This window comes from Ceratotherium simum, chromosome 24, assembly GCF_057802395.1.
Source record: "Ceratotherium simum simum isolate JZ-2026a chromosome 24, ASM5780239v1, whole genome shotgun sequence".
NCBI classification, from domain to species: domain Eukaryota; kingdom Metazoa; phylum Chordata; class Mammalia; order Perissodactyla; family Rhinocerotidae; genus Ceratotherium; species Ceratotherium simum.
Genome location: NC_141923.1, coordinates 29902084 through 30003402, shown reverse-complemented (window position 1 = coordinate 30003402; position 101319 = coordinate 29902084). Strand labels below are relative to the sequence as shown.

The 101319-nt window shown below is 41.3% G+C and overlaps 3 protein-coding genes and 1 pseudogene across 8 annotated transcripts; 3 read left to right on the top strand and 1 right to left on the bottom strand.

Moving 5' to 3' along the window:
- Positions 1-10056: 10056 nt before the first annotated feature.
- HEATR4 (HEAT repeat containing 4) lies at positions 10057-64308 on the bottom strand. The gene is made up of 17 exons (XM_014784388.2): positions 63726-64308; positions 51617-52567; positions 50238-50428; positions 49060-49200; positions 45905-46108; positions 44804-44947; positions 41021-41203; positions 39981-40141; positions 39228-39332; positions 36771-36889; positions 35592-35772; positions 34995-35064; positions 33611-33800; positions 32643-32721; positions 31714-31873; positions 30234-30292; positions 10057-11240 (listed from the first exon to the last, which is right to left on the bottom strand). Exons 1-17 carry the CDS (start codon positions 63794-63796, stop codon positions 11082-11084), a joined length of 3168 nt encoding a protein of 1055 aa, XP_014639874.2. The 5' UTR covers positions 63797-64308; the 3' UTR covers positions 10057-11081.
- Positions 28164-62670, top strand: RIOX1 (ribosomal oxygenase 1). 5 transcript variants are annotated; one of them, XM_087448258.1, is made up of 6 exons: positions 28164-30411; positions 30977-31151; positions 48742-48822; positions 51715-52279; positions 56143-56187; positions 61900-62670. In XM_087448258.1, the coding sequence occupies exon 1, from the start codon at positions 28196-28198 to the stop codon at positions 30110-30112; it is 1917 nt and encodes a 638-aa protein (XP_087304384.1). In that variant the 5' UTR covers positions 28164-28195; the 3' UTR covers positions 30113-30411; positions 30977-31151; positions 48742-48822; positions 51715-52279; positions 56143-56187; positions 61900-62670. The 5 variants fall into 5 exon arrangements, with proteins under 5 accessions (XP_087304384.1, XP_087304381.1, XP_087304382.1 ...); XM_087448255.1 differs by having other exon boundaries at positions 28164-30516; XM_087448256.1 differs by having other exon boundaries at positions 28164-30516; positions 56143-56278.
- Positions 64309-64437: 129 nt separating the features above from the next.
- LOC101400162 (acyl-coenzyme A thioesterase 1) lies at positions 64438-71629 on the top strand. 2 transcript variants are annotated; one of them, XM_087448260.1, is made up of 4 exons: positions 64438-65077; positions 66909-67111; positions 69260-69448; positions 69567-71629. In XM_087448260.1, the coding sequence occupies exons 1-4, from the start codon at positions 64438-64440 to the stop codon at positions 69843-69845; spliced, it is 1311 nt and encodes a 436-aa protein (XP_087304386.1). In that variant the 3' UTR covers positions 69846-71629. The 2 variants fall into 2 exon arrangements, with proteins under 2 accessions (XP_087304386.1, XP_014639875.2); XM_014784389.2 differs by having other exon boundaries at positions 69260-71627.
- Positions 71630-80961: 9332 nt separating this feature from the next.
- LOC106801184 (PCNA-interacting partner-like) lies at positions 80962-89291 on the top strand (annotated as a pseudogene).
- Positions 89292-101319: the final 12028 nt, after the last annotated feature.

Below are 101319 nucleotides of genomic sequence, written 5' to 3'. Positions count from 1 at the left end.
GCAGCTGTGATTTCAGCTGGCCCACTGACTTTTGAGATGCACCAGCCCTGGCCCCCTCTCCTCTTGACAAGTTCCCACACGTTACCAGATTTGTGCATAGAAGGGCTCAAAGCAGAAGTTGCCGGGAAAGTTCTTTGAGGTTAGAGGAGAGGTGTGTAGCAACACCAAGTTCCTCTTCATGTGACTCTTGTCTTCTCTCCTTCTAACTCTGTGTTTCCTCTGTGTTTGAGAAAGAGGAGACTTGTAAGTCTCAATGCCTCTCAGTAGCCAGAGAAGACCTCTGTCTGCTCCTCTGCAGGATGGCTGGTTTTAGAAGGGAAAGAAGGGGTGAGGAGAAGAGGACCTGCCCCCAGGAAGTCTGCCTACACAATAGGGATGGTGTATTTATTTATTCAGCCCTTTCCTGCAGGCAGCCAGAGCAGCAGTCATTTCATTTTGCCCTCAGGAAGTGTATTTAGTGGGAGGCTTTCTTTCTTTTCCTGTTAGTTTCCTGCAAAAGGACATTAGTGTCTTCTCAGTGCAGCAGCTGATAAGAAAGATGTTGTTGCTCAAGTGGAGAGAGACAAACATATTTCTCATTACAGATCCACACCATCCCAAGGGCACTGAGAATTGGGCCTGGGAGTGGAAATAGAAGAACCTGATTTTCGCGCCTATTTCCCTGGTGCTATCTTCCTCCCTGAAATACTCTCTCTAGTGGGATACAATTCTTACATCTTCCACTTGTGTAGAATTTCACACTTTTCCAAGGTAGCAGCACACTGTACAGAAGCAGAGTTGGAGGCACTGTATTTGGCACAGCCTGGGAGTTACTCTTGGGGGTTAACATGAGGAGACAGCTTTGGGTGTAACATTATGTTCTGGGGAAATTATACAAATAGTATAGGTTTATCCTAAGTAGGATTCCATTTACTAGCTCCTACTCATCCTACAGATTGCACTTTCAAAGTTACTACTATGGGGGACCTCCTGATATCCCCTTTCCCAGCCACCTTTAGGTTGGGTGCCCCTCTTTTACACACTGCACTTCCACATTGGATATACACATCCTGTGTGTAACCTTGCTTAGTGCCTATCCCTCCTGCAGTGTGTCAGCATTGTGATACCAAGAACCACATCCGTCCTGCTCACAGTTGCCTAGCACAGAGTCTGGCCCACAGCAGTTCACTAAATATTTAATGAATGAATGAGTGAGTCAGGTGTTGTCTCTAAGAGCAGCCTTGCCACCCTACACCATCATTTATTTTGGGGTGGTACTCTGGGAGTTATAAAAAAGGCATGTGCTAATTATCACATAATGATCACTAGTGGTTATAGTAATTAGTAGGTAAAAGCACGGTGGTGGAGTATGACTAAATAAAGCCCTCCACTAGGGTGCTTGGGACCATGCCTGCACTCTGAATTTGGAATCCCACTGCCTGTTCTCTTTTGGACTCCTGTAGACAGGATCATTCCTTTGGGGAAATTCTGTTCAGAGTTGCCAGTACTGGGGAGAACTCAATTTCCTCTGCCTCAGTAAAACCATTCTGATCTTAAAATTAAATTAAAATACTGGGTCAATTGTGGCCCTCTGCTACTTCACCCTCAGGCTCTGAGATGGATTTCCCCATCAAGGGTCTGCGATGAGTCATCCTTCCTCCAGATTAAAAAAAAAAAAACAAAGTCAACTCCCTCAGGCTGATGATGCAAAGACTCATCCTGCTAATCTCCTCCTCTTCCCATTGCGGCAAAAGTTCATGGCCTTGGCATGACAGGAGAATAAGAGGGCAATCTGAGAGAAAAGACTTTTCTTTCCCATTCCTTCCTACTTCACAAGCTCTTGGTCTGTGGTTTCCTCTTTCCTCTGCTGAGGGGAGGTGAGGGTGGAGATAGAAAAGGAAGAAGAATAAGCCAAAGGACACAGTACTTTGATGGCCATAAGATTGTTGTGGGGAGATGTCAATTGGGATGAAGGAAAACAAGACATGAAGAATCCCTGGAGATTCTTCAACAGTTCTCACATCCCAGACAACCAAGGCATGGCCCAGTTGCCAGGACACCAGGGAACCAGAAATGCAGTCAGTGGGAGGTGATGACAGCAAAGAAGCAGGCAGATCTGATACACAGGCCCCTACAAAGAACTACGCCCTGTGGGAGCACCACAAACTGCTTAAGTCTGGGTATCGAAGAGAAGGAGTGGGCGTTGAGTGTGAGATCTTGAATCAGGAGGCCCACACTCTATTTCCAGCTCCGTCATCAATTTATGGGAGGACAACAAGCAAAAGACGAATGTCAGAGATGTAGCTTAATCAGCTACCTATGAGACGTAGCTTAATCAGGCAGATGTTTGCGAGATGCTTTGAAATCTCTAGATTAAAAGAAAAGCCCAGAAAAGCTATTATTATGTTGAGTGTTGATCACATAGGAGCCAAGCATCTTTGAGCTCCTGTATTAGAATCAGAGGCCATTTTCATCTTGGGTGGACCAGTCCCTGGAGATATGTTTTCTAATAACCTCGGTTGAGAACAGGGTCATTGTTGAGGTTTGTAAGGAATATAACCAGAAATATCATCACTGGAGTATTAGAAATTTCTGACCAAGTTCCAGTAAGTTTTCTGTGTGGACAGATCCTGGCCGGGCCTGATTTGCCTAGACGGATGTACAGGCTATGACCTGATAACACTTCTCCCTCTCGGTCTCTTTCCAGAGCCCTCTTTCCCCTCTCTTTCTCTCTTTTACATGTGCATAAGGCTACTTAGAAACTTTGACTCATCAAGGGACACTTGGAGGTTCCAAAATAATCACCCCAATTATGGCTTTTCATCTCCAACCACTTAGCCTTTTTCTTTTTTTTAAAAAAGGAAGTGGTTAAACCAGACCCTTTAGCTTTCTATTTGGCAGGTGTGTGACCCTGGTATTCTTCTCTTTTCACCCCCTTCTATACTTTACTATAAATACTCCTGCCCCCCTCTCTCCTCTCGTGTATGTTCCACGAATCAACCAGATCATCATTCCAAAGAGTTATGTTAGTCATTGAGCTCCTAAGTGAAAGTATATTCCCCTTCCTGGTCTCTCCAAAGCTAACAGACTGACTAGACTCATAGCAGGACTTTAACCCAAGTCTGCAGCAAATGCTTACCTGTCTTGAATGACCTAAGCAGCAGCCATCCCGGGTCACAGTCATCACAGGAACAGACATTATTTTTCTGCTATTGCACAAAGTAGGCAAAGTTTGTCTAGCTGATGCAGAATGGATCACTTGATAAAGCCAGAGCTGCTTATAAACCCAGAAAAATCTCAAGAATGGGTATGTGACTGCTAGGCATGCTTTAGGGGAAGATCTGAGCTAGATCTATAGTATCACAAATAGCATGGATAAGATCAACATGGACTCATCTCTCAAATCTAAGGATTTCAATGTCATTTACAAACTTCCAGTAGAGATAAGATTAGAACTGATAAAAAGGAATATTACTTCAAACATTTGGTAATAAACGCATGGAACTCATTATCCAGGGAGGGAATATAATCAGAATACAGAAAAGATCAGACAAATTTACGAGTTGCAGAGCTATACATGAGTGAACTAGTCATTTCTCAACCGTGCTTCTACATCAGAATCCCAGCCCCCGCTCCTAGTTCCGGGGATTCCACTCCACTAGGTTGGAGTAGGGCCCGGGGATCTGTATTTTATTTTTTGCAAAGCTCCCTCAAGTGATGCTGATTCATAATCAGGTTTAAGGACCACTACTTGAATGACCTTTCCTCCAAAGTAAGAGACTATTGAATGGACTATAGGTCTGACCTAGCCTGGTAACCCCTGTGGTCCTAATTGTCAAACTGCGTGGTTAGTGAATGACAACTCAGAGACAGACTCAGCTGGTATCCTTGTGACATGGAACAAACTCCAGAGCAGCCATTAGACTCTGGCTCCACTGATCAAATCTGGTAGTATAATAATTCTCTGGTCCCTGGCTCATTTAGAACCTTCTCTAAGATCTGTGAGACTTTCCCACCTCAGGAATGAATCAGTTGGGGATTTTTAGAACAATGTTCTACCTTTGGAAGGAAATATTCAGATTTGCGTACCAAAAGAAGGTGCAGACTTCTTTAAACATTTCCTTTGTGGCTCTTTTTGCACAGTATTAAACAGAGGACTAACATTTATTCATTCACTCAGTAAATATTCATTGACTGAAAATTAGATACATACTTAATGCTAATAGTTTGTTGCTGAGGATAAAAATAAGTAAATAAGACTGTGGTAAAACAGACCAGATGTGGTCCCTAGCCTCTTAGGTACTTAATAGGCTCTCAAAATTTTTTTATTTTGTTATAGTGGCTGGGTACAGTGAAACAGCCATCCCAGGAAACTCCACCTAAGGATCATTCTACCCTCTTAGGAACACAGCATTTGAGTTCTTCAGAAGATAGAGCTAACCTGAAGCCAAGAATAACTGTAAAAGGAGATGCCCATCTCTTCTTCTTAAATGTACCTACAAGTGAAGGATAAAAATGAACTTCCAGGGCCCGGCCTGGTGGCCTAGTGGTTAAGTTCGTGTGCTCTGCTTTGGCAGCCTGAGCTTCACAGTTTCAGATCCTGGGTGCGGACCTACATACCGCTCATCAAGCCATGCTGTGGTGGCGTCGCATACACAAAATAGAGGAGGATGGGCACAGATGTTAGCTCAGGACCAATCTTCCTTAGCAAAAAGAGGAAGATTGGCAATGGATGTTAGCTCATGGCCAATCTCCCTCACCAAAATAAAAAAAAAAAGAACTTCCAGAGGATGAGAACTATACCTTATTCACCTTTGGATCCCCAATACCAGATATAGTTCTTTGTGCATAGTAAGTATTCAACGTGTTTGAATGAATGAACGAAGCTTGAATCTCAGTTCTGCCACTCATTGTATCCTGTACAAGAGACAGAATCTTTCTGACCTTCTCCTTCCTCATGATTGGAACATTTTGTTATACCTTGTCTACTTGTTACACAATTAGAAATCATGGGGGCTGGCCCGGAGGCATGGCAGTTAAGTTCATGCATTTTGCTTCGGCGGCCTGGGATTTGCCGGTTCAGATCCTGGGTGCAGACCTACTCACTGCTCATCAAGCCATGTTGAGGCGGCGTCCCACATAGAAGAGCTATAACTCTACAACTATGATACACAACTATGTACTGGGGCTTTGGGGAGAAAAAAGAAAAAAGAGGAAGATTGGCAACAGATGTTAGCGCAGGGCCAATCGTCCTCAAAAAAAAAAAAAAGAAAGATATCATGTTTTAAGAGTCATTAGCACTGTAGCTGTCATAAGGCAGGTACTCAACAAATGGTTGTGGTGATGGTACATGGTTGTTACTCTGACAATGGGTAACCAGAAGCTTCCAGAACTAAAGTTGTATGGTCAAACTGACACCTAGTGGTGCAATCTTAGAACACACACCAAAAGTATAGTCAATTGCTGGCTTGAAACTTATATTGGGGCATAACTAGGAACTAATAAGAGTACCTGCTTTACACAAGTAACATGATTTAATCCTTGCTAGTGACTTTCAATCCTGACTGCATGTTAGAACGACCTGTGAAGCTTTTAAAATCGACTGATGTCTGGATCTCACCCTCAGAGATTCTGATTTAATTTGCATGAGGTGTGGCACAGGCTGCAACATTTTAAAAAAGTGATTTTGGGACTGGCCCTGTGGTATACCGGTTAAGTTCAGTGTGCTCCTCTTCAGCAGCCTGGGTTCATGGGTTTGGATCCCCCGTGCAGACCTACACAACTCATCAGCCATGCTGTGGTGGCGACCCACATACAAAATAGAGGAAGATTGGCACAGATGTTAGCTCAGGGCTAATCTCCCTCAAGCAAAAAAAGAGGAAGATTGGCAACAGATGTTAGCTCAAGGTGAATCTTCCTCAGCAAAAAAAAAAAAAAAAGTGATTTTAATATGCAACCAGGTTGAGAACCACTGCAACAGACCCATGAGATACTTACTATTCTTCTCATTTTACAAATGGTGAAAGTGAAACTCAAAATGATAAAGTAATTTGCACAGTCACATAGTTAATAGTAGCAGAAGGAAATTTGAATTTGAGTCTACCATTTTTCCACTACATCGTGTTACTTTTGCAGAAACTTTTGGAAGTCTGACATGCTCCACTTAGCTTCTGTCTGTGAGAGTCTCAAATTCAGAGGCATTAGGAAATTCCATAACTCTATGGAGTGAAGCACTCCAAACAACAGTTTCGTGTTGATGGGGTAGTATGGCCCAATGAAGGCGCTGACTTCCTGTATCCTCTCTCTAGATTCCCTCTTCCCAGAGCTTTAAACTCTACTGCTCTGCTGATGGATAAATGAGCAATGTGAAGTTGTCTGACTCTGAATTGGATAGCTACAAGATAAATTTAAAACTTTTTTCTTTTCTGAGATCACAGATATATTAGAGAATTAAAATTGATTAATCATCCATAATTGAGTGCCAGGAAAGAGCTGCCTATACTGCTATTGCTCTTACATGTTTGGCCAAAAACAGGTGAGGTAAAAGGTATCAGCAAGTAAAGGAAAATGAAAGGGTCTAAATCCTAACATCTGAGACTGCGTCCTAAATTGGCCTCCCGTAGAGGTCCTCAGAGGACAGATGGTCTTGAAAGGCATGAGAAGCACAAGTCTCTTTAAACCCATCTTGTAGAAAGTGCCACCACAGCCCAGGCATGGAAAATGAATGGGGCCTCATTGGGTCAGTGAGGAAGGCTATAGCATCTTACAAAGATGGATGAGATCCAGGCCACTGCCTAGCTCGATTACTTGTAGGATGATTTTCCTGAATTTTATGAAGACTGTTTGGTTGGTTGGTGCTGGACAGCATATGGGAGCAGGCTGAGGGTGCCAAAGTTCAACCAAGTGGACAATATTCTAGAAACTCACCTTCTGAAAAGCCTACATCAAGGGTCATAAACTGGAAGCCCAAGGGCAGAATTTGGCTCACAGATGTGTTTGGCACAGTGTTAGCTTACAGTGTTTTTTTTTTAATTTTTAATTTATTTCTTTTGTTTCCCCCAAAGCCCCAGTAGATAGTTCTATGTCATAGCTGCACATCCTTCTAGTTGCTGTATGTGGGACGCGGCCTCAGCATGGCCGGAGAAGCGGTGCGTCGGTGCACACCCGGGATCCGAACCCGGGCCGCCAGCAGCGGAGCGCGTGCACTCAACCGCTAAGCCACAGGGCCGGCCCTAGCTTACAGTGTTTTTAATATTGTTATCTTAATTGTTAATATTTAACATTGGAGAAATTTCATGTAAAAATCTTGATTTTTTTGCATGAGATATAATATAGAGAACCTTGACTGTACTGGTCATTGCTGTATCCCCAGAGCCTAGAACAATGCGTGGAACATAATAACTGTCAAATAAGTATTTTTTGAATTAGTGTTTTTCGAAAAACAGTCCTATGAAGTAGGAATTATTGTCATCATTTTACAGTGAATAAAAGAAATCTCAGAGAATTTAAGTAATTCACTTAAGGTCACATCTTGTGACAATCGATAACTAGCAGAATATTTGGACTCAGGTGTGTTTGACTTCAACACTGGTGTTCTGTCCACTATGCACACTGCCCAGCATCCTACACTGGTGGACCTTTCGTAGTCATGAAAGGCTTTCAATTTAGACTTTTTAAAAAAGCTTTATTGAGCTATAATGAACATACCATACAATTCACCCATTTAAAGTGTATGATAGAATTTTTTAATATATTCACGGGGTTGTGCAAGCATCACCACAGTCTAATTTTAGAACATATTCGTCCCCTCAAAAGAAACCCCATTAGTAGTCAGTTCCTATTCCCCTCTCCCACCCCCTCCCCCGTTCCCATCTCTCCCAGCCCTAAGCAACCACTAATCTACTTTCTGTCTGTATAAATTTGTCTATTCTGGAAATTTCATATAAATGAAATCATACAATATGTGGTCTTTTGTAACTGGCTTCTTTCACTTAGCCATAATGTTTTCAAGGTTCAGTCATGTTCTAGCATGTATCAGTACTTCATTTCTTTTTATTGACAAATAATATTTCAATGTATAGATACACCAAATTTTATTTATCCACCATCACTTGATGGACATTTGGGTTGTTTCCACTTCTTGGCTATTACAAATAATGCTGCTATGAACACTCATGTCAGTTCAGATTTTTGACATTATTTCGAAAGTAAGTCATTTTAATTTTTGTGTTATTTTTTGTTTTTGTTTTTTTGTGAGGAAGAGTAGCCCTGAGCTAACATCTGTTGCCAATCCTACTCTTTTTGCTGAGGAAGACTGGCCTTGGGCTAACATCCATGCCCTTCTTCCTCTACTTTCCATGGGACGCCGCCACAGCATGGCTTGACAAGGTGTGTCGGTGCATGCCCCAGATCCAAACCTGCGAACCCCTGGCCACCACAGCAGAGCATGCACACTTAACCACTACGCCATCGGGCCAGCCCTGTAATTTTTGTGTTAAAAGCACTAATTTAACTGTATACATTAAAAATCTACCATCTTTTTTAAAAATTCAGTTTTGATAACTTCATTTAAAAAAATATAGCTATAGTCTCAAAAAAGTCATAGTATCCAGCTCATTCTTACCTTCTGAGAGGCTCTGATGCTGCCTCTAACAAATGAGACCATCTTATCCAACTAGGCAACAAATTCCTCAAAGTTAGAAAAACTGTTATACTTCCTGATATATCCATGATGACTAAATAATACATGTATTTGGTAAATATTCGCTGACAATATAGATCATCAAGAAATGATGGGGTAGGGCGGGAGGATCAAGTGATAACCAATAGGAGGTTGTGGGAGGAGAGAGAGTAAATTCTAACACAGATGCATTCCTTCTGACCCAAAACCCCCACATTGCTGTTGGTCTGGCCAAGGAGATTTCTGTTGATGTAGTTCACTAATGGATGCTAACTTAGATGGAATGTGTCCACTAATAAAGACATGAATCTTAGTTGAAGAATGGAAATTTTCCCTAGATCTTGACCAAGAGAAGGTCAGCACGATGTTTCTCCCACATGTTGGGCCAAACAGAAACTTCCTTTTCTGGCAGGATAGGGAGCAACCACTCATCTAACAAAGCAGTGGAATTAATGAATGTCTGTGGCAGAAGAAAAGGAGAGGAAAGATGAAAAGAGGAGCGATGGAAAGGAAACAGCTGAGACATTCTTTATGAGAAGAGAATCTCCTACAAATGCCTCAATCAGGAAGGACAGGTAAGGCCCTTTATAAAGGATGTGGGGAACTCTTGGAGTATTTTGTCATTGTAACATTTTGTTAATATGAATAGATAAGCAAAAGCATGAGGGTAAGGAGAATGGACGGCCAGCAAGTTAACCAATTAGGAAAGAAGAGAGGAAAAAGGAGCTGTCATAGACCCCTGCCAAGCCCATTCCTTCCTCCAGTCTTTTCTCCTGTCCTTCCCTTCACCTGGAAGGTCCTCCCTCCTCTCCTCTGCCTAAGTCTCCTGCAGTCTCAGATCCAAGCAAGTTTGGTGTCTCCATGACTACTCTGGTGCCCCCCTCTGCTGGACGCCTACAGCACATTTTCTTTATGCCACACAATTCCTACTAGATTACGCATATTGTCTTTGAAAGGTTCTTATATATGTGTCTTATAAAGACCCTTGTAAACTCCTCGAGGACAAGGGCTATTTCTTCTGCTGCTGTATCTCCCACAGTGCCGACGGCCTAATAGACCCTCTGTTTGGCCTCACTGACTGACTGACTGACTGAAGAGTTCAGTTCGGCTTCCTTTTCTTGCCAGCAATGCCGAGTACACAATACAGTCCTTTCACTATGAAATGACAAAGTCAAAGATAGAGGGGCCGAGAAAGTACTTGTACAGAACTATTTATTGTCTCAAATGCCTCATGGCAGCCAGATTCCAGAATTCTCAGGTTTGATAGATGTGGATATAACTTTGATATATGTAGTGGTGCTTTTCGAATTAGTATTTTACTTGGATTGAATGTGTAAATTAATAAATAAAAACATGGGTTACACGAGTCAAGAAAAGAGATTTTCTGTTATGCAGTTAACTGATATCCTCCAACGTTCTTTTTTCCCCCATGTTCCACAGCTGCTAGGCATTCATAGTGGAAATTATTGCCTTTTCTATTTCTGATGATAACAATGCCATCAGAAGAGAGGATGTGATTAATGGAAGAAAAAGGGAGAGAGAGATTCACATTGCCTTTATTTTCATCACCGAATGTCCCAAAGCTTTTTAGGGTGTAAAGAGCAATCAATATTTAGGAAAGAAAGCTGGATTCACACTACTTGGAATTCTGGGTCTCTCCTCTTCTATGGCAATTTTTTGAGTATCATGTGCTTTTACAGAATCCCATCTTATGATACGGATACAGTTTGCAACTCTTCCCCGATGCCTAAATCTTCTCAGCATTAAGTATATGGAGGCTCATGAGAATTGCTAATCGGCCTTGTGACACTGCAGAGATGCTTCCCAGGGATCTAAAAGGGTTCACACCCACCCACGAAGTATGAGGGGGGAAATGATTGTGCTGGTTTGGTTTTCTTGTAACAGCCTAGTGACATGGCTTCCTCATTGCCCCGTGGGCTGCAGTTAAAGAAGCTGCTCTAGAACAAGACTAGACTTGTGGGCAAAAAAAATCACCTAAACTGTTCCTTTCCTAGACCAATGGGATTCCAGTTTGGATTTCAGAGGGCTTTTTGTATAGCTTGCAAAAGATTCTGGGTCTTTCAAAATTTATAATCTAGTAAAATTTGGAGTTCTGAGCTATATTTAGTATATGACCTTTCCAGGGTATGGAAAAATATGCTCTATCATCTAATGTGATGTCAGCTTTCTTTAACCCTTTGTGTAAATGGTGCACGTTAAAAAACTAGGTCTACTGTTAAATAATTTTTTTTTTTATAATGAGAAAGAGATTACACAACATCAATTAAAGAGACAGAATGTGACTGGGTCCACTGCTGGCTGTGTCTTGGAGCGGAGAAGGGTTCATCCTAGAAATGATCACTTTTCCTTCCAGGTGAAGAGGACGTGACCCTGGAAAAAATTTCTGTGAGTATTTACCCAGCTAGAGATCTGGGTTGTCAGATCCAAATGGTCCCATTGCAATCCCTTTTTCCCAGGTGGTGCGTAGATCTCTGACAAGTGATGAGTGACCTCTGCTTCTTGTGTTTAGGCCCAGGACTGGACTCTGTGACCAGGGATTTGGTGTGGGGGGCCTCAGAGGCTGCAAAGAAATATAAATACATGAATGCATATGCCAAACATGTGGGCTCATGGGAAAGGTAGATCCAAAAAGAAAACCTCTTCAGCCATGGTTTATCAGAATAGCTCTATGAACTACCATACTAAATTAGAAAATAGAATCTATGAGTTCAAGACCTGCCTCCCTTGACCCCAGTCAGAAGCCTAATGTGGAGAATATGCCTAAATTGTCCATCCAAGAAGACTTGAGCATCTGCATGGTGATCTTTGGGGTTAGCCTCTGTTTTGTGTCTTTATTGTTACGCAGAAGTAGCAGCAACCATGGGACACTCTTGCAGCTATGACTAAAGAGTCTTATTCCTGGGATGTGCTGAGGAGGTGGATTCACACAGAGTGAACAGCCCCCAGGGATACAGCATTGCTCTATTTCAACCCTGTAAACCAATGTAGTGATGACCAGGGTTGAGCTTCTACCTAGGCTAAAGCACCCCCAGGAGTCTAAGTAGTTCTCATATCAATCAAGTTTCTGTATGACTTCAGGGAATACTAAGAGGGATATCCTCATTCCCAAGTGAATTCTTAGCTTAGGATAAAAGTACAAATGGAAGCCCATTTACCATATGTCTAAATATTTAAATGTTTTAAATCAAGCTAACAAACAGTTAAGTAAAATACATTCTATCACCTACCTTGACAACGAGACCAGGCTTGAATTTGGAATTTTTAGATTCTTTGGAGTTCTTTACCAGAACACGGTAGCGCAGGAAAGCTGACCTGCAGTCCACCTGTCTCTTTCTCTTCCCAGCTCCATGCCACACTGTGAGGACCTCACACATACACACGTGGAAACTTCAGACTGCATATCCAAGCTCTATTCACACACCCCTGCACACAACCACCTGTTGGCCACTCCTTGAATCTGAGGGTACACACACTTGCAATGCTGGCCATTCTTGGGAAGACAGATCAGTCCACTCAAGCCCTAAAAATGAGCAGGAAATTCCAGCGTCCTGGGTACCCAGTGTGTGTGATCTATAAGGCTGGGTGTGGGCTCTAGCAGGGCATGCCCATTTGGCTGCATGGACTCCTTGTCATACGGGGAAGCATGTGGCCAGAGGTCAGAGCTGAGCCCTCCAAGGCTGAGGTCCCAGAGCAGGGGCCCCGCCTGCTCCAGTGTGTCACTGGTTAGGTTATTTCTAGCCATCCTGACATAAAATTACCTCGCAGAAAATCTCCTACCCCTCACAGTGCCCACCAAACTGGTCATGTGACATGAGTATGCAGGGCCATAGGTTGATAAGAATATGTCCTATGGTGCCCAACATTGAAGTGTGTTGGTAATAGAGGAAAAACAAGGTTTGAAATGTACAGGGCCAGGGCCAGCCCCGTGGCTTAGCGGTTGGGTGTGCGCACTCCGCTGCTGGCAGCCCGGGTTCGGATCCCGGGCGCGCACCGACGCGCCGCTTCTCCGGCCATGCTGAGGCCGCGTCCCACATGCAGCAACTAGAAGGATGTGCAGCTGTGACATAAAACTATCTACTGGGGCTTTGGGGTAAAAAGATAAATAAATAAATAAAAATTAAAAAAAAAAAAAAAAGAAATGTACAGGGCCAGAAGCTAGTTTATGGGAAAGTAAATTCTTCTAATCGTCACGTATATACAATTATAAAAGAAGGATTTAGTTCTTACTAATGCTTAGTCAAAAAAGTTCTCTCCTGATAATGCAGTACTATAAATGCACCATAGATTTTTCTTTTTTGATAGGAATCAAGCAAAATAGAATATATCAGAATTGTATATTTGTAGACGACAAACCTGTAGTGGTACTACAAACAGTGAGTTTGTAGTATATATATCTTCCTCTTTTGTTAAATAAACAGGAAAATTTTTATTATGCTGTCTAATGAATTTAATGGGATTATTTCTGATTTTTATACTTAATTATTCTTTAATTAATCTCAAAAGCCTAATATAATATAAGAGGCTTGATATATAAGAGTTTGATATATGCCTTCTCATATATTTGTAGAAAGAATACCATGCCTCCTATGGTATTTCTTATTTCACAAATAACTTTTAATTTCAGCTACAATTATATTGCATTATTGCTAGTTAAGTAATAAGAAGCAACATATTATTTATTATCTTGTTTTTCATTACTTTAAAAAATATATAAATCAATTATAGTGGACCATATCATTTTAATTTTGACTTTCAAGATGTATTCTTCTATTTATCAATTATTTTTATTATATTCTTTGAATTTTATACTTGAAATGAAAAACTAAGTCATGATAAAAAGTAAGTCTGACCTGCACACAAATGTTTGTAGCAGCTTTACTCATAATCACCAAGAACTAGAAGCAACCAAGATGTGCTTCAGTAGGTGAATGGAAAACCAAACTGTAGTACATCCATCCAGTGGACTATTATTCAGAGACAAAAAGAAATGAGCTATCAAGCCACAAAAAGACATGGGTGAGCCTCTTAAATGCATATCGCTAAGTGAAAGAAACCAGCCTGAATAGGCTACATAATGTATGGTTTCAATTATATGACAGTCTTGAAATGGCAAAACCATAGAGATAATAAAAAGATCAGTGATTGTCAGATGTTTGAGAGGAAAAAGGGAGGATGTAACAGGTGAAGCACAGGAGATTTTTAGGGTGGTTAAAAAATGATACAGAAATGGTAGATACATGGCATTATGCATTTGTCAAAACCCATAGAACTATACAGCACAGAGAGCGAATCTTAATGTATGCAAATTAAAAAAAATCATTTCAGAGGTCAGGGGATCCCAAGAAGGAATGCAGACAAAAGAATATAACTGTAACCTCAATGTAAATACATATTTTTGTCACAGATAATGTGATGATGATGAAAAATATTTTCAGGGGCCAGCCCCGTGGCTTAGTGGTTAAGTGCGCACGCTCCGCTGCTAGCGGCCTGGGTTCAGATCCCGGGCGCGCACCGACGCACCGCTTCTCCAGCCATGCTGAGGCCGTGTCCCACGTACAGCAACTAGAAGGATGTGAAACTATGATGTACAACTATCTACTGGGGCTTTGGGGGAAAATAAATAAATAAATAAAAATTATAAAAAAAAATATTTTCAAGTGTAAACATATAGTATATTAGAATAAAATTCTGGGTGGAAGTTATTTCAAAATGGAAATATGTTTAAAAAAGATATTAAATTTTCAACTTTAAAGAAGAGCTTGCTTATTTTATTATTTTTTTTAATGGATAATGGTAGGTATCAAGCTGTTATGGTATTTAGATTCAATTGGGTGCATTTAAAAGAGCGACGTAACAGTTTAAATTTAAAATATCAGTATGTAAATGCCAGAATGTGTAGACGTTAGACATTAGACCCTTTGCATCTATATAAACTTAAAATGAAAACATTTTATATGTCAATTTAAAAAGATGAAAAGGTGACATAGCTTTTCAAAGATGAAGAGGTGACAAAATGAAGAGGTGACATAGCTTTTTTAGAGGGTACAGAAGCAAAACAGTTGGAAGGTCAACGTCCTAGACAGCATCTTTCATGAAGTATAGGAGAACTTGGCTGACTTTTTCTGTAAAGGGCCAGATAGTAAATATTTTAGGCTTTGAGGGCCAGAGAGTCTGTTTCAAAACTAATCAACTCTGCTGTTGTAGCATGAAAGTAGCCACAGACACTTTGTAATGAACGAGTGTGGGTGTGTTCCAATAAAATTTTATTTGTGGGCACTGACATTTGAGTTTTGTGTAAATTTTATGTCACAAAATATTATTCTTCTTTTGACCTTTTCTCAGCCATTTAAAAAGATAAAAATCATTCTTAGTCCACAGGGGTATAAAAACAGGAGGCAGGCTGGATTTGGCCTGAGGGCTGTAATTTGTTAACCCCTGATTTGTAGTAATTTGGTAAAATAGTCTTACAAATTGGTAGGAGTCAGTATTGTGAAAGTTAGACTGTAATCTGTCTCACATTTGCCAAAGCAAAGGCCTATATCCTTGAGGCCTTAAGCAAAATAATTCAGAGATGTATAAGGTAAAACATGAAAATTCTTCTATTGCCAATAATTCCATTCCCCAGAGGCAACCTCTATCTTCAGTTTGGTATATATCTTTCCAGATATTCAACTGTGCAGACACATACACACAAACAACATATATGGTTTTAAAGAAATCATATATAAACATATATGGGGTGTGTTTTTTTTAACAAAAAATGGGACAACATATATATTGTTCTGCAATTTGATTTTTCAATTTATGATACCTTTTAAACATCTTTCCTTGTCATTATTTTTAATAATTGCCTATTAATAAGCATTTGAGTCATTTCCAATTTTGAAATTGTAAGCAATGAGCATCTGTGTATATACATATCTTTGTAACATGGGTGAATATTTTTACAGGTTAGATTTCTAGAAGTAGAATTACTGGGTCAAAGATATTCAAATTTTTATATTGATGAAGTCATCCAAAAGCTTAATACTAGGGTTTCTCAATCTTGATACTATTGACATTTGAGGTTGGACAATTCTTTGTTGTGGGGCTGTACTGTACATTATAAAATGTTTAGCAGCATCTCTGGCCTCTACCTATTAGATGCCAATAGCATCTTTCCTATTGTGACAACCAAAAAGGTCTCTAGACATTGCCAAACGTCCCCTGGGGGCAAAATCACTTTAGATTGAGAACCACTGTCCTGGACAATTTCTTTTCCTTTTATTTCTCTTTCTCCCACTTCTTTCAACAACTTCTTAGGTTATCCTTCCTTCACAAAGGAAAGGTACTTAAAGGAACTTGTGATTTAGTATATATCACCTGTGAGATAATAGAAAATATATATATTAGTCTCTGCTCCCTGTTCCTGGCACAGAGCTCCTGAAACTCTTAATTTCCCAAGTGATAAGAGCACTAGGAGCATCTCTTGTCCTAATATTTGTCTTTGGGTCCATCCCTGACACAGGGCTCCTAAAGCCTTTGTAAATTCATAAGTGGTAAGAGCACTAGGAGTATCTTTTGTTCTAATGAGGCGGCTCTAGGTGGGTTCCTGGATGGGGGCTGGTCACCAGAAAGATCAAACCATGATTAGAAACTTGGAATTTTCAGCCCTACCCCTCATTCTCCAGAGAGGGAAGAGGGGCTGGAAATGGAGTTAATAATTGATCACGCTCATGTGAGGAAGCCTCCATAAAATCCCAATAGTACGGGGTTCAGAGAGCTTCCAGGTTGGTGGACACGTCCAACTCCACTAGGACAGAAGCTCCTGCACTCAGGAGTGCAGGATACATCCTATGTATCTCTTCATCTAGCTGTTCATCTGCCTCCTTTAAGATGTCCTTCAATAAGCCGGTAAATGTGTTTTCTTGAGTTCTGTGGGCTACCCTAGCAAATTAATCAAACCTGAAGAAAGGGTCATGGGACTCTCTGATTTGTAGGCAAATTGGACAGAAGTTGTAGGTAACTTGGAGACCTACTACTTGTGATGGGCATGAAGGAGAATGGGAGCAGTCTTGTGGGACTGAACCCATAACCTGTGGGATCTGATGCTCTCTCCAGGTAGATAGTGTCAGAATTGAGTTACATTGTAGGACACCCAGCTGGTGTCGTGGAGAATTGCTTGTTGTGGGGAAAAACTTCCACACATTTAGTGACTGGAAGTGTCAGAAATGAAGCATTGTAAGTGTTCTGTATGTGAAAAGTAAAGGAGACACAGAAGAAAGACAGACATAGGAGGAGAAAGGAACTGGGTTTTTCCCTATAGAGGAGAGAAAAACTGAGGTTTTTCTAATACATCACTTCTCTGTTATGGGCTGAATTGTGTTCCCTCAAAATTCATATGTTGAAGTCCTAACCCCTAGTACTTCAGAATGTGAGCCTATTTGGAGATATGGTCTTTAAAAAGGTAATTAAGGTAAAATGAGGTCATTAGGGTGGACCCTAATCCAATCTGACTGATGTCCTTATAAGAAGAGGAAATTTGTTTTTTTGTGTGTGTGTGAGAAAGATCAGCCCCTGAGCTAACATCCGAAGCCAATCATCCTCTTTTTTGCTGAGGAAGATTGGTCCTGGGCTAACATCCGTGCCTATTTTCCTCCACTTTATATGGGATACCGCCACAGCATGGCTCAACAAGTGGTGCATCTGTGTGCACCCGGGATCCAAACCTGAGAACCGTGGGCCGCCAAAGCAGAGTGTGCACACTTAACTGCTGCACCACCAGGCCAGCCCAGAAGAGGAAACTTGGACACCCACTTGTACAGAGGAAAGATCACGAGAAACAGGGACAAAATGGCCATCCACAAGCCAAGGAGCGAGGCCTCAGAAACCAGCCCCGCCAACTCCTTGATCTCAGGCTTCCAGTTTCCAGAACTGTGAGAAAATAAATTTATTTTGTTTAAGCCACCTAGTCTGTGGTACTTTGTTCTGATAGCCTTAGCAAACTAATATACCCTCCTAGTGTTTTGAATTTTAAATAAAGAATGAGTGGAAAAGGCAATGGCTAGCCAAAGGAATAAGTATCTAACAGTGGGTTTTTGGTGGGGGAAATAATTTAGGGCACTTTCCTGAGAGGCTTCAAATCATTGTATGTAGACTTAAACATGGAGTTGGCTCTATTCAACCTCTTTTATATAGCTGCTTCTCTGATGAACAATTATTAACTTCTATAATCTTTTTTTAAAAATTTTTTGTTTATTGCAGTAACATTGGTTTATAACATTGTATAATTTCAGGTGTACATCATTATACTTCTATTTCTGCATGGATTACATCATGTTCACCACCCAAATACTAATTACAACCCATCACCACACACGTGCCAAATTATCCCTTTCACCCTCCTCCCTCCCCCCTTACCCTCTGGTAACCACCAATCCAATCTCTGTCTCTATGTGTTTGTTTATTGTTGTTATTACCTACTACTTAATGAAGGAAATCATACAGTGTTTGACCTTCTCCCTCTGACTTATTTCACTTTGCATAATACCCTCAAAGTCCATCCATGTTGTCACAAATGGCTGGATTTCATCTTTTCTTATGGCTGAGTAGTATTCCATTGTGTATATATACCACATCTTCTTTATCCATTCGTCCCTTGATGGGCACTTAGGTTGCTTCCAGGTCTTGGCTATTGTGAATAACGCTGCAATGAACACAGGGGTGCATGTATCTTTATGCATTGGAGTTTTCAAGTTCTTTGCATAAATACCCAGCAGTGGAATAGCTGGATCACATGGTAGTTCTATCCTTAATTTTTTGAGGAATCTCCATACTGTTTTCCATAGTGGCTGCACTAGTTTGCACTCCCACCAGCAGTGTATGAGAGTTCCCTTCTCTCCACATCCTCTCCAACACATGTTGTTTCCTGTCTTGTTAATTACAGCCATTCTGACAGGCGTGAAGTGATATCTCATTGTATTTTTGATTTGCATTTCCCTGATAGTTAATGATTTTGAACATCTTTTCATGTGTCTGTTGGCTATCTGTATATCTTCTTTGGAGAAATGTCTGTTCAGGTCTTTTGCCCATTTTTTAATTGGGTTGTTAGTTTTTTTGTTGTTGAGATGCATGAGTTCTTTATATACTTTGAAGATTAACCCCTTATCAGATGTATGGTTTGCAAATATCTTCTCCCAATTGTTAGGTTGTCTTTTCATTTTGTTGATGGTTTCCTTTGCTGTGCAGAAGCTTTTTAGTTTGATGTAGTCCCATTTGTTTATTTTTTCTATTGTTTCTCTTGCCTGGTGCTTTAAAATATGTTGCTAAGACCGATGTTGAAGAGTGTACTGCCTATGTTTTCCTCTAGAAGTTTCATAGTTTCAGGTCTTACATTCAAGTCTTTAATCCATTGGGAGTTAATTTTTGTGTATGGTGTAAGGTAAGGGTCTACTTTCATTTTTTTGCATGTGGCTACCCAGTTTTCCCAACACCATTTGTTGAAGAGACTTTCTTTTCTCCATTGTATGTTCTTGTTTCCTTTGTCAAATATTAGCTGTCCATAGATGTGTGGGTTTATTTCTGGGCTTTCGATTCTATTCCATTGATCTGTGTGTCTGTTTTTGTGCCAGTACGATGCTGTTTTGGTTACTATAGCTTTGTAGTATATTTTGAAATCAGGGAGTGTGATACCTCCAGCTTTGTTCTTTTTTCTCAGGATTCCTTTACCTATTCGGGGTCTTTTGTTGTTCCACATAAATTTTAGGATTCTTTGGTCTATTTCTGTGAAAAATGTTGTTGGAACTTTGATAGGGATTGCATTGAATCTATAGATGGCTTTAGGAAGTATGGACATCTTAACTATGTTAATTCTTCCAATCCAAGAGCACGGAATATCTTTCCATTTCTTTGTGTCGTCTTCAATTTCTTTCAGCAATGTTTTATAGTTTTCCGTGTACAGCTCTTTCACCTCTTTGGTTAAGTTTATTCCTAGGTATTTTATTCTTTTTGTTGCAATTGTAAATGGGATTGTATTCTTAATTTCTCTTTCTGCTACTTCGTTCTTAGTGTATAGAAATGCAACTGATTTTTGTATGTTGATTTTGTATCCTGCAACTTTACCATATTTGTTTATTGCTTCTAAAAGTTTTCTGGTGGATTCTTTAGGGTTTTCTATATATAAAATCATGTTATCTGCAAATAGTGACAGTTTCACTTCTTCCTTTCCAATTTGGATCCCTTTTATTTCTTTCTCTTGCCTGATTGCTCTCGCTAGGACTTCCAGTACTATGTTAAATAGGAGTGGTAACAGTGGGCATGCTTGTCTGGTTCCTGTTCTTAGAGGGATAGCTTTCAGTTTATCACCATTGAGGATGATATTAGCTGTGGGTTTCTCATATATGGTCTTTATTATGTTGAGGTACTTTCCTTCTATACCCATTTTATTAAGAGTTTTTATCATAAATGGATGCTGTATCTTGTCAAATGCTTTCTCTGCATCTATTGAGATGATCATGTGATTTTTATTCTTTATTTTATTAATGTGGTGTATCACGTTGATTGATTTGCAAATGTTAAACCATCCCTGCATACCTGGAATAAATCCCACTTGATCATGGTGTATAATCTTTTTAATGTATTGTTCTATGCGATTTGCTACTATTTTGTTGAGGATTTTCGCATCGATGTTCATCAGTGATATTGGCCTGTAATTTTCTTTTTTCATGTTGTCCTTGTCTGGTTTTGGTATCAGGGTAATGTCAGCTTCGTAGAATGAGTTAGGGAGCTTCCCCCCCTCCTCAATTTTTCAGAAGAGTTTGAGAAGGATAGGTATTAAGTTTTCTTTGAATGTTTGGTAGAATTCACCAGGGAAGCCATCTGGTCCTGGACTTTTATTTTTTGGGAGGTTTTTGATTACTGTTTCGATCTCCTTACTGGTGACTGGTCTATTCAAATTCTCTACTTCTTCTTGATCCAGTTTTGGAAGGTTGTATGATTCTAAGAATTTATCCATTTCTTCCAGATTGTCGAATTGGTTGGCATGTAGCTTTTCATAGTATTCTCTTATAATCTTTTGTATTTCTGAGGTGTCTGTTGTAATTTCTCCTCTTTCATTTCTGATTTTACTTATTTGTGCCTTCTCTCGTTTTTCCTTGGTGAGTCTAGCTAAAGGTTTCTCAGTTTTGTTTATCTTTTCAAAGAACCAGATCTTGGTTTTATTAATTTTTTCCATTGTTTTTTTGGTCTCTATTTCATTTATTTCTGCTCTGATTTTTCTTATTTCCCTTCTTCTACTGATTTTGGGCTTTGTTTATTCTTCTTTTTCCAGTTCCTTTAGGTGCATTGTTAGATTGTTTATTTGAGATTTTTCTTGTTTGTTGAGATAGGCCTGTATTGCTATAAACTTCCCTCTTAGAACTGCTTTTGCTGTATCCCATAAATTCTGGCATGTCGTATTGTCATTTTCATTTATCTCCAGGTATTTTTTGATTTCTCCTTTGATTTCTTCGTTGACCCAGTCGTTGTTCAGTAGCATTTTGTTTAATCTGCACGTATTTGTGGCTTTTCTGATTTTCTTCCTATAGTTGATTTCTAGTTTCATACCATTGTGGTCAGAAAAGATGCTTGGTATTATTTCAATCTTCTTACATTTATGGAGACTCCTTTTGTGGCCTAATATGTGATCAATCCTGGAGAATGTTCCACATGCGTTTGAAAATAACGTGTATTCTTCGGTTTTTGGATGGAATGCTCTGTATACATCTACTAGGTCCATCTGTTCTAGTGTATCATTTAAGGCCAATGTTTCCTTATTGATCTTCTGTTTGGATGATCTATCCGTTGGTGTAAGTGGAGTGTTAAAGTCCCCTACTATTATTGTGTTACTGTCTATTTCTGTTTTTATGTCTGTTAATAATTGCTTTATATATTTAGGTGCACCTACATTGGGTGCGTAGATATTTACAAGTGTTATATCCTCTTGTTGGATTGTTCCCTTGATCATTATGTAATGCCCTTCTTTGTCTCTTTTTACAGTTTTTGTTTTGAAGTCTATTTTGTCTGATGTGAGTACTGCTACCCCAGCTTGCTTTTCATTGCCATTTGCGTGGAGTATCTTTTTCCATCCCTTCACTTTCAGTTTGTGAGTGTCTTTAGGTCTGAAGTGTCTCTCTTGTATGCAGCATATATACGGGTCTTGTTTTTTTATCCAATCAGCCACCCTATGCCTTTTAATTGGAGCATTTAGTCCATTGACTTTTAAAGTAGCTATTGATAAGTATGTACTTACTGCCATTTTTTAACTTTTTTTTCCTCAGCGTTTTAGTAGTCCTTCTCTGTTCCTTTCTTATTCTATACAGAATTGATGGTCACTTTAGTTTGACCTCTGTCTGAAAGATGTACTGTTTAACTCCCCTCCTCCCTCCTTTTATGTTTTTGATATCATATCTAACCTCTTTTTTGTGCATTTGTATCCATTACCCTCTTAGCATGGAAATAGATAATTTTTCCTATTTGTGGTCTTCTCTTTTCCCCTTAAATCAAGTCCCTTTAACATTTCTTGTAGCACTGGTTTCTTGGTGACAAAATCCTTTAATTTTTGCTTGTCTGGGAAAATTTTGATCTCTCCTTCCATTTTGAATGATAACCTTGCTGGGTAGAGTATTCTTGGCTGTAAGTTTTTTCCTTTTAGCACTTTAAATATATCATGCCATTCTCTTCTAGCCTGTAAGGTTTCTGCTGAGAAGTCAGCTGATAGCCTTATGGGGTTTCCTTTGTATGTAACTTGACATTCTCTTGCGGCTTTTAGGATTCTCTCTTTATCTTTAATTCTGGACATTTTGATTATGATGTGTCTTGGTGTGGGTCTCTTTGGGTTTATCTTGTTTGGGGCTCTCTGTGCCTCCTGTACCTGAATGTCTGTTTCCTTCCTTAGGTTAGGGAAGTTTTCATCTATTATTTCTTGAAATAGATTCTCTGCCCCTTTGTCTCGCTCTTCTCCTTCCGGGACACCTATAACACGGATGTTAGTGTGTTTGATGTTGTCCCAGCGGTCCCTTAGACTGTCCTCACTCTTTTTAATTCTTTTCTCTTTTACCTGTTCAGCTTGGGTAATTTCTTCTAGTCTTTCGTCCAGCTCACAGATCCGTTCTTCTGTATCCTCTACTCTGCTTTTGTGTCCCTCTAGTGAATTTTTCATTTCCAGTATTGTATTCTTCATTTCTGATTGGTTCTTTTCTTTGTTGACATTCTCACTGAGTTCATCTATTCTTCTCCCCAGATCAGTAAGCATCCTTAACACTCTTTGTTTGAACTCTCTGTCAGGTAGGTTGCTCATTTCTGTTTCACTTAGTTCCTTTTCTGGGGTTTTGTCCTGTTCCCTTACTTGGAATGTATTCCTTTGCCTCCTCATTTTGCCCCTTTCCCTGTGCTTGTGTCTACATATTAGGTAGGTCAGCTACGTCTCCTGCTCTTGGATAGGTGACCTTATGTAAGTGATGGCTTAGGAGGCCTGCAGTGTGCTTCTCTCAGTTCTCAATGTTCCAGGGGTGACCCCTATGTGGGCTACGTGTTTCTCTCTGTTGTGGCCTGTTTGCTCTCCCTGTAGGCCCAGGGAGGCCGAGTTATTCTCCTCGCCAGCTGTTGTAATGGTCAGCTGCTTGTAGTTGTTGTGGGCCCTTCAGTCTCTTTATCAGGTGTGAGGAGCCCCAGCACAGTTGGCTGCAAGTTCTAATACCACATTTGTCTTCCAGTATTTCTTTTAAGTGAGTAGGCCCCCAGTGTGGCAGGTTGTTAGGCTCAGGGGCTTACAATTGCTATAAGCCTCCAGGCTTTAAGTCTCTCGTCAGCTCTCTGAGGATTGCAGCTGGGTGGGGCTGGCTTCAGGCACGGGAGCACCCAATTGTTTCAGGCTTCGGAAGGTGGGGCCAACCCCCTATGTGGGTCTTTGAGAAGCACAAGTCTTCTGCAGCTGACAAGCCCTGCCGCCCACAGGTCCACACACACAGTCAACACAGTCCTGCCCCGTGTGCGCGCCCCGAGCTCCCAAGCAGACCCAGTCTCTCCATGGTGGGAGCCCCACACATTCCACCACTGCCTCACACTCTCCACCCACTCCTTGTGCAAGCCCTGCCCCACTGAAGTGGGCTCAGTTGCCAGGCTGCAGAGAATCCTGTCACCAATCTATGCAGGCCCACAAGTTGCCTGAGGGGTTGTTGTTGGGTGGGGTCAGTCTCTAAGGTGGGCTGCCTGCCCTGGCTGAGCTGGATTAATTCGGTGCTCTAGCGGTGGGGCAGACCCTGGGCTAGCAGGCCCCAGGGAGAACTCCAATGGCGTCTGTGTCAGCACTCCCACATAGCCGCGGCCAATGTCCCAGTCCCTGGAGAGGTCTCACCTCTCACCGAGATGCACTCAGGGCCTATTAGGTGAGTCTCTTTTCACCAAAGCACTGTGCACCTTTCTTTCTGGTGATTTTAGGTTGCTTTCTGAAATGGGTGAGTTTGCGCCTGGGCCCTTTAAGAGCCGGTTTTAATTTCTTTGTGAACCAGCTTTTCTGGGGGTACTCCCCAACGTTTTAGTAGCATGCAAAGTCAGATATTCTGCCACTCGTCTCGATTGTGCTGGGTCCACAAAATGCCCACAGCGAGGGCGCTCCCCGTCTCAGGGCTCCGCTCCTCCAGGGAGGCTGTGTACCTTTGGGCTGCTCCCGGCGGCCGTGAGGCGCTGTGGCTTGTGAAGGCGGCGTTTTTCCTCTCCAGAAGGGAGTTTCTGCCTCTTCCATCTCAATTAGGACTGTCCTTTGTTGCAGGAGTTCCTCTTATCCAGTTTTCAGTTCTTTCTCAGGGGTAATTTTTCCACGAGTAGTTGTAAAATGGCTGTGTCTGCGGGAGGAGTTGAGTTCAGAGTCTGCCTACGCCATCATCTTGACTTCCTCTCTAACTTCTATAATCTTAATGTCAAATTCTTTTGTTTTTTTTTTAAAGGGAATTATATTGATTCAAAAAAACAGAAGAGCAAGGCAAGCAATGATTAGAGATCAGGAAACATGAGATAAGTTAGGGAAAGTAAAGTTTGTTGTCTAAAAAAACACTTTTTTTTTTGCGTGAGGAAGATTAGCCCTGAGCTAACATCCTTTGCCAATCCTCCTCTTTTTGCTGAGGAAGATTGGCCCTGGGCTAACATCCATGCCCATCTTCCTCTACTTTATATGGAAAGCAGCCACAGCATGGCTTGACAAGCGGTGCGTTGGTCTGCACCCGGGATCCGAACCTTCAAACCCTGGGCTGCCGAAGCGGAGCACGTGAACTTAACGGCTACGCCACAGGGCCAGCCCCCAAAAAACACTATATTTTTAATTGCATAAGTGATATATGTTCACTGTAGTAAACCCAGGACATACAAATAAGCAAAGAAAATAAAAATCACCTGGAATCCCACCATCCAAAGATAATCAGTGTTAAATATTGTGGCATAAAGACTCCCAAACTTTTTTTAGCAGTTTTTACGAATGTGCGTATGGATAGATATACACATACACCTCAGCACACACACGTATCCCCCTAAAGGGATTCTACTCTAATACTTATTTAGTTCACTTTTTTCCCCACTCAGTGGTATATTAAGAACATTATTCAATGTGATTAAATTATATTTCTGAAGATGGTTATTAATATCTGCCTTTGTAGTGAGAACTATGTAGAGTCACAGGAAAAGAGATGCAATTAAAGATAAGTCAGGCTCCAAAAGGAGCCTCCCAGTCTCAAGGGAAACTAGAAAACAGATAGCAACAATATTGTTTATTTAAGGAAATCACAAAATGTTGAAAAAAAAAAAGGATGTGGTCACAGGAAAGACTGGGAGGAGGGGATATTTGTATAGGATGTGGAAAAGACAAATTTATAGCCCTCTAGCTGAACACAGTGTCCCCCAGCTTTGCGAGCAGGGAAGTACAGTTCATCCCCCCACTTCACTGTTGGATGTGTCTATTGAAAACCACCATCTTTGAAAAGGCAAAAAGCTCCCAGTGACAAAATTGACCTGCCCTCTTCAATATTTCTCCAGGCGACCTGATATCAGGGCCTTGCCAGCACACATAGCCTATGCGTCAATCAGGAAGAGGGTTCCCCTTCCTATCCCCTTCTTCCAGACACTGCAGCCTAGACTAGGGCACAGGACTTGGGAGGAGAATATCGGTTAGTTTCAGCCCCTGCTCTGGCCCTTGGACAGGTAATTTTGTGCAGAGCAGTACCTCACACAATGGCTTTGTCTGATCTGGTCCCCGCTGATTTACTTAAACTTCCATAGGGCATACGCAAAAATAATCTTACTCTCCCATCCCAGACTGTCACCCTGCCCAGTTCAAGAAATTCTCTGCCTCACCCTGCTCCTAGTTCCTCTGAACTAGGCCAGTCGCACACAAACCATCACATAGGGCTTTGCTCCATAATAATAAATTTTTATTATAGCTACAATTTTTAAGTGTTTAGCTCTGTACCAGACTCTGTGCTAAGCACCTTACAGGCATTATTTTATTCTCACAACAACCCTATGAAGAAGTAGGTTCAATTATTATTCCCATTTTACAGATGAGATTACTGAGAACTGAGAGAGTAATTTGACTAAGCTAATGCCATAGTGATTGGGAGGGACTCAATTCTGACTGATCTGCTTTCCACAAATATTTCCTGTGCACTTTCTGTGAAAAGCAATGTGCTAAAAGCAAGAGAAAAAGGCATAAGGAAGTCCTTTCTTTGAAGAAGCTTACAATTTAGGAAGTTTAGAAAAGAATATGACAAGTACATAATACACCAATACAAGACACAAAGTGATAAATTCAAGTGAAAGGATCAAATTTCTCTCATGGTTACAGAGATGGGAGAGCCTTTGGGAGGAGACAGACTGTGAAATGGGCTTTAATAAGAGTTTTGTCAAAAGAGGATTGTTAAAAATTGGCACAGGGAGACATTCAAGTTAAAGAGACTAGCTGGAAGGCTACTTGTAATAGACCAGGATTTCTTAGCCTTAGGACTATTGACATTTTGGGTTGGATAATTATTTGTTGTGGGGGTTTGTCTTTTGCACTGTGAATGTTAAGCAGCATCTCTGGCCTCTACCCAGTATATATTATAACATCTCTTCTACCCCAGGTCCCCAGCCAAAGTGTTCCTTGGGGAGGCAAAATCGCTCCCAATTTAGGACCACTGTAATAGACCATGCAAGAAATAAAAAAGGGTGGATGTGATATATGGGTAGGGGTAAAATTTTAAAGTTTTGGCAAGTGTTTGGATAGGAGTGTGACTAGGAAGAGGATTGAAAGATCAGACAGAACCACAGAAAAGGCCCTAGAGTCCAGGCCCTCTGATATGCTTATAATTGCTTGCAACATTGTAAACCCTTTTGGAGGGAGTTTGGAAAAACCTATTAATAATCACAAAAATTATCTTGCCCTTTGACCCAGCAATTCCATTCCTGAGAATTTATCTTAAATGATTCTAGTGAAGACAAGTAATCTTCAAGTACAAAACAACATAATATTACATGGCGACAGCGACCATATTCTCAACAGTTGCACCCTGATGCCTACCACAGTGCCTGTTAAATGAGAGGCCCAGATTTAAGAAGTCGACTTAAGATTCAGAGGTGAGATGGAAGATTCTGGAGAGAGAAGCTGTAGGTAATAAAACAAAATCCCAGAGGGGATAGCAAGGGCAGATACCAAGAATGCAAGTAGAAAAGCTCATAATATCTTTCTAAGAAACAGGACAAGGACTGAGAATTTGTAACAGGGAAAAAGGACAGAAGGAGGTTAGGCAGAGGAATTTAGATATGGCGTCAATCAATGACGTCACAGGCAGAGTAAAGAGTACCCGGTGGATCCAAGGTTTGAACGAACTTTGCCAGAGAGCATTCCTTGATAACAAGAATTGTGCACTTTCCCGAGCAAAGCTGCTGGGGAGCATGTTATTTAGAAATAAGAAACGAGGGCTGGCCTGGTGGCTTAGTGGTTAAGTGCGCGCGCTCCGCTGCTGGCGGCCGGGGTTCGGATCCCGGGTGCGCACTGACGCACCGCTTCTCTGGCCATGCTGAGGCCGAGTCCCACATACTGCAACTAGAAGGATGTGCAGCTGTGACCTACAACTATCTGCTGGGGCTTTGGGGGAAAAAATAAATAAATAAAATTATAAAAAAAAAATTAAAATAAAGAAATAAAAAATGAGATTAGATTAGAAAGAAAGAAGAATAAAGTAGCCAACTTTATTCCTCCTGGAGTCCCTAGCAACTTTATTTTTAAACTGCCCTCTAAATATGGAATCCTTGTTAATTTGGCAGGGCCTCCGCCGCTCTGGTGTGGAGCCTGCACTTAAACTAACACAACATTTGTTAATCCAGTGAGCCGAAGGCGCTCTAGGGAAGAATGGTGGGCGTGGCCAACCCCGAGGCGGCGGGAGGCCGCGCCCCCTTCCCAGAGTACAGCGCGGCTGCTGCCAGCGCGATTCCCTTTCTCGCCAGCTCGGGCCAGGCTCGGGAGAGGGCTGGATCATGGACGGGCTCCGGGCTAGCGCGGGGCTGTTGAGGCGCGGGCGGTTAAGGCGCCGGCGCCAGCCACAGCCACACAGCGGGTCGGTCCTGGCCCTGCCCTTGAGGCCCAGGAAGATCCGAAGGCAGCTGAGGAGAAGTGTTGCGTCCCGCATGGCCGCGCTGAGGGCCCAGACGCTGCCGAGCGAGGACTCGGAGGACTCCAGGGTGGAGTCGACGGTGGACGATCCCGGGGACCCGCTGCCTGGTGGGGCGGCGGCCCTCTCAGATGCGGCCCGGCGAGAGCCGTACGGCCCCCTCGGGCCTGCAGAGCTGCTGGAGGCTTCGCCCGCGGCCCGCTCGCTGCAGACCCAGCCGGCGCGCCTGGTGCCGGCGTCCGCGCCGCCCGCGCGCCTGGTGGAGGTGCCCGCCGCGCCGGCCCGCGTGGTGGAGACGTCGGCCCTGCTGTGCTCTGCTCCACACTTGGCGGCCGCCCCACCGTCCGTGGTCCCTGCGACGCTCTCGGGGCCGCAGGTGGATAGCACGGGCGGGGAGCTATCCTGGGACTCCCCGCTGCAGCGCGTCTTGGCCGAGCTGAACCGCATCCCAAGCAGCCGGCGACGGGCGGCGCGCCTCTTTGAGTGGCTCATCGCGCCCATGCCGCCGGATCATTTCTACCGGCGCCTGTGGGAGCGGGAGGCGGTGCTGGTGCGGCGGCAGGACCACACCTACTACCAGGGTCTTTTCTCTACCGCCGACCTGGACTCCATGCTGCGCGACGAGGAGGTGCAGTTCGGGCAGCACCTGGACGCGGCGCGCTACATCAACGGGCGGCGAGAGACTCTGAACCCGCCCGGCCGCGCCCTGCCCGCCGCCGCGTGGTCCCTGTACCAGGCCGGCTGCTCCCTGCGCCTCCTCTGTCCGCAGGCTTTCTCGACCACCGTGTGGCAGTTTTTGGCTGTGCTCCAGGAGCAGTTTGGAAGCATGGCAGGCTCCAACATTTACCTCACGCCCCCCAACTCGCAAGGCTTTGCCCCCCACTACGACGACATCGAGGCTTTTGTGCTGCAGCTGGAAGGAAGGAAACTCTGGCGTGTCTACCGACCCCGGATCCCCACTGAGGAACTCGCCCTGACATCCAGCCCCAACTTCACCCAGGATGACCTCGGTGAGCCAGTGCTGCAGACTGTGCTGGAACCTGGAGATTTGCTCTATTTTCCCCGGGGCTTCATTCACCAAGCCGAATGCCAGGATGGAGTGCACTCTCTGCACCTCACCTTGTCCACGTACCAGCGCAATACGTGGGGCGACTTCCTGGAGGCCGTACTGCCTCTGGCAGTGCAGGCTGCCATGGAAGAAAACGTGGAGTTTCGTAGGGGTCTGCCCCGAGACTTCATGGATTACATGGGGGCCCAGCATTCGGATTCTAAGGATCCGCGAAGAACCGCTTTCATGGAGAAGGTGCGGGTCTTGGTTGCCCGCTTGGGACACTTTGCCCCTGTCGATGCTGTGGCTGACCAGCGAGCCAAAGACTTCATCCACGATTCTCTGCCTCCTGTGTTGACTGATAGGGAAAGGGCACTAAGTGTTTATGGGCTCCCAATTCGCTGGGAGGCTGGAGAACCTGTAAACGTGGGCGCCCAGTTGACAACAGAAACAGAAGTGCACATGCTTCAGGATGGGATAGCTCGGCTGGTGGGGGAGGGAGGCCATTTGTTTCTCTATTATACAGTGGAAAACTCCCGTGTTTATCATCTGGAAGAACCCAAGTGTTTGGAGATATACCCCCAGCAAGCTGATGCCATGGAACTCTTGCTCCGCTCCTACCCAGAGTTTGTGAGAGTAGGGGACCTGCCCTGTGACAGTGTGGAAGACCAGCTTTCCTTGGCAACCATGTTATATGATAAGGGGCTGCTGCTCACCAAGATGCCTCTAACCTGAACTAATTTCTTGTTGATTGCTGGAAACAACACAGTAGTGATTCTCTCCTACCACCACCACCTTTTTTGGGGAAAAACTCATGTTCTTACCTTTATAACCATCAGTGTGTTCTCACATTTACCTTTATGACTTCTTCAGTGTCACAAATCTCAGATGGTCTTCTAGGAACCACCACCTCATCTAGGCACAAAATAAAAGCAGAAGTTGGAGGTGGAAAAAAAGGAGCTATTTCTGCAGAAGTAACCTCGATCCCTGATCATTTCAGAGCACCAACTTCATCATCACCCTCAGGCTTCAGTGTACTGTGTAGTACTTGCTGGGTCACTCTGCTTGAGACAAGTTTTTTTTTGGAATTTGCATTCTTCATTTGAGTTCTGTTTCATCAGTTTGGGGGGAGGGTTGGGGTCAGTATTCTGTTTGTTATTGTGAGTTTGTATGAATGTTAGAAAAGTTATTAAAATGCCAAAGAATGTTTTCCTTTTCTAAGGCTAGATTATTATGTGGCAAGATTTGAAAGAATGTGGGAGAGGGGAGGAAGATAGGGAAAATCTATAATGGCTGAGGTGAAAGGTTACTTGGGGTGATACTTGTAGGATTGGGGACCAATTCTGTAACTTTGGGGGTAATTTATTCATTTTAATCATGCTACTTGAACCCCAAACAGCACAATCCTATTAGAAAAGTTATGAGTATATTATGTTTTTGCCCAGTGCTTGCTTTCATCAGTGGCTGGCACTGCTCCCAAAGGGGTAGTATGTCACCTAGTTGTGCTATCATAGGCCTCAGTCAACCAACTTCTAGCAAGCTGGCCATGAGGGAAGGCTGGTGTTCAAGTTACTTTCCACTTTCATTTTTTTCTGGCAGTTGGAAGAAACTTCCCCAAATCTGGCAAGTGAATATTCTCATGGTTGGTGGAAAAGAGCCTGGTGTACCAGAGAGCACTGGACTTGGAACCAGAAGACCTAGGTTTGGGGTGGTGGCTGGTAGGCAGCTGGCTGAATGACCTGAGGCTGCTGCTACACCTGGGCACACAGATTTTGTAAGTATATTTTGGTACAGCTTGATGTCTGCACCTCATCATTTAGGTTGTATCTGGAACTTTTAAGATCCTATCATCGTAACTGATAGGTTCAGTTATATAAGGTTGAGAACTTTATAAAGTCTTTTTTTTTCTAAGTTGCAAAAGCATAGATGTACATAAAGTAAAAATGGAAGCTCTCCCCCCAACCCCACTTTCCAGAGCTTAACATTAAAAGTTAAGCTTACAAGGCTTTTTGGGGGTGCTTGATGAAACATACAGTAGTTTTTTGGTTTTTTTATACTCATGTTTTCCTAATATGGTCTTTTTTGACCTAACTTTCAAATCAGTCCAAATAGAGCTACCTCATTCATTATTTTAAGGGACAAAATAGCAAATAAATAAAAGCCTGAGGGGCAGGAAAAAAATAACAGGACTGAGAGGATGGTGGCCAAGAAGGAAAGGAAGTAGCCTTTCTTGACTCACATCCTACGGGGCTTGCAACTAAGTCCCAAAACATCCACATCATGGAAGAGGCTTGTTAAAGGAGTCAAGACATAGGACTTACTCCTAGGAAACATACCCTGAAAAATTTCTTGGAGAAAAGTATGGAGTTTGAGTGGTTTTTGCCCCTCTTTGGGTTGCAAGTAAACACGTTTTGCTTCCTCCTTCACTTTTCCTATGGCCATCTCAATCTTGAATATTTTCTGCATCAGCAAGTCCTTTTGGCTTAGTATTTGAATCTAGATCAGAACAAATGATGTTGAAAAAAACTACTAGGCTGCAAGTCATCAAAAAGCATTAAAGTAACTTATTGCATCATGCTTATTGGTGTTAGGTGGTACATAAATTCCTGACAGCATTGTTCTGTTGTGATCTTGGTTGGACATTTTTTACACCTGTTAATGAAAAATTTACTTTAGCTTTTTGGGCATGATGAAAGGAACCTGTTAAGAAATGTTTGCTTGGTGTGAAGCTGGTTTTGTGAATTTTATGAAGAAAGAATCTTTTACCTTTTTAAATTCCTTTTCCCTCTATTCCTTCATTTCATCTAACAGCTTTGAAAAATTGGAACCACCTGTTCAGCTAGAGCATTCCTTTGGTGAAAGAGCCTTAATTAGGAATTAAGGAAAGTTAGGAAGGAAAATGAAAATCTAGGGGCCAGCTCTGGTGCCCCATTCCTTCTCTGTGCCTACCTGCAAAAAAGAAGGAATAATCTGGGTTTAGGGGACGGTGGGGAGAAAATGGAAAGGGAAGGAAACAGAATTTCAGAAACAAGGACAACAACAAACCCTGATTTTGAGGGCCACTTGATAGGGCTAATAGGATTTTTGTTTTGTCTTTTTACTAATAGGATTTCATAATCTTATTTTGCACAGATGTTTTATATCTTCAAATGATAAGATGTGTCTGAGTTTGTACACAGTATTTCTGTGATAAGGAAAAGAAAGGTCTGAGGAACTCTTGAGAGCCCTGAATTTTCTCTTGAAAACACAGCTTATACTTATCTACCCTGTTCTTGATCTCCTGAAGCATTTCTTGGTTTCCTTCATTTTCTAAGTTGAGTATCTTCATTGCCTGGTAAATTTCCCTGAAAGATAAGAAGGACTTCTTGGGTGGTTTTTCCTATCCTTAAAAAAGGCATGGGGGTGGAAAATACAGGACTTGGAATCAGACAAGAATCCTAAATTTTCAATCCTAACTGTGCGGTTTTGCTGAGCCTTAGCTGCAAAACTGATGTGATGCTTAGCTTATAGGAATGTGTAGTTTCCCACCCCCCCCCCCCAAAGCCCCAGTAGATAGTTGTACATCATAGTTGCACGTTCTTCTAGTTGTTGTATGTGGGACGCGGCCTCAGCATAGCCGGAGAAGCGGTGCGTCGGTGCACGCCCGGGATCCGAACCCAGGCCGCCAGTAGCGGAGCGCATGCACTTAACCGCTAAGCCACGGGGCCGGCCCAGGAATGTGTAGTTTTTGAGGTGATATATTTGAAGATACTAGTAGGTACCATTTATTGAACACCTTTATGACAGTTACTAAACATGTCATCTCATTAATCATCACCACAAACCCATAAGGTAGACTAGCATCTGCATTTTTGATACACGAAAAAATGGGCTCAGAGAGTTTAACTTACCCAGGCTTACATAGTTAGTGCATGCCTGAGCTGAGATTCAAACCTTGGTCTTTGACTCTAAAGTCTGTCCTCAGAGTAGGCACCTGTAAATGTTAGTTGAATAAATGAATTACTTAAAACCACCTCAGATGGAGAACAGGTGCGTGAACTACATGAACTTGACTTTGAATCTAATTTTGGCCAGTTTTTCTGTTACCCACTTGGGTAAGTAGGTGAATGGCACAAGTGAGCCTGTGCTTTTACAGCTGTTAAGCAGCCTGAAAAGGCAGGGATATATTCTAACAGGGATGGGAGAGTTGGCAGTACAAGAGGTTGTGGCAAGAACCAGAGGTTTAGTGCTTACTTTAGAATAGCATCATGGTTCTCTAGGAGCAGCACGTCTAGGAAGGTGTCCCTGACCTGGTCCCCTTGAAGTTTGAGGGCTAGGATGCTACGGCAAGCTTCTAGTCGTACACCTGGTGACTCTTCATAGTGGATAGCCCAGAGCAGGAGGTTTGTCAGTTGGGGAGTCACTTGGCCAATCTGTCCCAAAGCTGCAGAGAGGTGAGAGGGCAGCATGTTCCACTGTCACTTAAGACTGAGTTGGCTATATCCTAGCATCCAGAAATAGCCTTATTAATAAGTAACAAGGTGTAAGGCAACCACCTGCTAAATTAAGTATTGCAAATGCTAAACTAAGTATTTTCTCTGTATCTTCCGTTTTGGATGCTAATCACCATTAGAATTTTAGGGATGAGTTAAGAGTAGGACATACCTCCAAGGAGATTCCTAGGAGGGGAGGTGTTCCATCCTACCCTTGCCCTGGGATGTGAGCATACACTGATTTACCTGTTTCTGGTTTTTTTTTTTTTTTTTTTTGTGAGGAAGATCAGCCCTGAGCTAACATCCATGCTAATCCTCCTCTTTTTGCTGAGGAAGACCGGCTCTGAGCTAACATCTATTGCCAATCCTCCTCCTTTTTCTTTTTTCTTCCCCCCAAAGCCCCAGTAGATAGTTGTATGTCATAGTTGCACATCCTTCTAGTTGCTGTATGTGGGACGCAGCCTCAGCATGGCGGGAGAAGCAGTGCATGGGTGCGCGCCTGGGATCCGAACCGGGCGGCCAGTAGCAGAGTGCGAGCACTTAACTGCTAAGCCACGGGCCGGCCCCTGATTTACCTGTTTATCTAGGGATGAGATATGGGACAGATAACTCAGATGACTAGCCTAATCAAGGCAGGGTGATAGGGAATGGAGGCACAATTACTTCACAGGTTTACCTAGGGCCAATTCTGCTAGGGACCTGCCAAAGACTGTCAGAGAGAGAAGCAATGCCAAAGATCCTTTAAAAAGAACTCTAGGAAAATTTGAGGGCAGTGTTTTAGGTCTGTAGCAGTCTTGAATCTGGTCTGACTTTTACAGAGTCTTGTAGTTGAAACCTCCAGAGAAAGCAAGCGTAGGCAACAGTGGATACCTACTTGGAACTTATCCCTAATTCTCTTGGCAGGTACTGTCTTGTCAGCCCTTTGCCTTAACAAGTTTGACATAGACCTAGACTCCGGATCTTTCACTAAAAATTAAAAAGAAGAAAATAATCTTTAATTCCTCAGGCAAGGAACTTCTGAGAAGGTGTGATCATCCTCTCCCCTACACTCTGCCCACTTACTAGAGACATTCTAGGAATCATATATACTAGCATATGGGAAAGAATTTGAGGTCGAGGAGTTGGGGCCACTCTTTCTGTAATACCTCGAATGGCAAAGGCCTTGATTTTCCAATAAGGATCTCTCTCTATCAGATTCAGAAGGCATTCAAGGACCTAGGATGGATAAAAGGCAGTGTTGGGTGGAGAAGACCAGAGCAAGAATGAACCAGAGACAGAGACCCCTCTTGTCTCTAAAATGTTCTATAACTGAAAAATGACTTTCTATCAATTCTAGTGACAAATGATCTGGAGCCAGCACACATAGTGTATTAGCTGAATTATCTCGTATCTGTAGACTGATTTTCTCTGCTCACAGATCTATGGCCATATAGGCTTTTGAACACCTCCATCAGGTTTTTCCCTAATTAGGGATTATAACTCCATTCATTGGAGTTGATCCTAAAGCCCGTAACAGGTGAGAACAGGATTCAGGGCTGTGCTCTAGAGTGACGTCTGGCTGGCTGGGAGCTAAATGTCTTCACCGATTGATGTGGCCTATGTATCTCCTCACCTTCCTGGTTCTGTTCTCTCATTCTGTGTCCCCACAGAATGGTGAGTGTACTATGCGCAACAAGGGAAACTCAGGGTAATGCCCTCTTCGGGTTAATCGGGTAAGATGGGAACATGTTTCTTTGACTCACCATCTTATCACGGATCTGCAGGGCACCTGCTGCCAAACAGGCTGCCCGTCGAACTGCCATGAAGTCATCAGAGAAGCAGTTCAGGAAGCTTGGGAGAAGCTTGGTGGTCATGAGCTTGAGCCTACCAATCAGGGAGAGGGCTTCCACACGCTCCTGGGGATTTCCTTGACCCAGCTTGACTCTGTAAGGCACAGAAGCTTTTATTTTTCCTCCTTAAACTTTTGGTGCCCCACTCCTCCCCACTAATGCCCTCAGGATAAAATCCAACCTCTGTAGGCTCTCTATTGTCCATTCCCACCCTTTCCTAGTCAGCCTTATGCCCATTAGGTTAAGTTTCACTGGGCAAAGACCTCAAGTGTCTTATTTACTTGAATCCCTATTACCTAGCATATGCTATACACTGAGCTATGTTGACTGAATAAAGGAAACATTCAACATGCACCTCTTGGTACAGTCAAGTTTTCTTCGCTGCCCTCACATGTGCCATGCTTATTTCTGCATTTGGCTCCCAGCCTGGAATGTCTTTCCTTCTCTTCTCTGCCTATAGTCTTATCCGTCTTCCATGAAACTTGACCTTACTAGGCATTTGTGTATCTTGCCTGTATAATCAGAATCATGTCATACTTTTGAACTCTCTCAAACATCCAAAACAGTGCCTAACTCCTAGTGGGCACTCAGTGATTCTTTCCTTAGCCACATTGTTAGTGTCTGTAGGGACTGTTAACTTTTTTTTTTTTTTGGTGAGGAAGATCAGGCCTGAGCTAACATCCACGCTAATCCTCCTCTTTTTGCTGAGGAAGACCAGCTCTGAGCTAACATCTATTGCCAATCCTCCTCCTTTTTTTCCCCCAAAGCCCCAGTAGATAGTTGTATGTCATAGTTGCACATCCTTCTAGTTGCTGTACGTGGGACACTGCCTCAGCATGGCCGGAGAAGCAGTGCGTCGGTGCGTGCCCCGGATCCGAACCCGGGCCGCCGGTAGCGGAGCACGCGCACTTAACTGCTAAGCCACGGGGCCGGCCCCTAACTTTTTATTTTTTAAAAATAATCCTGCAATGGGACCTAGTACAATGCTGAGCATACAGAGCAGCTCAACAAATGCTGGCTGGCTGGATCCCAGGCCCCCTGAACACTTTTAAGAATAGAGAAGTTTTTCTCTTCATGTTGACTGGGTCTTACCTGATCGTGTCATGTACCTCTTTCCCAAGGTTCATTTGCCCCAGAGCTTGGGCAGCTGCTTTTCTCACTTCCTTATTCCAGTCAGTCAACATCAGCTGGATCAACTTATGTTTCATATCCTATAAATAGGTGTAATAATTAGCTACCATTTATTGAATGTCAGTTTTGTACTTGGCACTGTGCTGTTTTTTTCCCCCAATTATTTTATTGAGGTCATAATGGTTTATAACATTGTTTAATTTCAGGTGTACATTATTATCAGTTTCTGTATAGACTGTACTATGCTCACCACCAGTAGTCTAACTTTTATCCATCACTATACATATGTGCCCCTTTACCCCTTTTGCCCACCCCCTCTGGTAACCACAAATCTGTTCTCTTTATCCAGGTGTTTATCGTCCACATATGAGTGAAATCATGCAGTGTTTGGCTTTCTCTGGCTTATTTCACTTAACATCATACTCTCAAGTTTCATCCATGTTGCAAATGGGATGATTTTGTCTTTTGTTTTTTTAATGGCTGAGTAGTATTTGCTAAGTATTTTTACCCATCACCTAATCCTCCCAAACAATCCAGTGAGGCAGATATTATTACCATTTACAGATGACAAAATGGAGGCTTAGATTTACTTGCCCAGGGTTACCATGTTGAGTGCTGGAGCCAGGACTCAGACCCAGGTCTGTTTTCCAAGCTCATTATTTAAACTATTATACTGTGTTGGGGGACCAATGTAATCTGTGCTTGAGACACTTAAAATTTGAAGGTGATGCATTAATAGGGTGACCAACTCATCCCAGTTTGCCTGGGACTTTCCTGGTTTTAGTACTAAAAGTCCTATGTTCTGGACAAACCAAGACAGTGGCCACCCTATATATCAGTACTCCTTTCAGAGGGGAAGGGACAGAGATGACTAGTTTTAGTTGATGATTGTGTAAATGTGCCCTCTCTGTTCCCCCAGCCTGAAACATCTCCCTTTTCCACGCCTACCTGGTACCTGATGTTTTCCTACTCTTTCTTTTAGGATTTAGCTCAAAAAGCATCTCCTCAGTAAACTCTCCTCTGCCCTCTCTAAGCCTAGGAAATCCCTATAATACCTCATGGCGGCTTCTTTATAACATTTACCAAGAGAAGACATATTGTCTTTGCACCCCAATGCTAGCATAGTGCCTAGCATGTAGGATGTGGTCAGAAACTGCTTGCTTACTGAATGAGTGAAAGAACTGATGGATATACTGTCTTTCTTAATTCCAGTAGTCGGATGTCAAGTTCTCATCTTTAGCCTGTCCCCTGCTTGCTCTGCGTGTCTTTTTACTTTCCATTGGCAATCCTGAGTGATACGTGCTAAGGAGGTGAATGTGCAAATGAATCGAATGTTGTTAAAATGCAGATTCTGATTGAGTTGACCTCAGGTGAGATTTTGTACTTCTAACCAGCTCCCAGGTGATGCCTGTGCTGTTGGTCTAGGACTTGAGCAGCAGGGTACTATAGCAGTTGAGGAAGAATTAACCCAGACTAAAACATCTTCAGGTGATTATACCTAATGGCCAAATATTGTGCTTTCCACACCAAAATGCGAGGGTCAGAGTGGAGGGTGTTTGCTTCTCATGGGAATGGCAGTGTTCTGGGCCATTTTGCAGGTAACTCAATGTTATAAGAAAAAGGCATAGTGAGACATAGAAAGAAGGGGAAAGAAGTCCCATTTGGACAGCTGAAGATGATTTAAAAACAATTGCAAAAGGAGGTCAGGTGAAGGTCTACAGGGTGGTCATGGTTTCCTTTGCCTGCAAGTCCCTCTTCAGTTCTGTCCAAGTCTTGCTCGGCTGTCCCACACTCCTTCACAGAACTTTAACTGATGAGTTGAGCCCACACTAGTCTCTCAAAAGTTTTAAGAGAGTACCTTATATTTATCGCTTGTTCTTGAATCACTTGTGTATGTTGTTCTTGTTACTCCAACTATAATGTCAGTTTTTTGAAAGTAGGGACTGTGTTTCATACCTTCTCTATGCGTGTGCTGAGCACTCAGAGAGAGCCAGCATAGATACTAGTATAGTTGGGTTGTTGGGTAGTTTAAGTCAGTGCTTCTCAAACTATCTGTGATGCAAGACCAATTTTTTTTGGGAAAAATGTCATTGATACTTATAAAATACATTAATGTTGAGGCAATGTCAAATTACTATAAAAGTTTCTAAACTCTTTCGGGTTTTTTGTGTATTTCATGTGGGTGGGTTACAAAGAGTTTGTGGACTGCTACCATGCTGAGAAGCAGTGACTTAAGTCAAAGAAAGACATGTTGGCATTTGAAGATAATTCTGGGTTAGGAGTAAGAATAGCAATGTAAGGGCAGAGATCTGTTTGGTAAGAATGGGATACTAGATAGCAGCAAAAAGTGGAAGGGCTCCCTAGCCCAGACTTTTTTGCTTAGACTTTCTGTCCTGGAAACAGAAAGAGAAGGCTTACCAAACTGACATTTCCACTGATCCGGGAGAGAGCCCGGCAGGCCACAATCCGATCCTTCCATTGATGGCTATTCAGCTCCACGGCAAGCATGGTGTGTATCAGGGTCTGAGGAAATGGAAGACTTTTATGGATATTCATGATCACTTTTAGAGATGCTGGAACCATGAAGAAGTTACATCTTAACATGACATTCAGCATAATTAATGTCACAAGTACATGAGATGCCCATCCCTAGCAAAGGAAAGAGTGGGTTTACAAGATATGAGGCACTCTTCCATCTGAGCCAGCTGACTTCTGGGATCAGAAATCAGGGAACAACACAGATTTAGTAATCTCAACAGAAAACTCCTGGGGCCCTCTCTTCTTGACTATCTTTACCCCTAAAATGATTCGTATATGCCTCAATCTTTTTGGGTTTCACATTTCCACTGAAAGTAAACACAATGGTAGGTCTGTGTGGTTTTCAATGGTAAACTTCTAGCAGAAGCAAATTCTACATATCACAACTCTTGTATACACAGTTAGAAACCATCTGCAACCTGCTTGTCACACCTTTCTCTCAGCTAGCTGTTTTCACTTTTCCCTGTATACACCTCTACACCCATTCACCCACAGTTAGTCTAATTTTACCTAAGCTTCAGATCATCCTACTCAGCCACTTGCATTTTTGATTCGTTACATGCACTGACCTCAAAGACCTAAATGTTCCCCCAAAACCTGGTTTCTTTCTCTGACCCTGAAATAGACACATACTGTCTTCCCACTGAGATGGCTCAGGAGCATACAAGACTGGTGCTCAGTGTCCTCATTCTTCTTGTTAAACAGCTGATGGAGGATCCTTTTAATTACGGGGTAAGTGGCAGTGCCTTCCAGAGCCAAGCATTGAGCTGCAGCCCAGCTGTCCACGCTATTACCTGCCACAGTGGGGTGAAAAAAGTCCAGAATGGTGATCTGTTCTCCCCACAGAGAGAACAGCCTTTGGGTTGGTACCCAAGGCTGCTACCTGCCTGTTATCTCACTTCCTTGTGCCCTTTTCAGTCTAGAAATCCAATTCTGTATTTAAAGCATATTTAAATGGATCATATCAAGGTTTTAAATATAGACTGAAAATCTTAACCTGAAAAGTCAGATCCTAACAGGCACTCATTAGGAGTAGAGCAGTAAGGCACTTGTGGTCTGGGTGAGAGAGAGAGTTGTTCCTCCCCCTAGAAATTGGGAAGTCTGGAGTGGAGGCTTTTTTAAGACAGATGAATTAAGTTGTTGAAGGTCTATATGCAGAAGGCCAAACCAGTCAGCCAGTTGTCCTTGTCTGCCCCAAACCCTGCCACCCTGCCCCTAGGCAAGGAACAGGCACATCTTTCAGAACAGTTAGGCATCGGACAGGACCTTTTTGCTTGTGTTACTCCAACAATGCATGTGGACAGTGCCTGTAAGTTAATGTGCAAAAATGGAAGCATGATGTATTCAAGTGGTGATTTTTTAATTTTCAGAAAGTATTTTTTAATATTGTTACATCATCTTTTCAATGAAAAGGAAATCTGGTTGTGTGAAAGAGGGCATGGTTTCTAGTCAAATGCATCTGAAACATTTAGCCCAGGTGCCACTAGGTGGCATTGTACTTATTTTGTCAGAGTACCTAGGAAAAACTAATCTGTTCTAACATAAACCCAAACTCAATACAGTAGCCATCCCAGAGCATGATAGTGGAGAGGAAAGGATTAGGAACAGCTGATGGTAAGATGTCCTCTCTTTACCCCATATTCCCAGGTCAGAAATAACAGGGCATTACTCACCCTTCAAAAGGGCAGTCTGCATGATGTCCCGGGCAATGGGATTATGTGACTTTATGGCATATTGGCATACTGCTGCTGCCATCCGCACATTGGCATTCTTGTCACAAAGGGCAGCCTCCAGAGCGGGCTGTAGAACCTCTGGCAAGTCCTGGATAGATGGGGCTTTCACAGTCTCCTCCTTGTCTGTGATCAAAAGAGAGCCAGGTAAGTGTAGCCCCTTGGCTTTTCTCTGAAACACAGCTTCCTTCCTGTGGCCAACCTCAGTCTCAGTCACAAGTGATTACTGCTACTTAATGTAATTAGAGTTTAGCTGAGCCCCTGCAATGGGCAGGATTTTATGGTTCACTTCTGTGCTGGCTATGCCAGTTCCCAGTCCTTTATCATCTGGCCTCTAAAGAGCTATAGTCACGCCAAAGAAGAATGTTTCCAGCTAGGCTATGGCAACCTTCACCATTAGTTTTAGTGATGAAAATCAACCTATTTTGGGGCCGGCCCGGTGGCGCAAGTGGTTGGGTGCACGCGCTCCGCTGCGGCGGCCCGTGGGTTCGCTGGTTCGGATCCCGGGCGTGCACTGACACACTGCTTTGGCGAGCCATGCTGTGGCGGCGACCCATATAAAGTGGAGGAGGATGGGCACGGATGTTAGCCCAGGGCCGTCTTCCTCGGCAAAAAAGAGGAGGATTGGCGGATGTTAGCACAGGGCTGATCTCCTCACAAAAAAAAAAAAAAAAGAAAATCAACCTATTTGCCCTATATAGTTTTGTGTTTTTAATAATAATAGCAATTATATTTAGGTAGTGCTTTCCATTTATATAGTGTTTTCATATTCATTATCATTCAGTTTTCCAACCCTCATTGAAGTAGGCAAGGCAGGTGTTACTGCAGAGCTCACCTGAAATATGTGTATTTCAGGAGTCTTTAGGTTTAAACAGTCAGACTTACAAGACTATCATAGGCCACACATGGCACGGTCTTCAGAAGGATACAGGATGGGAGCACAGTTTGCCAGCAGGGCAGCACCAGGCATTCCTTTTGGCCAGAGTTCTTGAGGCAGTTTGAATAGCATTCTGCAGGCCTGCTGGGGACAGCTCAGGAGCAGAATCCACTCTGGATACAAGTCTTATGTTCCATGGAGTTATTATCTCTTATAACAACTCCACAGATATATTTCCAGGGTCCACAAAGGGCCTGCCTGTTATCAGTCACAGCATTCATGGAAGCCCATTCATGGTGCGCCCTTCAGGTATTTATATTTCATTTATAGTTCTTCCCAGTCCAAATGTAATGTATCAGTCAGGGTTCATTTTTATCATAAGCGATGTTGCCTTTAAAGATAGTTCCTATCCTTATCAGGTTATCAGGGCAACAGGTAGGCATTTAAAGCTCAAATTCTCAAGTAGAAGGGGAAGGATTTTGTTAACCTTTTGTCCACAACTATCCTCATTTTATAGATAAGGAATGTGAAGCTCAGAGAGGCTAACTGACTTACCAGGAAGTCAGCAGAACTGGACCTGTGACTAAGATTTTAGGATTTTTAATCTGTCCTTTCTACTACCGCTGGGGGCTGCTATGGCATCTGTTAAGAATGGGCTAGATGGAAATGTGTATTTCTGGGGAATAGATAGAAGTCAATTGAGTATTTCAAGAAATAATAAGATAATTTTCTTTGGGAAGGGACAGGGAGGAAACAAGACAAATCAAAATCTAGACAACCAGGACATGTGAAAGGGATCACATGAAAGGCACAGTTCTTCTCGGGGAAGACAAAGGTGTTCTTTGTATGTGTGTGGAAGATCTGGGGATAAGATTATAATAATATCTGTTGCCGCCTATTGAAGGTTTTCTCTATATCCAGGCACTGAAAATACATCATCTCATTTAATACCCAAGGAAACAAGCAGTTATAATAAAAAATGTTTATGTGTGGGAGCATATAGCAGGAACACCGAACCAAGTCTGGGTGGTGGGGCAGGGAAGACACCTCAGAGGAGGTGACACTTCAGCTGAATATTGAAGGGCAAGTATAGAAGTTAATCAGGTGAAGTGAGAGAGGAAGAGTTTTCCAGCAGAGGGAGCAGCAAATTTGAAAACCTGGAGGAAAAATGCCCAAATCTGGAACTCAATAGACAGGAAATAAGTAAAATGAAACTTTAAAATGCTGATAGGGGCTGGCCCGGTGGCGCAAGTGGTTAAGTGCGCGCACTCCACTTCAGCGGCCCGGGGTTCACGGGTTCAGATCCCCGGCACACACCGCTTGTCATGCCATACTGTGGCAGCATCCCATACGAAGTAGAGGAAGATGGACACAGATGTTGGCTCAGGGCCAATCTTCCTCAGCAGCAAAAAAAAAAAAAAACAAAACACCAAACCTGACAACTTTGTAGAGGTAAAATTAGTCCCTGCCCTTAAGGCGTTCCTTGCCTCATATGGATGGCAGAAAAGTAAACAGAAAATTATGATAGAGTGATAAATGTTAGGACAAAATAATATTAGGGTGCCAGCAGCAGCAGAGAAGGAAAAAGTGTCAGCCCAGGATTCCTATAAAAGGTCAGTCTGAGAGGGCACTTGAGGGATAAGTAAGAGTCAGTTGGTTTTATGTCCTTTCAAGACCAATTTATATTTTCCATCCTTTGGGTCCTGTGTCTTAATAAACCAGCTCCTCAGTAGATTCTAGGTCTGGCTCTCATAGGTGGGAAATTTTCCTTTTTAACTGCTTATTGCTAGTAAAGAAATGCTATTGACATTTCTTTTTCAAAAGATTACAGACCATTGGAAAAAAATGGCCAAGTCCTTAATTCATTTTACAAAGCTAGCAAAAACTCAAAAATAGTATAAATAAAAACAAAACTATCAATTTCACTTATGAATGTAGTTAAACATTCTAAAATATTAACAGATCAAACCCAGCAGAGTAATAAAAGAATAATATATCATGATCCATTGGGATTTATTTTAATAATTTAACAACAGCATTCATCAGAACCACAAATTAAAGGAGAAAAAGCCTCAAATGGCTGATAACATTCAACACTCATTTTTGTGATAAATAGAAAAGCCCACATATATGTTGGCATGTTTGTAAAAGTGTAGAGAAAGATGTGGAATGCCACACTAAACACTGGTTACCCTGGGGAGTGGCACGGGGGTGGGATTGGGACTGGGAAGTGGGTAGGGGAAGGTAATTACCTCTTTTTATATTCCTCTGTGTGTTGACTGATAGTGACACTTTACATTTCTTTCGTAATTAAAAAAATATATATTTAGGAGGCAGAATCAGTAGAATTTATTGGTCAGTTGGTTGTGGGGAGAGGAAGGATTTGTCCAGGATGACTCTCAGGGTCCTGACTCGGAAACTGGACGGACTGTGTGGCTGCTGATTGAGACTTGGAGTGTGGAGAGGGGTCTGTGGCGAGGGTGGTGAGTTCAATATGGGACATGTTGTGTTTGAGGTGGGCTGTCGAAGTGAGGGCTAAAATGGAGTTGGGAGAAAAGTGTGTATATGTAGCTTTCAAATTTATATATATTTATGTATATCTATCTAATTTTTGGCTATTATGATTGGGTCTGAAAGGTGATGAAGTGCAAAAAGCACTGGACTGGAAGTCAGGAATTTTAATCTCATCTCTATTGCTAATAAACTGTATATATCCAGGCCAGTCTCTGGGTCTTGGTTTTCACATTTGTAAAATGATCTCAGAGAAGCTCCAAGGTCCCCACCAGTTCAAGTTTTCCCTGGCTCTGTGAGTTGTTTATATTCTCAAGCAGTCCAGTTCTGGCTCTCACCTGAATTCCCCTGGCTGGTGACAGTCCGGGGCCGTTCTAAAGCAGCTGTGGCACATGTGATGATGGCTTGGATTCGAATGTCATCGTGCATGTCCATCAAGCTCTGCAGCAGGCCCTCTATTGTCTCATGGTGCCACTCGATGACTATGCCACAGAGGGGGAAATGAGAAGAGAACCACCTGGTTAGGGTTAGATATTGTGCTGCATGCAGGTGACAAGAAGTCCCCTTCCCTCCAGGACAATTCAGGCAAAGCATTAGCTCAGAAGAATAAAGGGCCCCAGAGATGGGGTCCTTAAGCAAGTTATTTTTTGGATGATCCATGTACCCTCCTGGACAGTTCCCAAACAAAACTCTCCCCAGTCCCATCCTGTATTCTCTCTCTCTCTGCTTAAATAACTCTTCATTGTTACCATCTGGAAAATAAAAGGGACAGTAAATCATAGTGGTTAAGGATACTTTGTTGGCAAATGTACCTGGTTTGGAATCACACTTATTAGCTGTGTGACCTTGGATAAGTTACTTAACCTCTCTGAGCTTGAGATGTCTCATTTGTAAAATGGGAATAATACTAGAATCTACTATACTGAGTTATTTTGAGTATTAAATGAGTTAACTAAACAAAGTTTAGCAAAATGCCTGGCAAGATAATAAGGGCTCATATGTTAATGATTGTGGTTATCATTAGGTTTCCTTTCCTTTCAGGGCTCTTCCATCTGGCTTTCAAAGTCTTCCTCATTTTATTCCTAACTGCTCTCTTTGCAGGTATTAAGCTTTTATTTCAGTGCTCCCGTCATCTGTGGTTGCTCCCTACAAGTAGCTTTTACTCAGAATCTCTTTTTCAACCCTTTTTTGTATATATGATCCAGTTTATGTGATGAATTGCCTCTGTTTTTCCTGCACTAACTAGTCTCTCATGTTCTGAAAGCCAGCAGCCCTTGAATCCTCCAATCTTGTAGCTTTCAACAGTCCTTGCTAGGCCTTACTCTGCCCCAGATTTTTATGTTTCACAGGATAGGGATGGTTTTCAAAGACTGAGAAACACTAGTCCAAGGTGAGAACCTCCTCCCTCACAAACCCCCCACCTCACCCCCTTCACTCACTTAGAGCCCAGGCAGCCTTCCATTCCTGCAGCATCCTCCGCAGGACCACCAGTTCCCAAGTCACATCCTCTTGCAGTGATTTTTCCTGCTTCTTCAGTCTCCTGGTCTTAGTGGACACGTCCTCCTCACCCACCTGCAACAGCAGATCCTTGGCTGGGGTGGGCAGAGCAGTCCAGCGCCGGGCTCCTTTCACAGGCCTACAAGCTGTGCAGTGTGACAGTATGAGGTATTGCACCCCACTGCCCTAGGCCCTGTGTTCCCAGCTAGCACCACATTCCTATTCCTGACAACACCAAGGCAAAACAAAATCTCAAGAGCGAACTTTCCCATGATTATATAGGGAACTGAGTACAAGTCCCATCGGGAGTTATGAAAAATCCTGACAACAGACATGATAAAGCCATGATGATGGGGAGAAAAATTGAGATATATACATACCTTTTTATAAGTTTAATAAATCTTTAGGAACATAAATATGTTTATATGTAACAAGGTTTGCTCATAAAATTCAGTATTTGATATATTGCAATTTAGAGTGTAATTGGCCATTAATTCCTAATTTATTAAGTTTTCTTTTTAATGTTTTTAATTTGGGAGATGGAATGGTGCTACAAGCTGCTAAATTTTAAAGATTTTATCATCTATGAATTTTTCTTAATTATGACAAGTAACAGCTGGAAATTTGAGAACAGAAGAAAATATATAAATATAGTTATATATGGTTGTTATATAAAGATAGTTCTTATGTTTTCTAGACTTAATGTTCTCCCTGGTGTCAGATTCAGAAAGCCTCTTTCTCAGAAGAGTAGTTGTGTGGAGAAGGAGAAGGCAAAACAGATAAAAACATTTCCAGATTACTAAATCCATTATTTGCCACATTGCTTATCAGTCTCGTGTTCTAATCTGTTGCTATCAACTGTTTCTGTTTCTTCCAAGATTTCGTTCTAACTCCAGCACGTTTAGATTTGTTCTTAACTCTTTCCTTTGAGCATGGAGGGCAATACCATTTCTTTCTTCTAATGTAAAAAGAGTCCCATGAGACTTCAAGGCACTTTACCTCAGACGCCTATACAAAGCAAACCCCCTAAATGGTCCTCACCCGGCTTGGTCATGCTGGGGGAACCCAGTCACCCTGCTGAGGCTTCCTTCCTTTGCAGGGTAGGATGTGTGCAGCCAGGAGTGGTAGAGCCACCTCCAGACAGGTCAGCTCCCAGTGAGCAGACACGTTGCCGCGTGACACTCCCTCACCTCTCTCCTTTCAGCCTGCTTGAAATCCCTCCCAAGGAAGTGAGAAGTAGCTGAACTAACCCCCCTCTTCCCGTATCCCCCTGCTCTGCGTGTTAAAATGGATGTGGAGAGAAAGTCTTGAATCTGATATTTAACCTCTGGGAATAATCATGTACAACTGCCAACATTTATTTTACTTCCAGTCTTTGGAGTTCTAGGGAGGTAGAAACACATCCACTAGCCACCTTCCACGTCCAGAGTCATCTAAAGGGAGCACACAAAGAAACAGCCCTTTGATTTTCTGTGGGACAAAAGGTCAGCACACTTTGTTGGCAGAAACAAATGGTGCCTTTGTGGTTTGTACCATAAAACCCGTGCTTGGTATATAGGAACTGTAATGATATTCTGGGCACACTAGCGAGTTTTATAGCATGAAATTAAAGGCTATTTAGTAATAAGTACACTTTGTATGTTGAGAATTTTTGTCATTTTAAATCATCCTCTAAGTTTTTCAATTCAATCAAAATGGAGAGGAAAAAAAATCTACCCACATCTAACCCCAGGAATTTTCCTATTTTTTCCAGGTTCTTTCTAACTAATATTTCCTGAGATGAGAGGATGAATAAAATGGTTATAAGAAGATACGTATATATTACTATTCTGACTTTACTTCCCTCAGATCAATTTCAAATATTATTTTAAAAAGAAATTTGTGAAAAATCCTCTAGCATCAGTTCATTAAATGTTCTGTGTTCTGGAGAAAAAGAGGGCAGGTATCCAGCACCACTGGGATGCAGTAGGATCCTTAGAGTATTTTTTTTTTTTTTAAATAACAGCTTTATTGAGGTAGAAATCACATACCATAAAATTCATCCTTTTAAAGTATATACAATTCACTGGTTTTTAGTATATTCACAGAATTGTACAACTATCCCCACTATCTAATTTTAGAATATTTTTAACACCTCCAAAAGAAACCACATACCTATTCCTCTCTCCCCCCGGAAACCAATGATCAACATTCTGTCTCTCTGGATTTGCCTATTCTCAGAGGAGAGGACGTGCAGAGTTGAGTTGCCTTGTGGGGAAGATAGTAAACTAATAATAATGCCTTGAGTTTGTACGGCACTTAATGGTTTATAAAACATATTTACAAAATCACCTGTATCAGTAAGTATTACAAAGTGCCTTGCTGTAGGAATGATTAGTGTCTCAGTTTTAATGAAGCAATGGAAGCCCCAGAAGGTGACTTGCCAAGACCCAACCCAAGGCTTTGCTGGAGTGCTTTCTCCACTGCTTTATAAAGGTGGTCCTCAACAAAGAATGAGGCGGTGTGAGTTTTGGGGAAGCTGCCCATAGCTGCCATCATTAGCCTTCCTCTACTCTAGTGGCTATTGCCTAGCCAGGCAGCACTAGAGACAGAGGTTTGGGGCTGGTAGGAAAAAGAATGGGTCTGCTGCTGGTATGTTTCTGCATACCAGGGGGCCCATCTGAATAATGACACGGCAAAGAAAAGAGTCATGGGAAATGGAGACATAGTCTCTTGGAGAGATGGGCACTTTTTGTTTCATAAGCTCATTTCTTGATTATCTCCTTTATCTGTCTTACAGAATGAAAAATGATGTACAGAGTGTTGAATCAGGGGTTTGATGTACTTCTCTGGAAGCATTAAGATGGGATCTGCCTTATTGGTAATTACTGGTCCTAAACCACTTGGTTACACCTAAGCTTTATCTGATTTCAACTGAATGGATGCTCCACAAAGGCTTTTCCTGGTTATAGTTAGTATTTTATAATTTTATAAGATGATTTTTAGTTGGTAGGAAGGGACTCCCCTAGATGCTGGTGGTACCCCAGCCTATGAAACAGGGGCCTTAAAGAAATAGCCACACTTCCATCTTGACCCCCATTATCAGCTTCCTGCTTACGTGCTTCAGGAACTGGCTGGGAAGTCCACCTTTCTGGGGTTTCAGGGAAGACCTTAGATAGCTGCTTGTTGTACCGGTTGAGGTTTTCCAGGAAAATTTGGTCTCTCTTTGCACCAATCTGGTAGATGACCTGGATTTTATCTGTGAACAGATAAAGAAATATTGAGTCCCTAGAACCTCCCTCCTTCCTTTTTTCCTGGGTTTTCAGTCACCAGGATCAGACCCAATTACCTTTTGCTCTACTCTAAGCCCCTAGGATTCATAACTACCATGCTATGGGGGCATCCCTTGAAGGTCACTTGGAAATAATGTGCTGGTGGCCTCATTGAGGCCTGGAAGCCAAGGCAGAACCTGTCTAACTTCTAGGCATTGTCCCCATGAAAAGCTAGATACTAACGAAGGGGTACCTAATTCATCTCTTATCAGTCATAAATTCCTTCGTCTGAATAATTTCGTGAAACACTTGAAGAAGATTTTCAGTTGACAGCAGTTGAGGAACAAGATGGGGGTAGGGAAGAATAAATAACTTGGAACATGCAGACCTACATTGTGTATCCTGGAAGCCCAGGCATCTAAAGGATGGCAAAATGGAAGGGGAAGGTAGAGGACATTTATTGGGCATCGGGCAAGAAGAATTATAGATGCTTTGTCGTCTACTCTTGAAGTGCATTTTTGTTAATATTGTTTTACAAATAAGGTACATAACGCTCAGAGGGATTATATAATTTGCTGCAGGTTAGTAGGAAGGGGTTAAACCAGGATTTAAACTCAGATCAGCCTGACTCCAAAGCCTGTGATTTTTTTCCAGCATAGCAATGCAATGGGGGAATATCTCAAAGTGAGAAAAGGGAGAAGGGTGTACAAAGAAGAGGTAAATTGTTCCCAAAGCTAAATCTTGCTTACTTGACAGTCCCACCCTCCACTGCCTCCTTAGTAAGACAGAGGGATAGAGAAAGGGGGAAGAAAGAGAACAGTTTCCTCCCCAACAGATACCTGCCCAACGGTCCCCCCTCCACCCAAACAAAAACAATCAACTCCTGTGCTGGTAACCAGGGGATGTTACCATGAACACCGGGGTCTTCCAGGGCCTCTCATCCATACCCACAAATGTTTCATCCCCCAGCTACCTTCCACTCCCTGCTCCATGTCCACCTCAGCCCCCACCACAGCTCTATTACCAAAGTAAATCTCTTGTTCAAAGGTGTTGTCTGTGGAGTAAGCAAACTTTCCAGCTTGGAAATTCCCTTGTCGGAAGTAGCTCTGGTTTTGGGGCTGGCAGATGCTCCTCTTTCCATTGATGTCCTCAGCGGTCTTATTATTGCCAGGCATGGTTTCAGCTGTCTGCACTTGTGGCAAGTAATTGGGCAATCTTGGCAAGAGTGAGAGAGGGAGAAAAGGGGGGAATGTAGGAGATGGACTTCCCCCTTTCCATCAGATCCATAGCTCACTCCTTTCCTCTTTAAGCTCAGCTCATACACCCACGAGCATCTAAAGAACACCTGTGTTTAACTATTGGCCTTGCCCGCAATGTGCCAGTTGAATATGGAGTTGCCAGAAGGGCCTGTCTGCAGCCACCTTTTCCCTCCACTAGTGGAGCCACTTCCACAGTCACTGGATGGCAGGATAGAGTGGCCATGCTCCCAGTGTTACCCTTTTTTAACATTGGTGCCTTTAGAGGTTGCAGAGACTTGGGGAAGGGAAGCCGCCTCCTACATTACCTCACTATATCTATTTTGTGTGTGGTTATTTACATCCCCTGTAAGCTCCTTAAAGGAGAGGTCCATGTCTGTCTCATTTATGTTGTATTCCCAGCACTTCACAGAGTACCTGGAAAGTAGTGGGAATGTAATTTATATTTGTCCAATAAATGAATAAATGGATTTCCACTTATTTTTAGTTCACTTTTGGGAATGAGGGATATTATAATAGCTCCAGTGTTCCCCCTAGCTATAAATGAGAAGGAAGCAATCTGAGAAATGCACAGTAATCCTCTTCTCTCACGTTGTTTAGTTCTCTGTCCTGCTGCTAGTCAGTTTTTGAGTCAGTGACATGCTGGCTCCTTATTTAAAGTGAGGCAGGACCAAACCTCAGAGCCATGAGGTCTCTGCCTTTCTTACTCTGGCCATGGGTACATTTCTGGGAGCACCTGGATAGTAACTGGATCAGCAGAATAGCTCAGTCTGCTGGGAAAGGCTGAGAACCAATCCCTTTAAAGGCAGTGGTTCTCAACTGGGAGTGATTTTTTCCCTCAAGGGGACATGTGTCAATGTCTGGAGACATCTTTGGTTGTGACAACTGGAGAGTGCACTAGCATCCAGTGGGATGCTGCTAAACATCCTGCAATGCACACAGCAGCCCCCTACAACAAAGAATTACCCAACCCAGGATGTCAGTTGTGCCGAGGTTGAGACACCTTACTTTATAGAGATCTTAGAGAGCAGACTGAGGGTGGAAAGCACAAGAGGTTGATGGGAAAGTGCATTCTGAAATAAGGAGTGAGCGCCCACTCAGGAGTCTTTGATTCCCAAAGGCAGGCCTGAGGTCCCAGCCTGTCTACCTATAGTAAACAGGAAGCAGCCGCTCTGGCTTCTTTTCTTCCTGGGTGGGCAGGATGACACTTCGACTCTCAAATTCTGCTGTCTCTTCCTCCTCCAGCTGTTTCAAGAGCTGCAGGTCGCTGGCGGAAGTGAGCTCATCCCGGATGTGACTCCAGTCACGTTGCTGGCGCAGGAAGCTCTGCCACTTGTTGGGGGACACCCCAGGCCTGAGAGGACGCTTGTTCTGGATCCATCGGGCAGTGCGCTTGTTCAGTTTTTCCAGCACGATGGCCTCCCAGGCTCTAGCCTCCTTCTCAGGCGGCAGAAGCCAGGCTTCCCTCTCCTCCAGGTTCACATCTGGAGAAAGTGACAGACCTAGCACGTCTGGATCCTGGCAGGGATGAAGAATGAGAGGGCAAGATGTTTCCGGGACTGCACTCACCGGCTCTGCTTTCTTCAGCTTCTTAAGATTGGCAGAGATTTCTGTCTTCATAGCTTGGGAGGTGACTCTTGCCGAGGGACCTGAAGAATCTAAGAACTTGAAGCCAATGGGTTTGTCAGGTCGGGCCTTCCTGATCTGGGGAGGCTGGAGGATGTTGTGTATGTTGTAGAGGTGGTCAAAGCTGTACTGGCTGTAAGAAATGCTGGGCAGGCCTCGCTGCCACACCACCTCCTGAGAGAAGGTAAGGTTTGTAGCGGCCTCTTTCAAATATTGGTTCTTGAGGTGTGCACAGCGCTGAGGGCTGAAGTGGAAGACTGGAGGCACACCAGAGATGGAGGCACACTCCTCCTTGTTTCTTGGTTTTAAGTAGGAGAAAATCATGCCCCATCCCAGCCGTGGGGGAAGTGACTGATGGAAACGGTGCGAGATAAAGGTCTTTCCCTTTTGGGTCCTGGTCATTGTTTCCCAGCAAATGCTTCCTTCCACACTGCCTGGTCCAGAGGCAGGGTCTGGAGGCGTGACCAGACACCTGTTAAGGGAATGGGAGGAACTGGTGAGAGCTGTAGGTAAGCAAAAATTGGTAGTCCATTGCAGTCCAGAAAGAAAAGAACGTGGAAGAAGGTGGGGTGGGGGAAGCTATGTGAATTGGAAGGATAAAAGAAAGAAATGGTGCAACATTCTAAATATTCTTTGTATCAGACCCTTGCTTCCAATTCTCACACTTGTCCTGAAAGCTCAGCCCATCTCCTTATGAGGGATTACTGCTTTTCAACAGTATCGCATCTTCTAGTTTTTCCTCAAATGTTGATTTCGCTCTGTTCAAAAGGCTTATAGCATAAAGTTCAGACAACTCAGTCTAATATTCAGGGTTCTGCATGAGTGTGACCCTAGTTATGACCTTGTCCTGACATATAACCTGTCGAGTCTCCTAGCTCTTCTCCGAGTATTCCTCCTTCCACAGAGTGGAGCTTCCTTCTGTGCCCTCTACATGAAATAGCCTTTCTTCCATACTTGACGCAAATTGTATCCATTCTTCTCGGCCCAGCTTAATTCCTGCCTGATCCCTAACTCTTTCTTGACCTGTCTGGGCCTTCATGTCATACACAAATTTATAAATCACTCCTAGTCCATACCAGTTATTTTAACTTTTAATCCTGTGACACCTCACATTGTTAAATATTTGGTTCTTTAACTGCACTGCCCAAGGACCATGTCTCCTGTCTCTGCCGTTCTCAAGAATCACCCAGTATTTCTCTGTATTGCTATGTAAGTCTTCATTGTTAAAATGTTTTAACAGCTGCAGAATATTTTATCAAGTAGGTAAAGCACCTTAGCTCTTCCTTAATTATTGGGCAAGCTGTTTCCAGGTTTTAGCCAGCATGGACAACACTGTAGAGTACAAATGCCTAGATTTAGTGCTTTTTAAAAAATTTTCCTTCTGAAGCACTTCCTTGGCCTAATAATGATAAATGACAATTATGGACTACTTTGCCAAGGGCTGTTCGTAGGGAAGATATTATGGTCTTTATTTCCTAAGGGAAGAAGCTGAGGCTCAGAGCAGTAGAAAAATTTCTTCAGATCAGATAGGCCATAAGTAGAGGAGTCAGGCTTCAAACCCAGTTGCCAGATTCCAACTCCGGCACACTTAGCCTCTGTGCCGCTCTGGCCTTGGCTCAGGCCCCACTCCTACCACTCACTGTGTTGGCCTTGCCATTCCCAGGTGCACAAGCATGAAGGCGAGACCATTATTCTGTGTCCTCTTGTGCTTAGTGCCAACTCCTGCCTGTCCTGCCCTTAGTCCAGGTGTGACTCATTTCTCTTTCCTTCATAACACCCAACACAGTCCCTTCTCTCCGTAGGGCTCGATTTATTCCACTGTCTTCCGTGTATTAAATCTGACCTCTTGATGTGTTTCTTTTTGTTAAGGGCCAGCTTTTATCTAGATATCACTAGGCCAGAACTGATAAGCTCACTCAAATTAAGTCACACATGATTAATATGATATCCCTCCAGGACTTTGTGCACAGAAGACTAAATTTCGTTGTTCCATCTCTTCACAACCGTGAAGTCAATATGGCCACAAGGTCACTGACTATTTAAAAAGTTAGACTAAAAAAATTAGGGCAAGGGCAGAGGCTGGTCACAAGGTGATATTTTTCCTGGAACAGTGCCTACTCTCACTGGCTGAAAATGAACTGTTAGATGAAAACTATGTTTGTGTTCTCCTGCCTTGTGTATTGCCTAATAGAATATTTTTTTCTTACCATATCCATGTGGCAATATTTTGTTCTTAAGGCAGAGGGCATTTTGATCCTAAACACTTGAAAAACAGGATGAAGACTTGTTTCTCCCCATGATGACTACTGGTATATGTGGAATGATTTTGGGTGTCCCCAGATATATGCCCTTTATAGCCTGTGACATACAGAATCTTTGGTTACAATTCCAACATCCCAGAAAGAATACCATATTATCATTATCAGTTATTATAAATTCTCAAGGAATAGTTATTATCATCTAATATGATGGCTTGTTGAAAAGGAAGGAAACACATGATAAGATATGTTTTGAAAAGGAATGGGGACAGGACAAAATATTGTAAGGTTTGGTCAAAACAGGCTTGTGCTGCATGGACTTAGAGTCAGAAGACAAGTGTAAGGCCAGGTTCTGCACTTCCCAGCCATGTTACTTTGGGAAAATGATTTAATATCCCTGGTTTGCCTCAGTTTGCCAATCTGAAAATAGAGTCTGATACCTGTTCTAATTTGGTATTGATATGAAGCTCAAAATTAGGGAACATGTATGAAAACTCTTTGTAAGCTGCAAGGTATTACATTACTGCGAGAAATTGTTATTACTGATTTAGAGCATCAACTATTGTCCTTAGAAGGCAAGTCTCTAGGGTCCCACAGTTAGATGCACTGGGCACTTAGGGAACAGTTGAGGAATACTGGGACCCTAGGCAATTAAAAGAGAAGGTATATAGAGAAGGAAGAAAAGACTTACGAATGGAGTTTGGAGCCTCCATGTTATCCAAACTTAAATGTTACCTGGACCAGCATTGAGGCAGGGTCCTCTCCCAACAAACAGCCCTTAAGAACCAAAAGCAGAATGGTGGGTCTCAGGTGCTTTTGTGCACTGATAGCATAACAGATTGAATAAATTACATCCTACAGTTATTCAGACCTGGCATAACTGCAGCCCAGGCCCTGCCTTCTGGTTAGCAGCAACCACCGGCATGATCTCTGCACTTCTGGGAACCTGGCTAGATAGGCAAGAGTGAGATTGGAAGGGGTAGGCCACATCCTTCCAGTTAAAACCTGATATAAGAATCCAGACTCAAAATGGGTGATAACCCAGAGGTTCCAAATTTAGTTCCACTCTTCTAATCACCTTCCCAGTCCCCTATCCTCACTCCCTAGTCTGGTACCTTTATTTTGCAGAAGTAGTTGAAGTGGGCTGAATAATACATGCTAAAAGGAGTAATATCTTGCTTTTTTCCTTCTGTTATTAAAGCAGTAGAAACTGCCACAAAGGAAAGGCTAAAAAGCAATAAACCTTAGCACAGTATCTTCTGAGAGCTTTTAAAAAGTAATACACTCTCACCTCCCCACACAGATTCAGAAGTTCTGACGTAGGGCCCAAGAGGGGACAGTCAGCTTCTGGGACGGTGTTTGTTAGATATGGTTAAAGGACCTTCTGCATCAAGATCACCTAAGGAGTATGTTAAAATATAGATTCTTGTATCCCACACCCCAGAGTATTGATTCAGTAGGCTGCAAATCTGCATTTTAACAAGCTCTCAGAGGTTTTATACACATTACCTTTAGAGAAACCACAGCCCCAAGAGGTATCTGTGGGATGTATGAAGGAAACTTGGTTAGTGGGGAGAGCGAGATCAGGGAAGATAGCCTCTTAACCTGGCTTGATTCAAATCCCCTCTCTCTGCTGCCTCTTTCTCATCAGAAACTTCCCTTCATTTTTCCCCCTCCACTTTCTAATTCCCATTCTTTGCCTTGCACTCACACTGATATACTGCTGTCTCCTGAGATTACTCTGGAAACTGCCATAAAGATGATCTGTTCCAATTCTTTTATCTTACAGATATCAAAACTGAGGCCCAGAGACATGACTAAGATCATCATACTGGTTAGTACCTGAAGCAGTATCAACCCTTTGGACACCTAACCCAAATATTTTCAACTACTTTAGGCTGCCTCTCATCATTCAGCTGATGCTAGTAAGCTCCTTTCAGATACTGGAAAAGCAGCAGTGTTTTGAAATTACCTTCGAAATAGCCTCCCACAACACTGTCTTCAACGGGAAGCAAGGTTCTGCATTTTAAACTTGCCTTAGTTTCTTAGGTTCCAAAGCTGTTTACATTGGTTACCAGGCAACCACCTCTTTAGAATTCCATGAGTTTACTCACAGAACCTATGGGTTCAATCAGGAATATCTTGAGCTATTTATTAAATTTCCTTCTTTGTAAACTGAGCTTTGGGAAATTGCATTGTGTTTACTGATTGGTGGAAAAATGGATTTCTTGGTCATCCTTTGAAAAATAAACCTCTAGGTCTATGCAGCTCAATATTTTTTCCCCCACAGCGGTTCCTATGTCCTGCTGAGAAAGAGGCAAAGCAGGGAACACATAAACACCCAGCTCTGGCATGCTTCAGATGACCAGGCTCATAGAACAAATGGTAAAGCAGAATGAGTCTGTCTTTGGTTTCCATTCCCCTTTCATCTCCTTTCACACAGTTCAGTTCCATCTCTCCTGCTCCCCTAATCCTGGCTGCATTATTAGCCAATAACTCTATTTTTACAAGAGGACTCTTCAAGTCTTGTATTTCTAATAGTAAAACTCCAGGCCTACAGAAGACTGGTGTTCAGGAGTCCCCTTGTGAAAAGAACTAATTTGTCCTGGCAGCAGGGAAAATTTCTGGGTGTAAAGTTCTGTCTGTCTAGTTGACCTGGGGCCATGCTACTCAGGTAGTCACCATCTCTTGCTGACCAACCTGAGCACTGACTTTAATGCCTGGGCTCAAGCTGTGCTCAGACCCTGAGACCCTCACAAAAGGGTGAAAGGGCATGTTCTCTGAGATGAGAAGAATGAGGACTTAAAAAATTGAATATTAAAACCCTGGTTAAGGCTCCTCAAAGAATTAAATAGAATTACCACTGGTTAGAAGGCTGAAGGCGCCTGAAGTACTTAATACTTAAGTTTGTAACAATCTCTTTTCCAACGTCCTCCTAATTCCCAATGATGGGGCTCCAAGGAACTACAGGGGCTCTTCCCAATCCTCCCTCTTTTTTTTTTGTGAGGAAGATTAGCCCTGAGCTAACATCGGTTGCTAATCCTTCTCTTTTTGCTGAGGAAGATTGGCCTTGGGCTAACATCTGTGCCCATCTTCCTCTACTTTATATGGGACGCCGCCTCAGCCTGGCTTGACAAGTGCTGCGTCAGTTTGCATCCGGGATCCGGGCCTGCAAACCGCGGGCTGCTGCAGCAGAGCGTGCAAACTTAACCGCTACACCACCGGGCCGGCCCCCCAATCCTCCCTCTTAATTGGCTCAGAGAAACAACTCTCCAGATTGGGAATGAATCTCTCTCTGTACTTACTGACACCAGAGCCATACTCTCAGTGCTCAGCCCCATTACTATAAAGCAGCCTCTGCCTCGGAGTACTGAAACAGTTCAAATAGTGGAGATCTCTAATAAACCTCAAAAGCTCCCTGTCTCTGAACCTATTCCCTTTTGATTAGGCCCTTTGAGAGATACCCACCCTTTTCTCGTTAGCCCCTCTGTCCCCATTCATTTATTAGGTTGAGACTTAGAAAAGTATCATGCTGGGATCTCATTCTCCCAAAATGGGGAAATAATTCTGGAATTTGATAGTAACAGTCAAAATTGCCAACCAAGTGAATTAAATGACCTTTTAACATCTTTTATTTGCTCATCTCTGACGGTACTAGAGCTGATTCTGGAGACACTGATCACTTGTCCCCATTGAATCAGCTACCACCCTCCTTATGGGCAAAATCTCCAAGTGATATTGGCGAAATTCACAGCGCACCTCCCATCAAGATTCAAATAAATCTCTCGAAACCTCTACCCAGAATTAATCAATACCCTATAAGTAAAGAAGCCTTTCAAGGTATAAAGCCCATAATAGAGGACTACAAGGCTTATAGCCTCATTATCTCTTGCTCTAGTCCCTGTAATACTCCTATTTTACCTGTGAGAAAACCCAAGGGCAGAGGGTGGAGGTTTGTCCAGGACCTCTGAGCAACAAACAACATTGTTATCCCTCAACACCCTGTTGTTGCTAACCCTCATACGCTGCTAACATCCGTCCCAACTGAAAGCAAATTCTTTACTGTAATTGTTTTAGGCAGTGCATTCTTTGCTATTCCAGTTGATGAAGCTAGCCAATACCTTTGCCTTCACTTGGCAAGGAAAACATTCACCTGAACAGTAATCCTTCTACTGAGAGAAGAAGACTCTCTACTGAGAGTCCTTCTTATTTTTCACAAATCCTGAAGGTTGATCTGGATGATATCAAGTTTCCTAAGGGCCCTACTTCATTGCAACATGTGGACAGTTTGCTTCTTTGCTCTCCTTCCCAAGCCTCCTCATAGGAAGACAGCATCCATGCTAAAGCTTTTAGCCTTAAAAGGACACAAAGGTCACCAAGGAGAAATTGCAGTTTGTTCAAACCCAGGTTTAGTTTTTAGGGCATCTGATATCAGAACAAGGGCTACGCCTAGATCCAGATAGGCCTCATGGTATCCTAAATTTCCCAAAACCCGAAACTAAGCATCAACTGCAAGGTTTTCTTAGGCTAGCTGGTTATTGTTGAAATTGGATTCCAAATTTCTCTCTTTTGGCCAAACCCCTGTGTGTTTTACTGAAGAACAACCACCGTGACCCAATTTTATGGGAAGAACAGGATGACGTAGGCTTTAAAGCCTTAAAGGAGAGTTTAATGAACCCACTTGCCCTTGGGCATCCCAATTATCAGCTTCCCTTTTTCCTTTTTGTATGTGAAAAGAAAAGGAATGCCTTTGGGATACTCACCCAAAAATGTGAGGACCACCATCCACCCATAGGGTATTATAGCCACCTAGACCCTGTGGCACAGGGATATCCACTTTGCCTTAGAGCCATTACTGAAAGGGCCCTTTTGGTTAAGGCCACCGAAGAAATACTTGTAAGATCCTCTTTCACCATCTTTCTGGCTCATGCAGTAGAAGCCCTCCTGAATTCTCATCACACTCAACATTTTTCAGTCAGCCGCCTCACTTCCTATGAAATTCTGTTGCTAACTGCTCCTCACATAACTCTTGCACGTTGTAATAACCTTGACCCTGCTACTCTTCTCCCCTCCGTTACTGATGAAATCTCGCATGACTGCTGAACACTGACAGATCACCTCCTGACTCCTCATGATGATCTGCAGAAAACTTATTTGAGTAACACCAACTTTTCATGGTTCACTGATAGTTCTTATTTAAAAGGTGACAACGGCTGGGGCTGGCCTGGTGGCGCAAGTAGTTAAGTGTGTGTGCTCCGCTGCAGCGGCCCAGGGTTAGCCGGTTCGGATCCTGGGTGCGCACTGATGCATCACTTGGCAAGCCGTGCTGTGGCATCCCATATAAAGTGGAGGAAGATGGGCACGGATGTTAGCCCAGGGCCAGTCTTCCTCAGCAAAAAATGAGGAGGATTGGCAGATGTTAGCACAGGGCTGATCTTCTTCACAAAAAAAAAAGGTGACAATGGCAAATATTGTGCTGGATATGCAATATCAACACCCTTTGATGTAATTGAAGTGGGACCTTTGCCTTTGGCTATTATAGCCTAACAAGCCGAGTTATACATACTCGCACAGGCCTGCACCCTAGTCAAAGGAAAAACTGCCATCATTTATATTGACAGTAGATAAACTTTTGGAGTGGCTCATGATTTTGGGATGTTGTGGAAGCAGTGTGGCTTCCTTACTTCCAGAAGAGAAAATTAAAAACGGCCCTTATGTTCAGGAATTATTAGATGCTATACTTTCACCTGCTGCTTTAGCTATTAGTAAGATACTGGGGCATTCTAAACTTGACTCTCTGGAAGCTAAAGAGAATCACCTGGCTGACACTTCTGCAAGGAATGCTGCTCTTAAAGGACCCAACAGCAGCCAAACCTCTGTCATGGTCCAAAGGGATATTTCCCCAAATGATAACTTAGAAAAACTGGCAAAGGAAGCCCAACAATTGGCCTCAGAAAAGGAAAAATAAGGTTAGAAATTCAACAATGCTAGGTTTGATAAAAAGAGAAAGCTCTGGTTTGGACCAAATAACAACTCGGTCCTACCAGAGACTCTAAAATTCCCACTCCTAACCACTGTACATGCATTAAACCACTGGTCCACTGACAAAATGATAAACATTCATGAATCAATATTGGTGAGGAAATATAAATAAGGCTGCAAAAAGCACCTACCTCACATGTCCCACCTGTCCAAAATACAATCCAGGGAAGCCTGTTTGCACTGCTCCTGGACATTTTAAATTACCTAATGGGCCATTTGAGGTTTGTCAAATGGATTTCATACGGTTGCTCCTGTCTCATGGATATAAATATGTTTTAGTCGTGGTCTGTATGTTTTCTCACTGGACTGAAGCCTTCCCTTTTATTTATTTGTTTATTGGTGAGGAAGATTGGCCCTGAGCTAACATCTGTTGCTAATCTTCCTCTTTGCTTGAGGAAGATTGTCCCTGAGCTAACATCTGTGCCAGTCTTCCTCTATTTTGTATATGGGACACTGTCACAGCATGGCTGATGAGTGGTGTGTAGGTCTGCGCCTGGGATCTGAACCCATGAACCCTGGGCCGCTGAAGCCGAGGGTGCTAACTTAATCACTATGCCACTGGGCTGGCCCCTGAAGCCTTCCCTTTTATTTATTTATTTATTTATTGTACACTTTATTTATTTTTATTTTTTTGTGAGGAAGATCGGCCCTGAGCTAACATCCATGCCAATCCTCCTCTTTTTGCTGAGGAAGACTGGCCCTGGGCTAACATCCGTGCCCATCTTCCTCTACTTTATATGGGACGCCGTTACAGCATGGCTTGACAAGCGGTGTGTCGGTGCACACCCGGGATCCAAACCGGTGAACCCCGGGCTGCTGCAGCAGAGCACGCGCTCTTAACCACTTGTGCCACCAGGCCGGCCCCCCGAAGCCTTCCCTTTTAGATAGGCTACTGCCTCTTCTATGGCTAAAGTCCTTTTAGAAAAAATTATCCCTGCCTGGGGAACCCCTCTGAAACTTCATGGTGATTGAGGAGCCCATTTTACTGGTCAGGTGCTCTGACAAGTCTGCTGTTTGGTTGGTTTCACAACACTTGCACTGAACTTACCACCTTCAATCCTCTGGTTTAGTAGAATGCACCAAAGGCATTATTAAGACTCAATTGGCAAAATTTGTAGAGACCCTCCAAATACCTTGGCCAAAAGCATTGCCATTGGTCCTAAATCTCAGATCCACCCCCTTTGGAACTCATAAGCTCTTACTCTTTGAGATAGTCAGAGGATGCCCAAAGCATCTAGCTCCTGCTGCTTTTGATCTGCAGCTGATAAAAGGCGATATACTTCAATATTGTAAAGGCCTAATTGCTTCTATCAAAAATAACTACATTCTAGTACAGCAGTCTTTTCACAGTGTGCTCCAGGGAGACAAAGACCTTAAGCATCACACCTTGCAACCTGGAGAGTTTGTCTATTGGAAAAGACACCTCCAGAAAGACTCTCTTCAACCTCTCTGGAAAGGCCTCTATCAGGTACTGCTAACTAACCCTTGTGTTTCCAAACTCCAGGGAATAGACTCTTGGACTCACGTGATACATCTAAAGAAAGCACCAAATCCTGATTGGACCTGCACACTATCTGGTAACCTGAAGGTAAAGATTTCCTGTAATTGAAGCACATGACATCTGATGAGACAGCTTTCCCAAGATATCCAAACCAGGACTAGTAGAAGGATACAAACTTAGATAGGAAATGCCTGAGAGGTCTCCCTCCTACCGCTCCTGTTACACACATGTGACCTTAGTAGGTTTCCATCTGTTCATTTTCCCTCTGACATGGGACACGACACTCATGAAAGGTCATTCCTGGCATCAAGGGGCAAAAGGCTGCTGAATCTGGAAAAACCTGACTCTTGATCAGCCATGCTTTCAGAGAAAGATCTTAAAAGAGGAAAATGTGAAAATTAATAACAGAAACCTCATTTAAAATGGAATCAGGAGGCCAGAAGAGAGAACTCTCACCCACGTGCAACTCAGCACACAGCATAGACTCCAACAGGAAGAGATGTACCTTGCATGTCGGACAGGAAGTGATACTACCCCAGCAGAAGGAAGAAATTCCCCAGCAACAGCTCAGCCAATGAGAGACTGCCATAACTCAGTCAATGAAAAGCACTACACTTCCAATGGACTCTTCGTTTACAACAGCCCCTTCCAACTTCATAAAAGAATGTTTCTCTCCTTTGTTTCTCTGGACTTGCGTGTAGTTCTCCCTAGCCACATGTCCCAAATTGCAATTGTTTGCAGTTCTCAAATAAATCCATTCTGCTGATAAAATAACTGGCTGCTTATTTGTTTTAGGTCAATACCCACGTGATCCAGCAATTCCACTTCTGGGTATATACCCAAAAGAATTGAAAGCAGGGGCTCCTACAGATATTTGCAGGCATAATCACAATAGTCAAAAGGTGGAAACAACCCAAATGTCCATCTTTGGATGAATGGATAAACAAAATGTGGTATATACATACAATAGAATATTACTCAGCCTTAAAAAGGAATGAAATTATGATATATGCTACATATATGGATGAACCTGGAAGATATCATGCTAAGTGAAATAAGCCAGACACAAAAGGACAAATAGTGTATGATTCCAGTTATATGAGGTAACTAGAATAGTCAAATTCATAGAGACAGAGGAATAGTGATTTCCAGTGGTGGGAGGAGGGAGAAATGGGGTATTATTGTTTAATGGGTACAGAGATTCAGTTTGGGTGATGGAAAAGTTCTGGAGATGGATAGTGGTGTTGGTTGCATGACAGCGTGAATGTACTTAACTATAAACTTAAACATGGTGAAAATGCTAAATTTTATGTTTGTCTAGTACCACAATTTTTTTTAAAACAACCTGTTTAATTATAAAAGCTATACTTTTTTTCTGATAGAAATTCTGGACAAAGAAGAAAATTAAAACTACCCGTAATACCCCAAAGCCTAAGAAACAACATTTTGGGGTAGTTTTTGACTAGTCTTTTTTTTTTTTATTTAGTGTATTAATATATTTTCTTAAAAGTTATACATACTATTCTCTATCTGCTTAAAGATGTCATGAAAATTTTCTCATATTTTTCTGCTATATCATTTTTAATGGCTACATCTCTTCTGTTATGACTGCATCACGATTAAACAAAATTTATATTGCTCGTTTCTAACATTTCCTCTGTTAAAACAATGATATGATAAGCATCCTTGTAGCTAAATATTTTCACACATTCATGAATATTTACTTAGGAGAAATTCCTAAAAGTGGAATTGTGAGTCAAAGAGAGTGCATCTTTTAAACATTTTTAACCAGATTGCTCTGAAACAGTCATACCAGTTTATTTACCCACCAACAGTATACGAGTGTCTGTTTTCCAAATCTTCTCCAACATAGGACATCATCCTGTGAGAAACAAAGCATAATGGTTCAGAGGACAGGCTCTGGAATCCGACTGCAAAGGTATAAAGCCCAATATAGCACTTTCTAGCTGTGTGATCTTCGGTAAATCAGATCCTCTCTCTGGGCCTTAATTTTTTCAAAACGTTCTTGTGAAAGAATTAAGAATTAGGTATTATTTATCTTCTTTAGTTTCTGAGGCTCTTGTGCACAAAATATACTGTGAAGTATCCCACAGAACCAGTACAAAAGTAATTAGAGCTACAGGGTGTTGCATGATTAATGACCAGCAGGACATGAGGACATTTGGAACTATAATTATTAATGGGTGTGAGTTACTCAACAAAGTGATAAAACTCAATTCCAGTCCTGCACTCCTGTTAGCCATTGAGTTTGGTGACTGGAGACTTTGCTAGGTGCCAGGTTCAGAGCCAGCTCTGCTCAACCCCTCTTTGCACGGGCCAGAAAGCTTCTGAGAGGCAGAACTAGGAAATTCTTTCCCGACATAAAGTGGAGGCTTTTCATTAGAGGAAACTTGAAGCAAGTTCGTCCGTGTCTGTTTCCGCTCTTCCTTTTAAAAAGGTAGGCCACTGACTGGCAGGACTCTGGCTCGCCAAGCTCATCTAGCAGGCTGCTCGGCTCCATTAGGCCCTTAGCGTGCAGATATGCAGCCTGCCGCCAGGTGCTCTCTGACCAGTTTTGAACTTTCTCCACAGCCCGTTCAGTTGAACCGAGGGCTGAAATCAAGACGCAAAATGGCGTCTCCCGCTGTCCTGCGAGCTGCCGGACTCGGCCAGTGGGGCCTGAAGAGCTGGGCGCGGTGGCCGGTCTCTCGGATTCATGCCAGAATGGCGGCAACGGTGATCCTGGAGCCCGCAGGCCGCTGCCGCTGGGACGAGCCCGTGTGCCTCGCCGTGCGCGGCCTGGCCCCGGGGCAGCCGGTCACGCTGCGCGCGTCCCTGCGCGACGACAAGGGCGCGCTCTTCCGGGCCCACGCGCGCTACCGCGCCGACGCCGAGGGCCAGCTCGACCTGGAGCGCGCGCCCGCGCTGGGCGGCAGCTTCGCGGGGCTCGAGCCCATGGGGCTCCTCTGGGCCCTGGAGCCCGAGAAGCCTTTGCTGCGGCTGGTGAAGCGGGACGTGCAGACGCCCTTCGCCGTGGAGCTGGAGGTGCTCGACGGCCACGAGCCCGAGGGCGGGCGGCTGCTGGGCCGGGCGGTGCACGAGCGCGACTTCCTGGGGCCCGGGGTGCGGCGGGAGCCGGTGCGCGCGGGCCGGGTGCGCGCCACGCTCTTCCTGCCGCCAGGTGAGAGACCCGCTTCCGTAACTTTCAGCCCGCCTTTCTCGTGTCTCCTGGCTCTACCTAGAGGAAGGAGGTAGCTCCTAACTTTCCGGAGGTCCCTGGGGCCTTCAGGTATCAAAGACACAGGAATGAACTGTACGCCTCGGTGGAGAGATGGCTCTGCTGCTCCAAAACTGAGAGGCCAGTTAAAAAACATCCTAAGGAAGGGAAAAGACAGTTGTATTAAAAAATAAATTTATAGGTAGTTTTAAGTTTTTAATGTTTAAGTTTCTCAATTTTGCAACTTTGCTTCTAACTCCCACGTATATTAAGGTTTAAGAAAATCAGCATGAAGGAGGAAGGCCTCTTGCTATCAACTGGAAATCTGAAATTATTGGATAATTTTACCATTACATAAAATGCAATTGGCCAATGAAAAAATAGAAAGATGCTTATCCTCATTAGGAATCAGGGAAATGCAATATAAAACTACACCATACGTTTCTTACCCTCAAAATTTGCCAAAATTTAGAAGTCTAACATTACTAATTGGTGGCAAGTATGTGGAGGAAAAGGAACTCGCATACACTGCTAAAGGAATATAGTTATTCATCTCCTGGAAACAATTTGTTTTTACTTAGAAAGTTGACTATGTCATTCTACTCCTGGTACCTGTGCACCAAGAGGTATTGTTTGTAAGAGCCAAAACAACTGGAAACAGCCCAAATGTCCATCAACAACAGAACTGATAAATAAATGGAGGTATATTTACAGCAGCAAAAGCGATTGAACTGCAGCTGCAAGAATCACCATGGATGATTCTCAAAAACAGTGTTGAGTGAAGCAAGTCCCAGAAGAACACATTCAATATTCCATTTAGAGAAAATTCAAAAAATAGGCAAAATAAAATACTGTTTAAGGTACAGACAGAAATGGTAATACCGTAAAGAAAATCAAGAGAATGATAAAATCCAGGAGAGTGGACAAGGAGGGAAGGGGCAGAGGGACTCAAGGGGCTTTGATGGTTGGTTCTCAGTTATATCTTAATGTGTGGGGTATAAAGTGTTTGCTTTCATATTATTTAGGTTTTGCATGTTAAACATAAACTTTTGATGTAAATGGTGAAAATGTCCGACAAATGGAATCATACTGAGTATGTAGCCTTTTGAGTCTAGCACAATGCATGTGAGATTCATTCGTGTTGCCCCATGTAGCAGCAGTTCCTTCTTGCTTCTTAGTAGGACCCCTTATATGGATGTGCTACAGTTTGTTGATTCATTCACCTGCTGAAGGACATTTGGGTTTCAAATCTTTGGAGATGATGAACAAAGTCACTACAGACACTTGCATACAAGTTTTTGTGTGAACACAACTTTTCCTTTCTCTTGGGTAAATACCTAGGAGTGAGATTGCTGGGGCAAATGGTAAGTGTATGTTTCACTTTATAAGAAATTGCCCAGCTGTTTTCCAAAGTGGCTGTATCATTTGGCATTCCCACCAGCAATGTATGAGGGTTCCAGTTGCTCCATATCCTCACTGGCATTTGGCATTGTCAATTTGGGGGGCGGGGGGAGATCAGTTAACTGTTTTCATTGTCTGTATGTAAATTATTTTTAATCTCAAAAGTAATACATGCTCTTTGTATAAAATCTGTGGGGCTTTGAGGTTCTGGGTGTAGAGGGCAATGTGGATTTAGCCTATGCCACTGTCTGGATCTTTGAAGACCAGAGGACTGTCACCATGTCTCATTGTCAATAGAAAACTTTGACATCACCAAGTAGGCAAAAGATGGCTTTTGACACCACTACAAAGAATTTCAGAAAAAGTTCATTTTTGTGCTTTGTTTCTCCCAAAGAACCTGGGCCCTTTCCTGGGATTGTGGACATTTCTGGAGCTGGAGGTGGCCTTCTGGAATATCGAGCTAGTCTACTGGCTGGGAAGGGTTTTGCTGTGATGGCTCTGGCTTATTACAACTATGAAGACCTCCCCAAGAGTGTGGAGACCCTCCACTTGGAGTACTTTGAGGAAGCTGTGAACTACCTGCTTAGTCACCCTCAGGTTGGAACTTCTCTAAGTTTTATGGTCTACGTATCAGGTCACCTCATAAATGCTCTTGGTTTTCACAGAACTTGACAAATTCTTGATAGCCACTCCCTAACCCCAACACACACTACCTTTTACAGTCACTTCTCCTAGACATTTTCTCTATAATCATAGAGTACTCTAATATATTTCCTGCTAGTAAAGATGTTCTTAGTAGGTTTTATGGAATTTTAAGCTCCAGTATTTTATAGTATCTCATAATGAGCCCAAACATATTTCAGAAACCTGGGTTTGACACAGGAAGTGGAGGGAAAGGGGAAGGGAATCATTGTCTCCAGAAGATGCAGTTCGAATGTTGGTGTTAACAACCTTCTCTTCCTTGTGGCCCCTCTAATAGCACAGTATTAAGTTTTAAAGGAAGAACCTGGTGGCCAAAGAACCTGGGTACTAGGAAATGTTTTGAGGGTTCTAGGCTCAGGGTATCAGATGCAGAAGATAAACCTTGCTTATTTTAAAATTTAGTCAGAGCTCACAGTGAATGGAAGCTTTGAGCTCTTAGAAAAGGTGATACGGTGTAGTGGAGCCAGCACAAGATACAGATAGAGAAAATTTAAATTTGAGTTTTGATTTGCCAATTACTAGCTCCAAGACCTTGGGCCTGTGTTTCCTTCTTGGAAAAATTGGGATGATAATAATATCATTTAATTCCTAGTACTTTTATGAGGTATAAGTGGTTGAAACCAGTCAAAAGTGCTGTTGAAGAAGCCACAAGAAAAACAATACTGCTGTTGAGAGGTCATCAAATGGCCATTTGTAATAGAAGATTTTGGTGACTGAGACGAGCAGTCCTTGTGGCATGGTGCAAACCCAAATGACCTTGGAAGGGATTCAGTAGAGAATGGAAGACAAGAAAGAGAACAACTGCAGACAAACTTTCCCACAAATTTTGGTGAAAGAGAGTAGAAAACTAGGGCAGAGTGGATGTGGGGTCAAGGGGTTGTTATTTAGATGTCAGAGGTACTAGAGGATGAAGTCCACTGATGGGAATGAGCTACTAGAGAAGAAAGTTATGAAGGAGAGAGAGAGAGGAAGTATTTGCAGAAGCAAAGTCCTTGAGAATGAGAATTGATGGGATCCGAAGCCAAGCAGAGAGGTGCCCTTAGATAAGAACAGAGATACTTCTTTGGAACCAGGAGAGAAGGCAGGGAGCTTGAGTTCATGTGGATCTAAGTAGATTTGGCAGAGGAAAATGAGGAAGAATTCCTACTAGATAGCTTCTGTCTTCTCCATGAAGGATAAAGAGCTGAAAGTGAAGGTGAACAGGAGTTAAAGGATCTTGAGGAAGCAGGAGAAGGTGTGGAATGGTCTTTTGGAGATGTGGAGAGCAAACATATCAGTGAAGTGTGGCAGGATCGATAGGCAATATGGATGCTGATTTGACATTTGTGGTCATGAAATGAAAGTAAGACCTCTTGGCACAAATGTGTATTTTTTTCTCCAGCAATGTTCATTTGCACAAATGCAGGCCTAGAGGAGGTGAACAGGTGGATTTAACCAAGGCTAGCACTTTTCCAGGCAAGTATGACCAAAGGAAGAGAGGTATTAATGGAGTTCAGAGTGCTTGCAAGGGAGTGATGATAACAATGAAGCTTGGAATCTAAGCTGGATGAGGTGGGAGGTGAGAACATGACAGAGGTATTGATAGTGAAAAAAGTGGTAGTCAAGGTTTCAAGGCGGTGGAAATGGGCAGTCTAGAATGGCTAAACTGGAAGTATTTAAGATGGTGCTGAGAGAGTAGAATGCTTGAAGCTGAGATTTTGGAGGTGATGTACTCACTGATGATCACTCAGCTTAGGTTATGACAGTGGGAGTGGGTGGCTGAGGTGGGGTAAAGAAAAAGGTCATTGGAGGTATGGAGGTCAAGGAATTGAGAGGGCAAAGTATTTAGTAGATCATCCACATGGTTGCTGAAGTCACCAGGAATGGTGATGGAGAAATCATGGAAAGGAAGATAGGAAGAATGAGTAAATATCCCAAGGTTGCAAACTTGGTAAAAGGTAGAGCCCAGATTCAGGCTCAGTTCCACCTGACTTCTAATTCCAGGCACTACTCCTCACACTGCACTGGTGACTTATTCTCCTTTATCCTCCATCCTTTTCTCAGGTAAAGGGTCCAGGAGTTGGGCTGCTTGGGATTTCCAAAGGGGGTGATCTCTGCCTCTCTATGGCCTCGTTCCTGAAGGGCATCACTGCCGCCGTCATAATCAATGGCTCTGTGGCCAATGTTGGTGGAGCCTTACACTACAAGGGGGAGACACTGCCTCCTGTAGGTGTCAACCCAGAGCGCATCAAGGTGACTAGAGATGGCTTTGCAGACATTTTGGATGCCCTGAACAGTCCTTTGGAAGGACCTGACCAGAAGAGCTTCATTCCTGTGGAAAGGGCTGAGAGTGCTTTTCTGTTCCTTGTAGGTCAGGATGACCACAACTGGAAGAGTGAATTCTATGCCATTGAGGCCTCTAAACGCTTACAGGCCCATGGTAAGGAGAAGCCCCAGATCATCTGTTACCCGGGGGCGGGGCACTACATTGAGCCTCCTTACTTCCCCATGTGCCCAGCTTCCATGCACACCTTGGTGGGCCGTCCTGTCATCTGGGGAGGGGAGCCCAGGGCTCATGCCATGGCCCAGGTGGATGCCTGGAAGCAGCTCCAGACTTTCTTCCACAAACACTTGGGTGGTAAGGAGTTAGGGAGACTCTCTTGAAAACCAATTACAGTAGTCGCTCCAGTTCACCAGTACTGAACACGGTTTCACTCTCTGCAGTTTCAGTCAACCATGGTCTGAAAATATTAAATGGAAAATTCGAGAAATAAACAATTGATAAGTTTTATATTGCATGCTGTTGTGAGTTATGTGATGAAATCTTGTGTCATCCTGCTCTGTTCCACCTAGAACATGAGTCATCCCTTTGTACAGTGTACCCATGCTGCATATACTACCCACCCATTAGTCACTAGTAGCTGTCTCAGTCTCAGATTGGCTGTCCTGGTATCGCAGTACTTGTGTTCAAATAACCCTTATTTTACTTAATAATGGTCACAATGTGCAAGAGTAGTCATGCTGGCGATTTAGATATGACAGAGGGAAGCTGTAATGTGCTTCCTTTAAGTGAAAAGGTGCAAGTTCTCAATAAGGAAAGAGAAAAAATCATATGCTGATTGCTAATATCTACAGTAACTTTTATTACAGTACATTGTTATAATTGTTCTATTTTAATATTAGTTATTGTTGTTAATCTCTTCCTGTGCCTAATTATAAATTAAACTTTATCATAGGTATGTATGTATAGGAAAACCCATAGTATATGTAGGGTTCTGTACCAGCCACGGTTTCAGGCATCCACTGGGGATCTTGGAATGTATCGGATAAGGGGGCAGTACTGTTTTTGAAGGTTTGCAGGGTGAGACTCTACTATATGCTAAGGAATATCAGTTGAAGATAGTTCATCTGATATATTAATATAAGCCTTTTGGGTTTTTAGTCCTTTCTCTTTAGATAATATTCCTATAACAAATAGTTTCCACACAAATAAACATTATCAGGAATGCAAAGAGAGCCGTAAGTATAAACAACTTTTGTTAAAGGTTAAATATTGGAACATTACCGATAAATACAGAACATTACAGATATTAATAATACAGATAAATACAATCTCCTTTCAGTGCTTCGACTGCTGTCAGTACCATCATTCTCCTTCCCAAAGTAACCTTAGCGATGATTTTGATGTGTCTGTTCAGACGTTAGCTTTCACATGCATATATGTACCAATAAAGAAGGTGTTTTGTTGCATAAATATCATTAAAAAAAGAATATTGATTTTATAAACAAATAAGTGGTGGGAAAGGCATGCCTTTTACCTGACACAACTGACAAAGGTTTTTAGTAAAAGGAAAAGACAGTTGGAGAAGGAAATAATGCTTCCAGGGCACCTATTTTATGCCAATCATTTAATCCTCACAGTTCTGTGAGGCAAGTGAAAGAATGCGTGCAAGCACAAGCTCTTGTCCACATTTTAAGGCAAAAGTAATCTACTAGAGTCACTGATTGCTAATAACAGTAGTGTAACCAAAGAGAGAAGATGACAACAAAATCAATCTAAAATCTTCCTAACAATGAAAATTCAGAGAGTATATATCGGGCATTGTAACCTAGCAAGGTTGTTTCATGTAGTTAGTTAGTAAGACTTAGAAACGAATGATTACATTCCAGGGTCCATAAGACTAAACTTTTGGAGTCTAGATGTCTTCAAGAAAATATTTACAAATAACATTTCAAGATATATTTACAATTATAGAAAAAGAAGAGGAGGACTATTAAGATGTAAATATGGCAAATAGATCTTTTTTCCTTTATATGGATTATGATTTATATTATTTATATCTCCGTTCCTCTTCTCTGTCATCATTGAATGTTGAAATCGCTACATTACCGAGAATCCCACCTCAGATTCAGATAGCACCTAAATAAAATGTCATCTTTGGAAAGAAGCTCTTTACTAAGTGTGCTAACTAGAGGCTTGTGGTCTCTGGCTCTGCCTACTCAGGACTGAAAAAGAAGGAAATTGAGGGGGCAGGCCCGGTGGCTTAGTGGTTAAGTTTGCGTGCTCCACTGCGGCGGCCTGGGGTTTGCAGATTTCGGATCAAGTCATGCTGTGGTGGCATCCCGCATACAAAATAGAGGAAGATGGGTATAGATGTTAGCTCAGGGCTAATCTTTCTCAGCAAAAAGAGGAGGATTGGCAATGGCCAGTCTTCCTCACAAAAAATTAATAAAAAAAAAATTAAAAAAAGAAGAAAATTGAGAGCTAAAAGAAATAAAAGGCTATGAAAGAGGAGAAGATTGTTCTTTTACATGAAGAAAATGTGGCACTTATAGATTTCAGTCTCCACAAACCTCAGTGGGCTTCAGGTGCCTCCTCCACCCGTGCCCAGGAATGCCATCGTGGGTAGGTGGCGTTCTCTCTTTGCACTACTGATTATGCTTTCTGTATGCCTTCCTAAGCACATGAGCAAGAAAAACCAGACTGGTTTAACTAATACTCTCCAAGGTAATTTCTTCATTGTTTATCATGCTGGAATACTAGGCATCCTCAAAGATTCTGGAGCAGGTTACTAAGAGAGCCTCAGGACAGAAACAAAAAGATGTTAGGAGTGTGGATGACTATGTCCTCTGTAGTGTAGGCCCTGCAGCAGACAGAGGAGAGGATCACCTCCTTTAATCCCTTCTGAAATAAGGTAGAGGTGTAAATGAGTGAGGTTAAATAACATTTTAGCATGGAGATGAAACAGCAGAATAAATGTGACATAGGGACAGTATTACATAAGGGTGGGTGAAACCACATCCAGTTTGGTGAATGGGTGGGGAGGACTTAAGAGAAGTGGCATTTCAGATGAGACTTGAAGAATAGGTAAGATTTAAAATCTGGAGTTTATGACTTTCTAGGGTAATATATGTTTATTGTAGAAAATTTAGAAAATACTGAAAAGTAAAAAGAAGTCAAAAAGCAGTCACCTATGCTTAGTTACTCACTACCAAACTGTACGGTACAGAAATGAGGGCAGGGAGTAACGTTATAATGAAGAAACAAGACAAACACTTCCTTAGCTAGGTTAACATCATCAGTGATAAATCGTGTTGATAACATGTACAGTAGTCCCCCCTTAGCCACGGTTTCGATTTCCATAGTTTCATTTCCCACAGTCAACTGCAATTCAGAAGCAGAACATCCTCCTTCTGACATATCTTCAGAAGGTCAATAGTAGCCTAATGCTATGTCACAATGCCTATGTCATTCACCTCACTTCATCTCATGTAGGCATTGTATCCTCTCACATCATCACAAGAAGGGTGAGTACACTACAAGAAGATATTTTGAAGAGCGAGAGAGAGACCACATTCACATAACTTTTATTACAGTATATTGTGTGAAAGAAGTTGACAACAGTGACTCCATTTTGTACCCTGGACTCCATCTTGTTAAAAAAATATGAAACTGTGCTGACTTTGCTCAGTTGCCAAAAGACAGTTATTTGGTGAGAAAGGACTTTCTGAAGGACTGTGCAAAAATATATGTTTTTGGTAGCAAAAGATATCCTTGAATAAACCAATAAACTGTAACATAAATTTACCCTCCCCAACAAACAACTGAGGTAATTGTTCTGGGCTCTCCTTGCAAAAAAAAAAAAAAAAAACCCTCCTGACTTTTATTCCTCGGGGGGACACTTTTGTGGCTGCTGGAACCTGTGTTCTCTGATTGCAATTCTAAGACCCCAAATTAATGGTCTCATTTTGTTTTGCAGTTGCCTCTTTTTTCTAAGTTGACAATTGTCATAATTGCTCTATTTCATCATTAGTTGTTGTTAATCTCTTACTGTGCCTAATTTATAAATTAAACTTTATCATAGGCATGTATGTATAGGAAAAGACAGTATATGTGTAGGGTTTGTTAGTATCCACGGTTTCAGGCATCCATTGGGGTGGGTCTTGGAACGTATCCTCCGCAGATAAGGGGGATATTATGTGTGGAAAGTGGCACTTCACCTCTGTAGTCTTCCTCTCAAAAACTCATAACCCCAGTCTAATCATGAGAAAAACATCAAACAAGCCCAAATTCAAGGACATTCTGCAAAATACCTGACCATACTACTCAAAACTGTCAATGTCATGAAAAACAAGGAAAGTCTCAGAAACTGTCACAGCCAAGAAGAACTTAAGGAGACATGACTACTAAATGTTAATATTGTATCCTAGTAGGATATTTAAACAGAAGAAGGACATTAGGGAAAAACTAAGGAAATGTGAATAGAGTATAGAGTTAGTTAATATATCAATATTGGCTCATTAGTTGTGACAAATGTGCCATAGTAATGTAAGATGCTAACAACAGGAAAAACTGGGTGCTGGGTATACAGAAACTTTCTGTACTATTTCACACTTTTCTGAAATCTAATACTATTCTAAAATAAAAAGTTTATTTAAATACTTAAAAAGGAAAGCACAATTAAAATTTTGGTGTACTTCATTTCCTTCTGGGTTTTTTTTTCTATATCTGAATGTATGTTCAGATTTTACTGTGTGTGTAGATTTTTATCTTGCTTTTCTCTGACTTAACATCACACAATGAGCACTACAACATGCCTTCTCAGTGCTGACAATATTTCATAACCTATAATTAAGCAATTTTCTGTTTTTGGACATGTAGGTTTTTAAAAAACAGTTTAGCTGTAACGATTAGTGTTGTAATGATTATCTTTGTAAATTCATTTCTGTGTAGATCTCAGACCATTTTTGGGGGGATGTAGAAGAATTCCTGTTAAGAAAGATTAAGGCTGGAAATACAAGTTTCTCCATTAGGATGATGAGTCACTTCTATATAGTTTAAAAGAAGATTTATAGTTCAGCTAGATTATACTTTAAAAGAAAAACAAGTTGCAAAGTTAATTTATTTCCTAGCATCTCTGTATAGGAAGCCATTGGTCACTAATCAACTAACATTTTACTTTTAAAAAGAAAAGAATTTTTTTCCTGGTGCTATAAGATTACATATTATACTTTTTCATTCATAGATATAAGAGATCTTTTGTCTTACCATTGTTTCAAATGGTTTGAAACACTGTTCAGATGATTGCATAAATCAGTAAGATTTGTGATTTGTTATGTAAGCCAGTAAAGCTTCTTATGCCTTTCTTAACAAAAAACATTGTGTTTTAGTTTTATGAAATCTGTTTATCTTGATAGTGTTAAAAGGAATGATTAAAGATTCCTCTTCCTACTACTACTGTAGAAATAAATATGCTGTTAGTTTTCTTAAATCTTAAACACAATGCATATCTTCCTTCTTTAACTAATATCTTTGACAATCAATGGTGCCTTGCAACTTGGACTTGGTTTTATGGAATAGTCTGTCTCAGCGCCAAATCCTACAATCCTCCATAAGACAATTTTTGTCTCTGTAAAGAGACTTTTCTCTCTGAGAACTAGCCCAACTCTTAGTTTTAGAAATGACAGTTATCTTTTTGTTATGAAGACTGATGGAGTGCCTTATCAGGTAAAACAAAGAAAATACAGGCATTAATGATGGAATTTATTCAGATTTATGAATGAGAATGAGCCAATCAGATGAGAATGAATTAGTATGGGCTCAAAAGGTCAGAGCAAGGTGAGAGAGACTGCTCCTTTTGCCTACTACATTATAAATGCTTCTGGTATTTCTGATTGATGAGTAAGTTTCTTTCCTAAAAATTGAATTGAGTTATTAATTACATTAAAATCTAACTACAAAGTATGAATGGAATTATTCATATAAATAAAGGCAGTGTCCCCCAGGGTAACCTGGACTGAGTAGTTGAAAGATGGCCAAAGTTGGAAGGATATGTGTAATTTTGATTTGAAGGATGTTTCTTTTTCTCCAAAGAAAAGGACAATGAATCAGATCTACAGGTGGAGAAATACCATCTGAGCCAAAATGTGGTCTCATTTCTGCATGTTAGAATTCCACGCCACCCCCTAGCAAGTCCACCATCTGACTGGACAAAGCTACAATAAGTTATATATATATAATGGGTTAGAAAGAAGACTTTCCACCAATGAACTTCTGTTCCTGAGCTGGGATTTGATTCTCTATGGCAACACAGATGAGAAAATATTATGCTCTCAGAAGTTCTTTCAGGGCCGGCCCCGTGGCTTAGCGGTTAAGTGTGCGCGCTCCGCTGCTGGCCGCCCGGGGTTCCGATCCTGGGCGCGCACCAACGCACTGCTTCTCTGGCCATGCTGAGGCCACATCCCACATACAGCAACTCTAGAAGGATGTGCAGCTATGACATACAACAATCTACTGGGGCTTTGGGGGGAAAAAATAAATAAATAAAATCTTTAAAAAAAAAACAAAACTATTCTGACATGAAAAAGCCCGTATGAATATTTTCCCTTGATGCGTCAGACTTACAGTAATTGAGAAGAGATGGCTCCGAGGGGAGGCTTTTTCCATTAGGACTCTTGCTTCAATAATATATGGAAGATATAACCATAGCTATAAATTACAATATCTCAACTCAAATAGTTATACCGGTTTGAAATGGATAAGTTTGTGTATTTTATGGTTTGGGGATGAGTAAAAACATGAAAACAAAATCTCATTATCTTAATGGGATAACTTGGTTATGTTTTTCCAATGCTTTCCCTTTCTTTTACTCTTTTTTGCTTCAAAAAGCAACCCTAAAACTCACAGAGACGGTAGGTTGTGACTAATAAGTAACAGTCTTACAAGGTGAAAGTGGAGCTGAAAATGCTCAAACTCTATAACTTTAATATGTTTGAGTTACTCTTGTTCTTTTTTAATTAAAAAAAAAAAAGATGCTGTTGAACACAAATGTATTCCGGGACAGGAATAAAGGGATGAATGAATTTATTACTGTGTCTGTACAAAAGTTAAGAAGGTATAACCTCAATAAATTTAAGAATGTAATTTATCTAGTTCAAACAAAGAAGCATAAAATTAAACTATTTTAAATAAATAATTATGCTTTTCAGCATAATCTTCCACTCAGAGGATAAATTTCTAGTTATTACACTAGTTAACAGTTCTTCATAATGAAAGTCATACATTTATTGTGGCAGATCACTCAAAGAACAGAACAATTGGTTTACAGTCCAGATGTGTTACAATTTACATCAATAGAGCCTTCTAAGGTTGGTTCTTATGAAGATTCAGAAAAAATTATGAAATTATGTAGACCTACAAAAAATGATATCCTATAACTTTCTGAAGAAAGTTTAATGATGTGATTAATATTTAATGGTTATTAATAGTAATACTAATGATCATGAAATATAAATGTTTTTATATCTTCTGATATTCTTAAGTGGCTTTGAGGACTTAAGATTAATATGATATAAAGTTAATAAATACCTATACTTGCATAAAGAATAAACAAAATAAAAGTTCAATCCTAAAGCTGTCTCTTCTTATAGAGAACCTTTTATAAAGTTAAAAGAGAAAGAATCCATAGTCATCACACAATCTATGTATGAGATGATAAATATATATCTGAATGTAAACTAAACTTACTTCTCCTAAAACCCAAAATGAAATAATAAAAAGAAAGTTGATTCCAACAGTATATAAAAAGAATTATACACCACAACCAAGTGGGATTTATGCGAGCTATGCAAGGCTGGTTCAACTTCAAAAATCAATAGATGTAATCCATCACATCAACAGGCTAAAAAAGGAAAACCACATGATCAACAGGTTCAGAAAAGCATGGGACAAAATCCAACGGCCATTCATGATAAAAATTCTCAGCAACCTAGGAGTAGAGGGGAACTTACTCAAATTTTTAAAGAATATCTACAAAAATCCTACAGCTAACATCATATTTAATGATGAGAAACTAGAAGCTTTCCCACTAAGATCAGGAACAAAACAAGAATATCCCCTCTAACTATTCCTTTTCAACATCATACTGAAAGTCCTGCCTAATGCAATAAGAGAAGAAAAGAAAAGAAAAGGTATACAGGTTGGGAAGGAAAAAATCAAACTCTCTTTGTTTGCAAATGACATTATCATCTATGGAGAAAACCCAAAAGAATTGAAAAAAAGACTCCTGGAAGTAATAAACAATTACAGGAAGGCTGAAGTATACAAAGTTAATACACCAAAGTCAATCACTTTCTCATATACCAGCAATGAACAAATGGAATTCGAAATTGCAAACACAATACCATTTACATTACCATTTACAAAAAATGAAATACTTAAGTATAAAGCTAGCAAAATATGTACAAGAGCTATATGAGGAAAACTACAAAACTGATGAATGAAATCAAAGAACTAAATAGATGGAGAGATATTCCATGTTCATGGATAACAAGACTCAATATTGTCAAGATGTCAGTTCTTCCCAACTTGATCTATAGATTCAATACAATCCCAATAAAAATCCTGGCAAGTTATTTTGTGGATCTTGACAAAGTGATTCTAAAGTTTAAATAGAGAGGCAAAAGACCCGGAGTAGCCAACACAGTATTGAAGGAGAACAGAGTCAGAGGACTGATACTACCTGGCTTCAACTTACTATGAAGTTACAGTAATCAAGACAATGTGCTTTGGCAAAAGAATAGACAAGTAGATCAATGGAACAGAACAGAGAGCCGAGAAATAGACCCACAGAAATATAGTCGACTGATCTTTGACACAGGAGCAAAGGCAATATAATGGAGAAATGATAGTCTTTTCAACAAATGGTGCCAGAACAACTGGACAGACACATGCAAAAAGATTAATTTAGACACAGATATCACACTCTTCACAAAAAATAACTCAAAATGGATCATAGAGCTAAATGTAAAATTCAAAACTATAAAACTCTTAGAAGATGACATAGGAGAAAACCTAGATGATGTTGGGTATAGCAATGACTTTTTACGTACAGCACGAAAGGCATGATCCATGAAATAATTGAGGAGCTGGACTTCATTAAAATTAAAAGCATCTGCTCTGCATAAGATACTATCAAGAAAATGAGAAGACAAGCCACAGAATGAGAGAAAATATTTACAGAAGACACATCTGATACAGGACTGTTAACCATACATACAAAGAGCTCTTAAAAGTCAACAATAAAAAAACAAGCAACCTGATTAAAAAATAGGTCAAAGACTTTAACAGACATCTCAGCAAAGAAGATATACAGATGTCAATTAAGCATATGAAAAGATGCTACACATCCTATGTCTTGAGGGGAATGCAGATTAAAACAACAATGAGATACTGATACACACCTATTAGAATGACCAAAATCCAGAACACTGACAACACCAAATGCTGGCATGGATATGCAACAAAGAACGTCATTCATTGCTTGTAGCAATGCAAAATGGTACAGCCACTTTGGAAGACAGTTTTGCAGTTTCTGACACAACTAAATATGCTCTTACTATACCATCCAGCAATTGAGCCTCCTGGCATTTACCCAAAGGAGTTGAAACTCATATCCACACAAAAACTTGCACACAGATGTTTATAGCATCTTTATTCATGATTGCCAAAAGCTTGAAGCAACCAAGATGTCCTTCAGTAGGTAAATGGATAAACAAACTTTGGTATATCCAGACAATGGAATATTATGCAGCACTAAAAAGAAACGAGCTATCAAGTTATGAAAAGACATGGAGCAACCTTAAATGCATATTACTAAGGAAAAGAAGCCTATCTTAAAAGGCTACATACTGTATGATTCCAACTCTATAATATTCTGGAAAAGGAAAAACTATGGAGACTAAAAAGATTAATGGTTGCCAGGGGTTGGAGGGAGGGAGGGATGACTTTTAGGGCAGTGAAAATACTCTGTATGATAGTATAATGATAGATACATGTCCTTATACCTCTGTCTAATCTCATAGAATGTACAACATCAAGGGCTAACCCTAATGCAAAATAGGGACTTTGGGTGATAATAATGTGTCAGTGTAAGTTCATCAGTTGTAACAAATATAGCATTCTTGTGGGGAATGTGGATAATAGGGGAGGGTATGCATGTGTAGGCGCAGCAAGTATATGAGAAATCTCTGTACCTTTTTCTCAATTTTGCTGTGAATCTAAAATTGCTCTTAAAAAAGTCTTTTTTTAGAAGCAGTTCACTGTGGATATTATATTAATATATTTGAGTATGATTTAACTATGCCTTAAAACTAAGGTTTTTGTAATGTTTGAGATACTGTATTTTGAAGATTGTTTTATATAATTATAAATGATATGGTATATTAGAGTTAGTAAAAGAATGTCACATATGAGAGAAGCATGGTAAATCTGAAACTGAAGAGTTTCCTATTCAAACAAGATTTTTAAATGTGAATCTCTAGTAAAGGAATCTGATGAGAGATACAAAAAACACCACTGAATGTTAATTACCAGCCTCATTTTAATTCTTCATGATTTCAATGTTCATGTAGATGATCCTTCCAACACTCTGGTCTCTCCATTTCTTGAACTCTACTCCTCCTATCACTTGCTCATACTATAGACCTGGTCATATCCAATAATAAACCCTCCATAATCTCCATTTCAAGCATCCCATTCTCTGACCACTACCTCCACTCTCCCACAACCCCTGTCTTCTAACTCGCTGTCTCTAGTGCCCTGACTAAATCCTTCAACCTCACCAAGGCCTAGAATACATTGATCTCTCCAGCTTTTTACTGTGCCCCTTCTTAGCCTGTCAAACATTATAACAATTTCCTTGCAAACTCCATCAACTTGCACTGTCCCTTCATATTGGTTTGGAAAAATTCCAGCCCTAGTCAAGGCCAGAAGGCAGCTGGTCTCCACTGGGTGCTGCCACGGTGTGCGCCGGCTCTGCTTCTGGGTCAGAAGGTGGGAGCTGTGATTGGCTCTTGGGCCCTCCTGCGAGATTTAAAATGTAACCCGCAATGACTCGAACAGCAGCTGCACTGCAGCAGGGCAGGACATTTCTTTTTTTTTTAATTTTTATTTATTTAATTTCCCCCCAAAGCCCCAGTAGATAGTTGTATGTCATAGCTGCACATCCTTCTAGTTGCTGTATGTGGGATGCGGCCTCAGCATGGCTGGAGAAGCAGTGTGTCGGTGCGCACCCGGGATCCCAACCCAGCCGCCAGTAGCGGAGCACGCACACTCAACCACTAAGCCATGGGGCCGGCCCGAGGACTTTTCTTAAGTGGAATCTGCACCTCCCAGGTCTCCCTTGAGCCAGCACAGTGGAGAATTTACAGTTTCTCTAAGTGATGTCTTATTGACTTGGAAATACTTAGCAAATGAGAAATTGAACTTACCAGTGGAAAATATGGAAATGAGTGACCAATATGAAGATATTAGCAGGACTTATGAATATTTCTTAAAGAATAGCAATATGTTAGATCTGATCGATGTTTATAAAAAATGGAGTGTTTTGATTTGTAATTGTGAAAATAATGCCAACATATCCCCTAGTCAACTACGGGATTTTCTATCTGGCAGACAGCATGCAGTGGATGATGAAACTGATCTTCATGTACTGACATCACCAATAAGTAAACACAACCAGGATAATGAAAAGGTGAAGTTACTAGCAAAGAAAATTATCTACTCATATTTAAACCTGCTATTGAATTCAAAGAATGACCTGGCTCTGGCTCATATTCTCAATATTCCTGATAGAGGACTTGGAAGAGAAGCCTTCACTGATTTGAAACATGCTGCTCAAGAGAAACAGATGTCTATCTTTTTGGTGATCACATAACTTATTAGAACAATAGAGCTTGGAGGGAAAGGATATGCACCATCACCATCTGATCCTTTAAGGACATATGTAAAAGGATTGTCTAATTTTATTAATTTCATTGACAAATTAGATGATAATCTTGGAGAAATACCAAATCCAAGCACTGCAGGGGGTCGTATTCTCTCAGTGATAAAGATGCAGCTGATTAAAGGCCAGAACAGCAGGGATCCTTTTTATAAAACAGTAAAGGAAGTTGCTCAGGATTTGGATTTGAGGATAAAAATATTATCAATTCTCAACAAGGAGATGTAGCTTATAGTACCACTGACATCAGTTCTCCACGGCCAAAATCTTATGCCATAAACCATGGCATTGCATGCTGTGGCAGAGACACTGTGACAACTTTACTAGTTCTTTTGGATGAAGAAGCAGCCAGTGCTCCTACCAAAAACAAAGCAGAGCTTTTATATGATGATGAAAACAGTTCATCATAATGGAACTTCTATTCTTACACTTTTTAGCTCTCCCCCACAAGTGAATAATTCATCAATGAAACCCCTAAGAGAACGCATACATAAGTCAATGCAAAGAAAAAAATTAACACAAAGTAGGCTTCAAGATAAAACAGATGATGAAGGGCTGGCCCCGTGGCTTCGCGGTTAAGTGCATGCGCTCCGCTACTGGTGTCCCGGGTTTGGATCCCAGGTGTGCACCGACTCACCACTTGTCCGGCCATGCTGAGGCCACATCCCACACACTGCAACTAGAAGGATGTGCAACTATGACATACAACTATCTACTGGGGCTTTGGGGGAAAAAAAAAAGGAGGAAGATTGGCAATAGATGTTAGCTCAGAGCCGGTCTTCTTCAGCAAAAAGAGGAGGATTAGCACAGATGTTAGCTCAGGGCTGATCTTCCTCACAAAAAAACAAACAAACAAACAGATGATGAGAGACAAAGAGGGGCAATATAATGATAAAAGGGACACTCCACTAAGAAGACGTATCACTTATAAAGATATGTGCACCCAACACAGGAGCACCAAAGTACACAAAGCAACTATTAACAAACTTAAAAGGAGATATTGACAACAACACAATAATAGTAGGGGACCTTAACACTCACTTACATCAATGGATAGATCATCCAGACAGAAAGCCAATAAGGAAATAGTGGACTTAAATGAAAAACTAGACCAGATGGGCTTAATAGATATATATAGAGCACTCCATCCAAACAAGCAGAACACACATTCTTCTCAGGCATGCATGGAACCTTCTCAAGGATAGACCATATGTTGGGAAACAAGGCAAGCCTCTATAAATTTAAGAAGATTGAAATCATAAAAAGCATCTTTTCTGACCATAATGCTATGAAACTAGAAATCAACTATAAGAAAAAAACTGAAGGGCCAGACCGGTGGCGCAGTGGTTAAGTGCGTGTGCTCTGCACTGGTGGCCTGGGGTTTGCAGGTTTGGATCCCAGGCAGGCACCAACACACCGCTTGTCAAGCCATGCTGTGGCCGCATCCCATACAAAGTAGAGGAAGATGGGCACGGATGTTAGCCCAGGGCCAATCTTCCTCAGCAAAAAGAGGAGGATTGGCATTGGATGTTAGCTCAGGGCTAGTCTTCCTCACAAAACATAAATAAATAAATTTAAAAAAAAGAAAAAAACTGGGCAAGTGACAAAGATATGGAGACTAAACAACATGCTACTGAACAACATATGGATCATTGAAGAAATTAAAGGAGAATTCAAAGAATATCTGGCTACAAAAGAAAATGAAAATACACCATATCAACTCATATGAGATGCAGCAAAAGTGGTCCTGAGAGGGAAATTCATAGCAATACAGGGCCACCTTAACAAACAAGAACAATCCCAAATAAGCAATCTTAAATTACACCTAACAGAATTAGAAAAAGAAGAACAAACAAAGCCCAAAGTCAGCAGAAGGAGAGAAATAATAAAAATTAGAGCAGACATAAATGAAATTGAAACAACAACAACAACAACAAAACAGTGGAAAGGACCAATGAAACAAAGAGCTGGGGTCGATCTTGAGTCAAGATGGTGGCATAAGCAGACTCGGAACTCACCTCCTCCCGTGGACACAGCCAATTTACAACTACTCGTGGAAAAATTACCGCTGAGACAGAACTGAAAACTGGATAAGAGGAACTCCTACAACAACGGACAATCCTAACTGAGGTAGAAGAGGCAGAGACTCCCTTCTGGAGAGGAAAAACGCTGCCTTCACAAGCCGCCAGATTCATGGCTTCTGGGAGCAGCTCACAGTTACGTAGCCCTCCCTGGAGGCACGGGGCCCTGAGCCGGGGAGCGCCCCCGCTGTGGGCATTTTGTGGACCCAGCACAATTGAGACCAGCGGCATAATATCTGACTTTGCCTGCTACTAAAACATTGGGGAGTACCACCAGAAAACCCGGTTCACAAAGAAACTAAAACCGGCTCTTAAAGGGCCCGCGCACAAACTCACCTGTTTCAGAAATCATCCTAAAATCACCAGAAAGAAAGGTGCACAGTGCTGTGGTGAAAAGGGACTCACCTAATAGGCCCTGAGTGCATCTCGGTGAGGGGTGAGACCTCTCCAGGGACTGGGACATTGGTGGCGGCAATTGTTGTGGCCTGGTGTGGGCATGCTGACACAGACGCCATTGGAGTTCTCCCTGAGGCCTGCTAGCCCAGGGTCTGCCCCACCCACTAGAGCACCAATTTAATCCAGCTCAGCCAGGGCAGGCAGCCCACCCTAGAGACTGGCCCCACCCAACAACAAGCCCTCAGGCAACTTGTGGGCCTGCATAGATTGGTGACTGGATTCTCTGCAGCCTGGCAACTGAGCCGACTTTAGCGGGGCAGGGTGTGCACAAGGAGCGGGTGGAGAGTGTTGGGTGGTGGTGGAGTGTGTGGGGCTCCCGCCGTGGAGAGACTGGGTCCGCTTGGGGAGATCGGGGCACGCACACGGGGCAGGACTGTGTTGACTGTGTGTGTGGACCTGTGAGTGGCAGGGCTTGTCAGCTGCAGAAGACTTGTGCTTCTCAAAGACCCACATAGGGGGTTTGCCCCACCTTCCAAAGCCTGAAACAATTGGGTGCTCCTGTGCCTGAGGCCAGCCCCATCCAGCTGCAATCCTCAGAGAGCTGACAAGAGACCTAATAGGCTAGAGGCTTAGAGCAATTGTAAGGCCCTGAGCCTAACAACCTGCCATGCTGGGGGCTTCCTCACTTAAAAGAAATACTGCAACACAAATGTGGTATTAGAACTTGCAGCCAACTGTGCTGGGGCTCCCCACACCTGATAAAGAGACTGAAGGGCCCACAACAACTACAAGCAGCTGAGCATTACAACAGCTGGCTAGGAGCATAACTCGGCCTCCCTGGGTGCCTACAGGGAAACAAACAGGCCACAACAGAAGGACACACGTAGCCCACATAGGGGTCACCCCTGGAACATTGAGAACTGAGGGAAGCACACTGGAAGCCTCCTAAGGCATCACTTACATAAGGTCACCTATCCAAGAGCAGGAGACATAGGTGACCTACCTAATAGGTAGACACAAGCACAGGGAAAGAGGCAAAATGAGGGGGCAGAAGAATACATTCCAAGCAAGGGAACAGGACAAAACCCCAGAAAAGGAACTAAGTGAAACAGAAATGAGCAACCTACCTGACAGAGAGTTCAAACTAAGAGTGTTAAGGATGCTCACTGATGTGGGGAGAAGAATAGATGAACTCAGTGAGAATGTCAACAAAGAAATGGAAGATATAAAAAAGAACCAATCAGAAATGAAGAATACAATACTGGAAATGAAAAATTCATTAGAGGGACTCAAAAGCAGAGTAGAGGACACAGAAGAACATATTTGTGAGCTGGACGAAAGACTAGAAGAAATTACCCAAGCTGAACAGGTAAAAGAGAAAAGAATTAAAAAGAGTGAGGACAGCCTAAGGGACCTCTGGGACAACATCAAGCACACTAACATCCGTGTTATAGGTGTCCCGGAAGGAGTAGAGTGAGACAAGGGGACAGAGAATCTATTTCAAGAAATAATAGATGAAAACTTCCCTAACCTAAGGAAGGAAACAGACATCCAGGTATAGGAAGCACAGAGAGCTCCAAACAAGATAAACCCAAAGAGGCCCACACCAAGACACATCATAATCAAAATGTCCAGAATCAAAGATAAAGAGAGAATCCTAAAGCCGCAAGAGAATGTCAAGTTACATACAAAGGAAACCCCATAAGGCTATCAGCTGACTTCTCAGCAGAAACCTTACAGGCTAGAAGAGAATAGCATGATATATTTAAAGTGCTAAAAGGAAAAAACTTACAGCCAAGAATACTCTACCCAGCAAGGTTATCATTCAAAATGGAAGGAGAGATCAAAATTTTCCCAGACAAGCAAAAATTAAAGGAGTTTGTCACCAAGAAACCAGTGCTACAAGAAATGTTAAAGGGACTGATTTAAGGGGAAAAGAGAAGACCACAAATAGGAAAAATTATCTATTTCCATGCTAAGAGGGTAATGGATACAAATGCACAAAAAAGAGGTTAGATATGATATCAAAAACATAAAAGGAGGGAGGAGGGGAGTTAAACAGTACATCTTTCCGACAGAGGTCAAACTAAAGTGACCATCAATTCTGTATAGAAGAAGAAAGGAACAGAGAAGGACTACTAAAACACTGAGAAAAAAAAAAAGTTAAAATATGGCAGTAAGTACATACTTATCAATAGCTACTTTAAACGTCAATGGACTAAATGCTCCAATTAAAAGGCATAGGGTGGCTGATTGGATAAAAAAACAAGACCCGTATATACGCTGCATACAAGAGACACACTTCAGACCTAAAGACACTTACAAACTGAAAGTGAAGGGATGGAAAAAGATACTCCACGCAAATGGCAATGAAAAGAAAGCTGGGGTAGCAGTACTCATATCAGACAAAATAGACTTTAAAACAAAAACTGTAAAAAGAGACAAAGAAGGGCATTACATAATGATCAAGGGAACAATCCAACAAGAGGATATAACACTTGTAAATATCTATGCACCCAATGTAGGTGCACCTAAATATATAAAGCAATTATTAACAGACATAAAAACAGAAATAGACAGTAACACAATAATAGTAGGGGACTTTAACACTCCACTCACACCAACGGATAGATCATCCAAACAGAAAATCAATAAGGAAACATTGTCCTTAAACGACACACTAGAACAGATGGACTTAGTAGATATATACAGAGCATTCCATCCAAAAACCGAAGAATACACGTTCTTTTCAAATGCACATGGAACATTCTCCAGGATTGATCACATATTAGGCCACAAAACAAGTGTCCATAAATTTAAGAAGATTGAAATAATACCAAGCATCTTTTCTGACCACAACAGTATGAAACTAGAAATCAACTATAGGAAGAAAATCAGAAAAGCCACAAATACGTGGAGATTAAACAAAATGCTACTGAACAACGACTGGGTTAATGAAGAGATCAAAGAAGAAATCAAAAAATACCTGGAGACAAATGAAAATGAAAATACGACATGCCAGAATTTATAGGATACAGTAAAAGCGGTTCTAAGAGGGAAGTTTATAGCGATACAGGCCTATCTCAACAAACAAGAAAAATTTCAAATAAACAATCTAACAATGCACTGAAAAGAACTGGAAAAAGAAGAAAAAACAAAGCCCCAAATCAGTAGAAGAAGGGAAATAATAAAAATCAGAGCAGAAATAAATGAAATAGAGACCAAAAAAACAATGGAAAAAATTAATAAAACCAAGAGCTGGTTCTTTGAAAAGATCAACAAAATTGACAAACCGTTAGCTAGACTCAACAAGAAAAAAAGAGAGAAGGCACAAATAAGTAAAATCAGAAATGAAAGAGGAGAAATTACAACAGACACCTCAGAAATACAAAAGATTATAAGAGAATACTATGAAAAGCTATATGCCAACCAATTCGACATTCTGGAAGAAATGGATAAATTCTTAGAATCACACAACCTTCCAAAACTGGATCAAGAAGAAGTAGGGAATTTGAATAGACCAATCACCACTAAGGAGATCGAAACAGTAATCAAAAACCTCCCCAAAAATAAAAGTCCAGGACCAGACGGCTTCCCTGGTGAATTCTACCAAACATTCAAAGAAGACTTAATACCTATCCTTCTCAAACTCTTCCGAAAAATTGAGGAGGGGGGGAAGCTCCCTAACTCATTCTACAAAGCTGATATTACCCTGATACCAAAACCAGACAAGGACAACACAAAAAAAGAAAATTACAGGCCAATATCACTGATGAACATCGATGCAAAAATCCTCAACAAAATACTAGCAAATCGCATACAACAATACGTTAAAAAGATTATACACCATGATCAAGTGGGATTTATTCCAGGGATGCAGGGATGGTTTAACATTCGCAAATCAATCAACGTAATACACCACATTAATAAAATGAAGAATAAAAATCACATGATCATCTCAATAGATGCAGAGAAAGCATTTGACAAGATACAGCACCCATTTATGGTAAAAACTCTGAATAAAATGGGTATAGAAGGAAAGTACCTCAACATAATAAAGACCATATATGAGAAACCCACAGCTAATATCATCCTCAATGGTGAAAAACTGAAAGCTATCCCTCTAAGAACAGGAACCAGACAAGGATGCCCACTGTCACCACTCCTATTTAACCTAGTACTGGAAGTCCTAGCCAGAGCAATCAGGCAAGAGAAAGAAATAAAAGGGATCCAAATTGGAAAGGAAGAAGTGAAACTGTCACTATTTGCAGATGACATGATTTTATATATAGAAAACCCTAAAGAATCCACCAGAAAACTTTTAGAAGTAATAAACGAATATGGTAAAGTTGCAGGATACAAAATCAACATACAAAAATCAGTTGCATTTCTGTACACTAACAACGAAGTAGCAGAAAGAGAAATTAAGAATACCATCCCATTTACAATTGCAACGAAAAGAATAAAATACCTAGGAATAAACTTAACCAAAGAGGTGAAAGATCTGTACACCGAAAACTATAAAACATTTCTGAAAGAAATTGAAGCAGATATAAAGAAATGGAAAGATATTCCGTGCTCTTGGATTGGAACAATTAACATAATTAAGATGTCCATACTTCCTAAAGCCATCTATAGATTCAATGCAATCCCTATCAAAGTTCCAACAACATTTTTCACAGAAATAGAACAAAGAATCCTAAAATTTATATGGAACAAGAAAAGACCCCGAATAGCTAAAGGAATCCTGAGAAAAAAGAACAAAGCTGGAGGTATCACACTCCCTGATTTCAAAATATACTACAAAGCTATAGTAACCAAAACAGCATGGTACTGGCACAAAAACAGACACACAGATCAATGGAATAGAATCGAAAGCCCAGAAATAAACCCACACATCTATGGACAGCTAATCTTTGACAAAGGAGCCAAGAACATACAATGGGGAAAAGAAAGTCTCTTCAACAAATGGTGTTGGGAAAACTTGATAGCCACATGCAAAAAAATGAAAGTAGACCCTAACCTTACCCCATACACAAAAATTAACTCCAAATGGATTAAAGACTTGAATGTAAGACCTGAAACTGTGAAACTTCTAGAAGAAAACATAGGCAGTACACTCTTCGACATCGGTCTTAGCAACATCTTTTCAAGCACCATGTCTGACCGGGCAAGAGAAACAATAGAAAAAATAAACAAATGGGACTACATCAAACTAAAAACTTCTGCACAGCAAAGGAAACCATCAACAAAAAGAAAAGACAACCTAACAATTGGGAGAAGATATTTGCAAACCATACATCTGCTAAGGGGTTAATCTCCAAAATATATAAAGAACTCATGCATCTCAACAACAAAAAAACTAACAACCCAATTAAAAAATGGGCAAAAGACCTGAACAGACATTTCTCCAAAGAAGATATACAGATGGCCAACAGACACATGAAAAGATGTTCAACATCATTAACTATCAGGGAAATGCAAATCAAAACTACAATGAGATATCACCTCACGCCCGTCAGAATGGCTATAATTAACAAGACAGGAAACAACATGTGTTGGAGAGGATGTGGAGAGAAGGAAACTCTCATATACTGCTGGTGGGAGTGCAAACTGGTGCAGCCACTATGGAAAACAGTATGGAGATTCCTCAAAAAATTAAGGACAGAACTACCATATGAACCAGCTATTCCACTGCTGAGTATTTATCCAAAGAACGTGAAAACACCAATGCATAAAGATACATGCACCCCTGTGTTCATTCCAGCATTATTCTTAATAGCGAAGACTTGGAAGCAACCTAAGTGCCCATCAAGGGATGAATGGATAAAGAAGACGTGGTATATATACACAATGGAATACTACTCAGCCACAAGAAACGATGAAATCCAGCCATTTGTGACAACATGGATGGACATTGAGGGCATTACGCAAAGTGAAATAAATCAGAGGGAGAAGGTCAAACACCGTATGATTTCCCTCATTAAGTAGTAGATAATAACAACAACAAACAAACACATAGAGACAGATATTGGATTGGTGGTTACCAGAGGGGAAATGGGGAGGGAGGAGGGCGAAAGGGATAATTTGGCACAAGTGTGTTGTGATGGGTTGTAGTAGTATTTGGGTGGTGAACATGATGTAATCTACGCAGAAATAGAAGTATAATGATGTACACCTGAAACTTATACAATGTTATAACCCATGTTACTGCAATAAACAAAAAATTCGAAAAAAGTCAATTATCTAAAATTATGAACATGAATGAAATTAAGAAGACAACACATTACTCCTTATCTATAGCAAAACACATTCAGCAGAAGCAGAAAAGACAACAGTCGATTGTTGATTACCAACTTGTTCCCTCTGCCACCCCCATACCCATCAGTAAGACGTGGGACACTAGCTCCTTCCTCAAATTATCCCCTCCATATCGAAACCATGACCATGCTTCAGTTCAGGCACTCTTTTCATCTCCTGCCTGGGCTTGCAGTTTAATCTTTCTCCAAATCATCTTCACTCTGATGGCAAAATAATTTTTCTGAAATCCCAATCTCATCCTGTATGCTGATCTGATTAAAATCTCCATGATCTGTCTCCTGCTTCTCTTAGCCACATCTCTCACTGTTCCCCTCTTGCAACACTGCACTCTAAACATGTCAAGCTTCCTGCCTTAACACAAGCTGCCTCTTCCTCTGTAAATCTCTCTCCCCCACAACAGGTACTGTTGACCATTCTGTCCTTGGTTCCCCAGTCTATGTTGTATGTACCTGTGTTATAGCAGCTACTATGCCATGTTTGTACTTTTTTTTTATGGGTTTTTCCCACTAGACTGTGAGATCCCAGAAGATCTGGAGCATCTCTTATTTATTTTTTGATTCTCAGCATCTAGTACATAGTAAGTACTAATGAATTAGCCTCAAATGAATTGATTATTTTAAGTATATTGTTAAGAGAATGAAAAGAGAAGTGACAGACTGAAAAAAATCTTTGCAAAGCATGTATTAAGGACTAGTATCCAAAATATAGAAAGAACTCTTAAAACTCAACAAGAAGAAGACCAACAACCCAATTAAAAAGCAGGCACAAGATCTGGACACCTCACCAAAGAAGATATACAGATGGCAAGTAAGCACATGAAAAGATGCTCAACATCATATGTCATCAAGGATTTATAAATGAAAACAACAATGAGATACCACTGCACACCTATTAGAATGACTAAAATCCAGAACAGTGACAACACCAAATGTTGATGAGACTGTAGAGCAACAGGAACTCTCATTGATTGCTGGTGGAGATGCAAAATGGTACAGCCACTTTGGAAGACAGTTGGGCATACTTTTACCATATGATCCAGCAATCACATTCCTTGGTATTGATCCAAAGGAGTTGAAAACTTATGTCCACAGAAAAACCTGCACACAGGTGTTTATAGCAGCTTTATTCATAATTGCCAATACTTGGAAGCAACCAAGATAGTCTTCAATAGACGAATAAATAAACAAATGGTGCTACATCCATACAATGGAATATAATTCATCAGTAAAAAGAAATGAGCTCTGAAACCACAAAAAGACAAGAAAGAACCTTAGTGCATATTGTTAAGTGAAAGAAGCCAACCTGAAAAGGCTACATTCTGTAGGATTTCAACTATGTAACATTCTGGGAAAGGCAAAACTGGAGACAGTGAAAACCAAAAAAAAAAAAACAAAAAACAAAAAAACACACACTAGTTTCCAGGGGCTTAGGAAGGAGGAAGGAAGGGAGTGAGGAATAGATGGAGTATACAGGATTTTTTAGGCAGTGAAACTATTCTGTGTATACTGTAATGGTGGATACATGTCATTATACATTTGTCAAAACCTAGAATGTACAACACTAGAGTGAACCCTAATTATAAACCATGGACTTTAGTTAATAAGAATATATCAATATTGGCTCATCTATTCTAACAAATGTACCCCACCAGTGCAAGATGTTAATAACAGGGGAAACATGTGTATGGGAGGGGGGCGGGTAGTGATGAGGGAGGTATATGAGAATTCTCTGAACGTTCCACTCAATTTTTTCTAAACCTAAAACTGCTCTTAAAAAAGTCCATTAATTTTTTTAAAAAACAAGCTTCCTCCTCTATAAAAAATATATATAGGTAAGTATTGTGACAGGACTTCAATCTAAAATGGAACTGGAGGATATGAAATGGAAAATCTCACGTATGCACCCTCAGAAGAACCAAACTTAAGAACTAAGACACTGATTTCCCATAAATGCCTGATTTACAGAATACAGAGTCTTATCTCCTGACCAACGAACATCTGCCAAGAATCTCTCCCCCTCCTCAAGCCAATGAAGTTATTGCTTGGACTTTGGTGGGACTTCTCCTTCTTTGCATTTCTTGTCCATAAATACAGCCCATCCTAAACCCTCAATGGACTCACCTGTAGGTTGCTACAGCATGCATTTTCTGAACTGCAATTGCCTGCTGTTCTCGAATAAACTTAATTTCTGGCAATTTGAGCTTGCCTCAGTTTACCTCTTTATTTAGGCTGGCAGCATAAGAAAAAATTTTTATATAGATATAGGTAATATACAGTGCTGGCAAAGGAGCTGGGGAAGAGACTCCTCACCATTCCTATTGGTGAGAGTGTACACTGGAGCCTTTAAAAATTTTTATTACAAAACATTTTTTTAAATAATTTTATTTATTTACTTTTTTCCCCCCAAAGCCCCAGTAGATAGTTGTATGTCATAGCCGCACATCCTTCTAGTTGCTGTATATGGGACGCGGCCTCAGCATGGCCGGAGAAGCGGTGCGTCGGTGCGTGCCCAGGATCCGAACCCGGGCCGCCAGCAGCGGAGCGCGCGCACTTAACTGCTAAGCCACGGGGCCGGCCCTATTACAAAACATTTTATTGAGGGATTAAAACTTGTGGTTTCATGGTGCCTAATTTGTGATTTTAAGTTGATATTCACCAGTCCTAAAACCTAAAACCATATAAATACAGCACGGAATATTTAAGACATTGAAAATATTAAAGAATGTTTAAAAATAGACACTGTTATAAATGCTTTATATATTTTAATTCACTTGATATAGAAGATAGTGTGAGAAGATCTAATGTAAGTCCAATTGGATGTAGAGTTCTAGAAAAAGAGGAGAAAGAAATAGAGTTGAGGTGGTATTTAAAGGAATAATGAGGACACCAATCCTCAGTTTCAAAACGTCCAATAAATCTCAAGCCAGATTAAAGAAAAGGAAGTCCACATCTAGACACACCAGGAGGAGATTAAATAAAACCAAATTCAGAGATTTAGAGGCAGATAATGAAAAAAATATATACAGATTACCTTCAAAGTGTGACAATTAGACTGAAAGTTGACTTATCAAAGCAGCAAAGAAACAAGGAAAGCAGAATTATACCTTCAATGTGCTGAGACATAGTAAGTATGAACGTAGGACTCTATACCCAGAAAATAATGAGGGCAAAGCAAAGAATTTTTTTTAATGAGGTAACATTGGTTTATAACATTATATAAATTTCAGGTGTACATGATTATATTTCGATTTCTGTGTAGACTACATCATGTTCACCACCCAAAGACTACTTACCATCCATCACCATACACATGTGCCCAGTCACCTCTTTCACCTTCCTCCCGCCCCCTTTCCCTTCTGGTAACCACCAATCTAATCTCTGTATCTTTATGTTTGTTTGTTTGTTGTCTTTATCTTCTATTTATGAGTGAGATTGTATAGTATTTGACTTTCTCCGTCTCACTTATTTCACTTAGCATAATACCCTCGAGGTCCATCCATGTTGTGGCAAATAGCAATATTTCATCTTTTTTTTATGGCTGAGTAGAATTCCATTGTGTATATATACCACATCTTCTTTATCCATTCGTCCTTGATGGGCACTTAGATTGTTTCCAAGTCTTGGCTACTGTGAATAATGCTGCAATGAACATAGATATATCTTTATGCATTCATGTTTTCATGTTCTTTGGATAAATATACACAGCAGTGGAATAGGTGGATCATATCGCACTTCTATTCTTAATTTTTTTTTTTAAAGATTTTATTTATTTATTTTTTCCCCCCAAAGCCCCAGTAGATAGTTGTGTGTCATAGCTGCATATCCTTCTAGTTGCTGTATGTGGGACGCGGCCTCAGCATGGCCAGAGAAGCAGCGCGTCAGTGCGAGCCCGGGATCCGAACCCGGGTTGCCAGCAGTGGAGCGCGCTCACTTAACCACCAAGCCACGGGGCCGGCCCTCTTAATTTTTTGAGGAATCTCCATACTGTTTTCCAGGGCGGCTGCACCAGTTTGCATTTCCACCAGCAGTGTATGCGATTTCCCTTGTCTATACATCCTATCCAACACTTCTCATTTTTTGTCTTGGTAATTATAGTGATTCTGATGAATGTGAGGCGATATGTCATTGTAGTTTTGATTTGCATTTCCCTAATAATTAGTATGTTGAACATCTTTTCATGTGCCTGTTGCCCATCTGTATATCTTCTTTGGCAAAATGTCTGTTGAGATCTTTTTCCCATTTTTAATTGTGTTGTTTATTTTTGTTGTTGTTGAGATGTGTGAGTTCTTAATATATTTTGGATATTAAGCCCTTATCAGATATATGGTTTGCAAATATCTTCTCATAATTGTTAGGTTGTCTTTTGTTTTGGTGATGGTTTCATTTGCTGTGCAGAAGCTTTTTAGTTTGATGTAGGCCCATTTGTTTATTTTTTTGTTTCCCTTGCCTGGTCAGACATGGTACTAGAAAATATGCTGCTAAGACGGATGTGAAAGAGTGTACTGCCTATGTTTTCTTCCAGAAGTTTTATCGTTTTAGGTCTTATGTTCAAGTCTTTAATCCATTTTGAGTTAATTTTTGTGTATAGTGTAAGATAATGGTCTACTCTTATTCTTTTGGATGTGGCTGTCCAGTTCTTCCAACACCAATTAGTGAAGAGACATTCTCCATTGTATGTTCTTGGCTCCCTTGTCGAAAATTAGCTGGCCATAGATGTGTGGGTTTATTTCTGGGCTCTCGATTCTGTTCCATTGATCTGTGTGTCTGCTTTTGTGCCAGGACCATGCTGTTTTGGTTGCTATCGCTGTGTAGTATATTTTGAAATCAGGGAGTGTGATACCTCCAGCTTTGTTCTTTTTTTTCTCAGGATTCCTTTGGCTATTTGGGGTCTTTTGTTCTTCCATATAAATTTTAGGATTCTTTGTTCTATTTCTGTGAGAAATGTCATTGGAACTTCGATAGGGATTGCACTGAATCTGTAGATTGCTTTAGGAAGTATGAACATTTTAGCTATGTCAATTCTTCTTTTTTTTTTTTTTTTTTTAAAGTATTTTTTTTTTTTAAAGATTTTATTTATTCATTTTTTTCCCCCCAAAGCCCCAGTAGATAGTTGTATGTCATAGGTTCACATCCTTCTAGTTGCTGTACATGGGACTCGGCCTCGCGTTGGACGGAGAAGTGGTGCCTTGGGGCGTGCCCGGGATCCGAACCCGGGCCGCCAGTATCAGAGCGCGCACACTTAACCGCTAAGCCATGGAGCCGGCCCCATCTATGTCAATTCTTCTAATCCAAGAGCACAGAATATCTTTCCATTTTTTTGCGTCTTCTTTAATTTCTTTCAACAATGTTTTACAGTTTTCAGTGTACAGGTCTTTCACCTCTTTGGTTAAATTTATTCCTAGGTATTTTATTCTTTTTGTTGCAATTGTAAATGGGATTGTATTCTTGACTTCTCTTTCTACTAGTTTGTTATTAGTGTATAGAAATGCAACTGATTTTTGTAAGTTGATTTTGTACCCTGCAACTTTGCTGTAATTGTTGATTATTTCTAATAGTTTTCCGAACAATTCTTTAGGGTTTTCTCTGTATAGAATCAAGTCATCCACAAACAGCGAGACTTTCACTTCTTCTTTCCAATTTGGATACCTTTTATTTCTTTTTCTTGCCTAATTGCTCTGGCCAAAGCCTCCAGTACTATGTTGAATAGGAATGGCGAGAGTAGGCACCCCTGTCTCGTTCCTGTTCTCACAGGGATTGCTTTCAGTTTTTCACTGTTAAGTATGATGTTGGCCTTTATTATGTTGAGGTACTTTTCTTCTATACCCATTTTATTCAGGGTTTTAATCATAAATGGATATGGTATCTTGTCAAATGCTTTCTCTGCATCTATTGAGATGATCATGTGATTTTTCTTCTTCTTTTTGTTAATGTAGTGTATCACGTTGATTGATTTGGAGATGTTGAACCATCCCTGCATCCTTAGAATAAATCCCACTTGATCATGGTGTATGATTGTATGTATTGTTGTATTTGATTTGCCAGTATTTTGCTGAGGATTTTTGCATAAATGTTCATCAATGATATTGGCCTGTAATTTTCTTTCTATGTGTTGTCCTTGTCTGGTTTTGGTATCAGGGTAATGTTGGCCTTGTAGAATGAATTAGGAAGCTTCCCCTCCTCTTCAACTTTTTGGAAGAGTTTGAGAAGGATAGTATTAAGTCTTCTTTGAATGTTTGGTAGAATTCACCAGGGAAGCCGTGTGGTCCTGGACTTTTATTTTTCGGGAGGTTTTTGATTACTGTTTCAATCTCCTTAGTGGTGATTGGTCTATTCAAATTCTCTACTTCTTCTTGGTTCAGTTTTGGAAGGTTGTATGATTCTAGGAATTTATCCGTTTCTTCTAGATTATCCAATTTGTTGGCGATTAGCTTTTCACAGTATTCTCTTATAATCTTTTGTATTTCTGAGGTATCCATTGTAATTTCTCCTCTTTCATTTCTGATTTTATTTATTTGAGCCTTCTCTCTTTTTTTCTTGTTGAGTCTAGCTAACGGTTTGTCAATTTTGGTTATCTTTTCAAAGAACTGGGTCTTTGTTTTATTGATTTTTTCTATTGTGTTTTTCGTCCCTATGTCATGTCTTTCCACTCTGATTTTTATTATTTCCTTCCTTATACTGATTTTGAGCTTTGTTTGTTCTTCTTTTTCCAGTTCCTGTAGGTGCACTGTTAGATTGTTTATTTGAGATATTTCTTTTTTTTTTTTATGGTGAGGAAGACTAGCCCTGAGCTAACATCCGCTGCCAATCCTCTTCTTTTTGCTGAGGAAGATTGGCTCTGGGCTAACATCCGTGCCCATCTTTCTCTATTTTATGGGTGGGTTGGCACCACAGCATGGCTTGATGAGTGGTGCGTAGGTCAGTGCCCGGGATCTGAACCCACGAACCCCAGGCCACCAAAGCGGAGTGCATGAACTTAACCACTATGCCACCGGGCCAGCCCCATGAGATTTTTCTTGTTTTTCAGGTAGGCCTGTATTGCTGTAAAGTTCCCACTTAGAAACGCTTTTGCTCTATTCCCATAAATTTTGGCATGTTCCATTTTCATTTGTCTCCAGGTACTTTTTGATTTCTCTGTTGCACCAATCATTCTGCAGTAGCATTGTGTTGAATCTCCACGTTTGTGTCTTTTCCAGTTTTCTTCCCATAGTTGATTTCTAGTTTCATACCACTGTAGTCAGAAAATATGGTTGGTGTTATTTCAATCATCTTACATTTATTGAGACTTATTTTGTGTCCTAATATGTGATCTATCTTGGAGAATTTTCCACGTGCACTTGAAAAGAATGTGTATTCTGCAGTTTTTGGATGGAATGTTCTGTATTTATCTACTAAGTCCATCTGGTCTAATGTGTCATTTAAGGCCAATGTTTCCTTATGGATCTTTTGTTTGGATGATCTATCCATGATGTAAGTGGAGTATCACAGTCCCCTACTTGTATTATGTTGCTGTCTATTTCTCCTTTTACGTCTTTTAATAATTGCTTTATATATTTACGTGCTCCTATGTTGGGTGCATAGATATTTACAAGTGATGTATCCTCTTGTTAGATTGTTCCCTTGATCATTACCTAGTGCCCTTCTTTGTCTCTTGTTACAGTTTTTGTTTTAATGTCTATTTGTCTGATATAAATACTGCTACCCCAGCTTTCTTTTCACTGCCATTTGCATAGGGTATCTTTTTCTATCCCTTCACTTTCAGTTTCTGAGTTTTTTTGGGTCTCAAGTGTGTCTCTTGTATGCAGCATATATATGGATCTTGTTTTTTTTATCCTATTAGCTACCCTATGTCTTTTGATTGTAGCATTTAGTCCATTGACATTTAAAGTAGCTATTGATAAGGATGTACTTATTACATCGTACATGCATTTTGTTACTTGTTTTTCTGGGTGTTTTAGTAGTTCTTCTCTATTCCTTTATTCTTCTCTTGCTCACTTCCCTTGCGGTTTGCTGGCTTTCTTTAGTATTATGTTTGGGTTCCTTTCTCTTAATTTTTTGTGTATTCATTATAGGTTTCTGGTTTGTGATTTCCATGAGGTTCATATATAATACCCTATGTAAATAGATATCTATATTAAGTTGATGGTCTCTTAAGTTTCACCCCTTGTTAAAATTAGCTCTACTCTTTTACTCTCTTCCTCCCTCATTTTATGTTTTTGTATCATATGTAACCTCTTTTGTGTGTGCGTGTATCCATTAACCTCTTATCCTGGAAATAGATAATTTTAGTACTTTTGTCTTTTGGCCTTCATATTAGCTTCATAGGGGGTTGATCTGCTACCATTACTGTATATTTGCCTTTACCAGTGATTTTATTCGTAGTATTATTTTTGATAATTTTCTTGTCCTATTTGTGGTCTTGTCTTTTCCACTTAAAAAAGACCCTTTAGCATTTCTTGTAAGGCTGGTTTCTTGGTGATAAACTCTGTCAGATTTGCTTGTCTGGAAAATTCTTTATCTCTCCTTCCATTCTCAATGATTAACTTGCCGGGTAGAGTATTCTTGGCTGTAGGTTTTTTCCTTTCAGTGCTTTAAATATATCATGCCACTCCCTTCTAGCCTGTAAGATTTCTGCTGAGAAGTCAGCTGATAGCCTTATGGGGTTTCCTTTGTATGTAACTTGTTGCCTTTCTTTTGCAGCTTTTAGGATTCTCTCTTTGTCTTTAGTTCTTGACATTTTCATTATAATGTGTCTTGGTGTGGGCCACTTTGGGTTCATCTTGTTTGGTGCTCTCTATGCTTCCTTTACCTGGATGTCCGTTTCCTTTCTTAGGTTTGGAAAATTTTCAGCTATTATTCCTTCACATAGATTCTCTGCCCCTTTGTCTCTCTCTTCTCCTTCTGGGACACCAACAAGACAGATGTTAGTGCACTTGATGTTATCCCAGAGGTCCCTTCGATTGTCCTCATTCTTTTTCATTCTTTTTTCTGTTCAGCTTGGGTGATTTCCTCTAATCTTTTATCCAGCCCACTGATCTGTTCTTCTGTATCATCCACCCTGCTGTTGATTCCCTCTAGAGAATTTTTCTTTTTTTTAAAATTCTTTGTTTATTGCAGTAACGTTGGTTTATAACATTATATAAATTTCAGGTGTATATCATTATACTTCTATTTCTGCATGGATTACATCATGTACTCATGTTCACCACCCAAATACTAATTACAATCCAGCACCACACACATGTGCCTAATTATCCCTTTTGCCATCCTCCCTCCCCCCTTACCCTCTGGTAACCACCAATTCAATCTCTGTCTCTGTTTGTTTGTTGTTGTTATTATCTACTACTTAATGAGGGAAATCATACGGTATTTGACATTCTCCCTCTGATTTATTTCACTTTGCATAATACCCTCAATGTCCATCCATGTTGTCACAAATGGCTGGATTTCATCGTTTCTTATAGCTGAGTAGTATTCCATTGTGTATATATACCACATCTTCTTTATCCATTCGTCCCTTGATGGGCCTTTAGGTTGCTTCCAAGTCTTGGCTATTGTGAATAACGCTGCAATGAATACAGGGGTGCATGTATCTTTATGCATTGGTGTTTTCAAGTTCTTTGGATAAATACCCAGCAGTGGAATAGCTGGATCATGTGGTAGTTCTATCCTTAATTTTTTGAGGAATCTCCATACTGTTTTCCATAGTGGCTGCACCAGTTTGCACTCCCACCAGCAGTGTATGAGAGTTCCCTTCTCTCCACATCCTCTCCAACACATGTTGTTTCCTGTCTTTTTAATTATAGCCATTCTGACGGATGTGAGGTGATATCTGATTGTAGTTTTGATTTGCATTTCCCTGATAGTTCATGATGTTGAACATCTTTTCATGTGTCTGTTGGCCATCTGTATATCTTCTTTGGAGAAATGTCTTCAGGTCTTTTGCCCATTTTTTAATTGGGTTGTTAGTTTTTTTGTTGTTGAGGTGCATGAGTTCTTTATATATTTTGGAGATTAACCCCTTAGCAGATGTATGGTTTGCAAATATCTTTTCCCAATTGTTAGGTTGTCTTCTCGTTTTGCTGATGGTTTGCTTTGCTGTGCAGAAGCTTTTTAGTTTGATGTAGTCCCACTTATTTATTTTTTCTATTGTTTCTCTTCCCTGGTCAGACATGGTGCTTGAAAATATGTTGCTAAGACCGATGTTGAAGTGCGTACGGCCTACGTTTTCTTCTAGAAGTTTCATAGTTTCAGGTCTTACATTCAAGTCTTTAATCCATTTTGAGTTAATTTTTATGTATCGTGTAAAGTAATAGTCTACTTTCATTTTTTTGCATGTGGCTGTTCAGTTTTCCCAACACCATTTGTTGAAGAGACTTTCTTTTCTCCATTGTATGTTCTTGGCTCCTTTGTCAAAGATTAGCTGTCCATAGATGTGTGGGTTTATTTCTGGGCTTTTGATTCTATTTCATTGATCTATGTGTCTGTTTTTGTGCCAGTACCATGCTGTTTTGGTTACTATAGCTTTGTAGTATATTTTGAAATCAGGGAGTGTGATACCTCCAGCTTTGTTCTTTTTTCTCAGGATTCCTTTAGCTATTCGGGGTCTTTTCTTGTTCCATATAAATTTTAGGATTCTTTGTTCTATTTCTATGAAAAATGTTGTTAGAACTTTGATAGGGATTGCATTGAATCTATAGATGGCTTTAGGAAGTATGGACATCTTAACTATGTTAATTCTTCCAATCCAAGAGCACAGAATATCTTTCCATTTCTTTCTGTCGTCTTCAATTTCTTTCAGCAATGTTTTATAGTTTTCGGTGTACAGATCTTTCACCTCTTTGGTTACGTTTATTCCTAGGTATTTTATGCTTTTCGTTGCAATTGTAAATGGGATGGTATTCTTAATTTCTCTTTCTAATACTTCGTTGTTAGTGTATGGAAATGCAACTGATTTTTGCATGTTCATTTTGTATCCTGCAACTTTACTGTATTCATTTATTACTTCTAAAAGTTTTTTGGTGGATTCTTTACGGTTTTGTACATAT

Excerpts from the sequence above, each read along its gene's own strand:
- HEATR4 (XM_014784388.2), bottom strand. The coding sequence starts at position 63,796 with ATGCTTTGTTTCTCACAGGATGATGTCCTATGTTGGAGAAGATTTGGA. Across the intron at positions 41,204-44,803 it reads CACCAGCCAGGGGAATTCAG|ACAAGGAGGAGACTGTGAAA; the intron begins GTGAGAGCCAGA and ends TTTTGATCACAG. Across the intron at positions 33,801-34,994 it reads CAAGGCCTTTGCCATTCGAG|CTTTGGGACAGATTGGCCAA; the intron begins GTATTACAGAAA and ends ACCTCTCTGCAG.
- RIOX1 (XM_087448258.1), top strand. The coding sequence starts at position 28,196 with ATGGACGGGCTCCGGGCTAGCGCGGGGCTGTTGAGGCGCGGGCGGTTA.
- LOC101400162 (XM_014784389.2), top strand. The coding sequence starts at position 64,438 with ATGCAGCCTGCCGCCAGGTGCTCTCTGACCAGTTTTGAACTTTCTCCA. Across the intron at positions 65,078-66,908 it reads CACGCTCTTCCTGCCGCCAG|AACCTGGGCCCTTTCCTGGG; the intron begins GTGAGAGACCCG and ends TTTCTCCCAAAG. Across the intron at positions 67,112-69,259 it reads ACCTGCTTAGTCACCCTCAG|GTAAAGGGTCCAGGAGTTGG; the intron begins GTTGGAACTTCT and ends TCCTTTTCTCAG.